The sequence below is a fragment of the Ovis aries genome, chromosome 10 (assembly GCF_016772045.2).
Source record: "Ovis aries strain OAR_USU_Benz2616 breed Rambouillet chromosome 10, ARS-UI_Ramb_v3.0, whole genome shotgun sequence".
NCBI lineage: Eukaryota > Metazoa > Chordata > Mammalia > Artiodactyla > Bovidae > Ovis > Ovis aries.
In genome coordinates, this window is record NC_056063.1 from 47,581,374 (window position 1) to 47,725,552 (window position 144,179).

A 144,179-nucleotide genomic window follows, 5' to 3' on the forward strand; every position below is an offset into this window, starting at 1 on the left:
TGACTTTTACCTCCTAGACCTTTGGAAAATTCTCCTCACTCCTGTTCCCACAACTGGTTTTGTTGCCTCAGTAAGTAGAGTGAGTCTCCTTTGCTACATAGCTGAGAATGTCATTTCTCCTCTTAGAAATGTTCAGTGGAGCATGGGAACAAGTCAGTCTGAACTGTAAAGTCAGAAAGAGGACTCCGATTGCAGTGAATTAGAAGAGAATATCATGGCAATTGGAGAAGGCAATGGCACCCCACTCCAGTACTCTTGCCTGGAGAATCCCATGGATGGAGGAGCCTGGTGGGCTGCAGTCCATGGGGTTGCGAAGAGTTGGACATGACTGAAGTGACTTAGCAGCAGTAGCAGCAGTGAGGTAGTAAGATTGAACTGGCCGTAAGTTTGGCCAAAAAGGAAAAAGAAACAATGGGAAGCTGAAGGAAGGAAGAAATGAAGATTAAGGTGGACTAATTATTAGAAGGTCTTAGAAATCTGAAGATGTGGAAGAGAAGACATTGATGAAGGTATTAGTCTCACACAAGAATGGATAATATGTTGAATAAGTATCTTCCTGAAAGAGGAAAGACAGAAGAGAAATGGAAGGTGATGAAAAGATATTTTTTTTTAAATTGAAAAGGGCAAAATGAGGAAAAATATGTTGGATAACTTTCATCTTTTCATTTAATGAGAAGGCAATTTCATCTATAGAAAAAAAATGTATAAAAATTATAAATGATCCCTGATATTATATTATAGAGTCCCTAAAACCAAAAAAATAATACAAGTTTAACACTTTATTTTAAAAACTGAAAAAAGTGTTTTGTTATTTTGCTGCTAGACCAAACGACTTCTTCAGACATCTTTCTAGCACAACTAAGTGACAATGAGTGCAAATGATGGATATAAGACAATTGGAGACGAATTACACACCTATTCTATTACCACAGACAGATAATCACTTCAGAAGCCAAAGTCACAGTTAAAGATTTTTGTGTCTAAATTGAAATTATGCCCAAATCAAATGTGGAACACTGAAAAGGTCACTTAAAACAATATTTAATCATTATTCTAATAGTTAACATGTTTTGAAATCTCACATTAAAATAAGTTATTTCCTTTGGAAAGATAAAATTATTAACATTTATGTGATGCAAAAAACTGAACAACAAGGTCCAAATGGTGATGATGATAGGTGCTAATACTATCATTTAAATTAGCATAAATCATTGGGAAAATCTGATTTTAAAAAGACAAAGCAGTTTAGCAGAATGGTCATATTTCACATCATAAATGTGAAATATTATAATTCTATTGTCTATTCTTTTTATGAAAAGTTAGCTTCTGCAGGATGTCTTAATGAATAATAAAACTGACTTGATTTTTCCCACTGCAGTCAACTTTTCTGTCATGTTATTAATGATTAATAATGACTGTATGCTCAACCTTTTTTTCTTCTCCAGATAAAAGTAGTATTCTAACATAAGACTTTTTTTAGCTTTATAGGGGGGTAAAAAAGATACTCTGAACATACAAAGAGCTGAAATAAAAGAAAAATGTCAATCAATATCTCCAGTCTACTCAAAATAATTAACTTATAATACTTAGGCTTCAGTAAGTTATTTTATCATGTTCTAGAAGAGATGGCATATTTTTTTCATGTATTACATTATCTTCATTAGTATTTTTACATTATAATACAGTGGATTTGAACTTAGAGCTAGACTTTTTAAAAGAAGAAAATGTAATACCAATTCAAGAATATCTTAGCTGAATAAAAAAGTGACAATCTCTTTTTTTTTTAACTTTAGAATTCATGCTTGTATAAATGTTTCTCTACACTCTTACAAGAACAGCATCCTTTGACAAAGGTCTAAAAATGCCTGTGAAAACCAAACATAACATTGTTATTCTGCTACTTATTAACAGAACAACGCTTCCTATAACAATTAGATATGAATATTGCAAACTGAATTTGATATTAAGCTGTCTTTGAAATGCCACTTTGCAGCAGGTTTTCAAATGCTTAAAGCACAGCAGGAGATTAACTCCGTCTTCAAATATTAAATCAAAACCTTTTTTTAACCTGATAAATCTTACTGAAAGCAAGGGCTTCTTTTCAAGAGAGAATTATTCAACTATCAGAAGAGAAAACTAAACCTCTCAACTATTGTTGGTACATGGTCATTTCCACAATGAAATACAAAGTTAGAAAGGTTAGATAAACGGATAGATTGAAAACAAAACAATTAATAGATAGGTAGATAGATGATAGGTGCAACAGTGAGCATATTTCTGAATTGGTGTCAATGAACACACGTTTTCAGGTACTCTTTTATGACTGCAGCCCAATGTTTATTTCAAAAGGATAATTAAATATTTCATCACTTAGTTTTTGTTGTGTTTATATATTACTTCCCATCTGCATATGCTCTTTGAAGGTCTCAAATTTCTTTGTATTTGATAACTCTTCATAAGATGTTACAAATACCTCTATGCTCAGGATAAGGATGCCTACAAAGTAACTGTCTACCTACATACCTATTGATAACTCTTCATAAGATGTTACAAATACCTCTATGCTCAGTATAAAGATACCTACAAAGTAATTGTCTACCTACATACCTACCTTCCTTTCTACCCATCTATTTAATTAGCGAATTGCTACCTACCTACACATCTATCATAAATTTCCCCTTCTTTGCAAAGTGGAAATTTCAACCAAAGTCACAGTACTCAGTTCTCAAATTCATCACATGAACTCTTAAGAGTCAACCATCCATTGTGTCGCGCATGTGTCAAAGGCTAACTGTCTTAATGCTGACTGGCAGCCTGATGTGGGTAATGCCATTGCTCCACATTAATTAACTCTCTGTGGAGCTGGAATTCTCTTCCTAAACTACTCCTACAGAAAAAACTACCTGGAAACTTGAAGAAACTCTTTCACTTGCATGATAGAAAAATGCAATAACCATCCAGAACAAACATATTGTCAAATATGTCTAAATATCTTAACTAAAGAGTCATACCTAATGCATTTGGATTTAAGGAAAATTGTTAATATAATGTTCCTAAAAATAAATGACACTATTTTACTTTCTCTGCTTTTGCTAATCATTACCTTTAATTTTTTAAATTTATTTATTCATTTATTTTTAATTTCTTTAAATTAAAAGAAGTATAATTGATTTACAATGTTGTGTTAGTTTCAGGTATATAGCAAAGGGAATTAGTTATATTGTTCTTTAGCTGGTAAGTCATGTCTGCCTCTTTGTGACCCCATGGACTATAGCACGCCACACTCCTCTGCCCATGGGATTTCCCAGACAAGAATACTGGAGTGGGTTGCCATTTCCTTCTCCAGGAGATCTACTTGACCCAGGGATCAAACCCTCATCTCCTGCTTGGCAGGCAGATTCTTTACCACGAGCCACCTGGGAATCAATTATATGTACACATATATCCATTTCTTTTTAGATTATTTTCCCATATAGGTTATTATGGAGTATTGAGTAGAGTTCCCTGTGCTACAGAGTAGGTCTTTATTCAGTTCAGTTCAGTTAAGACATTCAGTTGCGTCCAACTTTTTGCAACCCCAGGGACTGCAGCACACCAGGCTTCCCTGTCCATCACCAACCTTATTAGTTATCTATTATATATATAGTAGTGTGTATATGTCAATCCCAATATCTCAATTTATCTTTCCTCCCTCTTTTCCTCCCTGATATCCATAAGGTTCTTTTCTACATCTGTGACTCTATTTCTGTCTTGTTAAGTTCATTCATATAATTTTTTTAGATGGACGTGAGTTTGGGTAGGTTCTAGGAGTTGGCGATGGACGGGGAGGCCTGGCGTGCTGCAGTTCATGGGGTCGCAAAGAGTCAGACAGGACTGAGTGAAGTGAAGTGAACTGAACTGAACATATAAGCGATACCATATATTTTTTTTCTCTGACTTACTTCATGTAGTATGATAATCTCTGCTTACCTTTAATTTTTTTCTAGCAGAGAAATGCCCAAATGTGGGCCAACTGAAGAAATTATTTTTAAGTAGATGTTTATTTCCAAGAATTTATAATGAGATGATCACTTTTATTTCTTAAATCCAAACAGCTCAGTGATAGATAGTAGCAACTCACCCTTAACTCATCAAACAGAGAGAGGCAGATTCACTCTGTACACATGGTTATTTGCTTTCTCTGTTTTATGAGCATTGCCACTCTCTTTAAAATTGAGTCTATAAATAATATATAAGTGGAAATCTATCAGATGCTGCTTGTTTACTTGTATAATACTAATAATTCAAGATTTATATCTTGTTTTTTAACTGAGAAGATCTGATTAAATCATAGCCCTACTGAACATAATTTTTCAATTCTATAGATTTGGCTAAAAAATTAAAGTTATAGAGACAATAGATTTACTGGTTGAAATAAAATGCCATAGTGGAAATATGAAAGTGGTTTTAGAGAATAATAAACATGATTCCAAATCCTAGGAAAGCCAATTACCAAAAAGCGAGTATCATGAGTCAGGTTCCTTAACCTTCAAAAGACCTCAATTCCCTTATCTCTAGAACTGGGGGACCAATCATATCTACCTCATGGTAAAGAGGTAAAAATTATCAACTTTAAAAAAGCTGATAATTTTTTAATAGAATGCTGAATGGGGTTTTCTTTTACATGTCCTGGAATTGATCATTCCTGCCCAAACTTCAGATGGATAAGATACTCAAAAGTCTACTTTCTTAAATCCACTAATGCTCATGAAGGAAGAGATAGAGTGGGTTCTCCCACCAATATCACAATTTATCTGTTTAGGAACAGGCTACAGAGGAGAAATTAGTTGTATTCTGCATTATAAATTGTACAGTGTTTGAAATGAGTAGCTTCTGTTCAACCCTCATTCTGAGGAAGCAATGTAGGGGTGACCTTCATCTCCACCAAGTCACATTGAGAAGGATTTCAAGAAAATCACTCCTAGAAACCAGGACTTTCTATAGTCATGGAAGCTATTTGCCTGAATGCACACTAAGCTGAAATACCTGCTGACCCACTCTGATTTTGTAATCACTAGAGGCCTTCTGGAATTTCCTTGCTTTTTCTATGATCCAACAGATGTTGGCAATTTGATCTCTCTAGTCACTAGAGGCCTTGAGGGGCTTTCTTGGTAAAGAATCTGCCTGCAATGCAGGAGACATTGGTTCTTTCTCTGGGTCAGGAAGATCCCCTGGAGGAGGGCATGGCAATCTACTCCAGTATTCTTGCCTGGAGAATTTCATGTACAGAAGAGCCTGGCAGGTTATAGTCCATAGGGTCGCAAAAAGTTGAATAGACTGAGCTACTTTCACTTTCAGAGGCCCTGGAAGAGTAGATGACGTGCCTCCAACCTCCACATTTAGAGAGAGTAATAATTGTGATACTGCTGCTGCTGCTAAGTCACTTCAGTCGTGTCTGACTCTATGTGACCCCAGAGACGGCAGCCCACAAGTTTCCTCTGTCCCTAGGATTCTCCAGGCAAGAATACTGGAGTGGGTTGCCATTTCCTTCTCCAATGCATGCATGCATGCTAAGTCACTTCAGTCATCTCCGACTCTGGGCGACCCTATGGACAGCAGCTCACCAGGCTTCTCTGTCCATGGGATTCTCTAGGCAAAAATACTGGAGTGGTTGCCATTTCCTTCTCCAAATCATGGTACTAGTATCTGCTTAGTGTCTGGATTTAAGAAAGACATCGGGTCATGAAGTGAGAAGCAACTAATTTATCAGGTAAGGAAAGAAAATACTGTTGACCTCTATCCCATCTCAGTATTCCCAGAAAACAAAGAAAGAAAACATTATTCATGGTTTCTCTCCTGCCACCAATAAAAGCACAGAGGCCAGAGGAGGAGGGAAGGGTTGTAGGACTGCTTGGGAGATTTCATCCAGGCACAGAAACTGCCTTCCTGGGGTGTGTATGGGGAGCTTAGGGCAAATAAAAATGCCTTCTGGCTGCCTTCTCTTCATAGACCCTTTAAAAATATATATATTTATTTATTTGGCTGCACTGGGTCTTAGTTGGGGTATTTGGGATCTTTTGTTTCAGCATGCAAACTCTTGGTTGCAGCATGCAAGATCTCGTTCCCTGATCAGGGATCAAACCTAGACCCTCTGCATTGGAAGTACAAAGCCTTAGCCACTGGACCACCAGAGAAATCCCTCTCCATAGATCTTAGATTAGCAGAGACCAAAAGAAGAAATGAGACACGGTGTAAGTAAAGCCAGATTATTTAATAAAAATCATTTGAAACCTTCACTTGTTATGCAGTAATCCATTTCAAAACTGTAAGTGATAAGGATAGGAAATTGCGAGGAAAGAACAGTGTGGGGAGACTAGTATTTGGTAGTCCAGCAACAAAGTTTGAGACACTTTCAGCGCAAACTGCATGACATCCACGTGGCAGACATATCCACCTTAAACGTGCATGTGTTAAGTGTATGTAATGTCACCATTCAGAGAACTAACAATTACTAGTTCCTCATTACCAAAACTAGACATTTTACATCTCATTGTTTCCATATTATTATTACTATTTCATGCTTGCTACTGTAAATCAGGCATTTTGCTAAGTGCTTTAGTTATATCATTTTACTTTTTTTACTGTCTTCATTTTTAAAGATGAAATGAAAGTGTTAGTTGCTCAATCAGGCTAGTCTGTCCCTTGTGTTTCCCAGGCAAGAATACTGGAGTGGGTTGCCATTCCTTTCTCCAGGGGATCTTCCCAGCTCAGGGATTGAACCTGGGTCACCAGAATTGCAGATAGATTCTTTACTGTCTGAGCCACCAGGGTACTTGGTGAGGATAAGAACAGTGTCCAAGATTGCAGTTATTAAGAGTAGACTCAGAAACTAAATTCATGTAATTCAAAAAATCCATGTTCTTAGCCAAGATGTATCCAGCCTCACAATTTTTTTTCTCTTAACCCTTAAATTTAACCCTCCTCAGAATCAGACCAGATTTAGTACTGATTACTGTCTCAACTTAGTTCATGTTATTCCTTCTACCTGAAATGTCATTTCCCCTTCTCATGTCCAGTGCAAATCTTAGCCATTACTCAAAGCTTATCTTAAGCCCCATTGTTCTTTTAAGACTATTTATAAAGCACATATATTATATATAGAAACTAGGATGGTATATATTTGTACGTGTAAAAATATATATGTATATTTGTATATACATGTACAAATATATTGAGAAAATATAAATGACTGATTCTAAAAAAAACAAACTCAATTGTTTCATTTCACATTAAATTACATTTTTCCCATTATCTTAAATCCTTTCCAGTCTTACTATTTTTTCTATATAATTTTGAAATTTCTGATGTTCACTAATAGCTTTCTGATTAACTGATTTTATGTATTCTTCTGTTTGCAAGAAATTTCTTTTATGGGTTCTCCATTATTCAGAAAATTTTATAGACAAGGTTATAATTTATGAAACAGGGAGACCATTCTTGAAAAAGACTGAACAGATTTTTAACTACTTCATTAAAGCAATCCATAAATAAAACAAAATACAATGCCAAGATAACTTTTGTAGTTGAGTTTCTAGCAATTACCTTTTTACCCTTTAGTGGTACTGATGTAATATAAAAGATATAATCTTCTTGTTTCATCTCTTTGTAGTTCTTTTCTCATAAATATGACTTGCTATCCAAAGTTTCCATATATGATTAAGTGTCAATTGACTTTTTTTCTTAATATCTCCTATTTCCCCCCAATCCTTGAAACAGAGCAACTGATGGTGGAAGCTCAAGAAATAAAGCAAAGTCCTGCTCCATTGCTGTGCCAACATGCCCCACTTATGTGATCTTGGATCAATTTCTCCTACCTTTGTGTTTCTGTCTCAAAATAGGGGTAATCTTACTTAATTCGGTTAAATTGTTGGGAGGTTTACTGAAGCAATATGAAGCTTCTAGTGGAGTGTTTATCTCATGAGTAAGAGCTTACTGTTTATTGAATCAAGAATAGCTCTAGTTCTCAGATATTTTCATCAATTTCCTCACTAGATATATGCTTGCATTCATTAGTCACCAGTAACTTAATTGCTTGATTCCTTAAGGCTTAGATCACAGGATATTTGCGTCATATAACAAACATGTAGCCCAGCTAACACTTTTTCAGTAGTTGCAATGTGCTAAGCATTGTAGAAGCACTTCTTATAGATTTCTGTTGTTCAGTCGCTAAGTAGTGTCTGACTCTGCTAGCATGACTTAGCGACTGACTATATTATCTTATAGATAATCTTATTTAACCATCATGATAATCCTAATGAGAAAAAACTGGCAGAGGCTACTAATAAACACAAAAAATTCATCTCCCTTTTTTTCCAATCGAATATCTTCCCAGATAGATTTTATTTTCCAGACTCCTTTTCTTGTCAATTTTCGAGAGTGTGACTTCTATTGATCATTCATTATTGACATGAAGGTCTCTAGCGTCTTTACTTTTTCACTTGAAACTCCTTCTCAGCTAAAATTTCCAAGCTTCTGAACAGGGAGGCCTTGAAGAACGGGATGATTCAGGTCTCACAGGATGTTTTACAAAGTACTTTGACCTCTGGAAGAAATCACGGGTACTTTTCATAAAGACTGAACAACTGCTTTGAATAAAAATTCAAATAGCAACACAGGAAAGAAATTACATCCTTTTCATATTTATGCAGGTTAATTCACCTAGCTGAAATAGCTAGGAATCACTTTGATGAGGAAAAGGCTTGCACTTTTATTATTATCTTTTTATAAATCTACATGCTTTATATGGTGGGCTGTTAGTAAAATTGGAGTGTCCCCCAACCCAATCGTGACAAAGGACATGCTCTGTAGTATCCTGTGATTGTGGATCTGTGATTTTATTTCTCTTAGCTTTGTATACATTAATTAGGTATACACAATCAGAGCTGAGTGCAGAGGCAGCTAAATAAACAAATGACACTGTGGAAAGGTCTTTCTGCATACTAATCATATCCTACATCTGCAAGCAAAAGCTCTATAAATCGATTTGCTCTTTCACATCAAAAGACAAACAGTGATGCAAGTCAGCAGTTCCTTTGTCAAAGTCACGGAGATTGCTGTTCTTCACAAACGCATCTTTACAAAGCTGGATTCAACCATTTGATGATTAGCATTATTGGCAACTCTTCAAAGAAGATTCATCAAATGATTTGCAATTGGATTGGTTACCATTTTTATGATGCTGCTCTATGAAATCTAACTAAAAGTGATTGACATTTGAATTCTTGCTCAAAGGATGAAGAAGCCAGCAAAAGAAAAGAAGTCCTCTGATTCCAGACTGTGCCATACTTGTGTGTGTGTGGGCTAATGTCGGCCACAGGGCACAGTTGGGAGGACTTGACATGAAATGGATGCTGGGTGATGGGCATCTCTAAAAGAAGCCCACAAGAATGGGTCCTTGGTTTGCCACATTTGTGCTAAAAGTACAAACGCCAAGTTTCAATGCATTTTGCAAGAGCATATTAAGATGTTCTGTTCTATTGCACTGTTTGAGAACAAATATCTGTTTACTGGGAAAACCAAGGTGGTCCACTCGCCTAGTCACTGCTCATGTTGCAGTGGTTGGATAAAGGGATAAGATATAGGGGAGAGGCAAAGTCTTCTCTGTAGAGAGATATATCCCAAGATAGTACCTGTGATGTCTTCATAATTGATAGAGAAATGAAGAATTAGGCTAACAGCCATGTCACCATATTAGCAAAATATAGGGTGAACTCTGGGAGTTGGTGATGGACAGGGAGGCCTGGCGTGCTGCGATTCATGGGGTCGCAAAGAGTCGGACACAACTGAGCGACTGAACTGAACTGAACTGAGGCATTCATACTTCTGACAGCAGAGATTTTTAAGTTTGCCTCTTGGTATGGATCTGGAAAATATGTTAATACTTCCTATTGAATTTGACATCACCTGTTTAATCTTATTATTTAAAGTTATGTATCATTTAGCTATACATGAAACACCATTGAAGGGTAGGCCATTCCTAAAATTAACTAACGTGGTTAATTTCATGACCTCTCAAAGTTATACCTGATACATTTTAGGTGCACAATTCAGCTCTTTCCTATTTTCAAGAGTTCTGGTATCCACCTTGAAAGGCTTACCTATGAAGTAATGTAACTTATACAGGTAGAAGTATAACTTATACATTCATTTAAGTCTTCAAATGATCCTTGCAATAAAGAACTTTCACTTTGGGAGAATCTTCTTAAGACTGCATTCTAAAATATCAGAGAACTTGTTTCAAAAAATCAAGTTTGCAGTCACATCTGTTAGAAGCAGCGTGCAAGAGTTATTGAGTGAGATCCAGGCTGGTCTAAGAGGAAGATGCTCTTAGTAGCATTACTGACTGTTCAACTCAGGCCACAAGCTGACTTTTGATTGACTTTTGACAAGTGGCTCAAGTCTATGGTGCCTCAATTTCCTACCTGTTAAATGGAGGCAGAAATATTGACTTATTACTGAAGAGTGTTCTGAAGATTAGCTAATAAATGATGGTAGGAAAGCTCTGTGCAATTCTAAAGTGCTATATAAATGATATATTGTTATCACCATCACTACTAATAATTATAACGATCATAAAAAGTGAATGACTCTGCTGTGGAGAGCTTGAGTCCCACAGGAAAGTTATTTTTTCTTAGTCTGTTTTCATGTTTTAACTGGGTCCTTAAAGAGGCTTAATTGAATAAAATCAAGGGTTTCACTACTCTCAGCATTGCAGCTTTGTTGAGGGAACACCTTTGCTTCAAAAATCAAAGGTAGCAAGAATTATCATCTGGGTGGGCTCTAATATTTAAGGAATTATTCTTCTCATGAGGCTATCTTTACATAAAAAAATCACTCTCAAATTTTCCCCCTCTTCTGTTAACTATCATAAATGTATTGTGTGAAAAATAGAATACTGTGAAAAAAAAGAAAATGAGAAAAATATTACCATTTTATTATCTAGAACTCAGCCATATGCCTCAGAAAATTAAGACAAATGAAAATCTAGCATACAAGCATAAAAGGGTTCCAGAAAATCTAAATCATGACTGAAAAATTCAGACACAAATGTCATACACTTATTCATAGAGGAACATTGTGGGTTTATTGTTAGTGCATCCTTACCCTCTTCTAATGCAAAATTTCATTGTCTGCTTCTCTGCCTAAGATGAGGGCTGCTGAGATCAAAGGCACAGACAACAGTGCAGTTATCTATTGCTGTGCAACAAACTACCACAATACTTGCTCGTTTAGAACATTAACCACATTTATTTTGTTAATGGGTCTGATATTTGAGTAGGGCCCGGTAGGGATGGGTCATCTCTGTTCCACTTGGTGTCAGAGGAGGCAACTAGGAGGTTGGGATCAGAACCCCTGAAGGCTCACTCATTCATAAGTCTAGCACTTGGGCTGGGAAGACTTCAACCGCTGGAGCTAAAACAGCTGATGCTCCTCAGGCACGCCTCTGTTTTCATGTATTCTGTCCATAGGTCTTTCCAGCATGGCAGCCTCAGGATAGCCAGATGTCATACATTTTAGCTTCAGAATCCAATGGATACGTTCTAAGAAAGGGGTACAAAGTCAGGAGGAAGTTGAATGGCATTGACCTAGCCTTGGCAACCACGTCCTCATCAGCCTGGGCTGCTGTAACAAAATATTATGAATTGAGTGGCTTAAGCAACCAACATGACATCTCAGAATTCTAGAGCCAGGGATCAAGGTACAGCATGTTCAGATTCTGCTGAGAACTCTCTTCCTGGCTCAAATGTATCCTCATGAGGCAGAGAGAAGAAACTCTGGTCTCTCTTCCTCTTCCATTGAGGGCACTAATCCGATCATCATGACATCTCTCCTCACAGTAGACTCTTTGCAACCCTATGGACTGTAGCCCACCTAGCTTCTCTGTCCATAAGATTCTCCAGGCAAGAATATTGGAGTGGGTTGCCATTTCTTCCTGCAGGGGATTTTCCTGACCCAGGGATCAAACCTACGTCTCCTGTGTCTCCTCTACCCTCATGACTTCATATAAACCTAATTACTTTCCAAATACCATCAACATATGAATGAATTTGGTGAGAGACCACAGACCATAACATTCACTTTTCTGTTCATTAGAAGTGGCTCTCTAAGGCCCACAGATCTAATAAAGAATTATGAGTCCCATTTCCATGTGCTCAAAGAAATCAAATGATTTCTACCATTTTCTTTTTCCTCCCAGAAATCTTCCTCCTACAACCTTCTGACCTCCAGATTGTGTCTGTGTGGAGATCCTAGCATCTTCCTTGCTGATCTTCTGTATCTGAACTCCTGTTTCTTGAATGCCATAGTGTCCTCCTTGGTGGTTTTTAAATTTTTATTTATTTATTTACTTGCTAAAGGATACCCTCTGGCAGCTGCCTAATAAAAGGAGCACAAGGTACTTTTTAGCCATTGCATGTTAACCTGTGTTTAATTGACTCTCACTTTTGATTGAAGTTTTTGATATATATAGTATTTTATGTTGAAAATGGCTTTTCTTCCAAAGTTTAAACATATTATTCCAAAATCAAAGTTCAAACTCCAGAGTAGCTATTGAGAAATCTGAAGTCATTATAATCAATAATTCTGTGTATAAGACCTTTTTTGTTTTTTTCCCCTCTGGAGGCTTTTAGGAAAAGTGGTGGTGATAGCTTTTGACACGCATGTATGCTAAGTCACCACAGTGATGCCTGACTCTTTGTGACCCCATGGATTGTAGCTCGTCAGACTCCTCTGTCCATGGGATTCTCCAGACAACAATACTGGAGTGGGTTGCCATGCCCTCCTCCAGGGGGTCTTCCCAACCCAGGGATTTAATCCACGTTTCTTCTGTTTCCTGCATTGGCAGGATGGTGTTTTACCACTAGCACCACCAGGGAAGCCAAGCTTTTGGCATAGGTCTTTATTAATTGTGTGGTCCTTCTGCAATCTGGAGAAATGAGTCCTTCCTTATTAGAAAGGTTTTCTGCAGTTCTCATTGGTAGCTTCTTTTCTGTCTTATCTTTTCAGAACATCTAACAAAATCAACTGTAGGACCTCTGTAACTAATACCTAATTAATTCATGCATTATGTTTTATTTCCAATTTTCCTTCACTTTTTATTTTTTTTTTAGTTCTGTGTGTTTAGTTTTGTCTTCCAAAATTTCCATTGAATATTTCACTTTGGTTATTTTATGAATTCTAAGAACTTTTTATTATTCTATGATCATCCTTGTCAGTAGTACATTTTTATTATTTAATGGTCAAATATCTTCTGCTATCTTTAAGAGGGTATTAGTTATAAAATTTTTAAAATCCTGTTTCATTTAGTCTCTGTTATGTAACAAAGTAACTCAAAACTTAGAGTCTTGGAACAAAGCAATTTGTTGTTTCTCACCATTCTGCACATATTTTTTTTCCAAGCACCTTTATTTTTAAATTTTTTATTTATTAAAAAAATATATATATTTAACTTTCGGCTGTGCCATTCAGCACTTGGGATCTTAGTTCCCAAATCAGGAATCAAACCCATACCACCTGCAGTGGAAGCTCAGAGTCCTAACCAGTCGACTGCCAGAGAGTTGGTGGTACTTTGTGTTAGTTTTGTTCTTGTACCTATCAAGATGAAGCATCAACAAGTTGGTTGGCCCAGGGGACAGACAAGGATGTTTTTCACCTAAGTTATTTCTCTGCAAGTTCATCTCTGGTGCAATGGAATGTATTAATACTTCTAAGAGGGAAAAATCATTTTTGCAACTATAATTAGCATTTTTGATTTAGGTGTGGCCCATTAATGGGATTATAAGTTTGAACCTGTATCTGTTGCTTTATGTAAGTTACATGGAAGTCGACTGTTTATCAGGAAGATATTGGTACCCATTTTACAAAATATTTATAAGGAAGGAAAATGTATATGGTGAAATGAAGAATATATTTAAATGAGTAATCACGAGACAGTTTCTAAAGATTTGCTGGGTGAATTCATCTGCTATAAACTGATGGTGTTACTCCATGCAATTCATTTAATATTCTTATCCTGGTTGATTTCATCTGTGAGACAAAATGTTTCTAAATCAGTTACCTAGTAGTCCATCTTCTACCTCTAGAATGCTTTGGCTTTTGTTACAAAGTTACTATTTCAAAGTAGTACAAGTTGATTTCAGTGCTTTGGAGAATCTCTATAGAAAGAAAATATCACACCCTTCAAGAAAAACAAATTGGCTAAAAAAACCTTCATGTAGATTGGTTGGTTCTGACCTTATCTGCATCTCAAGCAGAGGAATTCTGTTCTTGTCAACCACATACCCTGGCCCAGCCTTGTTTGTAATGTTGCCTTTGTTTGCCTTGTGAAATATTTGCTTTATGTTTTATTATATATTGAGTTCTTTATTTTATATTGAGTCCTTACAATGTTAAAATTGTATTTTTGTAAAATATAATTTCAGAGTCCCAGGAAAATTGTGATAAATAAAGAAGACAATTTATATATGTGTCCCTTGTTGATTTTACCTAAGAACATGATACCAATTTACTAGGGCTGGCCCCAAAAAATACCAGACTAGGTGGCTTAAGCAACAGAAATTCATTTTATAGCAGATTTGTATTCTGGAAGTTCCAGACCAAAATGTTGTCCAGTTTGGTTTCTTTGGAGAACTTTCTCCTTTCACTGTGTATCCACATCATCCTTCCACTGTGCCTGTGTATCCCTGGTGTCTGTGTGTTCAAATTTCCCTTGTTTTAGGGACACCAGTCAGATTGAATAGCCTAATGACCTCATTATATCTTTATCACTTATATGAAGACCCTATCTTCAACTATATTCACATTTTGAGGTACTGGGAAGTTAGGGTTTCAACATGTGAATCTTGGGAGTATTAAGTCCATAATAAATACATTTTATATTTGTCAATTTTTATGACACCAAGTAATAGCCATAAGCATTTGAGTACAATGAGGTTATATGTAACATTTAAAAATGATGCATTTGGAAAGGATTAATTTGGGGGATCTAAAAAACAAAGCAACTGGAAAGAAGTCCAGATAATATTTGAATTTGAAGTTAACCCAGGTCCCAAAAAGCTAATTTCAGCTTGTCCAGTTACAACATGCACAAGTCAAAAGCTAAAGATCAATTCATACCTTCAAATCATTGACTGTATCTGCAAAACCAACTCCTCATCTGTAAATAAAGGTATTAAATTAGGGTAATGGCTCCTCCATCTTGAACCAGAAAACAGAATCTCTAGGGGTAAGGCCCAATAGCTTTTATTTTTAGTAGCACTTTGTATATTAAGCCTCGAGAGCCGTTAGGTTAGACAAAGAGTGATACAAATTAAATATATTTATTTTTTAATAGAACAACCATAAGGAGTACATCAAGGCTATATGTTGTCACCCTGCTTATTTAACTTATATGCAGAGTACATCATGAGAAATGCTGGGCTGGAAGAAGCACAAGCTGGAATCAAGATTGCTGGGAGAAATATCAATAACCTCAGATATGCAGATGACACCACCCTTATGGCAGAAAGTGAAGAGGAACTAAAAGGCCTCTTGATGAAAGTGAAAGAGGAGAGTGAAAAAGTTGGCTTAAAGCTCAACATTCAGAAAATGAAAATCATGGCATCTGGTCCCATCACTTCATGGGAAATAGATGGGAAACAGTGGAAACAGTGTCAGACTTTATTTTTGGGGGCTCCAAAATCACTGCAAATTAAAAGACATTTACTCCTTGAAAGGAAAGTTATGACCAACCTAGATAGCATATTCAAAAGCAGAGACATTACTTTGGCAACAAAGGTCCATCTAGTCAAGGCTATGGTTTTTCCAGTGGTCATGTATGAATGTGAGAGTTGGACTGTGAAGAAAGCTGAACATCAAAGAATTGATGATTTTGAACTGTGGTGTTGGAGAAGACTTTTGAGAGTCTCTTGGACTGCAAGGAGATCCAACCAGTCCATTCTAACGGAGATCAGTCCTGGGTGTTCTTTGGAGGGAATGATGCTAAAGCTGAAACTCCAATACTTTGGCCACCTCATGTGAAGAGTTGACTCATTGGAAAAGACTCTGATCCTGGGAGGGTTGGGGGCAGGAGGAGAAGGGGACGACAAAGGATGAGATGGCTGGATGGCATCACTGAGTCGATGGACATGAGTTTGGGTGAACTCTGGGAGTTGGTGATGGACAGGGAGGCCTGGCGTGCTGCGATTAATGGGGTCACAAAGAGTCACACACAACTGAGCGACTGAACTGAAATGACTACACTTTTACTCTCTTATGGCTTTCAGACTCATAATCTTTCTACTTTTGTGCTTTTCTGTTGAAGAAGCTGTACCTGAAAGAAAAGAAATGGACTTGTTAGGTGGAAATGAGATTTCAAAGGAATTTCTGGGTAGTTGTTCTAAAGCAATATACAAATATCATAAATTAAAACAATGATACACAAAATGGTTTTTTAAAATATTGCAGTTATTTAATGTAGGATATAGAATGAAGTACAGAGTAAATTTTTTCTAAAAAAACTTTTGGTTTGTGTCCCAGAGTGATGTATTTTCGAAAGTAGCTCTATTTTCCACAGATGCTTGAGCAGGCAATGTATTATAGCACAGAGTTAAGATTATGGGCCTAAATGGCATAAAACATTGGTTAAAACAAAGAAAAAAAACAATAGTTTGGGCCAATAGCAGTTATCCATTACATCTGTAACTATATCTATGGTTGTAAATCCTGACCTACCATATTTACACTCACGCAGACACTCATGCATTTTTAAATGATTGTAAGGAACTCCCCAGGGATGTTAAAATTATAGACCTTTGTGAGTGGTTTGTGGCTTGAAGGTCATTAAATCAACTCTTTCATTTATAGAAGAGGAAATCAAGGCACAGAAAGTCATTTCTGGTCTAAGATAATCCATAACCTAGATCAATTTTTTAAACTCTGGTTTTGCTTTTCTCTTAAATAATATTTCTTTGGTCTGTGGTCCCTGATTTTGAGGATGTATAACCTGCCTACTACCTATATACCTATATTTAATATAACAAAAGAAAAATACAGACCAGAAGTCCCAAATGGGTAAGCTCCAACTGAGCTTTGTTTGGTTCACACACTATTCAAATATTTTCTAAATAAGTAGTCAACCTTTAAAATGTATGAGATTTCACAGAAGAATACATATTAATAGCATCATTTCAGAGAAAATATATATCAGGCAATCCTCAGCCAGTATTTCCTTATGGTAACCATTACGAGGAAATGAGTAGCAGCTGCCCTTCCTTAGTCAGGACATTTGTCCTTCAGTTCACCTTGAACTGATTAGGTCTGAAAGTCTAAGACTGAGTAGCAAGTCTCATTTCCCTCATACTTTCACTACTGTGTTTTTTTAAAATGGTAAAGTTAAGAGAAAATTAAAAAAATTTCTTGTCCCTGTGGGTCTCTCAAAACTGGAAAAACAAAATCATATTTCAAGAGAAAATTTTGTTTTCCGTTCCCCAAATCCTTCCTAAAATAGTTTTAGTTCTCACAGGCATTGGTGTGCAAGTACCATAGAAAGTGGAGCTTGGCAATTGTCCTGTTCCATCCTCAGCCTTGAGACCTGTACAGACTCTTCTTAGGGATGGGGTTCTATTCTGAGGTAGATGGTGGGAGATGCCCAAAGAGAGATGTATGAAAACATTAGAAAGGAAAATGAAAAGTGTATGAAACTTGAACGATTCTGCTGTCCTTCCATTTACTGCTCTGGGAAGGATGTATTGCCCCCAACCCCTTCCCACTTAAAATCACTGTATTATAGTATCTGCTTCAAAATAGAATTTCAGCTCCAAAGCTCTCATTTACATAGAATTTAAAACCCAAACTACCTAAACCTCAACAAAGTAATTCTACTTTACATTTTTATTTTTGTTAATCACTAATGTATATGTGAAACTTTAAAGTCACATTTTATTCTTAATCTTTTAAAAACTGTTTGATTTGGGGAAATCCCTTTGTTTTATTAAAGGGAAAGAATAATTTACGCAAGTGAACAAGTTAGTGTTGACTTTATCAAAAGCTTCTGGAAACAATATGAACAATAAGATCAAAAGATCTTATGAGACTGGGGGAAAATGCAAAATTCAGTAGACCCAACTGGAGAAGCTCAATTAAAATCTCCCAAAGTAAATGCTCCCAACGTTCCACCAAACTATCAAAACACTTCTTGGATTAGAAGACTGAGCTTTCACAGCCCAGATAGAATAAATACTCTTCTAATACCTTCAGTTGTCTTCCATTTAACAGAACCCAGCATGCCATTATTGACATTGCATAGCACTAAAAGGAAATTCCAGACACTCCATAAAAGCATAAAAGTTCATATTCACTTGAACTTCAGATAGACTATCCTTTTTTTTTTTTTAAATAACCATTACCAGATTTGACTTTGTATCTGAGAACAGAGTGCTGAGAACTAATGACCTGGAAGTCAAAAGGGATATTCAGGAAAGCCTTACTAGTTAGTTACCAGATTACTCAAAGAACTGCCCACTTCAAAGCTGCAGGCATTTCTGGGGGAATGGATGAGATAAAAATCTCTACCTTTGGGCTGCAGATCTCTTTAATACACCATGTATCTGGGGCTAAGGAGGTTAAATTGTTTTCAGCTCAATTATTTGCTTTAAAATAAATTGAGAAGCTGTTCATTTTGATTATATATGACTGTGAGGAGACTGTGGTTACTTATAAACAAACTAACTTGATTTTTCCATAATTCTCTTTCTTTTCTTTTCCTTTTTTTCCCTGTTCTAAAGGAAAGTTGCTTTTGAGGGCAACAACAACCCTGGCTAGCCAGTCAGAATTCTTAAAATTAACTGTCTGTGCTAGAAATAAGTTGAAATTTTTGCTCAAATAATGTATGTCTCAGAATCCCTGTTGGGAAGTCACAGCAAAAACTGAGAGTTACAACAATAACTGTTATTTTAAACGACCTGACAAGATATATAGAGCACAGACAATAATGACAGAGCTGGGATGGGGGGTGGTATTAATCCAGATTTCTAGGACCAGGGAAACAGGAGAGGTAAAGATTTTTACCCTGCTTCTTTATATGTAAGGGCTTGACAAAAGATTTGCTTTTCTTTTTTTTTCCTGAACTTATTCTCTGAAGACCTGAATTCAACTTCTATACTATTCTCTAACAGTGACTTTATTATAATAGCCATAGAACTCTTAAGGTGGACGAGAGGCTACAGGTAACTGAATTAAAAATGTTTACCTCACAGATGAAAATATCCAGACAGGAGAACTAATTGACTCACTCAGAATAAGACCATTGGCTGACGGTATGTGTGTTCATTCGGCAGTTCTTAAGGACTTCTTTTCACCTTCTCACCACTCCTGACTCCTTTTCACCACCAATGCCTTTCTTATAAATTGTAAAATGTGTGCAAACATCCTTGCTGATAAACAGGTCGATCTCATGCAATGTATGTTAAGTATAAGCACCACACACAAAAGATTAAAATTTACTGTCTCATGAACTGACCTCACCTGAGTTAAATATGTTAAATACAATAGCATTAAAGATTGAATAAAGGTAATCCCCTTTCTTTATGATTTGTAGGACTGATTTGGATGGTGTATATTCATTTAAAAAGAGGTGTCAAAGAAAGTCTGAACTACTACCTTCTTCCTAAGCTATACGTAAAATTATGACTTTGTCCTAGTGTGAACCTCATCTACATGCATAGTTTTCCTCAAAGTCGTCTTTTATATTTATCACCATGGAAGAATGCTTGCTGCTCTGGATGTATGCCTGACCACCATGAAAATGGCAGATGCATTTCCAGAAGTTGCATCTTGAATGTTTTTGTCTTTGTATTTTCTTATTGCCATTCCTGTTATTATATTAGAATAGTAATAGCAAAGCAACAAAGTCCTGATTCAGGAGTGAAATTCTGCAAAGCTCTTCAAACAGTTCACATGGCTTAAAAAAAATTAAGCCAGATCAATGGAGTGGAAGTGTTACTCCCTCACTCCCTATGGTTTCTGAAAAGCCATTAGCGACACATGTCTCCTTCGAAGCATTTATGCTAACATTATTTTCTTTGGTTTGTTTCCCAGTCCTGCTGCCTTCCTTGTAAATAACACTTGCAAACAGGAACTTAACTGCACGTAATGGGGATAAAAGTTGTGTGGGTTTTTTTTTCTCCCAACATTATAGTGTCCAGATGGTTGAGAGGATGACCAGCAATTGCATCCCCAACCAGTGGGGCACAGAGAAAAAAAAGTAGTGTCAGGATTGACTCTCATCTGAGCATTATGTCCTGAAGGTAAACATTTTAAAAGCATCTAATGGTGTTTCTGTGAATACCTTTTTAAAAAGCTGGATTTAAAACTATGTGTATATATTAATACATACATATGTGTCACTAAAACAGTGATGGTGACTCAGTTTTTTATTCTTGTACTCTCTTCCACCCACATACTACTTAATTATCCATCTATCCATACACGTATGCTCAGTCATGTCCAACTTTTTGTGATCCCATAGACTGTAGCCCGCCAGGCTTTTCTTGTCCATGGAATTTTCCAGACAAGAATACTGGTGGTGGTGGTTTACTTGCTAAGTCATGTCCAACTCTTGCGACCCCATGGACTGTAGCCCCCATGTCCATGGGATTCTCCAGGCAAGAACACTGGAGTGGGTTGTCATTTCCTTCTCCAGGGAATACTGGAGTGGGGGCCATTTCCTACTCCAGGGGGTCTTCCCTACCCAGGGATCAAACCCACATCTCTTGCATCCCCTGCATTGGCAGGTGGAGTCTTTACCACCGTGCCACCTGGGAATCCCTAATCTACCTGTAATTTGTTAACAGACTAGCCTGACTTTTCACCATTTATTATTGTTTCTTGTCTCTAGGAATTAGAGGACATTTATTAAAATCATTACCAGTAGGGAAAAACTGGTCATATGTCATGCCAGGATCCGAGACTTGAAATGAGATTGGACATAACTCATAAGCCACATTTCATGTTAATCAATTAGCATTTTGAAGAACCAGTCTTCTCCAACAGGATCTGTTAATGCAGCTATTCTGGGGGAATGAATAAAAACAGAATGCTTCCAGGAAGACTGATTGGGTGGACAGTCATGCAATAACTCTATATTTCAAGGACAGTTGGAGGACATTGGCACCAGAAGACGTATATGGTCTGCAAAAGAATAGGAATACCCAAATAAGAGGGGGAAAATCACTGTAGACCAATTTTGTTCGAATGAATGACTTTGTCATTCTTGGCATAGTGTCACTGAAATGATGATGCTATTAGAACAATCATGTTGGGATGCACTAGACATTTCCTGAGACCAGCTGTCTTTGAAGGTTATAGAGTTGCTTCTCTCAAAGGAGGTAAACAAGAATAGATGACAAAGAATTATTTTATGGTGAATTATGTTGACTTCAGTCAATCAGCCTGTATTTTAACCACTGTAATTTTTCTACCCAAAATAAGAAAACTGACATGGTAGTAATGTCGTTATCAAGTAAGGGAAAAAAAATCAATGAAAGAAGAGTAAGAATGAGAGTAAAAGAGAAAGGGACAAAAAAGATAAAAGTATTTCTTCTATTCAACTATATTTTAATTATTTTGAAGAAATCTCACCAGTAAAATGATACGACAAATTATGTAAACAGTATTGCAAAATATACCTTCTAGGCATATTTATCTCCTTTAATCCTAGGAATAACCTCAATTATTTCTCCAGTTTTCAGTGTTGTGAGAGTGTTAGTAGCTCAGTTGTGTCTGACTCTTTGTGACCCTATGGATTATAGCCCTCTAGGATCCTCTGTCCATGGGATTCTCTCCAGGCAAGAATACTGGAGTTGGTTAACATTCCCTTCTCCGGGGGATCGTCTCAACCCAGGGATCAAACCTGGATCTCCTGCATTGCAGGCAGATTCTTTCTTGTCTAAGTCACCAAGGAAGCCAGGAAATGAGTAAAATGACTCAGCCACAGACTCTTTGTTAGTAAAGAGAAAGAAGAAATAAGTGGTTGATCTTATTCATTTGTGTTTCATAAAACTATATCCCATATTCTTGAAAAAAAATCACAAAATGCATTTCCTTCTAATACTAACATTTACACACATCATGTAAGGCACTCAGGTTTAGTGTGAATCAAACAATTAAGAGTCACACAAAAATCAGAGGCCAAGAAAAGCCATTTAGAAAGCCAGGCCATTTTAGTATCCTGTTGTACATCCAGGTGTATTACCCAGATGGCACAGGTATAAAACCTATGAAACGGGAAAAATGAGATTGTCTGTGCTGTTATGACTGTTCTACATCTATAATACATTTATCCCAAGAGGCAGTTGTACAGCTGTTAACATATATAGGCTTGTATTTTCACTTGTGCTTGCAAAGATATTTAAGATTTATGATGATGGGTATCTTTCTTCTTATAAAGACTGCAAAATAAAGAAATTTACCAAGAATACAATCAGGTGATGAGACATATTCGCTAAAGATTATTGCAACGAACACGTACGTAAGATAGTAAAACTTCTCAGTCCTGTCAGCTACCAAGGAATTTAAAATGACACTCTTGTTTCTTAGTTGGTTTATTTTATTATTATATTATCGTTCAATAATTATGCTAAAAAAGAAATAGAAGGCATTGTAAAATTGCAAGTTGGTTTGCTTAAGACATTTTAAAATATACCTAATTTGAAATCACTTTTGAACTCCAAAAATTTTTTGTCTTGAAAATACAAAACATTTTTGTACAGTTGTTTTAATATAGCTGTTGTGCAATTGTCGTTAAAAAATTAATTATATGTTTGCCTGGTTTTAAAAAGTTGTATGTTGAAACTGGCCCTTAAATTACACCCAGTCTTTAAAAAGTATTGGGGAGTTGTGTTAGTTCTTATTCCTACTGTAACAAATATCCACAAACTTTGTGCCTCGAAGTAACAAAGGTTTATTATTTTAAGGCTTATGGAGGTCAGAAGTCCAAAATCGGCCTCACTGGTTAAAACAAAGCTATCAGCAGGCTCTTTTCTTCTGGAGACTCTAGAGAAGAATCTTTTTGCTTCTCTTTTCCAGTTTCTAGAGGCCTCCCACGTTCCCTGGCTCCTTCCTCTTCCTCCATTTCCAAAGCCAGTGAAAGTGAAAGCTAAAGTCGCTCAGTGTGTCCAACTCTTTGGGACCCATGGACTATACAGTCCATGGAATTCTCCAGGCCAGAATACTGGAGTGGGTAGCGTTTCCCTTCTCCAGGGGATCTTCCCAACCAAGGGATGGAACCCAGGCTTGCCTCATTGAAGGCAGATTCTTTACCAGCTGAGCCACAAGGGAAGCCCAAGAATACTGGAGTGGGTAGGCTATCACTTCTCCAGGGGATCGTCCCGACCCAGAAATAGAACCGAGGTGTCTTGCGTTGCAGGCAGATTCTTTACCAACTGAGCTATCAGGGAAGCCCAGCAGCACCTTCAGATCTTTTTCTGACTCTGCTGCCTCCCTTTCCATTAGCTCATCCAGGAGACTCTCCCTATCTCAAGACCTTTATCTTAATCACATGTGAAAAGTCTCTTTTTCAGTGTCTGGTAATATGTACACAGGTTCTGGGGGTCAGGATGTGGACATCTTTGGAGGACTATTTTTCTGCCTACTGTAGGGGATGAATACATTTTGCTTCTTTGTGAAAAGTTGATTTCTCATCACTACCATCTTCATCCCCTAGCTGAAAATTTTAAAAACTTATAGAATATCTTCAATCTCAAGATCACAAGTTCAGTATGAACTTACAAAGTCCATGCAATGATTAGTAGATTAAAACTGGTCCAGAAAAAGCTTGTTAGATGATGAAAAGCAATTATACAAGAAAAGAGAATTGTGTGTTCAGATTTTTAAATGTCACACTAACCCTTTACCACCATCACAATTACAAAGTCTGCATTCAGCAAGTGCAACACAGAAGAATCTTTTAAAGAAATTCTTTCTCTGATTTTTCACTTAGCAGCTCCAGTGATTATCAAGAAATAAATCAACCGACAGCAGTCATAGACAGCTATTTAAATCTGAGGTTTTAACATCTTAATTGGTGCATTAAAAGTTAAAGAGCCAAAATCACGTTAGATACATAAAGTTGCTTGTGTGCATAAACTATAGCACAATATTCCATGCTTAAGAAAGCATCACATTGTTTTCTGCATTAAATTAACACATCCTGAAACATTTATTTGGAAAAATGAGGAAAACTGAAATAAAAATCTTAGATATATGTTGCAGTACAAAGCAATTGTCCAATTATCTACAGCAAGTCAAAAACGCATGCACTCGGTAAATTTTGAACAGCATATTTATTTTTAAGTTTTGTAAGTATAGTTTGAAATTTTTCTTTGTATTTCCGGATCTAGTTGCAGTTGTTTAAATTCATCACACAATAAACTTTAATATATTTTTCTTTTAAAAAATTTAAAGAAAATTTTAAAAGTGAGTTTTTTCTTCTCTAGTTTAAATAAATTATAAAATGCAGGTGAATATACTATGTTATATTAAAAATTTTTGAACCAAATATTTACTTTTCCAAAGGATATGGTAAATATTGGAATCATGTCATGTTTTAGAATTTGTTAAAACTTTGAGATAATTATAAGAAGCTCATCTAATGTAGTATGCCTCAGTTTTCCTTTAATTTCTTAAAAATCACAGTGGTTGGAGTTGAATGGGTGGGGCAATTAATCTAAATATGAGTTTTCTGTGCCATAAAATGAGCTGTTAAGAAAGACAGTCTCTAAAAAAAAAAAAAAGAAAGAAAAGAAAGACAGTCTGACCATCCCTTGGATACACAATGTTTTAAATAATATAATCCCTTCTAAAATCTTATAAAATCTATTAAGACATTATTTCCTTTAGACCAGTACCAGTGAGTTTCACCAATTCATAGTTTTACTGAATAACTAATCAGTAATATTCTTATTAATAGCTAATAAACTCTCTTTCTCCGGCTTCTCTGGTGGCTCAGAGGGTGAATAATCCACCTGTCTATGCAGGAGACCTGGGTTTGATTCCTGTGTTGGGAAGATCCCCTGGAGAAAGGAGGCTACCCACTTCAGTATTCTTGCCTAAAAATCTCATGGACAGAGGAGCCTGGTGGGCTATAGTCTGTGCAGTTGCAAAGAGTCGGACACAGCAGAGCAACTAACCCACACACACACAACACACACAACACACACAACACACACACTCTTTCTATATTTCCATATTATTTTCTAATATCAAAGAAATCTAATTTGTATAACAAAGGCATTATTTTAAACATTGTTTCATTGTACTAATAACTGAAATCTTGAAAGTTATCAGAACTTCACATTTTGTAAAATTTTAAAAAAGATTATTTAACTGTATTTTCCAGAAAAATTTAATATAGTTTTAGGCACCTCCTTAGGCGTGAATTTTGATTTAATAATGGAACAAGCACTTCTTTCCCATTGAACACATTTTTAATAGAGGTAATTATTCATTTTACAAAAACTCTTTTTACATTCAACTTTCCCCATGAACTAAAGATGTTTAAAAGTGGAATATTCCCATGCCAACTACTCAATTAAAAATGTGTTGGTTATCTATTTTTGGGATAATTCATGTCAATTTTAAAATCCTGGGTTAATTAAATTTGACCCCATATCCCAGCATGTTATTGGATATTTATTTAAGAAATGCAAACAAGTTTAAATCTGAGTCTTAATGTTAGCTACTGCTTATGTAATTAAAACATAGAATCAACTAGGGGGGAAATAGGAATGCATTTTTCAGTACACACACAGACACACACAGACATATGCAATGTTTGTGATGATCCACCACGTGTCTTCCTACTAGGGTGGATAATTTAAAGCTGATTAAATGGAGTTATCATTTTTATCTTAACTTAAATAAGCAGGTTTTTAGACTTTTTTGAAAACATCTCTTCTCAGCCACAAGGGCTCATTAGGGGAAAGCAGAGAGGAGGATGGAAAGATTGGGAGTTTGGGATCAACAGATACAAACTATTATATATAGAATGGATAACAACAAGGTATGACTGTACATCTGTACAGGGAATTATATTCAATATCCTGTGATAAGCCATAATCTAAAACAATATATATATGTATAACTGAACCACTTTGCTATAAAGCAGAAATTAACACAATATTGTAAATCAACTGTACGTCAATAAAAATTTTAAAAAGTGCTCATTAGTCTTTTTATGCTACTATTAAAGACTGTATTTTTATTATGAAATATCAGCTTTTCTTTCTCGGTGTTTCACAGTTCCTAGAATATAATCTCCAGTAATTCTAGAGACCATATTTGTGTTCAGGAAAGTCAGAGAGCAGAACTGATTATTGGGTGAAAACTTGTAACCACGCTGCAAACATTCCTGACTTTGCAATGTAATAGTTAAATATTTTATGAAATCATGCATTGGTTTATAAAATGATTTAAAGCCATTACTTACCAATAGATTTTATTCCATTGTAAAATATTAACTTGAATGTATCCAATAGCACATTTTAGTTTCACATTTTCACTTGTCCAGTGGATTTATGATAGTGCTCTTCATATTTTAATCATACACAGGCTATCTTTTCAAATAAAACTTTTTAGCAACATTGTTTAATTTTTAAACATACCCATTTCTGGAAGTACACAATTTAAAATACTGTGTGTACAGATACATACATGTATTTAAAATAATGCTGTTACTAAATTCAGAATAGCCATTGAATATTGCAACACATTGACTACCACCTTCTTGCTAAGTATGTGATATGAACCATGACATTACAATCTTAAAACTGTAACAAGAATGAGTTATGTTTGTACTATTTCCCATTCTCATTATATTCTTTGTCACACAATGAATTAATGTTGTGCCATTTTCTATTCTCATTACAATCTTTTCCTTATGAATGGGGTATCAGAATTTTAATGTCTTTTGTAATCTGTGAAATATAGTGTATGTTTTGTTATACTACTATGACCTTGCTAATATTTTGCATTTTGATTGGTTAGTCCAAGCGGTAATATATAAAGTAAGGTTAGCGTGATTAGCCAATGAAATAATTCCTAGTGTTTTTGACTGTTTTAACAAATGATTTTAAGAAATGTTTTAAAAACATTAATTTTTGCATGCTTAAAAATGGTCACCTTGGGACAACAGTCAAGTTTATTTGTGTTTAGAATGTATAGAGAGGATTTTTCACAGAAATTGAATGCAATATAGAAAAATTATTTCAAATGGAAGGAAAGTGTTAGATGTGTTTTCCTTCAACTTTCATTACTCTTTTAATTACCCTTTTCAGATTTAAATGCAAATAAACAGCATAACAAATTGTTTCATTGTTTTGCCTACACCTTTGTTCTGCATCTTCCTGTTAGCCTGAATTTGAAAAGTTGTACTGTTGGTAAATATTCATTGCTCTGTAAAATTTGCTCTACTGGTATTTCCCTGATGTAAATTTAAAACCTTATCTGATGTTGCATTAGATTACAAAGTATTTCTGGACAGTTTCTAATAAAAATAATGTTACTAAGAGAAATGATTTTTGAATTAAGTTTTTCCTATGTTTTTAGCTCCTAAACTTCTTTAGAGTGATATTTTCAGTCAGCATTGTTCATGCACATGTATGTCTTTTTTAAAATTTATATCTTCCTCTTTTCTAAGACTCTTGAAATTACCACTGATAGCATGAGAAAGAAGTTACACAAGAGTGAGTGCTTATAGAATAAAGTATATGGCTGACATATAAAGTGCTATATTTTGGGTTTAAAAATAATATGTAAATTTATAGGGAACACACATAGACAGGTAGAAGCAAAAATTTTAGCTAATATTTTTATATTAGATTTTTATCTGATTTGAGCATTAATTTTATGCAATGCATTGTACCACTATTTTTTGGAATAGGAGTAGCAAAGTGGTAAGAAAGTAGCTGGAAAAAAAGTAGATATTTCCAGTTTCATCAGTTCTGACATACTCATATTTTAATAAGTGCCCGGTCCACTTGGAAACTGTATACAAACTCGCAGGATATTACAAACACTAAGACATTAATCAAAATTTTGACTTAAGTTATTTATTAGTTTGTTAAGGTATACAAGATGCCTCATTGGCCCATTCTATCTCATTAAGTAGGGTAGCATGTAGCATTTTCATGGCACATATCAAAAATACTTCTGATTTCTAGACTTCCAATTTTGTAGAGTTACCTGTAGATCTTCTAAATGAAGTGGCTTATTTTGATATTTCTGCATTTCATGGCACATATCAAAAACACTTCTGATTTCTAGAGTTCCAATTTTGTAGAGTTACCTGTAGATCTTCTAAATGAAGTGGCTTATTTTGATATTTCTGCATTTTGATATTAAATTTTATAACTATGAATATCCTATAACTTAATGCATATCTTCCATTCATTCAGTCATTCAAAAACACTTCAGATGTGGTTATTTTTACTAAGCATAGAGCTATATTATTATTTCTGATATGTTACCAATTATATTAGAGAAGAAGAGTCTGATTTCCTGCTCAAGGATTGAAGTAGTAATCTTTATGTCATTTTTACATGGCAATTTTTAGTATTCACGTAAGCAAATACAAAGCTTTCTCAAAGGCTTTTAGTTGCACTTAAAATATGCTAAGAAAGGAAAAAAACTGATTCAGAGACAAGAAAGTTCACTTTGGGAGCAGCCCACCCTAAACCTGCTGTGTCAAATCTGAGAATTTCATTTCTCTCTGGGGAAATGAAAGAACTTTACCACGCTGAAACCTCTTTAAGTGCACATGAGGCTACTTCTTCCCAGTAAATCTTTTATTCAGCAAATCATCCATTCTCTAGAAATAATTTAGGTTTTTACAGCAATTACAAGTTTAAAGTTTGGCTTCACATATCTTAATGTCTTTTATTGTTTATGGTTGGAGTGCTCTAGCTTGCTGGATTTTGTTACAGATAATTCAAGTATCATACTTGCCTAGTTTCCTAATTTCAATATACCTTCGATACACTGTATTTATTTTGACATTTTGTGTTGGCTTTTAATTTTCCAATCACTATTATATTAAACATTTTAAAGTAAATTGCATCACTTAATTGTCTTCCTTTAACTATGACCGTCTTAGGGGTTTCTCATCACATTTTTCCATGTTTGTTTCTGAGTGGCCATTAAGCTTTTTCATTTGTTTCCATACTGACATTTCATTAAATACGTTTCTCATTTTTTCAGAGAGCAACATGCTTGAAAATACTGTCACAAACAATTTCTTACGGTTTGCTGATGAACAAAGTTGGTTGATTTCAAAACTAAATTCATGTGGAAAATGGAGTAGTAAAGAGAAATTAAAGTATAATCATGGATGGTGGTGGTGGTGGTGGTGGTGGTTTAGTCGCTAAGTCATGTCTGACTCTTGTGATCCCATGGACCTGTCAGGCTCCTCTGTCCATGGGATTCTCCCGGCAAGAATACTGGAGTGGGTTGCCATTTCCTTCTCCAGGGGATCTTCCCAACCCAGGAATCGAATCCAGGTCTCCTGCATTGCAGGCAGATGATTTACCAACTGAGCTATGAGGGAAGACCAAACATGGATGAGTCAAGTCAAACTCAGATCTTCACTAAAACATAATTTGCAGCATAACTTCAAGGTGCCTCACTAGTTGTAGTAGCATCTGGGGAACAAACTGTTCAATAATAATAATTGTTCAAGTGGTATGAACCAATTGTTGTGGCAGCTTGCCAAATGTCCCTTGGGGCCAAATTTTGTCTTCTAGCTTGACCCCAAGATTTTCATGAACTCTAATGGAATTTATGAATGAACATCAGGAAAAAAATTATTTTCAAGTGAAATAAGGAGAAAATGAAAGGATTGTATTGATTGCTGCCTTTTTAGGGAAATAAACACACACCGATTACCTAAAATCTAACAGGGATTGACTAAGCATTGTCATTTCAGGTTGTATGATTAAATAGCAATGAGACTACGCATAGTACCATTTGTTTTTATTCTGCTAAAATAAAACAGCTAAAATTTCAAGGGATAAATGTAGTGATCAAGGATTCATTCCACTGCACAATCACCATAAGTAGTGATGGATTTTCTCACTAGATTAGAAAATAAGAGGTTTTATTTTCAATACAACAATGTTAATAAGTGTAATCCTTTTGAGTTTGTCCAATATGCCAAACATTCTTTGGAGTTTTTATACATACCATCCAAAATAGATACTCAAACTCTTGCTTTTATAGATGAGGAAACTAAAGTATGAAAAGAGGGGATGTAGATTTCCCAAGGGCACATGGTAAGTGGGCAATGGATATGGAATTTGAGCCCAGATAACATGCCTTTGAGTTCTTATTCTTAACCATGAAACTATCTCCCTAAATCAAGAAAATGTGTCACTCTTGAGGCTATTTTCCTGATTGTAGCAGCTGAAATAGCCCGGGCACATTATTTCCCATTTCAGACATCTGTGCCTTTAGGAATTAATTGGTCACTATACCAAACTACTTGTAATTCCCCAGATATGTTTAATGAAAGTAATATTTTGAAATATTTCCTCATATATTTTCCCTTCTCAGCAATTTAACAACTTTTCCTGTAGCCTTTTCTCCCTTTAAGGCAAAGGTGAAGAACATAAAGAAAATAATAATAAAAACAATACAAGAAAATCCTTCCCTGACAGGAAGGGCATAGAGGGCCTTTTTTTAACTAGGAGGGAGGGGGAGAGAGAGACAGAGGTAGAGACAGGTAGATAGATAGATAGGTAGGTAATAACCAATCGGCCATGAATGTCTTGCTCTAGATTCCTTTACTCACTTCAGTGAAGTCTGTCAAACAATAAAAAGAATGGTTTGGGATTATTCCAGAAACAGTTCCTCTGACCTCAAGACAATGGAATGAGAAAACCTAAATTAATTTGAGAGGTCCCATGCCAATATGTGAGCCTGAACCAAAAATGGCATGGTGGGGTAGAGAGCATGAAAGAGCCTGCCACAGGGCACTCCTTAATTCCCCATGACCTTCAACTGTCATGAAAGAGATTCACAGGTGGTCATGGGGTGCTGAAGGAGTGTCAGCCAAGAGGAAGTCACCATGTGGGGCAAGTGAATCCCATGGCAAATATTCTGAGGTGGACACTCTCAAATCTGACTAGACAAGACTTTGTTGAGTTTCAAGGGGCCCAACACAGAACAACTGAGTTTTCTAGAAGCCATACACTAGTTCATACAGAGAGAATTGCTGTAACTTCTGCTGGAAGATGTCCATAGAGCCGTCCAGAAGATGACATCTCCAGTGGAGATAAGTAACAGCCTGTAGAGAAGGACCACACAGAGGAAAGATACTCTTTCCTTCCCACAATGAGATGACACAAGTCTTCCTGTGCCATCTGGAGGTCATCAGAGGAGAAACAAAGAAAGGAATCATAAAAAGCTTCAAAATATCACAAGTTTCCCCAAAAAGACTCTGCTTCTCTCAAGGCAGGTGGCAGTGGTAATGATGCTTATGCTGTGCTTTGTCACTCAGCAGTGTCTGACTCTGTGTGACCCGTTAGCCTGTCAAGCTCCTCTGTCCATGGGATTTTTCAGGCAAGAATACTGGATTGGGTTGCCATTTCCTCTTCCAGGGCATCTTGGAATGACCCCAGGACTGAACCTGCATCTCCTGTGACTCCTAGAATAACAGTGGATTCTTTACCCACTGAACCATCAGGTGGTTCTTGTGTAATATTTCAACAGTGAAACTGTTTTAACTGAAAGTTAAAATGGTAAGGGAAGGGAGAGGAGTCTAGAGCAAGAAGAAATTAATTACTGAGAATCCTGAAAGTTACATTTTATGTGTACATTGTAGTTGAGGTGGGAACACTCCCACTGGTTGCGAAATAAATGCATCCCTCCACACTAGCACACCACCAGACATGGTCAAGAGAGGCAAGAAACTGGAATTTTCAAACATGGAGCTTTGTTAACAAACCAATCATCCTTATTTTTGCCATATTAATAAAATGAACTGGAAATTTTACATAGACTCCCAGATTTACACTATTGAAACTCCTCAGGTCAGGCAACATCACTGCACCTGAACTTGTTGGATGAAATTAGGAATATCTGGACAAAAAAGCTGCCAAGTATTGTAATCTAACCATTGTATGGATTCAGGAGATGGGAACTTAACTCGTAAAACTGCAGGGGATGTAGTCACCATCTCTTTCCTAGTGACTCTGATAGCAATTGTCCAGCTGACCTTGGGAGTGGTGGCCTGCTCTCTTCTTGGCTCATCTTTCCAAGTGCAAAATTCCTTGCAGCATAGGTAAGAGGAAGGGGAACTGCTACCTTGTATCCCATATTTAGGACTTGGTGAAAGAAGATGCATAATTCTATGTTGGTTAGTTTTCAATATTAGGAACACTCTGTCTTTAAAATATCAGTTTCTTTTTCTTTATAAGATAATAACTTTGACAATCAAATTTTTAGTGTTTATTTAACAAACGTTGAATGAAGTACAGTCATAGCCTTTTAGAGACTTAAAACTTCAGGTAGAGGTGGATATTTTTGGTATATGTGTATTTGGAGTGAATATAGAGCCTGAAGTGCTGTTGAAAAAAATTACTGAGCTTTAACAAACTTAACGCATGACTTCATTGCAGTTGTACATCCAACGAAAACAAATATAGTTCCTAATTAATTCACCTTAGAATAGCAACTATTTATTCAAAATAAGCAGTTTAAGGAAAATTATAGATAATGGCTTCTAGACGTTTTAGTGTGTGGCTTTGTTATAATTTCAACCTTTATAAAGTTACTTTATTTTTTTTAATGTTTTTCCAGGTTCTGTACTAGGAATTTTTCTACAGTCATGCTCTTATTGTCTTATTTTGGTGTCAGTGATTGTACCTAATGTCTTATCTCAGAAAAAATAATCTAATTAAAAAATTATTTTTTAACTCTTCGTTCATATGCTTTCTACTGTATATTTCTTATGCCCAGATATTTTTGGAGAAACTTTGAAATTAATTTCCCTGCAGTTTTCCTTCTTGACCACTTTCATATTTAAGTGTATCCACAATTCCCTCTTAAATTAAATTTAGCACTTTATGTAATTTCTGATAATATTTAGTCAGCCCTGTTATCTTGAATTTTTCACTTAGTCAATATACCATATATCAGATAATGTCCACTGGGCTTCCCAGGTGGTGCTGGTAGTAAAGAACCTGTCTGCCAATGCAGGAAACAAAGAGACACAGGTTCAGTCCCTGCATTGGGAAGATCCCCTGGAGGAGGGCATGGCAACCCACTCCAGTATTCTTGCCTGGAGAATGCCCATGGACAGAGGAGCCTGGGGGGCGACAGTTCATAGCGTTGTAAAGTCGGATACCACTGAAGTGACTTAGCATGCACGCACACACACATGTTTACCACCAGGAAATGCAAAAATGTATAAGACATTTTCTCCCTTAAATGAGGGATCATTCACACACACACATGTAAGAACTATCAATGCAAAGAATTATAGCATAAGCATCAGTTGAGTGAGAGGATTGGACAAAATCATCTCTAATATTTTTTAAGCTCTGTAATCCTGAAATTGTATCACTAAGTTCATGAACATGACATGCTCCAGCTATTCTCAGTGGAGTGATCTTCTGGTCAATATTCACCTGGGTATCTCCCCACTCAGGTTAGAAACTCATATCCTGGATTGAACTACAGAGAGTATTTGGGCTAATACTGGAAGCTTCAGTTTTCTATTTTAACCTTGAGTTAAGCAGAAAGTTGTTTAACATTCAGGTAAATACAGAACAATGCAGATGACAAATTAGGCAGAAGAGATGCTTTGAATAAATGCTGCAGTATGAATGCATGAGAATGATGGTGAGGTTGTAGCCAGTGGCTGAACCTGCATCTCCTGAGTCTCCTGCGTTGTTAGGTGGATTCTTTACCACTTGAGCCACCTGGTAAGTTTTAGCCAGTAGTCAGGGATCACTGAAGTCCAAGGTGAATGTTGGGAAAGCAGTGAAAATAAAGCTAAATGGGAGATGGTGCCAAATTACAAAGAGTGTGAATACAGGGTAAGGAGTTTGCATTGTATCTTGTAAACCGACATCTCTGAGATCTGGGGGCATGCATTTTGAATTGGGCAGCTTGATATTTTTAAATATTTGCTCAAGGAAAGAAATTGAGAAAAGTATCAGACATTTTGATAAAAGGGAAGATCTGTCAGAATCCCACAAGGATCAAGGGAAGAATTATAAGTTTGCAGGCTGCCTGTGGTATTTCAGTCTGTGTGGTTTCTAGCCAACTCCCCCAAATGAATGGGACGTGGCAGAGAAGAGGGACACGCTGAAAGCTTCTAATCATTCATATTCTCTTTAATCTGGGGCATTTGAAATGCAAGTAAGTGACTGGCATGGCAGCCCTCCCTGTGCATTTCAAATGTATGAGTCAACAACAGTGGAGAGGAGGAAGCCCACAATGTGGTAATGTGGTTTTATGATCCATCTGGCAAAGATCTGTGATCAGCCTGCTGGAAAACCCACCTCTCGGCAATGTGGCACCTTTGGAGGTTTTTGAACAAGGAATGGGCATGATCAAAGTGGTTTAGTCTGACTTTTAAGGATTGAAATTTTGGAATTGCAGAAACCAGTGGAGGAGTTATTTCAAGAGTTGAAATAAGATGTGATAAAGGTCTGGACAAGGGGAGAAAACAGTCTAGAGAAGAAGGAGCTGATACAGACAACTTTAGAGAGACAATTGATGTGACTTGACTAATTAGAAGCATCACTGTTCAACACATGTAGCTTTTCCTTTGAACAAAACAGACCTGGTGGGTTTCAATCTTAGGTCCAGTGTGACCCAGTGACATGGCTGTAAGCAAGTCATTTCATCTTCTTGATCTTCACTTTCCTCATTTGTCAAAAAACAATAATAATATCTCGCCTGCACTATTGTATGAATTAGAGAGAATATACAACTTTGTTTCTAGAATAGAGATGGCAATGATCATCATTTTTCATTAGTGCTGTATATGAGGAAAAAAAAGGGAAGAAGAGATAGGGAGGTGAGAGAGGAATGATATCTTGCACCCCAGGAACTGAGAGAATTGTGGTGTTATTGACAGAAATGTTAGGCCAAAAGGTTGAGTTCATTCAAATATATTACATTAAATGATAATGTTCTTAATTTGCCTTTATTCAATAGCTAGCATAACTATGAATAGATGAACAGTATATTCAGAATATGAATCAGATAGATTTCTCCAGAATAAAACAGGAAAAATAAACAGAATGGACGTTGGTGTCCTGAAGTAGCTGACAAGACTAAATGATTGAGAGGACTTTTCATTTCAGTGGAATATCCACTAGTTTACTCTGTATTTTACCCATATACTTAATGCTTAATGTGGGTTAAAATGGGTTTTTAGATTGTACTTCATCAAATGACCTGTAGGAGTTATCACTGAAATGCAAGTACTTTAGGAGCAGATTGTTGGGTGGGTCCATGTTAAAAATAGATATCAGAAAGCAGTTGTTATGACTGTTGAGTCTAAAAATGAAAGGTTATAGAAAATCATGTCTAAATAAGAAAGTGGGTAGAAGTCTAAGTGTACCCATCTTAATTTGGGTATCACCTAGTTTTCTGAAGGTAATTTAATCCATGATACAGTTTATGATTTTGCATACAGCTACCTAGAAAAAAAATAACAGTTTTAAAGAAAGCAGTTGTGTATAACTTTGGTCTTTTTATCTTGAGGACTAATGGGAATTTCTCCATCACTTTTTAAAAGACATTCTGTTGTGTGTAGTGAATTTTGTTAAAAGAGCAAGTTCTGAAAAGCTCTGACAGCCTCTGCAGCAAAAGATCCAAGATTGTCAGCCACTGAAGCAAAGACCTGAATCTGCTTTGACACTCTAGAATAGGCTTCTGGCAATGTTATGTCTTCCTCTTAGATGTTTGGATAGATCACACAGCTTAGAAATTTCATCACACATTATGCCTTAATCATAAACAAATTCTGCTGAGGTAAGGGTATTCCTTAGTCCACAGTGCCTTCTTCGGTATTTGGAAACTATAGACGTGTCACTTGAAAACACAGTAAACATTTCTTCAGGGCTTGGATATCCATTCAAAATGGCCTTTATAGATCTTTTGATCTGAGTGAGTCATCTGAAAGAACTCAGTACTATCAATTTTAAGCAATCTTTTTATTTTAAACCAGTAAAATAAGAACATGGGACTTCCCTCATGGCTCAATGGAAAAGAATCTGCCTGCAGTACAGGAGAAGCAGATTTGATCTCTGGGTCGGGAAGATTTCCCTGGAGTAGGAAATGGCAGCCCACTCCAGTATTCTTGACTGGGAAATTTCATAGACAGAGGAACCTGGTGGTCTACAGTCCTTGGGGTCACAGGAGTCCGACAAGACTTAGTGACTAAACAACAACAAAATAGTGATGTAACCTGTTTGTGAAAAAGAAGTGTCTGTTTTTCACATTAAAAAAAAAAGCGAAAGTTTAAATCTTATGGAGTTTAGTTAGGCTATGTGTTAACTAAATGGCCTCCTCTCCCAATATGTCCACATCTGTGTTTTTATTCCTGGAACCTGTGAACATATTAGGTTCTAGTTGGACTGCAAGGAGATCCAACCAGTCCATTCTAAAGGAGATCAGTCCACATTTGTGTTTTTATTCCTGGAACTGTGAATATATTAGCTTCTAGTTGGACTGCAAGGAGATCCAACCAGTCCATTCTAAAGGAGATCTGTCCTGGGTGTTCTTTGGAAGGAATGATGCTAAAGCTGAAACTCCAGTACTTTGGCCACCTCGTGGGAAGAGTTGACTCATTGGAAAAGACTCTGATGCTGGGAGGGATTGGGGGCAGGAAGAGAAGGGGACGACAGAGGATGAGATGGCTGAATGGCATCACTGACTGGATGGACGTGAGTTTGAGTGAGCTCCAGGAGTTAGTGATGGACAGGGAGGCCTGGCGTGCCGCAATTCATGGGGTCGCAAAGAGTCGGACACGACTGAGCGACTGAACTGACTGAACTAATGGCAAAGAAAAATTAGGAAGAATTAAGTTAGTAAACAGGATTAGGGTGGCTAATCAGTTGGTTTTAAAATAGATTATTCTGCTTTATCCAGGCAGGCTGAACCCAGGTCTCCCGCATTGCAGGCAGATTCTTTACCAGCTGAGCTATCAGGGAAGCCTCCTAATTAATTACAGGTGGCACTAAATGTCTAATAGAGAAACAAAAGTGTTGATGACAGTGTTACCATGTGTAAAAGATTCAATTGGCCATTGGTAGCTTTAAAAATAAGCAGGCAGTTTCTAGAAGCTGGATAAAACAAGAAGTCAGAATCTTCCTTAAGCTCCAGAAAGGATTACAACTCTGCCAACATCTTGATTTTTAGCCCAATGGGACCCATTTTGTACTCTAGAACTGTAAGATTATATGTGTCATTTTTAATCCACTAAGTTTGTGTTATTTTGTTAGAGCAGTGATCAGCAACTGATTTATACATGTCTGGATAATAAGGAAATTTCTGAATTTTTCTCAAATTTTAATTAAGTAGAAACAAAGTTAATACATCCTGTAAAATTAAAATAATTAATTTTAGCTTCATAGAAACTTCATCTTTAAACAGTAATTTAAGCATTTGTATTATGTATGTACAAACATTCTTCAACTTTTCTGTTTCACAAATCTATGTCTTATTTTCAAAATCTGCCCCAAGATCTGTCTTCTATAGAAGATATTTTTAGTTAAGTTCTATTAAATCTTATCTCTATTCTTTCTCCCCAAATTGTTTTTAGTAATTGAAGGTAATCCAAAATGATTAGTAATTATCATATAATTGAGTTTTGGTTTCAGAATGCATTTCAACAACTATATTGAATATACTGCTGAAGTTAAACAGAAAAGTAACATACTAAACTACCTAACTCTTACTGCACTTTGATAGTTTCTATTACATGTAGGTTATCAATAATGTCTGGGAGTTATAGAAAGGTGATCTTTCCCTTCACTAGTTTATACCTGACCATCCGGGAATATTGGAAAAAAATTAGAAAAATGTGATACAATATATGGAGAAGGCAATGGCACCCCACTCCAGTACTCTTGCCTGGAAGGTCCCATGGATGGAGGAGCCTGGTGGGCTGCAGTCCGTGGGGTCGCAAAGAGTCGTACATGACTGAGCGACTTCTCTTTCACTTTTGACTTTCATCCACTGGAGAAGGAAATGGCAACCCACTCCAGTGTTCTTGCCTGGAGAATCCCGGGGTCGGGGGAGCCTGGTGGGCTGCCATCAATGGGGTCGCACAGAGTCGGACACGACTGAAGTGACTTAGCAGCAGCAGCATATAATTGTATCCTTCAAAATATCAGCATAAAATGTTTTAGATTGGTCATCCTCAAACATGTCTTGGAATTCTAATCAAGGAAACCAGAGAATCCTCTAAATTTGAAATGATTTTTACCTTAAATTATGCTACATTGTTATAAGATCAGAAGTTATTTCCTTTAAATAATCTTTTTGCAATGGAAAACTTCAAACATATACACAAGTAAACAAAATAGTACAATAAACCCATGTGTATTCATCGCCAAGATGTAACAATGATTAACTCATGGCCAAGCTTGCTTCATCTATCTCTCACTTATTTTTCTTCTCACCACATACCTAGTTTAAGCAAATACCACATTCATACTGGGGTGGCCAAAAGTTCCTTAGGTTTCCAAATACAAATAAAAGACACATTTCTCATGTTCACCAAGAGCTTTATTGAATAATGTATTCACCATTTTGTTCCACTACCTTCTGCCATTTTTCTGGCAACTTCATAATTCCATGTTTCCAAAATTTTTTATCTTTTTGAGCAAAGAACTATTCTATGTACATTTTCCCAGGGAATTAAATATATTTCCATTAAGACAGTTTTGTAAAGACAAAGACATGGAAATCTGAAGGTGCAATATTTGAGGAATATGGAGGATGAATCAGAACTTCCAGCCAAGCTGTAATAGTTTTTGCCTGTGCGTCAAAGATATCTGTCGTCTTGCGTTATCATGATTTAAGATTTGTGCATTTTCTATTGACTAACTTCAGACCCTTTTCACCAAGTGCTGCTTGCAGTTGGTCTAATTGGGAGCTGTACTTGTTAGAATTAATTGTTTCGTTTTTCAGAAGTAGCTCATAATAGAGGACTCCCTTCCAATACCATTGTATACTCAACATCACTTTCTTTGGATGGAGACCGGCCTTTGGCGTGGTTGGTGGTGGTTCATTTCACTTTCCCCATGATCTCTTCTGTTCCGCTTTTCATCTTCCATCACAACTTATTTTTAAAATGGAATGTTTTCCTTACTTTTCAGTAGAGAATTACATGGGAAATGTGGTCAAGAAGGCTTTTATCACTTAACTTATATGAAACCCAAACATCAAAGAGATGAGTGTAAACAGCTGGTGCAAATAATTTTCAATGCTTGATTTGAGTATTTGGAGTATGTCAGCTATCTTCCGAGTGGTTAACACACATTGTTCTCAATTAATATCTTGATTTCATCACTATCAACTTCAACTGGTTTACCTGACTGTGTGAGAGTATCATCTAGTGAGAAATGCCCAGCATGAAAGTTGGCAAATCACTTTTGACATATTCTATCAGTTGTTGTACCTTTCTCATATGCTGTACAAATCTTGTTTCAGTTGCATTTTTACCTTTCTTGAAATGACAAAGCACAAACACTGAAAATGTTTTTTTTCTTCCATCTTCAATACTAAAATGTCTACACAAACATTCACCAATTTCCATGTTTTTTTTAAATGCATGATGATATGACAGCATCTAACAAAATTGTTTTGAATGAAGCTAAAGATAACTAAACACTTTTAGAACCATCCTATGGAAGAAAGAAGGACAAAACCTTAGCCAACTAGAATCCAAATGAAGTCCATGCATTGTGAATGATTGACATGTACCATAAGTGTCTTTTAATCTATGGATCTCCATCCATGTCTTTCTTTTGTCTTGTAATTTATTTGTTGAAGAAGCCTTGTCCTGTATCTTGTAGAGTATCCTCTCTTGATTTACAGATGGCATCTTAATGGTATCGTTTGATGTGTTCCTCTGTCCTCTGTCTTTATATACTGATAAGTGGATTTAGCGACCATATCTAGTTCAGGATGCTGCCTGACTGCCTCTCTTTTTGTGACATCAACAGAATATATTTTATTTTATTTTTACTTTTGCTTGTAAATGAGCAGCCCCTCCCTTCTATGATAATGGAAAATAATACCTTAAGGGAGAAAGAGCTTACTTTTAAAAAGAGAAAATAGCTGATAAAAAAGGAGGTGAAAGGTAATAATTTAAATGATAATTAAAAAATAAAAATATAGGATCATTTTTAGTTCAGAAGGCATTATCTCCCCAGATGGTGCTAGTGGTAAAGAACCTGCCTACCACTGCAAGACACATAAGAGATGTGGGTTCAATCCCTGGTTCAGTAAGAACTCCTGGAGGAGGAAATGGCAGATTACTTGATATTCTTGCCTGGAGAATCCCATGGACAGAGGAGCCTGGTGGGCTACAGTCCATAGAGTTGCACAGAGTCGTTACATGACTGAAGTGACTTAGTATGTGTACGCATGCATATCTCCACCCAAGCTGAAGTAGAAAGACTAGAGAGATCATATCTGAAGGAAGACTGGGTGGAGTACAGTAGGCATTGCCATAAATAACAGCACAGCCATCAATATTTATTGTTAACTATACACCAGGCCCTATTCTAGGTCTTTTATCAATATCATGTTATTAAATACTTGGAACAAGTTTACTTTACACATAAAGAAACTGAGAGAAACTAAATAATTTGCCAGTTATTTGGAGAGCCAGAGCCAGGATTCCAACTCAGAAAAGTGTGATTCCAAATTTCTTTTAACCTCTTTGTAAAACTGTCCTCTACAACATGCCCCTAAAAAGGAAGACTTACATCTATAGCTAATTAGAGACTGCATTGGTTTTATTTTGTTCTTATGGATATTAGGTTTATACCTTGGTTTCATTGCCTTTGTTTAAACTATGCTGCTAAGTCACTTCAGTCGTGTTCAACTCTGTGCGACCCCGTAAGACGGCAGCCCACCAGGCTCCCCCGTCCCTGGGATTCTCCAGGCAAGAACACTGGAGTGGGTTGCCATTTCCTTCTCCAATCCAAGTATTCATTAAAATCCTTATCAATATTCTAGCAGAGTTTGAATTGCTAAACTTACTACCTGATTAATTATGACAATTTTAACATATAAGAATCAATCTAACATTCGAACAGTGAAATCATACAAGAACAGGGTGAAAGCAAGGCAGGGGAGAAATGTCCGTAGCTGGAAGAAAGCAGCAAAGGAGTTATATTCGCAAATTTCTGATGTAGATTTATAGAATTTAAGAGAATACCAACAGAATGAGAAGCTACCTTTATAACAGAAAAATTCTTTAGCTATGATGAATTATCTAAATCTCCATTCTCCTTAGGTACTATTCTTAAAGAGTTGCCAGAACTAATGTGACTATAACAGTTTTCTAAGCCCTGTAAGATTCTAATCAATCTCTTAGTGTGAACCAACTTCAGAAGTCCTACTAAGTGAAATAAATATTCAGAGAAAATATTCTAACATTTTGTGACCAACGCAGTGAGACCCAGGGGAAAGAAAATTTCAAGAAAATTGTCTGTGAATGACCAAGTTAAGGAGGCAAATTTTCAGGAGAGAACATGAGCAGTTCATCTTTAGTTTTCTCTCTTGAGCGAGACACAAAGTGGTAAATGAAAACCCATACAGTCAATCCCTTAAAACAGTCAACCTCAAGGCAAGTCCTTAAGCATCTGGTTAGTACATGATAAGAACATTCTAGGATCTTAACTATTTATTGTTACGTGGTTTCTAAAGCAAGTAAAAAGTTCCCGAAATAAAATTTACCGGACACGGAACTGTAGGCTTATATAAGAGTACCTCTGTCTGCTCAGCTCTCTTTGCCTCATTTGCAATCATATAGCAAAAGACAGTTTAAAATAAAATGAGAAGCGATCTTGAGTGTCTGAAAACTCCACTACCATGGAGGTTTGTGTTTAATCCCTCCTGCAGTCCCAGGCACTGTGACATTCAGTGCACAGACGTACTCAGCTGAGTCCCTCCAATGGGCTGAGAATTTCCTCAGGTTGAAGGAAAAATCACTGCTCTCAAATTCAGCCACGAAGCCTCTAATGCCTTGAATCACAGTGTTCCCTGAAAAGTGCTTGAGGAGCAGCTGGGGTCTTTGCGGGGGTACTGGACGTTCCAGAAGAGATAGGAGTTGCACCATAGGAATAGTTACACTTCAGCTCCAATGAGGTTCCTTCAGAGACCAATACAGGGTCATCAGGCTGGGTCCCTGACTGGCCTCTGGAATCTCTCGGGGCAAATATCATCCCCAGTACTGAGATGAGCAGCAGCAGCAAGGCTGAGCAGTGGAAATGCTGTGAAGTCTTTTCTGAATGATCTCCCCTGAGCAGACAGGGAAGTGGCAGGAGAAAGAAGTTTAAGTCTGGACAAGTTCCTTGCGAAGATGAAAACGCAAACGCTGCTGAGATGAGCCTACAGCTTTCTGATGTTTGATGTCTGATTCCTCTCTCTTGCCTCTGCAAAGAACTCAGCAAGGTGCAGGGAGGAGTTATTTCATATGAATAGTACCTAAACATATATGTTTCTTTTCTCATAGCTCAAGAAGCATCTAGGGAGTCCCATTTTCTGGACTCTGTAGAGAGTAGAAAGCAAACTGTTTGCTTTCTCATGCATGCTCAGTTGCTGTCATATGACTTTATGGCCTGTAGCTTGTCAGGCTCCTCTGTCCATGGAGTTTCCCAGTCAAGGATACTGGGGCAGGTTGCCATTTCCTTCTCCAGTGGATCTTCCCAGCTCAGGGATTGAACCCATGTCTCCTGCATTGCAGACAGATTCTTTACCACTGAGCTACCTAGGAAGCATCTAGAATGCTATGTTTTGATATTTGCTTTATTTCTTCTATATAATCTACACATTTTGGCTACTCAAGTAGTGGCAAATTGCATTTTCATTGTTTTATCTTTTTAAATTTTTTTATTTATAACTAGACACAAGAGGTAATGTATATTCACAAATGAGATGCACAATTATAGGATTAGATCTCATAATTTTTACCTTCAAATTACAATGTAAATCAGTCCATGGATTGAGGGGATACTCTAAGACAAGAGTTAGAAAAAAATGAAAGTAAACTTTGGATCTGGACTGGAAGTATATTCATGTTAATAGGACGTGTCCATATGCATGCATGTCCACACACACATACTTAAATGTTTAATTCTCCCTGGTCCTTGAGAGCACCATTGTATGGCAGAAAAACCACAGAGTTTGGAATAAAATTGACTTGATTGGAAACTGTTTTCAGTCTCTTGCTCTAAGTGGACAATGTATATAACCTCTTTGAGCCTTATTTTCTCAACCATAAAGTTGGTAATACACAGGTAAACTACTTGATTGGTAGGCTTCCCAGGGGGTGCTATTGGTAAAGAGCCTGCTTGCCAATGCAGAAGACATGAGAGACGTGGTTCGATCCCTGGGTCAGGAAGATTCCCCAGAGGAGGGCATAGCAACTCACTCCAGTATTCTTGCCTGGGGAATCCCATGAACAGGGGCGCCTAGCGGTTACAGCCCCTGAAGTTATCAAGAGTTGGACATGACTGAAACGACATAGCACACACACTCAAACTACTTGACTGGTAGTGATAAAGACTCCTTAGCCAGATTTTAGTCAGGCTTTTCTGAATTCCCTTCTGAACCAAATCTCATCCTTTTAGGCTCTGTCCTTGGCACCCTTAATACAGTTTTAGCCAGAATCTTTTGGATCAGTTTGGGAAAACCTCCCACTGTTGTTATCATCAAATTCCTCATCCCCTACCCTTAGGAACTTATCACCCTGGCCTGACTCCAGCAAGAACCCTATCAAGTTGTTTAGCCAGAAACCCCCCACCTCTGGTGTTTTCTCTTTTTAGAGTAGTTGCCATGTCCGAGTGCCTGTGAGGATAAAAGTGAAAGATAACACGAAGGAGGAAAATCCTCTACATCTGATATATATACATCAGTTTTACTCAAAATCCCTTTGCAAGAATTTCACCACATGGTCAAAGAACTTCACCACAAGGTCTTTATTCTTATCTATTTTAGTAAATATTTGGGAGATTCTGAATATCGGCTTTTATTTGTTCAAGAAAAAAGAAATTTATGCCATGATCTCTAGAGCTTCTTCTAGCTCTAAAAATTTTACTTAAGGTATAAATATTATTCTTGTCATACCTAAACAACATTTGTTAGAATATAATTCTGTCATTAAGCGTCTGCCTCCAATGCGGGAGACCCGGGTTCGATCCCTGAGTCGGGAAGATCCTCTGGAGAAGGAAATGGCAATCCACTGCAGTATTCTCGCCTGGAGAATCCCATGGACGGAGAAGCCTAGTAGGTTACAGTCCGCGGGGTCACAAAGAGTCAGACATGATTGAGTGACTTCACCTCACCTTACCCAGTATACAAAAAGATTGTTTTCTCACGTAATTAGGCAATGGATTTAAAGTTTATACCGTACACTTAAAAATATAGCAGTGCAAGTTTTTAATAATATTAAATTGATCAATTATCGGAAAACTTACTATATTCAAAAGCTTTTTCCTACATAATAAATACCAAGAAGATGTCTTAGGCAGAGAAGGTGTTCTCCCTCATCCTGTATCTCGCCAGTTTATTTCACCTCTTTCTTGTCAAAATAGTAGTCCGCATAGATTCTTGTCAAAGTTTCATGCACTTATTTAATACTTATTTTATGCAATAGTCCTTTTTCAGTGTCTTTTAAGATAAACTCAAGGAGTAGAAGCATCTTTAAACTCTCTTTTCATCTTTACATATCCACAGTTTATAAGAGTGCTTGTTCTTATATGTGGTGGTTACTCAGCAATGTATTGTGATGATAAGTGCATGCACAAAAATCAGAAATGAAAGTAACATTAGAGGTTTACTAACCCAGCTTCCCCATTTGAAGATCATATAGTTACTGAGTTCCACAGATATTTAACAACTTATCCAATATTACCTCATGGGTCAGTCGAAGGACTGAGAGGCCTTCTGACTGATAATCCCATATTCTTTCCAATATTCCTTTATCTTTTTAAAGATATTTTGAAAAGATTCTACTAAAGCATTTACTATGTAAATGATGTTTGGTTACTTTCTGTCATGATCATTTCTGATATATATCTCACATATAATCAATGTAACATTATATGCGCTACAATATATAATTAACAAGCTTATCCATACTGCTTGGGGCATGCACATGTGGTGGCTGAATAATGAGCCCCCCCCCCCCCCCCCCCCCGCCACCCCCCACCACCCCGCCCAAAGATATCCAGGTTCTAATCCCCAGAACCTGTGAATATACTTATATAACAAAACAGACTTTGCTGGAAGGAGTAATCATCTTGAGATGGGGAGACAATCCTGGATTATTTGGGTGGAACTTAAAAGTTAAAAGAAGGTTGATTGTAAAAGTAAGGTAGAGGGTGATTTGACTATACAGAAGAAGGAAAAGTAGAGACTGAAGCAATGTGAAGATTGCTCTGCTGGCGTTGAAGACAGAATAAGGGGCCAAGATTTGTTTTAAAGATGCTATACTATGTGACCACAGTCAATTTTCCTCCTAAGGACCAAGTATAGAAAAAGTAGTTTTCCATAAAATAAATAAATATGTGGATGAAATAGTCCTGTGATATTGTGATTTATAATATTTATTTGGCCTTCATCTCATTTCTGACATAGACCTCTTAGAATTCTTGACATTTCTTAAGTGGTGAAAGCAGTAAAGGTGCAATTGTTACATTAATGAGGTGGCTTTTGGACCACACTAAGCACAGGAGAGGGGCTGAAGATTGAAATGGCCAATGATTTCATCAATCATACCTATACTATTGTTTTGTTGGTGTTCAGTCACTAAGTAGTAATGTCTGACTCATTGCAACCCCATGGACTGTAGCCCACCAGGCTCCACTATCCATAGAATTTCCCAGGCAAGAATACTGGAGTGACTTTCTATGTCTTTCTCCAGGGAGTCTTCCAAACCCTGGGATTGAACCTGTGTTTCCTGCCCAATGGGGGAAAGCCACCATAAATACTCCAAAAGACTGGTTAAAAAACCAAAGGTTTCCTGGTTTGTGGAAAAGTGGAGATTCAGGAAGAGTGGCACCGAGAGGGCATGGAAGCTCCACACATTTTCCCGCATCGTGCCCTGTGTGTCTCTTCATCTGGCTGTTGATTTGTATCTTTTAATGTTGATTATAATTAACTGGGCTTCCCTGGTGGCTCAGAGGTTAAAGCATCTACCTGCAATGTGGGAGACCTGGGTTTGATCCCTGGGTCAGGAAGACCCCTTGGAGAAGGAAATGGCAACCCACTCCAGTATTCTTGCCTGGAGAATCCCATGGATGGAGGAGCTTGGTGGGCTACAGTCCACAGGGTCACAAAGAGTCGGACACAACTGAGTGAGTGACTTATCATTAACTAGTAATCTAGTGTGTGAGCAGGTTTCCTGAGTTTTGTGTGCAGCTCTAGCAAATTTATTGAACCCAAGTTGGTGGTGGTGGGAACCTCTGACTCATAGCCAGTAGTTAGAAACACAAATGAAAATCTGGACTTGCTATCAGTATCTTGAAGTGGGAGCACTTGTAAGACTGAGCCTTTACCTCGTGGGATCTAAGGCTATCTTCAAGTAGAGAGTGGCAGTCTGGGGTTGAATTGTAGGACACTAACCTGGTGCTGCAAATTGGTGGTGGTATGACACAAACACACATTGGAATGAGGCCCATGACACTTAAGGTCCTAAGTGCTGGGAGACAGAAATATCTACCCATTCTGTCCAGAAAAAGGACATGAATACAGGAAGTACATCTCAGGAAGCTGGAAAATTCAAGGAGGTGGATTTTCTGAGGGCCCTGGGAAGGAGCACAGCAGGGTGAATACCCTGACTGGAGTGAAACTGATATTGTTCTTGTCTCCACCATAGTAAGAAAGTAAATGTGTACAGTTTTAAGCCACTGTTTATGGTAACTTGTTGCAGCAGCAATAAAAAACTAATACAGTAGACTTAGTATTGGTTGGGGAGTCAGGAGTCCTGGTTTGAACTTGGCTGACTCACATCATCTCTAGGTGTTAGCGCTGCAAATGTCTAAGTGTAGCTCCCAGGAGTATAATGAAGTTACTCAGTCCTTATTTTCATTTAAGCTCAGGGAACCATCTCAGTGAAAGACAATCCTGCCCTGCAGAATACACAGATAGAGTCATTGGCACAGCTGATGTTACCCTATAGGAACCTTGGTATAAGATTTTAAAAGATGCCCTACTGGGAAGATAAATTAGGAAAAAAATAAAGACTTCAGAGGAAGAATAAAGTCCCTTCTTCCCTGAAAGAGCACAGTGCTGGAGCAGACTCCAAGCTGATACTAATGGAAAAACCACCAAATTTTGTAGCCTCTGGACACCTGAGCTTTTGTGCAGTGCACACACTGTGCTCTCTTCTGAGTGCCCTGATCCTAGGAGACAGAGAGGCAGAGCTCAACTTAACTTCCTGGGGAAAGACACAACCTCTCTTTCCTGTACCTCTTCCATTAGGAACAAATACTCTTGAGAAGAACTGTCTGCTTCTTCACACCAAATCACAACAGGCCTTCAAGGCACAAAAATAGTATATATCAGGACAATAGCAATTTTGCAATGTAATTGAAATCACTCAATATAATTCTTGGTTAAAAGAAAATATGCTACATTTTTGCCAAGATGTTTACTTTAGTATATAAAGAAATTATAAAAAGTCTAAGCTAGTTAATAAGGACCTTATAGTTTTTTAAAAAAGGAAAATGCATAAAGAAATAGAAATCCTACTTTAGACGTCTCACTAGAATATAAGCTCTCATATCAGCTAGGTCCCTTTTTCTGTCAACTTCCTGAATGTTGTTTTCTTTTTCTTGTAGCTTAATAAGAAACTTTTTTAAATTGCCTTCAACAAGAAATGAATATTGGCTATAAACTACTACAGTCACAAAAATACTAACCACTCTATAATCATCCCAAGTATAATTACACATGGATCAATTCTTATAGCATAGTTAATGCTATGGTAAAATCCTTGGGAGGGGTTGACTGACACTACTTCACTGTATAAAATTTACATACATATCTATATATGTGCATACATAAAATTTACGTTCATAAATATGACCTGAAATCTTACAAGAATTCTTTCGACATCAATTTAAATTTTTTCTGTAATAAAATATAACATGGTCGTATTGTTGTTCAGTCACTCAATCATGCCCGACTCTTTGCAACCTCATGTACTGCAGCACGCCATGCTTCCCTGACCTTCACTACCTCCCAGAGCTTGCTCAAACTCACGTCCATCGAGTCAGTGATACCATCTAACCATCTCATCCTCTGTCATGACTTCTCCTCCTTCATCTTTTCCAACATCAGGATCTTTTCCAGTTGAGCTGGCTCTTTGCACCAGGTGGTCAAAGTATTGGAGCTTCAGCTTCAACATCAGTCATTCCAGTGAATATTCAGAGTTGATTTCCTTAAGGATTGACTGGTTTGATCTTCTTCCTGTCCAAGAGACTCTCAAGAGTCTTCTCCAATCAAAAGCATCAGTTCTTCAGAGTTCAGCCTTCTTTATGGTCCAGCTCTCACATCCATACATGATTACTGGAAAAACCATATCTTTGGCCAATCGGACCTGTGTTGGCAAAGTGATGTCTCTGCTTTTTAATATAATGTACATAAAATTGCAGAGAATTCAATGGCAACCCACTCCAGTACTCTTGCCTGGAAAATCCCATGGACAGAGGAGTCTGGTAGGCTGCAGTCCATGGGGTCGTTAAGAGTCAGACACAACTGAGCGACTTCACTTTGACTTTTCACTTTCATGCATTGGAGAAGGAAATGGCAAGCCACTCCAGTGTTCTTGCCTGGAGAATCCCAGGGACGGGGGAGCCTGGTGGGTTGCCGTCTATGTGGTCGCACAGAGTCGGACACAACAGAAGAGACTTAGAAGCAACAGCAACATAAAATCGATATTTACAGTTTAGCAAATAGATATACAGTAAATACTCATGTAACTTCCTAGGTCAAAAAGTCATAAATTACTGTCATCCCAGAAAATATATTTTTTCTGTGTCTCTTTCTTTCACAACCCTTCTCCTCTTCCCCAAAGGTCACCACTATTTTGAGCTGTGCCACACTTATTCCCAGCTTCCCTTTTGCTTCCCATCCATATATATATATCCCTAAAGTTTTTGACAAGCTTCTGAAGCATATCTAAATAGAGTCACATTGCATGTATTCATGTGTTTCTTACTTATTTTATTCAATGTTGTATTTGTAAGATTATTTCATATTATTCCGTATTGCTATAGTTTATATATTTTCATTGCATTATGATATCCTTTTATGAAATATATCACAATTTATTTGCCCATTCTATTAATAAGGAGCACTAACCTATATCTCTCTAGTCTTATTTTACATAAGCATTGTGCAATATATATTAAACTTTTTAAACTTGCTTTTTTCCAACTAACATTGTTATAGATATCTCTTTAAGTATGTTTCTACTTTATAAATTTGAATGAATACATAGGTCATTTGGACCACATTTTAAAATTAATCTTTAACCATGTATGTGGTTATTTCTGATGTTTTATAATTATCAACAGTATTTTAGTTGTCATTGTTATACATACATTGTTTAGTATATCCCTCACTTTCTTAGAATAAATTTTTGTCATTGAAATATTTGAAATACCTTTGAAATATTTTCCTTAGGGTAAATTTCCTAGAGTCAAAAGATGTTAAACATTTTAATGAATATTATTTTCAAATGTTGCACATTTTCCATCTAGAAAATGTATTTCTTTATTTTCTCAAGAACAGAATACAAAGTATCAGTATTCTGATTTCCACATTCTTGCCAACAATAGATATTATATATTTTTACGAGCTTCTCAAAGTTAATACAGGAAACTGACTTGTATTATTTGAAATTGTATCCCCTAGATTCCTGAAAGGTTAAATATATCTTAACTTTAACAGCCATTTGTTATCAAACAATGTCTTTTAACCTATAATGGGCCATTCTTTTGTAAAACCATCACTTCTACACTAAGTAATGAATAACAATTTTTAAAAGTTGTATTTTCCAGAAGATAGTTATTATTTCCATCACTCCAAGGCCTGATGAATCGTCCACAAATAGTGTAAAAGAGAGACAGTCATTCCTAAGGAAAATTCTGTTGTTATCTGACAAGCTGGGAAGGAAACTTTCCCACTTGATCAAAATGTCATTTTAGCCATCTTTACCATGACCCCATTGAATCAGCCCCCATGATTCCCATAGTGGTAACAAGCCCCTAAGGCTTTAGTTCATAGCAACATCTAGCTCTCCTGTTTAAAAAGAGGAGCAAATAGCATTTACATAGAGAACACTACTCAAACAGAACATTATTCAAGCTCTACTTTACTGAGGGAGTGTCACCTAGTTTTGTGGAAATGGGAAAAAAAAAAGATTTGTGATGAGCGCTTCAGTAGCAATTCAGTAGGACTAAACCCTCCTTCACTTTTAGTAAATTAAATTATGAGAAAACGGCAAACCTCAATGGCTAATCTCTACCACATATTTGTTTTAGAACATTCCACTACTATGGAACATTATTTCAGAGTGAACTGCCTGAGATAATCAGAGAAGTTGGGAACAATTAAATACAACTAACATTTACAAATTTCACAAGTGGAATTAAAGTAAGTGCAGATAATTTTAGAATGATAATATATTATATACTACAGACAATGAGCTGTGATTTGAAGACTCTTAACATGGGGCTAAAAATGTACCAAGAAGTTTTAAGTAATAGTTCTTTATTATCAAAAATAGTTGTTTTCATATACAAATTTATATGGGTTTCAGCAAGACTTGACCACCTTTCCTGGAAAACTTGATCCCTTCCATTGTGTGGACTATATGACCTGAAGTACACTATTCTGTTGAATATATTCTTTTCATTATTGCAACCAATTTTAGACCAACAGATAATTATTCCAAAAAAATAGTGAAAGAAAAATATTATTTCCTCTATAATAGACATCATTATTGAGTTGTTCTTTCATTTCAATATTTTTTAATGTCATGGAGAAGTTATTTTAAAACTGAATAACATGTTAATATGACTTTAATTCCTCTGACAATTTACAGGCACTCTTGCCACACCTAATTTAAGAAACAAAATATCTAGCAGTTATTTATTCAGTTTTCATTCAATTTTAATGGCCTAAATGGAAGCTCAGGAGGTCTCATAAAATCAAAATTGATGGAAGAGATGAAAAACATTTCCTGATTACTAGAAATTGTCCCTCCTGAGGGAGAGGAGAAAAGAGGAAAAGGGGATACATATAATTTATCATCCAAAGTCTCATGGAATCAAAGTCTAAAATTTTAATGTTAGAAATTGCTAAAATATATACTCCATTTAGGGCTTCCCTGATGACTCAGCAGTAAAGAATCCATCTGCAATGCAAGTTCAGTCCCCGGGTTGGGAAGATCCCCTGGAAGAGGGCATGGCAACCCACTCTAGTGTTCCTGCCTGCAGGATACCATGGACAAAGGAGCTTGGTGGGCTACAGTCCCTAGTGTCGCAGAGTCATACACAACGCATCGACTGAGCACAGCATAGCACACGTGTTCCAGTTAAAGAGTAGCGTTGTAACTGAGATAGAAATGACAACCCACTTCAATATTCTTGCCTGGAGAATACCATGGACAGAAGAATCTGGAGGGCTAAAATCCATAGGATCACAAAGAGTCAGACATGGTCGAAGAGCTTAGCACACTGTAGCTGAGTTCTCTCACTCTCATTCCTTCTCACTGCAATGTTCTGTTTTGGCGTTACCTTGGAAAAGAGAAGCACATAATTGAAATAAAGAAATGTGTTTAAAATCAGAAATTTGAGACTTCATGTTATGTGCCTGATGCATTTTTCTGTTTTAAATGCTCTTCTAGTTGCTATCTCCCATAACTGTTAGAGTCTGTATGCTCGGCCATATTCTATTCAATTATTCCTAGAGTAATGGAACTCCCTGCAAGATCTTAAATACTGATTTAATATCTAAAATGCTGCATGAAACATAAAGTATTCATGGGTGATGGTTTTAAATAAACACCTGTGAATAGATTAGAACACATACCATGGAAATAAAAGCTGTTCACAAAGAGGCATTTAAATTGGTTGCTAGTATTACTAAAAATTGTGTAGTAGAGAGCAATAAAAATATTGAATTTGGGAGATCATATTAAAATTAAATTTTAAATAATCAGAAAATTTGGGGAAAAATGTGCTACAGGATACACTCACTTTAATAAAAGCATGGAGAAAAGTTGAGTAAAAGAATCCTTGTTAGTATGTGATGTGCTAAGACCTCATCACCTTTTCTGCTCATGGCTCGTGCTTCAGGAGCTAAGAAAGACAAGGTGAGAGAAGTGAGTAAAAAACTGGGACGACACCTTCACTTTGGTGTATTTTACCCTTCTTTATTGTCCTCTGCTTCCAGCCTCATCTGTCTTCCTTTTTTCACGTAGTTTTTAGAAAGGTGACAAGACAGAGCCTTAAGAGAGGCCCCGGTAAAATGTATTATGATCCTGAAAAATGGTGAAATTAAAGCAGAATGGCCACACTCCTTGACTTATGTAAAGTTTATTCAAACCTGCCTTGCTCTCCTTTTGAACCTGACAGTGCTTGGATTTCTTAATAATGTGCAAATTAAAAGGACTTTATCAAAGGCTCAATAATTATGTAGTCAATGTGAAAATAACTGAAAGAAATTCTATAATAATTTCAGAAGAAAGATAATATCCTGCATTATATGGATCCAGAACAAATATTCAAACACAAAATCCCAGATGAATAATTCAAATGATTGTATTTCTCCTATAAAATCACCCTGGAGGTATATCAAAATTAGATATTCCCAATTAGTCTCCTATTTAAATTCCATTCTTTAGATTAATAATAAGAATAAAGATATTTATTTGCTATGGCATTAGATTGGGTTTCCCAGGTAGCACTAATGGAATCCGCTGCCAATGCAAGATATGCAAGAGACTCAGGTTTGATCCCTGGGTCAGGAAGATCCCCTGGAGTAAGAAATGGCAACCCAATATTCTTGCCTGAAAAATTCCACGCACAGAGGAGTCTGGTGGGCTACTGTCCATGGGGTCACAAAAAGTAGGACAGGACTGAGCACACAGACACACAGACACACACACACTCACACATAACACTAGATAACAGAAGAGTTCTGTTTTCAGGAACGTAACTACTCCTGTGGTTTCACTCTATCATGTAACTGAATTAAGCTTATTTGAATTATGATATTAAAAGAGTGATTCCTAATTTCAATCATATTACATAGAAATGTTCTAAGGAAGGTTGAGAGCATGGCAAAGAAACATGTTTGGTTTCGGAGGCATTCAGCATCATCAGCCACTTAAGAAAGGGTTCACCCAGAAACATATGTCAGCAAGAATCAAGAATAAGGAGCATGTTCTGGGAGCAGCACCATGAAAGAACCAGCAGAGAGACTGGTCAGATGTTTCGAGAACTCAAAAGTGCAGAATCTTAGAAGTCAGCTAAGATGGACACCTGTCCCATTCTTTCACTGAGCTTAGACTGCTCAGAATGTGAACCATCTCTTGTTCACTGATACTGGGGAATGGATCACTCTGTGGGGCCTAGTAGTTGGCAGGCTCCATTTTCAATACAGAGGTGCAGGAGCATATATTTTCTCCTTGCTAGGTCAGAAATGATAAACTATGCTTGCCAAATCAGGGGTTTCCCAACCAGGAGTATGAGCTGGGAGTGAGTGGCAAAAAGAAGCAGGCGCTGTTTAAATTCCTCCCCTAGCGGCAATGGCAGTGGTACCCTGTGTTGAGCAACGGGGCAGCAGCAATGTCTGACTATTCATTCCCTGAGGTAGCATCTGGCCTGGGGTTTGAAAAAGAAGGTGAAAGTGTTAGTCACTTGAGACCCCATGGACTCTAGCCCACCAGGCTCCTCTGTCCATGGGATTCTCGAGGCACGTAAACTTTAGTGGGTGGCCATACCCTTCTCCAGTGGAATCTTCCAAGCCCAGGGGTTGAACCTAGGTCTCTTGCATTGCAGGCTGAACCTTTACATCTAAGCCACCAGAACTGGGGTTTGAAGTCCAGTAGTTCCTAGCAGCTTTCAAGACTATTTCTTGAGGTTTGCCACTGACCATTAACCAAAACTATCCTTCTGAAAAATTCCTTCTTTTTCAGTTTGCAACCCAGAATGCTGAGCAGGATAGGGCCAACTGCAAAATGAAAGTGCAGGGCTTCCTATTTAAAAATTATTCAGAATTTTAAGACAGCAACATCTCAACATTAAAACCAAGGTTTTTCTAAGCACAGGTTACTGTGAAGTTGCCTAGGCTGCAAACCCATGAAGCTGGCCCTTCATGGGTATATGAAGGGCCTTTCATGTTGGTAGAACATAGAAGGAAAAGTACTTATAGATAATATATGGTCAACAAAAAAATCTCTGAGAAAGAGAATCTTAAAGGGTTTTGGCAAGGGATACAGTGTTGGTTGTTTGTTTCTGTGAGCAGTTGTAGCTGAAGAATGAATGTTATAACCAGAATCAAGTTATCAGAGCTCATTTCAATCTAACTGAATTGCCAGGGTGTTAGTAAGGTTTGGCAGAATTGCTGTATCTTCCCCAAATAAAACTATTTCTTTGGGACATGCATTTCATTTGGAAAGATCTTGGGTGTGATTTATGAAATTTTAGATGAAAAAATAAAAAGTGAGTCAAGGGTGTTTTTAAAAGGTCTGACTCTAATTCCAGAGGGCCAAAGCAGTGGTGCCATCCATTCTTTCACTGAGAAATGGTTGTGCTCTGGCTGTGGACATGCTGTTCAGGAGTCCTCTCTGGGGATTCTTAATCGCTTAGTGGTCAACACAGTCAGACAGGTCACAAGGCAGATTTAACCAGCAGATTTGCTATTTTAGGGAAAGCCATCTGTTTAGATTTCTCTCCAGTAAAACTGCCCAGTCTCAGTATATTCACCCATAAATTTTGTGTCTGAGTTTCAAAGTCCATGCAACTTTGTATTGAATAGAAGGAAAAATCCCACCAAGTGAAAAAATTGTGGTAACAACAGCTCAAATCATCTGGTGACAGCAGGTCTGTCTACCCTGGGGCTACCCTCTGGGTTGGGCTCTCATACCACTTGACCTGTGCTGTCCTGGGAAATGGGTGAACATCAAACAACACACAAGTGGTCAAAGTAGATACCATTATACATTTTGTTGCCCAACCAAAGTTTTCTGTTTCGCCTGATATTTTTAGACCAGCTCTCACATTTTTTATGTTAATAGAAAGTACAGGGGAAGAAATCTACAGAGATGTTGGTAGTGGCATATTAAAGGCAGTGGCAGGTTAGAACATCCTTGTAGTGACATGGGAAATCCTTTCAGCTACACACATAGTCTTTCAACACAGCAGCATAGGCTTAGCAGACTAATTCGAAGAAACAGTGTTGCAGAAAGGTCTGTTCTGCAATCAGGAACGTGAAAAAAAAATTACCACTCCTTGGCCCACTGGCAGAGCTACTGAGATTTTCAACCTAGAAGAGAAAGACAACTAATGTGCCTATTTAGCCTTTTCCTCCAGTACTCTTGCCTGGAAAATCCCGTGGACAGAGGAGCCTGGTAGGCTGCAGTCCACAGGGTCGCACAGAATCAGACACGACTGAAGCTTAGCAGCAGCAGCAGTAGCAGCAGCTTTTTCCTCTCTCTCATATACTCTCCCTGGGTTAATGTTGGTTTATTTGAATTAGTACATAATTAAAAGCAGCTGTTATTTCATAGGTGACTGGAAGTCTTAATATTCTTTGGGAAACAGGCAAAATTAACTGAATTCATATATTCAATGTTCATTTTTTATATATATTCGTCTTTCTTGAATGGATTTTAATAACTATAGAGCACCTACTTCATGCTAGGGACCATCGTATGAAATACCAAATAATTTGGGGGTATTCATCTTCCCAATATTCAAGGAATTAAATATTAGGTCACTCAAGAAAGTGGGAACTTAAATATACAGAAGATATGTAACTGATCTAAAGTCGCATTAAATGGATAGAAGTGGTGGGATTCAAGTTCCTGAGCTACCTCAAGTATTTTTGGAGTATCTCAGATAAAAAGGATCATGTAAGGATCACAATAAGCTGTGGAAAATTCTGAAAGGATGGGAATACCAGACCACCTGACCTGCCTCTTGAGAAATCTATATGCAGGACAGGAAGCAACAGTTCAAAATGGACATGGAACAACAGACTGGTTCCAAATAGGAGAAGGAGTACGTCAATGCTTTGTTACCCTGCTTAATGTAACTTATATGCAGAGTACATCATGAGAAACGCCAAACTGGAAGAAGCACAAGCTGGAATCAAGATTGCCGGGAGAAATATCAATAACCTCAGATATGCAGGTGACACTACCCTTATGGCAGAAAGTGAAGAGGAACTAAAAAGCCTCTTGATGAAAGTGAAAGAGGAGAGTGAAAAACTGGGCTTAAAACTCAACATTCAGAAAACAAAGATCATGGCATCTGGTCCCATCACTTCATGGCAAATAGACGGGGAAACAGTGGAAACAGTGTCAGACTTTATTTTTGGGGGCTCCAAAATCACTGTAGATGGTGCAGCCATGAGATTAAAAGACACTTACTCCTTGGAAGGAAAGTTATGACCAACCTAGATAGCATATTCAAAAGCAGAGACATTACTTTGCCAACAAAGGTCTGTCTAGTCAAGACTATGATTTTTCCAGTGGTCATGTATAGATGTGAAAGTTGGACTGTGAAGAAATCTGAGTGCTGAAGAATTGATGCTTTTGAACTGTGGTGTTGGAGAAGACTTTTGAGAGTCTCTTGGACTGCAAGGAGATCCAACCAGTTCATTCTGAAGGAGATTAACGCTGGGATTTCTTTGGAGGGAATGATGCTAAAGCTGAAATTCCAGTACTTTGGCCACCTCATGCGAAGGGTTGACTCATTGGAAAAGACTCTGATGCTGGGAGGGATTGGGGGCAGGAGAAGAAGGGGATGACAGAGGATGAGATGGCTGGATGGCATCACTCACTCGATGGACGTGAGTCTGAGTGAACTCCGGGAGTTAGTGATGGACAGGGAGGCCTGGCGTGCTGCAATTCATGGGGTTGCAAAGAGTCGGACATGACTGAGAGACTGAACTGAAATGAAGGAGCTAACAACAACAAAAAAAAATCAATATGAAAAATGTCCTAGGCTTCAAAGAGCCTTTAATATAGAGAGAGAAAGATACAAGAACATCTACAAAACCCCAACCATTTAGTCAACTTATTTTTGACAAAAGTCTAAAGACAATTTAATGGAAAATGAAGATAGCCTTTTCAACAAGAGTTTCTGGGAAAATTAAGCATTCATTTGCAAAATTTTGTTAAATGAAACTTAATCCATTAGTTCAGTTCAGTTCAGCTGGTCAGTCATGTCTGATTCTTTGTGACTCCATGGACTAGAGCACGCCAGGCCTCCCTGTCCATCACTAGCTCCCAGAGCTTGCTCAAACTCGTGTCCATCGAGTTGGTGATGCCATCCAAACATCTTATCCTCTGTCATCCCCTTATCCTCCCACCTTCAATCTTTCCCAGGACAGAGTCTTTTCAAATGAGTCAGTTCTTCACATCAGATGGCCAGAGTATTGGAGCTTCAGCTTTAGCATCAATCCTTCCAATGAATATTCAGGGTTGATTTCCTTTAGGATGGATTGGTTGGATATCTTTGCAGTCCAAGGGATTCTCAAGAGTCTTCTCCAACACCACATTCCAAAGGAATCAGTTCTTTGGCATTCAGCTTTCTTTATGGTCCAACTGTCACTATCCATACATGATTCCTGGAGAAACCATATGTTTGACTATGTGGACCTTTGTCAGTAAAGTAATGTCTTTGCTTTTTAACACATTTTGAACAATATAGAAAAAATTATTTCAAAATGGATCATATATTTAAATGTGAAATCTAAATGTATAAAACCTCAAGAAGAAAACATAGGAAAAATCCTTTGTAGTTTGGGTTAAACAAAGTTTTATTTGATTCAATACCAAAAGTCAAATTCACAAAGAAACCATAGATAAACACATTTATTAACCATTGATAAAAAATTGTGTTTTAATATCACAATCTAAAACTTCAACTTGAAAGAGATACTGTTAAGGAAAGGAAAAGATAAGCCATAGAGTAGAAGAAAATACTTGCAAACTACATATCTGACAAAGAACATGGATCATATTTATATGTTTAAACACATAAACTCAAAAATGAGAAAGCAAACACCTCAATAAAAATAATAGGGAAAAATATATGATGGAAACTTCCCCCCCAAAAAAGATATATGGCTATCAGATAACCAGTAGAAAGATACTAAAGCCATTAGTCATTATAAAAATTCAAATTAAAATCACAATGGTATTTCACTACACACTTTTTAGAATGCCTTTTTTTCTAATAACAATATTGAAGTTCTGGAAAGCCAGTTTGGCAGATTCTTATAAACCTAAACATACGTTTATAATATGACCGAACAACCCCACTGCCAGGTACTTAGCCAAGAGAAGTGAAAATTTCAGTTTATACAATCACTTATATGTAAATGGTTGTAGCAGATTTATTCATATTCACCCCAAACTGGCAAGACCATTGATGTTCACCAACTGGTGAATGGGCAACCACATTTTGGTACAGCTACAGAATGTAATATTATTCACTGATATATTTAACAAGCCACAGATACTCACTGTAAATACATGGATCTCAAAAACATTTTACTAAGTAAAAGAGCCAGGTTTTTAAAGTGTGCATGCCATATGACTCCATTTAAATGACCTCTAGAAAATGAAAAACTGTAAGGAACAGATTACTGGTTTCAGTGGGGTGATCTGATCCAGTCACTGAGTCGTATCTGACTCTTGCAACCCCATGGATTGTAGCCTGCCAGGCTTCTCTGTCCATGGGATTCTCCAGGCAAGAATACTCGAGTGGGTTGCCATTTCGAGTGGGGGGTGGTGGTAGGGAAATGTGTTCACTCAAAAGGAGCAAGGGGACATTTGGGGGTGATGGAGATACTCTTCCATCTTGATATTGGTGGTAATTACATGAATGCTCACATTTGTTTGCCAAAATTCATAGAATTATATACTGAAATGGGTTACTTCTGCTGTTTGTTAATTACATTTTAACAAACCTAACTTTGAATAATCAGCATGTCTAAAACTGAAGCCATCCTTTTCTCATTGAGCCTCTTTATTTATTTATTTTCAGTTCAGAGAAAAACACCATTTTCAATCCACCCTAGGGATTACCCAGCGGGTCCTCCTCTGTCCCTCACTCTGAGCACAGGGTCAGCTTTCTCAACCAGGAAATCTTCTCCTTTATAAACATTCTCAGAAACCTTTCTTCCGCATTTCTGTTGTCACCACTATATTGGTTCCTTCAAATTTCTAGCCTCATGACAGGTTTTCTCCCCTGGGGTCCCACTTTGCATCAGTCTCCCCTGTGCTTTGCCTTGAATGAGCTTTATAAACCATAATTCTCATTGGGCATATCTGTGCTTAAAATCTTTCAGAAAATTCTGTAAGATAAAGTCCAAGCTCCTTAAACCACAGAGAAATCTTGCTCAGCGTATCCCGTGCCTCTCTCACAGGTATAGTTTCTGTCTCAGTCATACTGTGACACATCTTGTTCTGGAATGTGCCACATGCTGCTTTTTCTCCTCTAAATCTGTGCAAATTCTGCTCTTTTGTCTGAAATGCCTTTTTAGAAAGCTTGTCTTTAGTGGCAAACCACTTCAGTATTCTTGCCTTGAGAACCCCATGAACAGTATGAAAAGGCAAAATGATAGGATACTGAAAGAGGAACTCCCCAGGTCGGTAGGTGCCCAATATGCTACTGCAGATCAGTGGAGAAATAACTCCAGAAAGAATGAAGGGGTGGAGCCAAAGCAAAAACAATAACAGTTGTGAATGTGACTGGTGATAGAAACAAGATCTGATGCTGTAAAGAGCAATATTGCATAGGAACCTGGAATATCAGGTCCATGAATCAAGGCAAATTGGAAGTGGTCAAATAAGAGATGTCAAGAGTGAACGTCGACATTCTAGGAATCAGCAAACAAAAAGGACTGGAATGGGTGAATTTAACTCAGATGACCATTATATCTACTACTATGGGCAGGAATCCCTCAGAAGAAATGGAGTAGCCATCATGGTCAACAAAAGAGTCTGAAATGCAGTACTTGGATGCAATCTCAAAAACGACAGAATGATCTCTGTTCATTTCCAAGGCAAACCATTCAATATCACAGTAATTCAAGTCTATGCCCCAACCAGTAATGCTGAAGAAGCTGAAGTTAAATGGTTCTATGAAGACCTACAAGACCTTTTAGAACTAACACCCAAAAAGATGTCTTTTTCATTATAGGGACTGGAATGCAAAAGTAGGAAGTCAAGACACACCTGGAGTAATAGGCAAATTTGGCCTTGGAATACGGAATGAAGCAGGGCAAAGGCTAATAGAGTTTTGCCAAGAAAATGCACTGGTCATAGCAAACACCCTCTTCTAACAACACAAGAGAAGACTCTACACATGGACATCACCAAATGGTCAACACCGAAATCAGACTGATTATATTCTTTGCAGCCAAAGATGGAGAAGCTCTATACAGTCAGCAAAAACAAGACCGGGAGCTGACTGTGGCTCAGATCATGAACTCCTTATTGCCAAATTCAGACTTAAACTGAAGAAAGTAGGAAAACCACTAGACCATTCAGGTATGACCTAAATCAAATCCCTCATGATTATACAGTGGAAGTGAGAAATAGATTTAAGGGACTAGATCTGATAGATAGAGTGCCTGATGAACTATGGACAGAGCTTCATGACATTGTACAGGAGACAGGGATCAAGACCATCCCCATGGAAAAGAAACAAAAAAGCAAAATGGCTGTCTGGGGAGGCCTTACAAATAGCTGTGAAAAGAAGAGAAGTGAAAAGCAAAGGAGAAAAAAGAAAGATATAAGCAACTAAATACAGAGTTCCAAAGAATAACAGGAAGAGATAAGAAAGCCTTCCTCAGCAATCAATGCAAAGAAATAGAGGACTATAACAGAATGGGAAAGACTAGAGGTCTCTTCAAGAAAACTAGAGATACCAAGGGAACACTTCATGCAAAGATGGGCTCTATAGGACAGAAATGGTATGGACCTAACAGAAGCAGAAGATATTAAGAACAGGTGGCAACAATACACAGAAGAATTGTACAAAAAGATGATCATGACCCAGATAATCACAATGGTGTGGAAGTCAAGAAACACCTTGACTAGAGCCAGACATCCTGGAATGTGAAGTCAAGTGGGCCTTAGAAAGCATCACTATGAACAAAGCTATTGGAGGTGATGGAATCACAGTTGAGCTATTTCAAATCCTCAAAGATGATGCTATGAAAGTGCTGCACTCAATATGACAGCAAATTTGGAAAACTCAGCAGTGGCCACAGGACTGGAAAAGGTCAGTTTTCATTCCAATACCAAAGAAAGGCAATGCCAAAGAATGCTCAAACTACCACACTCATCTCAATTACACGCTAGTAAAGTAATGCTCAAGATTCTCCAAGCCAGGCTTCAGCAATATGTGAACCGTGAACTTCCAGATGTTCAAGCTGGTTTTAGAAAAGGCAGAGGAACCAGAGGTCAAATTGCCAACATCCATGGATCATCGAAAAAGCAAGAGAGTTCCAGAAAAACATCTTTTTCTGCTTTATTGACTATGCCAAAGCCTTTGACTGTGTGGATCACAATAAACTGTGGAAAATTCTGAAAGAGATGGGAATACCAGACCACCTGACCTGCCTCTTGAGAAACCTGTATGCAGGTCAGGAAGCAACAGTTAGAACTGGACATGGAACAACAGGCTGGTTCCAAATAGGAAAAGAAGTACGTCAAGGCTGTATATTGTCACCCTGCTTATTTAACTTCTATGCAGAGTACATCATGAGAAACGCTGGGCTGGAAGAAGCACAAGCTGGAATCAGGACTGCCAGGAGAAATCTCAATAATCTCAGATATGCAGATGACGCCACCCTTATGGCAGAAAGTGAAGAGGAACTAAAAAGCCTCTTGATGAAAGTGAAAGAGGAAAATGAAAAAGTTGGCTTAAAGCTCAACATTCAGAAAACAAAGATCATGGCATCTGGTCCCATCACTTCATGGGAAATAGATGGGGAAACAGTGGAAACAGTGTCAGACTTTATTTTTGAGGGCTCCAAAATAACTGCAGATGGTGACTGCAGCCATGAAATAAAAGATGCTTACTCCTTGGAAGACAAATTATGACCAACCTAGATAGCATGTTGAAAAGCAGAGGCATTACTTTGCCAACAAAAGTCTGTCTAGTCAAGGCTATGGTTTTTCCAATGGCCATGTATAGATGTGAGAGTTGGACTGTGAAGAAAGCTGAGCACTGAAGAATTGATGCTTTTGAACTGTGGTATTGGAGAAGACTCTTGAGAGTCCCTTGGACTGCAAGGAGATCCAACCAGTCCATTCTGAAGGAGATCAGCCCTTGGAGTTCTTTGGAAGGAATGATGCTAAAGCTGAAACTCCAGTACTTTGGCCACCCCATGTGAAGCGTTGACTCATTGGAAAAGACTCTGATGCTGGGAGAGATTGGGGGCAGGAGGAGAAGGGGACGACAGAGGATGAGATTTTATTGCTGACTCAATGGACATGAGTCTGAGTGAACTCTGAGAGTTGGTGATGGACAGGGAGGCCTGGTGTGCTGCGATTCATGGAGTCGCAAAGAGTCGGACACGACTGAGCAACTGAGCTGAGCTGAACTGAACTGTTTCATTCTTTGAGATTCTCTTGACATCATTTACTTCCGTTTTGGCTCAGATCATAAAAATCTGCTTGCAATGCAGGAGACCCAGGTTCAATCCTTGAATCAGGAAAATTCCCTGGAGAAGGGAATAGACACCCAAGTCAGTATTCTTGCCTAGAGAATTACATGCACAGAGGAACCTGGTGGGCTACAGTCCATGGGATCACAAAGATTCAAATATCATTTACTCAATGGAAACTTCTCTTCACTGCTCCCATCAGCCTGAATTTGAATGTCCCACAGGTCGCAATAATATGTGCTTGAACTTTAAGGAAGACACCTATCTTTCTGTCTTGCAACTGTGCATCGACCTGGTAGCCCTCTAATGATGTGTTGCTTAAATAAAGTGCTCATGCATCATATACCTTTAAACCCTCTGCAGCTAGAGGCATTCAGTACATATCTTCCAAATGATTGAGTAAAGGAACATGTAAATAAATATATTACATAATCAGCATCAGAAAACATTGCTTTAACGTTTTAGCCTCCTGACATAAATCTCTTGACATTTTTGGCCTTGGGTAGACTGCTTTCTGAGAAAAGATCCTTTAACACAGTCATCTGCAAAGGTGCCACATGGTCTAAGTAAATCCCTGGGGCTTTAAGGGAGTAAATGTGTTAAGGCAGACATAATGTATAAAGAAGATCAGTTGCAGGAAAAATTCAACAAGAGTTAGTAAGGTCATTGTCTTATATTTAAAGTCCTCAGTAAAAATTGTCATGGGCTCTTTGTACAATTCCTAGGTCACTCCTACTTCTGAGTCAATACAAGTGAGTTTCTGACGTTGCTATTTGTGGAACTAGGGACTCAGCCTGGACAGATTCTTGTGGCAAGCATCTTCATCCATCACGCCCTGATAAGCATGAGGGTCTGCTGGTTTTTTGTTTGTTTGTTTGTTTTTGGCTTGAAAGAAGAGGTTAATTTTGTTTTGTTTTTGGCGTGTGCTATGTGGTTGTGCAGTGAAAGAAGGCAAAATAAGAATCAGGACATGGAAAGACCCTCACGGGAAAAGACCCTGATGCTGGGAAAGATTGAGGGCAAGAGGAGTAAGGGGTAACAGTTCAGTTCAGTTCAGTCGCTCAGTCGTGTCCAACTCTTTGCGACCCCATGAATCGCAGCACACCAGGCCTCCCTGTCCATCACCAACTCCCAGAGTTCACTCAGACTCACATCCATCGAGTCAGTGATGCCATCCAGCCATCTCATCCTCTGTCTTCCCCTTATTCTCCTGCCCCCAATCCCTCCCAGCATCAGAGTCTTTTCCAATGAGTCAACTGTTCGCATGAGGTGGCCAAAGTACTGGAGTTTCAGCTTTAGCATCATTCCCTCCAAAGAAATCCCAGGGCTGATCTCCTTCAGAATGGACTGGTTGGATCTCCTTGCAGTCCAAGAGACTCTCAAGAATCTTCTCCAACACCACAGTTCAAAAGCATCAATTCTTCAGTGCTCAGCTTTCTTCACAGTCCAACTCTCACATCTATACATGACCACTGGAAAAACCATAGCCTTGACTAGACAGACTTTTGTTGGCAAAGTAATGCCTCTGCTTTTCAATATGCTATCTAGGTTGGTCATAATTTGTCTTCCAAGGAGTAAGCGTCTTTTAATTTCATGGCTGCAGTCACCATCTGCAGTTATTTTGGAGCCCTCAAAAATAAAGTCTGACACTGTTTCCACTGTTTCCCCATCTATTTCCCATGAAGTGATGGGACCAGATGCCATGATCTTTGTTTTCTGAATGTTGAGCTTTAAGCCAACTTTTTCATTTTCCTCTTTCACTTTCATCAAGAGGCTTTTTAGTTCCTCTTCACTTTCTGCCATAAGGGTGGCGTCATCTGCATATCTGAGATTATTGAGATTTCTCCTGGCAGTCCTGATTCCAGCTTGTGCTTCTTCCAGCCCAGCGTTTCTCATGATGTACTCTGCATAGAAGTTAAATAAGCAGGGTGACAATATACAGCCTTGACGTACTTCTTTTCCTATTTGGAACCAGCCTGTTGTTCCATGTCCAGTTCTAACTGTTGCTTCCTGACCTGCATACAGGTTTCTCAAGAGGCAGGTCAGGTGGTCTGGTATTCCCATCTCTTTCAGAATTTTCCACAGTTTATTGTGATCCACACAGTCAAAGGCTTTGGCATAGTCAATAAAGCAGAAATAGATGTTTTTCTGGAACTCTCTTCCTTTTTCGATGATCCATGGATGTTGGCAATTTGACCTCTGGTTCCTCTGCCTTTTCTAAAACCAGCTTGAACATCTGGAAGTTCACGGTTCACGTATTGCTGAAGCCTGGCTTGGAGAATCTTGAGCATTACTTTACTAGCATGTGAGATGAGTGCAATTGTGTGGTAGTTTGAGCATTCTTTGGCATTGCCTTTCTTTGGTATTGGAATGAAAACTGACCTTTTCCAGTCCTGTGGCCACTGCTGAGTTTTCCAAATTTGCTGTCATATTGAGTGCAGCACTTTCATAGCATCATCTTTGAGGATTTGAAATAGCTCAACTGTAATTCCATCACCACCAGTAGCTTTGTTCATAGTGATGCTTTCTAAGGCTCACTTGACTTCACATCCCAGGATGTCTGGCTCTAGCTGAGTGATCACACCATTGTGATTTTCTTGGTCGTGAAGATCTTTTTTGTATAGTTCTGTGTATTGTTGCCACCTGTTCTTAATATCTTCTGCTTCTGTTAGGACCATACCATTTCTGTCCTTTATAGAGCCCATCTTTGCATGAGATGTTCCCTTGGTATCTCTAATTTTCTTGAAGAGATCTCGAGTCTTTCCCATTCTGTTGTTTTCCTCTTGCATTGTTGTTTCCTTGTTGCATTGATCGCTGAGGAAGGCTTTCTTATCTCTTCTTGCTATTCTTTGGAACTCTGCATTCAGATGCTTGTATCTTTGCTTTTCTCCTTTGCTTTTCACTTCTCTTCTTTTCACAGCTATTTGTAAGGCCTCCCAGACAGCCATTTTGCTTTTTGCATTTCTTTTCCATGGGGTGGTCTCGATCCCTGTCTCCTGTACAATGTCACAAACCTCAGTCCATTGTTCATCAGGCACTCTATCTATCAGATCTAGTCCCTTAAATCTATTTCTCACTTCCACTGTATAATCATAAGGGATTTGATTTAGGTCATACCTGAATGGTCTAGTTGTTTTCCCTACTTTCTTTAGTTTAAGTCTGAATTTGGCAATAAGGAGTTCATGATCTGAGCCACAGTCAGCTCCTGATCTTTCTTCGCTGAAGAAGCTGAAGTTAAATGGTTCTATGAAGACCTACAAGACCTTTTAGAACTAACACCCAAAAAAAGATGTCCTTTTCATTATAGGGGACTGGAATGCAAAAGTAGGAAGTCAAGAAACACCTGGAGTAACAGCAAATTTGGCCTTGGACTATGGAATAAAGCAGGGCAAAGACTAATAGAGTTTTGCCAAGAAAATGCACTGGTTTTAGCAAACACCCTCTTCCAACAACAGAAGAGAAGGCTCTACACATGGACATCACCAGATGGTCAACACCAAAATCAGATTGATTATATTCTTTGCAGCCAAAGATGGAGAAGCTCTATACAGTCAACAAAAATGGGCAACAGAGGATGAAATGCTTGGGTGGCATCACGGAATCAATAAACATGAGTTTGAGCAAACTCGGGGAGACAGTGAAAGACAGAGAAGCCTGGTGTGCTGCAGTTCATGGGGTTACAGAGTCAGACGTGACTTAGCAACTGAGCAACAACAAATGCCCTCTGATAGGGCTTCCCAGATGGTGCTAGTTGCTAAAGAACCTGCCTGTCAATGCAGGAAATGCAGGTTTGATCCCTGGGTCTGAAAGAACCCCTGGAGGAGGGCATGGCAACCCACTCTAGCATTCTTGCCTGGAGAATCCCATGGACAGAGAAGCCTGGTGGGCTACAGTTCACAGGCTCACAAAGAGTTGAACATGACTGAAGTGACTTAGCACCCACACAGATGCCCTCTGAAACTGACCATCTTGTGCACTGGTTTCCCCCAGAGGAGAGAGGAGTTTTCAGCAGACCTGATGAAGTGTAATCAGTAAAATCGTGGCATCCTTGTGTACAAACACAGGACTGCTTCAGTGCCAAAGAGGCCATAATCACTAGGAAGAGGGCAGAGCAGAGACTGTCCGTTCCCTTAACTCTACTACAGACCACAGGATCAGATACATACACAAATCATTTAACTGAAATTAAGTAAATGTTCCACATTCACAGGTGGCTTTTTGATTTTGTCCTGTTTTTGGAGTGGGGAGAATGGGACTAATTTGGACATTTTAATGAACTATAGAGTGACTGTGCCACACTTTTATTCATATTAATCATTTTTTTCTCTTTATTCTAGAACTGAGGGCATGTTCTCTCCATCATTTATGTTGAGATTTCTAATTCATTTTCAGTCAAGATACTCTCACTGTTCATTCACTGAAAATGAATTAGAAATTACAAAAATCTATAGATTACTCATTTTCAACCAAATTGTTGTTTGAAATGAATGGGTGTGCTGAGCAGCTTGACTTTTAATGAAATTATATTTTATAAAGTTCGAGTCAGTGAAATTGCATTGCATCAATGGCTTGTGGGCAAACTGACTAGTGAGGAGTCACTGGGAGCCCTCAGAGTGGCTCCTGGCAAAGCAAAGAGGGCATTAGTAGATATATCAGCCAAGTACTGTTATCGTAAATGTCCTGGCAATGGGATGGTGAGGAGAACTCCTCACAGAGAGCAAAGCCGAGTTAAGAAAAGGAGAGGGCTTATTTCTTTCTACATGCGGTGAACCCCCAGGGGACTCCTAAGAATATCTGAGGCAGTCTACATGCATGCTCAGTTGCTCTCAGTCTCATCTGAGTTTGCAACCTCATTGATTGTGGCCCGCCAGGCTCCTCCTTCCATGGGATTCTCCAGGCAAGAATACTGGAGGGGGTTGCCATTTCCTCCTCCAGGGGATTCCTGGGAATCCGCTACATTGAAGAAAGTGATCTTTTTTTTTTTCCTTCTTCCATGATTTGGCAAGTATTCTAGGCAAGGTTGTAATATAATCTGCAGGGCCCACAGCAAAATAAAAATGCAGAGCCTTTTTTCAAATAGCAGGAAAAACTACTGTTAAAGGCACTAAAATTGAAAGTTTCCCCTTTTTATGCAGTTTCTCAATTTGTCATAGTATGTTTTATTTGCTATTTAATTTCATCCTAAGTAACAAAAAATTCAAATTTAGCATTCTTAGCATGAATTACTACCATTCTTCCTTGCATTGTACAATGTCATTTTTAAATGCAAATATAAGAATTTGTAAAAGAAAAAAAAAAAGGCAGAGCACTGAAGAATTGAGGCCTTCAAACTATGGTGCTGGAGAAGACTCTTGAGAGTCCTTTGGACAGCAAGGAAATCAAACCAGTCAATCCTAAAGGAAATCAACTCTGAATATTCATTGGAAGGACTGATGCTGAAACTGAAGTCCCAGTACTTTGCACACCTGATGCAAAGAGCTGATTCATTAGAAAAGACCTTGATGCTGAGAAAGATTGAAGGCAGGAGGAGAAGGGGATGACAGAGGATGAGATGGTTAGATGGCATCATCAACTCAATGGACATGAGTTTGAGCAAGCTCTGGGAGATGATGAAGATGGGGAAGTCTGGCGTGCTGCAGTCCATGGGGTCACAAAGAGTCAGACACTACTGAGCAACTGAACAACAACCATTGTGCAAAAGCACTATGAAGTCAGTAGAAAATATATTTTGAACTTTTATCTTTTCCTGGCTAGTAATATGCAGTCTGATACTCTCTTATGATGGCAGGCAGGTCAGTCAGCCACAGTTCCTGGCCAGCTGGGTAATGCACTTATAATGGTTATACACTTATAACTATTCTGTACTCATACAGCCATTCTGATTTTCACTTTCAATACAGTAATTGATAAACCATGTCAGATATTCAACATTTTGTTATAAATAAGGCTGTATGTTTTATCATTTTGCTCAACTGTAGGTGAATGTGAGAGTTTGAGCACAGTTAAGGTAAGCTATGCTAAGCCACACTGTTTGGTAGGTTAGGGGAATTAAATGCATTTTCAATATAGGATATTCTCAAATTACCATGGGTTTGTTAGGACATAATCTTGTCATAAGTTGAGGAAGATCTTACTTATACATGCATCAACAAGACTGAATCTCAAAAATATTATGTTGAGCAAATGAAGATAGAAACAAAAGAACAGATACTATATGATTCCATTTTAATGAGATTTCTAGAACAGACAAACCTAGCCTATGATAATAGATATTGCAATACTCGTTCCTCAGGAGAGGTTGTGGAATGTCTGGAAAATGTCCTCAGGACACTTTCTGGGGTGCTGGAAATTTCTGTGTGTTGATTGGAGTGTGGGTTATATATGTATATCCTTTTGTCAAAACTGGTTGAACTCTGAATCTCTGAATTTCAATCTATGTAAATAATACCTCAGTAAAAAATAAATTACTTTCTGTTTCTTTCCTCCAAATTTGGTTTTCCTTGCAGGTTTTCTTCTAAGAAAATTTTAAGATCAGATTTGTCAAATGTCACAAGGATTATTTTGGGATTGAAGTGGAAAAGCATTCACCTTGTGCCTTTATAAAGGGAAAGTCATTCTTATATTAAGTGATTCCAATGATTATTTTCTAACCATTAAGATTTTTCTTAGCTTAAATTCTTTCACATTGCTATTACATTTATTTGTAAGCTATTGAGACTGGCTTGAGTTCAGTTCAGTCTCTCACTTGTGTCCGACTCTTTGTGACCCCATGAATCGCAGCATGCCAGGCCTCCCTGTCCCATCACCAATTCCCAGAAATCATTCAGACTCACGTCCATAGAGTCCGTGATGCCATCCAGCCATCTCATCCTCTGTCGTCCCCTTCTCCTCCTGCCCCCAATCCCTCCCAGCATCAGGGTCTTTTCCAATTGTCAACTCTTTTCTTAATATATAAATTGATTTCCACCATCTGATTTTTTTATTATTATTAAAAAGCAAAAAAAAATTTTTTAAATATCTGAGCACCTTATTGAATTCTAGTATTAGTTTAAATAGCTTTTTAACTGGTTCTGTACATAGTAAATTTTGATATCCACAAATAATAATTTTTCTAGTATAGTATTTTTTTTCATTTTATTTCATTTACTAGAATAGAACATTAAATAGTCCAATACTATTTAATAAACAGCAGTGGTATGAGATGACACTCCTGTTTATGGGAATATTTTTATTATTTTTATTATTATTTACTATTAAGACATTTGAGCTGAGAATATAATAAACATATGTCAGGTTTAAGAAATTTCCTTCAATATCTGGGAAGATTTGGAGGGTTTTTTATCAGTTTAATTTAAAAGGATGATAAATTTTATCAAGACTTTTGGGTAACTATTAGGATGCTCATATTTTTGTTTGCTTCTTAAAATATTAGTGAAGTTATCTACATTGATGAATATGTCAATATTTAAACATTTTGAGTACGAAATCTGTACTTGTTGGTAATATATTAGTCTTTTCATATGTCAGTGACTTCTCTTTGTTAATATTTTATTTAGGGATTTTCCATTGATTTTCATAGTTTAGATTGCTGTTTGTTTTCCAAATTTTATCTCAAACCATGTCTGGCTTTGACATTAGGGCTATGTATGTCCTCAGTGGATTATGGGATGCTGCCAATTTTTATCTATTTTTGAAAGAGTCAAAATATTGGAAGAAGATCTGGCATATCTTGTCTGTAAAATTATCTCAATATTGTATTTTTGTCAGAATTTACCTCCTTCATCAACTTTCCCGATGATCATTGATCTATATAAATTATTTTACTCTTCTTAATCTATATATTTCTGGGAAATCCTTCATTTCCTTTTTCAAATCTTCATTTCCTTTTTAAAATCTTTTTTCAAATCTGTTGGAATATAGCTACAAGTATGACTGTGTCTTTTTTTTTATAACAGTACTATTATTTTTCCCTTTTGTTTCAGAAAGTCTTGCAAAGATTAACACAATTTACTTGTCTTTCTGCAGAGCTTTTTAGTTTTATTGATCAGACCTATGTTTATTTTGTTCTTCTCTTATAAAATTCTGTTTTTAACTCAATTACCTATTTATTTCTAATTTTTCTTTTCACTTTTATTTGTTTTAACTGAAAGTCTCAGTCATAAATTTTCAGTCTATTTTAATTCAGAAAATAGTTATTTAAAGATAACAAATTTCATCTTAAATACTGCTTTGGTTACATTCCATGGGTTTTATTAAAAATCATTATTTTTTAATTTGATATCTTGACTTCTTAATATCAAGAGTTCTTGAGAAGATTATTTTTAAGAGACTGAATGAAGAAGTTTTTATCATTTTATTATTAAAATATATTTTTATTATACTATGGTCACAAAATGTGAATTTTATGATTCAGAACTCCAGAATTTAGATTGTCTTTTTGATGTAGAATATGTGAAGATTTTCTCTGACTGTCTCACCATGTTTGAAAAGATGTATATTACCTATTTTTGAGAAATATATAAATCTATATGTTTGCTACTTAAGCAATACTTTATATTTTATATCATTTGTTTTTTTGTTTTCTTAAAATCCTAAAAATTAATGCTGTTAGAGTGTTGTACTCAATAGGTCAGCAAATATGGAGAACTCAGGGATGGCTACAAGACTGGAAAAGGTCAGTTTTCATTCCAATCCCAAAGAAGGGCAATGTCAAAGAGCATTGAAACTGCTATACAATTGTGCTCATTTTGCAAGCCAATGTTCAAAATGGTAATGTTCAAAATCACTCAAGCTAGGCTTCAGCAGTATATGAACAAGAGCCTCCAGATGTACAAGTTGGGTTTAGAAAAATGCAGAGGAACCAGAGATCAAATTGCCAATATTAGTTGAATTATAGAGGAAGCAAAGGAATCCTAAAAAAATCATCTACTCCTGCTTCATTGACTACTGTGGATCACAACAACTGTGGAAAATTCTTAAAGAGAAGAGAATACCAGACCACCTTACCTATCTTCTCAGAAACCTGTATGCAGGTGAAGAAGCAACAGTTAGAATTGGATATGGAACAATGGACTAGTTCAAAACTGGAAAAAGAATACATAGAGACTGTGTATTGTCACCCTGCTTATTTAACTTATATGCAGAGAACATCATGCAGAATTTTGGGCTGGATTAATCACAAGATGGAATCAAGATTACTGGGAGAAATAGTAACAACCTCAGATATGTGATGATACCACTTTAACGGCCAAAAGTGAAGCGGAACTAAAGAGCCTCTTGATGAAGGTGAAAGAGGAGAGTAAAAAAGCTGGCTTGAAACTCAAAATTAAAAAAAAAAAAAAAGACCATGTCATCTGGTCCCATTACCTCATGGCAAATATATGGGGGAAAAGTGGAAACAGTGATAGATTTTATTTTCTTGGGTTCCAAAATCACTGCAGATGGTGACTGCAGCCACAAAATTAAAAGACTCTTGCTCTTTGGAAAAAAATGTTATGACAAACCTAGACAGGATATTAAAAAGCAGAGACATCACTTTGCCAACAAAGACCCACACAGTCAAAGCCATGGTTTTTTCCAGTAGCCATGGACTGATGTAAGAGTTGAGCCATAAAGAAGGCTGAGTACCGAAAAATTAATGCTTTTAAATTGTCATGCTAGAAAATACTCTGGAGAGTCACTTGGGCAGAAGGAAGATCAAACTAGTCAATCCTGAAGGAAATCAATCCTGAAGGAAATCAACCCTGAGTATTTTTTGGAAGGACTGATGCTGAAGCTCCAATACTTGGGCCACCTGATGAGCCAATTCATTGGAAAAGACCCTGATGCTGGGAAAAATTGAGGCAGGAGGAGAAGGGGATAACAGAGGATAAGATGGTTGGATGACATCATCGGCTGAATGGACATGAGTTTGAGCAAACTCCAGGAGATAGTGAAGGACAGAGAAGCCTGGCATGCTGCAGTCTATGCGGTCTCAAAGAGTTGGACACAACTTTGCTACTGAACAACAAACAACAGCCAGTTAAGAGATAAGTGCTAAAGTCTCTTGCAATGATTTTGAATTTATGAAGTTCTTCTTAAATTTCTAGTAGTTTTGAATTCTTACATTTCAAAGCTGTTAACAAAGCTTTAGCTATGTATTCTTGATAGATTTTTAACTCTTATCAATACAAAATATGGTTTTCATTTGAAATTTTTTTGGTGTTCCAGTTCTTCTTTCTTCGTTTTGTATTTCCCTAACACATTTTTTTGCAACTGTTTTCAAATATTCCACATCATTGGATTTTAGAGGTATCTCTTGAAATTATTACATATTGTATTTATTCTGTTAACTAATTACTGTAAAAAGAGCAATCAACATGAGAAGGGCAGGCTGGGTCTTTTCTCCATGTAGAAATGAGACAGAAAAGAGCTAAAGAACAGCAATATAAGTTAGATTTAAGTGAGAGAAAATGCAAGGCCAAAATTATCAGTGAACAGTCAGCCCCACAACTGTCTATGTGCCACAGACCAAGGGCTCCTGAAAAGATATTGCCTGGGCCAGAAAAGCCCAGTCTCACTTCCTTTCCCCAAGAATAAGGGGTCCATCGTGCTAACAGTAGGGCCAAGCCTGAGGATCTAAAACAGAGGCATAGTATTGGGGAATTGCTTGGCACCTGTTTCCTGCTGATGCTATGGATGGCCCTTTTTACTTGGAGCTCCTGAGAAAGCAATGCCAAGAAAGGGCTCCTTCCGGCACTGAATGGGCTGACCGCTGTACCAATCAGTACTGCAGGTCTCCATAGTGATGGGTCCTGAGGCTCTGAAACATACATCCTGCCCAGTGTGATGCTCTCCATCCAATCCCTTTTGTGTTTCCCCCATGCTTATAATACTACTTGTGCAGGAACCAAACACCACTTTTGGTTTTCAGGCCTTTTTGCAGGCAAAAAAACCCCTGAGGGATAACAAGCGTTGTAGCAGTTGCCCAGATTGCTGGCCCAAATTACTAGGAATGAGATGAACCTCTCTCCTGCTACCTCTGGAGGCAAACATCTGAAGCTCTCGTCACTGCACTTGCCATTGGCACTGAGACATGTGAACACAAGTAACTGAAATCTTTGGCTTTGCAACAGTTGTTTCTGGTCACTTTAGGCTTTAGACTAAGTACCAGGCAAAGTGCTGAATGCTAACTGTGGAAATGACAGTCGTGCAAATGAAGAAACCGATTAGGGCAGTACATACGCTGTAATTATCATTTCTCTCTTCATTTCTATAGCCATCACTGTTGGATCTGTAGGGCTGGACCCCATTGCTCAATGGTAGACTTTGGACATGATGCAATAACATCCCCAAATTTTGAAGTTATCTTTCCACTAGGTTTAAAGAAACCTCTCTTATTTTAGTCTTGCTACAATAGAGGTCGAAGCAGAAATGATGTGATGGAGGGGACGATTGGTCCAAATTGGCGGCCAGGAGAAGGCACTTGTAATGCCAACCTTATTAATATTATGTCAGGAGTCTCCTAGCAGTGTTCAAAATTGCCATTACTTGCATTCTTGTATCTATAAACAATTTTAAAGCTTGGATTTATTTCACCATATAAAGGAGACATTTATCAAAAGAAGCTTGTAATTATGACCAGAAACGAACTCCCAAAAATTGGTTAAGCAATTAACCACAAATCACAGGTACAAACTTCTTCATTTTTTTTTTCTAGTCGTGTTTAGTTGTTTGGGTCTGATTTGCAGGAGAATGGGATTGCTTCTGCTTCAAATGGAGTTATTTTCCATATTTTTCTCATTTGATATGATCTTGGGAAAAAACATAGATATCCCTTAAGAGAGACAAACAATTCAAGTCATGAAAATGGGCTGCATAAAACTGTAATAAATACATATTCAAGGGCATAAATATGTAGTAACACATTGCAACTCAAAATCAAATATGTGGTAGGATTTCCCCAAGGGAGAGAATCAGGCTGCATCAAAAGCAATTTACCCTTTTCCTGAAGGCCCCGAACGTCCCACATTCTCAATTCACACATCCTGCCGTCTGGACCACTTTTGACATTAAGAATTGGTAATATTTTCATGTGTTCTTGCTTTCTGATCATGGTGTCATTCTTAGGCAGATGAGGTACAAATCTGTATCTCAGATTAACAGCTATTGCCTCGCTTTCTCTAAATGCCCAAGAGAGTAATTTTCATTTTCCTTCTCAATATGTACAGAATAGATTTTCATCTCCCATGCCAAATGAAGTTTTATCTTTCTGTCCACAGTGACAATTGCAAGAAAGCTAACTTGTTTTTTTTTGTGCTTTCCTCAAATATAAATCTTGTCATCACCTGTACTATAGTATACCACCTGTACTATAACTCATACAACAACACAATTCTTTTGCCATAACTCCATGTTAAAAGCTCCAATCTTTCCATTAAACACCAGCATCTAACCCATGGCGGTTTTTAGTTGAGGGTGGGTGAAGAGCGCAAGAGGCTTCCCAGGTGGCTCAAGTGGTAAAGAACTCACTTGCCTATGCAGGAGGTATAAGAGAGGCAGGTCTGATCCCTGGATTGGGAAGATCCCCTGAAGGAGGGCATGGCAACTCACTCCAGTATTCTTGCCTGGAGAATCCCGTGGACAGAGGAGCCTGGCAGGCTACAGCCTATGGAGTCGCAGAGTCGGACACGACTGAAATGACTTAGGACGCATGAAGAGAGCAAAGCACAGAAATGAGGCAGAGAGCTGTGCTCTCCATCCCAGGAGCGTCTTTCTGAGTGTGTAGTCTTCAGCTGAACCTCCATTGTTTGCTGCTCCAGCTTCTACCATAATCACAACTTCCCAGATTCCAACTAAGTTAAGTGAGATGTGTTTCCTTTTCCCACCTGGCAAGTGAAGGTAAAGTGAATGGCTGATTCAAAAGCCCCATCTCCCTTGCTGAGTCATAGAGTTGTTCTGATGATGGAAAAGGAAATGTAAGCTAGACTCTTAACAGCCTATTAACCAGGGAATTTTTGCAGAAACTAATGCCTGTGGCTGGCAATTTATGTAAAGGAATATTGAAGTGTCTCTGGTCAATAATGTTTGGGTAACAAAATATATATGAATAGGTATTAGATGCATTAACATGTCTCTGATACAGTGAACAGAGTACCATATAACCATTAGCACTGTTATTATTACCATTATTGCTATTATTGTTATTATTATTAAATAGCTGTCTTGAGTTATTAGAATTTATTTATTTATTTAGCTCCTTTTTGTTTCATTCTGTTGCATTCTAACCTTTAAAGGTTTGGGCTAAATTTTCTTTTATTTTAAACTTCTGAGCGGATGGGGAGAAGGATCCTTTAAAAAGTTAGCTGGATGTCCTGTTTCATCAAATCCAACAAAATCATGTCATAATTTCAGTTTCTCTACATCTCATCATTCCTTAAGAAATCAGCCTCATCTCTTCACTTGGAAAGTATTCATCAGTGCGTTCAAATAATGACAGATGGATGGATGCTGCAAATAGCTTTAATTTGATCTCAAATATTTTCTCAAGGAAACGAAGCAGAGAAAAAAGCAGTAAAAGTAATCAGTAAGTGGAATAATACCCCCTAAAATTTTTCTGTTGTTTAAGTAACAAAGAGCTAACCTTCCAATCTGTTGAGGAGAGATGGTTGTTGAAGAAATGGTTAACAAACTAATAGAGGAGTAATCTGGTGTGGCCAGAATAAAGTTTACCACTTAAAGACGGAATGCATCACACTTTTACCTTTTTTTTTTTTTACACTTTTACCTTTTTGAAGAAAGTAGTAACCATGCAGCAAACTGAAGTACAGTCTATCTGATCTTTGTATTATTTAATATAGAAACTGAATAGTTATGGTAGTCAGTTACCAGTCTTGTACAACTTAATAGCATCATCTTTGAATTCAGAATGCTTTAGATTCTATAACTTCATCTAACTAACTATTGTCTTCATCATTTACTAGCAAATCTTGGACAAGATACTTAACCTCTCTATGCTTTAGTTTCCTTATCTGTAAAACAAAGATAATACAATTGACCTTATAAAGCTGACTTGAGAATAAAATAGAATAATGAAGATAAATCAGTCCACTGTAACAAATAAATATTATCCATTATTCGACTAGGGTTCCTTTTCAGTTTTATGAAATAGTTAGATATATTATGGTATGAAATCACTAGTTCTCAGGCTAAAATTTTCTTCAGTTCAGTTCAGTGCAGTCGCTCAGTCATGTCCGACTCTTTACAACCCCATGGACTGTAGCAAGCCAGACTTCCCTCTCCTTCACCAATTCCTGTAGCTTATCCAACTCATGTCCATCGAGTAGGTGATGCCATCCAACCATCTCATTCTCTGTCATCCCCTTCTCTTCCTGCCTTCAATCTTTCCCAGCATGAGGGGCTTTTCAAATGAGTCAGTTCTTCACATCAAGTGACCAAAGTATTGAAGTTTCAGCTTCAGCATCATGGACTGGTTGTATCTCCTTGCTGTCCAAGGAACTCTCAAGAGTCCCTTTAAAATTTTCTTAAATCTACAAAAATAAAGAACTGTGTAAACACAAAATAATATAAACCTATAAGAAAAAGTCCATCAAAGAGTTTGGACATAGTCTTCTCTATTTTTAAAATTAGATTTCAACTGGTGATGAGTTCATCCTGCTCCTCAAATCATGATCCCCTGAGACCTTAGAAGATCCTCTCTTGCCTCATTTCATTATTTCTCCATCAGTGTCTCCAACTGATTTCCAAGACCTTCCATTAATTTCTTGGGTACATCAACATGCAGGAGAGAGGCTTTCTATTTTTCTTAATCTCCATAATAAAATAGATTGGTCATTTAAAATGTTTTCGGGTTAACTTTAACTTAGTAAATTATGAAAGCCTCTGCTCCAGTGTTGGTATGAAGAGATTTTAAAAAGGAAAGAAAAAAAAAAGAAAAAAAAAAAAACAGTTTGCACTGTTATTGCATTCAGAACAAATGCAGGGCAACTATAATATGACATGAAAACTACAAGGAGAGGCAAATGTTCTTTCACATCTCTGTCCATTCTTTTACTTTTTTTTTCATCGTTTCTCCTTTTATCCATTTTTAAATGTCAAGTTTCATTCTTTTTACTTTATATTCTCTCCCCAAATGGATTCAGTCATTACTTACTTTTAGTTACTTTCCAGAATCTTTTGACTTCTGTGTGTGTTTGTTTGTTTTTCTTTTTTTTAGCTCAGAGCAGTCATCTAAACTCATATATAAAACCACCTACTTAATTAAGATCTTGTTTGAAGATCTCAGGACCAGTTTTTCAGGCATTACTTGGAACAGGCATTACCTGTAACCTGTGCAGTCACAAGAATCTTATGCTTGTTTGATTCTGCTGTCTTTGTCCTGAAATTTAAACAAGGGCCCCACAGATGATATAGCCAGTCGTGTTCTTAAAGAAATGTTAAATATGACATGCCCACATCAGCTTTATCCCCCAAACTTTTCCATTTCCAGTTTTCTTTGGATCAGTAAAAAGTAGCTTTTCATCCAGCGGTTCTTGCCAAAAACAAATACTTTTAGAACCCTGTCTGTCCCTCATACCCTCATAGACTATCTTCAAGGATTATGAATTCCACTTCCTAGGCATCTTCAGACATCTATTTCTTTCTAATCTATTTCCGACCGCCTACATCAAATGACCATTTTCTTCTGTCTGCCCTACTGCAGAACTCCAATTTTCCTGCTTTATTTCCTCTGCCCTGTGCCTCTCCACAGGTGTAGTGGTGACTGGTCCTCTACTACCAAGAGACTTATCATCTACATGGAATGTAGAAGGCAAAAGAACCTAAAATGAGTTAGACTGAAAAAGCATTTTAGAACCACAATTAAATAATATGCTCTAGGACCTGAAAGAAAGACATCTCTAATAATGAGAGGTTAGGTTAAAGAGGGTATTCATTTCGACATAATTATGTTGGAGACATGGGTTCGATCCCTGAATGGGGAAGATCCCCTGGATAAGGGAATAGATACCCACTCTAGTACTCTTTCCTGGAGAATTCCAAGGACAGAGGAGCCTGGCAAGCTACAGTCCCTGGGGTTGCAAAGAGTCAGATATGACCGAGCGACTCACACACACACACACACACACACACACACGTATTAATTATAAGAGATATCTTAGGGACTTCCCTGGTAATCCAGCGGTTAAGACTTCACCTTTCAATTCAGGGGCACAAGTTCAATCCCTGTTTAGGGAACTAAGATCCTACATGACTTACAGACAAAAAAAAAAAAAAGATAAAACAGAAGCAATATTATAACAAATTTAATAAAGACTTTAAAAATGGTCCACATAAAAATTTTTTTTTAATATTTAAGCATTTTTTTCCTCAAGGAAAGAAAGCTATGTCTAATCAAAATTTTCTTTTGGTAATTAATTTTGCAGACCTAATACCATTTGGTAATATTGCTCTTTTTCTCGTTTTTTCTCCTATAATGCATCCGTAGGTCATTGTAAGACTTTTCTAAAACAGATTATGCCTCTCTCCTGCTTAAATGCTCCTCAGTGAATACATATCCTAAGTCCATTCCATTTAGAGCATTGTTTGTGGCTTTTGACCAACTAATTCTAGCCTCGTTTCTAGCCTCATTCCTAAGCCCCTGTCTGTCCCTCCTTGCATACTCCTGACTATCCACTACATATGACTGAAGAATGTCCTGACCCTCTTCATGGGCCCACACTTCAGGGGCTATTCTTCTGCCTGGAATGTCCTTCATGCTTTTCACCATCTGGCAAGCACCGATTGTCGTTTAAATTCTTATTCTCATGCCCTATTATCTCTGTGCTTTACGCCTAGCCACGCCTCAACTGTTCAATTTCCTACCCCAGGAAATAAATTTCTCCATTAATTATTTAACTAGGGCTATTATAGTATTTATTATACTATATGTTGTCAATTTCAAAATGCACTTTTTCTACATTTACTATCTCTGAAATCAGTATTATCTTATAATGACAAAAATGTTATTATTTGACATAATTTGCTTCTCTCTTTTTTGAGGGGTATGGGGGCAGTGAGGGCCACACTGGACAGTCTGTGGGATCTTAGTTCCTGAACCAGGAATTGAACCTGCGCCCTCAGCTGGAACCCTAACCATTGGACTGCCAGGGGATTCCCCTATTTCTTAGTGTCATATAAAACAATGGCATATCTTACAACAGATGAAATCTTAAATTAGATGAAATAGGATAGTTCTTTATGAATATGACAGTCCTTCCCTTGTAGCTCAGTCAGTAAAGAATCTGCCTGCAAGGCAGGAGACAGGGTTTGATTTCTGGGTCGGAAAGATTCCCAGGAGAAGGAAATGGCAACCCACTCCAGTATACTTAGCTGGAGAATCCCATGGACAGAGGAGCCTGACAGGCTACAGTCCATGGGGTCACAAGAGTCAGACACACCTTAGCGACTAAACCACCACCACCACCTCCTTCTAGACTGTGAATGTCCTGTGTACTCTAATTTCAAAAAGCCACAGTAGATATGCAGCCCATAAATTAAAAATTGTCTACTTGAGTAGATGGTGTATATACTAAAGCACAGAAGATATGAGAAACATTAAAAGACAAATAAGTTTGACAAATTCTAAGTAAGTTCTGTAGATTGTACCAATGTCACTTTCCCAGCTTTGATATTACTATTTAGTCACTAAGTCGTGTCTGGCTCTTTTTCACCCCATGGACTGTAGCCCATGAGGCTCTTCTGTCCATGGGATTTTCCCAAGCAAGAATATTGCAGTGGGCTGCCAGTCCTTCTCCAGGGAATCTTTCTGACCCAGGGATTGAACCTATGTCTCCTGCATTGTCAGGCAGATTCTTTACCACTGAGCCACCAGGGAAGTCCCAGCTTTGATAGTACACCATAGTTTTGTAAGATGTTATCATTAGGAGAAATACGATTAACGGTACCTGGGATCTAGCCCTACTACATTTTATAACTTCCTATGAATCCATAATTATTTATAATCTGAAGCCTTTTGTTAAGAATAAATTCACAGAAATCCATTAAAAGACAATACAGATTTGACATCATTGTAGACTGAAATCAGAATGGTACGTAAGTGCTCAATAATTAGTTTCTATTACAATTTTACTTATTTTGACTTGCTCTTGATCTGTCTAAATTACCTTATTTGTGTAACTATTGAATATCCAATATGCACAGTCTGTGTAATCATAAAAACGCCAAACATCACCTAAAGTCCAAACCTCCCCCAGTCTTAGGCCTGCAGCAAAGAGGGTGGATGACTTCTTTTTTATTTACTAAGCTTCTACTCACATCCCTTGTGTTCCTTTCTCCCCACTATGCGTCTAGATTTTCTAAGCTGGTGAAAAGTAGAAAAGGAAAAGGCAAAGCACAAATGGCAGGAACAAAGCTTTTACTTGACCTGGTAAACAGACAATGAATCCTTCTGGAATTGGAGAGTGTTAAAGCCAATGCTCACTAGACTGTACAAATGGACTAACTTAACTCTTTCTTCATGGGAACCTTTGTGTATTTCCCATGTGTGGAAGCTTCCTGGGAGCTCTCTTGGCAACATGTTTGCTGAAATTAGCCCTCAGTCCAGCCCAGTCTCTCTCTCTACTTAGCAGCCTCAGCTTTCCACGACAGCCTCTTGTCTTTGAGGTTTTAGCAGGGTCAACACCAGCATCCAACATCAGCATCATTATCAATCTCTCTAAATATCTTCTCAAAGTCCTGCTTCTCACAAGTCTGGGGATAAGGAAAAAGAAGCCCTTCTTTGTCCATGATGGGGATAAGAAAATGGAGAAAATGCCACACCAGTTCAACATTTTCCAAAGTTAGTAAACTCTCTACTTCCCAGCTTCAATGCTTTCATATGCTTGAAGTGGCTGCTGGCTGAAACAAAAAAGAAAATGAAAGAAAATGAAAGTTGCTCAGTCCTGTCCAACTCTTTGAGACCCCATGGACTAACAGTCCATGGAATTCTCTAGGCCAGAATACTGGAGTGGGTAGCCTTTCCCTTCTGCAGTGGATATTCCCAACCCAGGTCTCCCACATTGTGGGCAGATTCTTTACGAGTGAGCCACCGGAGAAGGTAATGGCACCCCACTCCAGTACTCTTGCCTGGAAAATCCCATGGACGGAGGAGCCTGGTAAGCTGCAGTCCATGGGGTCGCTAAGAGTCCGACATGACTGAGCAAATTCACTTCACTTTTCACTGTCATGCACTGGAGAAGGAAATGGCAACCCACTCTAGTGTTCTTGCCTGGAGAATCCCAGGGACGGGGGACCTGGTGGGCTGCCATCTCTGCGGTCGCACAGAGTCAGACACGACTGAAGTGATTTAGCAGCAGCAGCACCAGGGAAGTCCAAGAATATTGGAGCGGATAGCCTATCCTTCTCCAGGGTATCTTCCTGACCCTGGAATCTAACTGGGGTCTCCTCCATTGCAGGCAGATTCTTTACCAGCTATGTTACCAGGGCTTTGGCTGTTGGCTGAGGCTTATGAAACTAGTGGTCCCCCTGCTCCTTTCCAAGTTCTGTGCTGTTCCACTTTACCTGACATCCATGGTATTAGGGCTTTTGCCAAATGGAGATAGAAACACTGCCACATTTAACAAACATCTCATCAATCCATCCAATGAGAAAAGAGGTTAAAGCTTTGGATATAAAGAAATCCTACTGCTAATAGCAATATCTTTTCCAAACAAGTGATTTTTTTCTAAGTAATCAGAAACTTTTAAAAATCAAAATCTTTAAGTTTGTCTCCAAACCATGTCATGTATTTAGGACACAATTATTTAATAGGTCTTCAACAATGTCTGTATCTTTATGTTCAAACAGAACATAAGGAGTGGGGAAATTTCTTTTGAAAATTAAATAAAATTGCATCAAATGGTATTAACAATAAATATGCACATGCTAATATAACTGATTTCTATGCTTTAGCTGATATTCCACCTTTTAAACATTTTTATTAAAGACAATATGGCCTCAATTATAATACTTCTATCAGTATTTTAAAGCTTGAGATATAAACATTAAACCTACTTTGAAAACATGTAAAACAAAATCTATGTGTATTTGTGGACAAGTTTCATATCTAATTCTGCAAAGGTACTAGAGAGTATGTGTATGAGTGTGTCTGTGTATAACCATATTTATACACATATACACACTCATATACACCTATATATATGTGAGTAAACCCTGCTCCCAGTGTATATTGAATTTTAAGATGTCTTTCTGAAGTGGCTTTGTGTACTTTTGATGGTCTTGCTTAATAAGGCATTTAAAAACAAAACAACAAATCTGAATAAAATATCCACACTTTAAAGTCTAAGTCAAAGGCTATACACATGGAAGGCTGAAAAATAACCAGCTTTTAAATTCTGTCCTTTCAACAATACAACTGCACTTTCAAATCTGCTTTGTTGTTTTCTTTTAATTCACTAAAATTAATCTTATAGATGTGGATGCCAGATTTGCATTAATTAAAACTCTACTGTAGAAGCCAGGCTTAATTGCAATCAAATTTGCTTAATTATGCATGGAGAGAGATTCCCAAACGAGAAAGGTTTTAGTAAGGATTTTGGTTTTTTGCATTGACAAAATAAATTGAAATTGTCATTTTTTGTGTTTTATGTAACACTTGTAAATAATTTGTGGAGCACCTTAAGTCTTCTATGTAAAGCAATGTTATTGCTTAAGTAATTATAACAATCTGCATTTTTCATTGTTAATTGTGGGTGTCAGACTCATTAATTTTAATTTACAGACTGTAATGAAATTAAGAAAATTTTATGCTGATCTGCTGAAACTTGTCTTACAGGAAGTTGTTTAATACAACTAAACTTTGAAAAAGTCAAGGCTCATTTTTGTAATTTGTATCTCAACAAATAAAATAATCTCACAACAATTTTTCAGTAAAATCTGGCTTGAGGACAAAAACAAGTCAACTTTATGAATAATTTGGCTTTAAAAAAATCACTTGATCTTTGAAGCACAGCAATAATTAAAGAAATTTAACTTTAACCTATATTTTTGGTTAAAAATATCTGAAAAAAAACTAAGAATATAGTTTCAATTCTATTTCATGTTTTTTTCCTATGGGGGATTACGTTATTGAGGAGAATAAGGGATAAGCATAACCAAAAATCAATTTAATCATTCTTAGATCAAAGGATTATTAGCATACCATTTAACTCATATTTCAATGTGGATCATCCATAGTTATTTTATCTCAAATATCCATAGCCATATATCCATAATTTTAAACATTACATTTGTAATCTCATTTGATTTTCAAATGTGAATTCAAAACAAAGTAATTCATTTAGAGATTAGTAAGGCACACATTTAAAATAAAGTTAATGACAAGGAAAAATGCTCTTTTTGACTTTCATGTTAAGATGTTATGTTTAGCTCTTGAAGCCTATTTAAACTTTAAGTGGTATAATTATTCACATAAAAATATAATGGAAAGAGAAAGTATCTTTCATGCTTATTTAGTAGCAAGTGAACTCTTAGGGAAATTAGCTAAAGAGCCTTCACCTCTATTATTATTCATTCAATTAAAAATTCCCAAACAATTACTATAATTCTGCCTAAAACCAAGCATGAAAGTTTAGTAGTCAAGCACACTTAGAAATGTTGAATGTCTCAAGAAGAAAATGACAAAGCAAGATTATTAGATTATTCCATAATTAAGGCTAAACTTTAATTATAGCTCTTTTAAAATCAAGTTATTCTGAAGAGATAAAATAAACCATCATAGAGGTCTTGGCAGTGTATCACTGCATAGCATGCTCTACAACAAGATATTGGTGGTGGTGGGGGTGGGGGCGGCAGGGAGCAGTCAAAATCTTTTCTCATTATTGACTCAATAGAAGACATACTAGAGATAAGGAATGCTTAGGGAGGATACCAAATAGACAGAGAAGTGGGTACTACTTATGTAAAGTTTTCCCATCACTTATAAATAATGAGATAAAAGGCAGTATGGTCCAACGTTTAACTAATTGATAGTGAAAATTCAGGAAAGCTCTTTTTTATTCAAGACTTCATTTTGAGAATTGCATTTTATTTGTCCCAATTAAAACTTCAAAATCTGTTCAATTTTGTATTTCTTCACCAGGGCATTTGATCACTATTTTATTTATTCCATTTTTAATTCTAACCATTTTTACCAGCTCCTGGGGAACTAAAAGACTCTACTTCCCCAAATAAAGTTTTCTATGATTTGTGGTTCCTGTCTGTAGGCAATAAAGAATTTGTTTATTGAGATGCATTTCCATTATCCTGTGGATAAGCAAGATTTAATATTCTATTATTTTCTTAAAGCCCAGGTACAGTTATTTACCAATGCACTTACTGAGTTTATTTTCTGAATCTCCTTTGCTCTTTAGGATAATTTTCTCTCTTAATTTTGCTTTTGTCTTTAGTCATCCTTAAATCTTCATTTTTAGTTGGCTCTCTCATTTCTTCGCTCTCTTGTCTCCCTTAACACTCACTGTTCCTAATTCCTAAGTACTTTTTCCAGCCATATCCCTCCCTCCCCCTTTTCTGTCGCTCTTTGCTGCCCATTTCCTCTATTCCATTCTCTGTCCCATTTCATCCTGTCCTCTCTGCCCCTAGTTTCACCCAGAGATGCTATTACGGTGATTGATTTACACAGTGCAGAACATTCCATAGGTATCATATTGCTATACAACATACACATCCCATACAACAATAAATCTAAAAATAACTAGCAAAAGGAGACGTTTAAGTTGAGAGTTAAAAGTGTTAACAGGGTCAACTGGTACAGTTATTGTGTGGACGGTGGTTTCACTACCTTGGAGACAAATGGGCAAGAGCCAATGGAGCTGGGCACTCATGATGAAATTGGTAATAAATCAGACACAGAGTATAAGCATGAATCAGATGACTGTTCTCAAATAAGAGCAAGGCACAGACTTGAAAGAAAAATATGTCATTTCCTTCCCTTTCCCACCATCTCACTTCCATCCATCTTTTGTCTTTCTTGCTTGATGCCTGTCTTTCTCATTCCTACCCTTATTAAGTTTCCTTTATTATGTAATTTTCTAAGGAAGCAAGATGCATACCCTAACCTTGAAATACTTATGCTTCTTATTAAATGCAATTTGATGTGTGAAGTACAGATTTCAGTTCTCTAAAGAGTCAGGTGGGTAATGATGAATAACATCTGTATATCTTAAGAAGTGAAAGGCCATTCACAATTCTGAAGTGAACAGACATAACATCCAAAGATAATTTGTAATCTTCATATAGCCTCTAATAAGAGCACTCTATCACTTGCAGGGAGATGTCGCTTTTTTGTTCTCTTCTGTTCCTTGACTCACGTTTATTTCAATTGTTCTTTCAATCATTCAGTAACCACCCTCCACTCAGGGGTAGCCGCAAGTGCCTCTGTGTTAAACCACTTGTAAGACATATTAAGCCTCACAATGGAGGAGAAATATTGATCCGTGAGAAACAATAGCACCAGACAGAATAAACTAGCTGTTCTCTTTAATGGGCCTCTCAACTAAGCCCAAAATTCAGGTAAGTTTCTGAGAAGAAGAGGCAAAACAGTAAGTAGACTTTGCCAATATCTGAGCTTTTCTGTAAGGGCTTAAGATGTTTCTTTTTATCATGGAAAAATTCAAGTAAATGAAAAAGTAAAGATAATAGTAAAAATGAATTCTATGGACTAATCACACAACTTTACCAATACCAATGTTTCCTCTGTCCTCCAATCTTTCCCATCATTAGATCTCAGACATCAAATGTAATAAACCCCAGTGAACCTTTAACCAAATGTCATTTTGTCTTTGGTTAAAAAAAGGGTTCTTCCAAAAGTTTGTGAAAATTTACTAAAATGCTGTGTCATTTCAGTTAATGAACAATATTTGTCCACTCTACTTTCTACAAAAATCGCAGCTAACCACTCTAGCGAGGAGAGTTTAACTGCTCCTTAAAGACTTGAACCAACATTCTTTCTCAGTGTTGTCCATGCCCTCCAGCTCCAGACTTATCTGGTGCCTCTCATTTAAAATCTATTCAGAGTTCCTTAGTGGAAATTAATTTGCATTTGTTGGTTTTCTCTAATTTAAAAACAGTTATTATCTAGAACTCTCATCTACTTTTCTCATTTACAATTTCTTTGTTCTTATAGACATATCTTTTTTTTTCTTTATTATTTTTTTAGTCAACTTTAGGAATAAATAGGTAATCTTGTATGCCCCTACTTTAATGTCTAAACCATTTTTACTTGAGAATCAGTACTTAAAGTTGATAGCAAATTCATGTGATGACAGAATTCTGATTAGCAAAGAGAAAAAGACAGAAAATTATATTAGAAAACTAGGATAAGAAAACACTGCTTATATTAGTTTCTCTGTTCTATATCTGGTTTTTTTCTTTATATTAACAAAGCCATATTCACAGTACTATCTCTGTATTTTGACCAATAGCACAGCTGCAATTGGTGGAGAGATGGGACAGAGAGGAGTGGTGACTATTATAGGTCCCCTCTGTAGCTTTTTTCCTTTCCCAGGAAAATGTCATTGACAAAACATAGTGCCCTTTTAGTCTACTTATAATGGACAAATGTCTGTCTCAGGAAGATATTAAGTAGAAATCATGTGTTGGTAATATGAAACCATCAGCAGCATAATTTTGGAGGAAAAGATTTCAACCGAACAAGCTGAGGGTGACCTGTGACTGTATTGAGTTGGGACAGTTGAGTGATCTGTAGAAGTAATCTATTGTCAATGTTCTGATCTAGTTGTATCATGGCTGATTTGTTTGCAAGTAACTTCAGATTTTAAAAGAGGAGAATTTAATGGGAGACTATTGGGCAGCTCATAAAAACAAGGTAAGAATGGAGAACTAGTCTTAGAAGCTACAGGAGCAAGAAATTCTTCTCTGGGAGTCTGGGATGCAGGATCTACTCACCTTCTCTGGTACGGGTCTTGGGAACAGGGGAACCCCAGACGTGTCTTCTTGCTGGCATCACTCTCTGCAAGGTTCCAGTCCTAAGAGTCCCGGTTCCAATTTCATCAGGTGCCTGCCTGTGCCCGTACCAGCCTGAAAAGAAGCATTTGGTTAATGGGACCTGCATCTCAGAACCTGCCCATCCTACTTGCTTGCCCTGTGGGTTGTCATGGTACTGTGACTACAATGTCACCAAGACTTCACCCCAGAGAATGGCAGTAATTCCCAAAAGGAAACCTGATTGTTGTAAATAAGGAAAATGGCTGCTGAAAAGATAAAATTTACTCCACATAATTATCTTCTTTTTCTATACAAATCTATTCATAATCTTCACAAAGATGAGGAAATAGCAGACTTTTATGAATAGAGTAAGCCATCAGTAGGGTTATTTTCTGTTTTCTTTAAGCCTCTTCTCTCTTGAACAACTCAATTCTTAATATCTTGCTAAAATATTATTGTCTTGCTCTACAAGAGTGAACCCTTCTTTGGGTCATCTTTCTCAAAACTTCTGACCCTCTTCAGTCCTCCCTGAAGCACCCTTCACCCTAGTTTGTTCTTCACATTTACCATCAAAAATATGTGATTATGAACACAGGATGCTGTCGAAGCAGTCTCTACAAAGTTATATCCGTCTTCACTGTGTTCACTTTTATAACAAAAAACACAGCATTCAAAATTTCACAGAAAAGAATCCAGCTTAGGATCTGTGCTCAAAATGAAGCATTCTCAAGAGTGACTAGAATCAGTACTAGAATCAGTGACTACCCTGATTCTTAGTAATAATACCCCATATTATTTGGGGCTTCCTGGTGGCCCAGATGCTTGCTTTACTCTGCAATGCAGGAGACCGAGGTTCAATCCCTGGGTCAGGAAGACCCCCCTGAAGAAGGAAATGGCAACCCACTCCAGTACTCTTGCCTGGAAAACTCTATGGACGGAGGAGCCTGGTAGGCTACAGTGCATGGGGTCTCAAAGAGTTGGACACTACTGAGCGACTTCACTTTCTTTCTTTTCTTTTCTTTGATTGTCAAAACAGCCCAGTCAGCTTGGCATTATATTCTCTAATAAATGAATGAAGTAAAATAAGCAGGAAGATGAAACAACTTGCTTAAGAATATGCTAAGAATAAATAAAAGGGCAGGATTCAACTCATGTTTTGAAAATGGGGTTAGCGTTTTTTCATCACAAGGGTGAGAAGATGAGTGAGGGTGGAAGAAGTTGGACAAGGTGTGTGCTTTATTCCAGAATCACCACTTGAAGTCTTTATTCCAAACTATGTATTTATTATATTCATTCAGTCAGTCAATACTTACTGAGCCCTAACTATCTTCCAGGTACCATTCTAAGTAGCGGTGGTGTATCAGTAAAAAAGAACACAAAAAACAAAAACCAAAAATCTTCCCTTGTGGGACCTATCCTTCAGTGAGAGAAGATGAATGAGTAAATGAATCGAAAAATATGTTTCAGTAGATGGTGATGAGTGTTACTTAAAAAAAAGAGAGAGAGGCACAAGGGATTGTAGAGCTGGTAGCTTGTGTCAGGGTAGCATTTTAAATGAAGCAGCCCACAGTTACAAAGAAGCAGAACTTGAATCCAGGCCTTTTACCCTGCCTATTGCATTTCCTCTGCCCTACCATGAATCCTGAATTTCTCACACTGCAGCTCTGTTACCTCCAGCGGATTATTCAACCTAACCTGCGTCTCAGTGCTCTGATTTGTAAAGTGGAGATAATAATAATACTAACTTACAGGGTTAGTGTGATGATTAGATGAGTTAGTATATGTAATATACTTTGGGACAGTTCTTAGCACATAGTAAAAGCCATACAGGTACTAGCCATATTAGTGTAAGTAAATAAATAAGGAAAGCAGTCCAAGAAGGCCTCACAGAGAAGGCTGTTGTTGGGTTGGTAAGTCGTGTCCGACTCTTTACAGAGAAAGTAGTATTTGCTTAATGGCCGGAGAAACGTGACATGAGCACTATCTGGGAAACAGTGCTCCAGACAGTGAAAACAGCAGGTGCAAAGCCCTGAGCAGGTATGCAGTAACATGTCTGAGTAACAGCAAAATGCTTGTGTGGCAGAATCAAAGTGAGGAATGTGGATGAAAAATGTCACCTGCCATATCAGTAAACAAAGGATGCTGCAACCATCAAGCCATCAGCCACTGCAGCCCTGAAGGGACTCAGGTTGGAGACAAACAGGCTGTCCACCTCCAAGCCAACAGCCACTGCAGCTGTCCCCAGCCGTGTACCCTGAAGGGACTCAGGATGGAGAAAAGCCGGATACTGGCCCTAGATAGACAAGGTGCAGATCAAAGGAGTGATTTCAATAAGCCCAGACTCTTGCATCTTCCCATACTCAGAAAAATGTTAAATTTATTAACTTGAGCTATCTGGTTTTCTTTAATTCAAAGTAATCTTTTGATGTTCTGACTACTTGGTTTTGTTGCAAAAACTCATATGTGTCCTGGCCTCTCCCTTACCTCTTCAGAGCAGTCCCTCAGAGATATGAGAGGCTCTCTTCTAGGCTCAAGTCCTCAGCAAGTCTGCCAAATGGAACATAACTCTCAACTTTTAAGCTGTGCATTTTTTTCAGTCAACAGTAAGTAGAGTATGTGGAGATGGGGTTAGAAATGCAATTCAGAGGACTTCCCTGGTGATCCAGTGCCTAAGACTCCACAGTCCCAGTGCAGGGGGGCCTGGGTTCAATCCCTGATCAAGGGACTAGATATCACATGCAAAAACTAAGAGTTCGAACAGCTCAACCAGACATCCTGCATGCCGCAATTAGGACCTGGTGAAATGTAACTAGGAACTAGAATATTAAGACTTAGATGCAACATTATAACCATTTTGGCCTTGATACTGGGCTGCTGCTACTGCTGCTAAGTCGCTTCAGTCATGTCTGACTCTGTGCGACCCCATAGACGGCAGCCCATCAGGCTCCACCGTCCCTGGGATTCTCCAGGCAAGAACACTGGAGTGGGTTGCCATTTCCTTCTCCAATGCATGAAAGTGAAAAGTGAAAGTGAAGTTGCTCAGTCGTGTCCAACTCTTAGCAACCCCGTGGACTGCAGCCTGCCAGGCTCCTCCGTCCATGGGATTTTCCAGGCAAGAGTACTGGGCAAAATGGAAAATCTTGGAGGAACTTCTCCAACAGTAATGTGACTTGACTTTTTTTAAGGGACGACTGGTTGGAGCAATGGGACAAGGACAGACTTACTGATAAAGGTAAGAGCCTACTGAAATCATCCAGCAGGAAGAAGATGGCAACTCAGGTCAGGACAAGAACATAGAAGATGTTGAGAATTGGTCAGATCCGAAAACATACTTTGAAGGCAATGTGGTAGGATTTGCCATTACATGGAATGTGGGATGGAAGAAGAAAGGAGAGGTCAACCACGACTTATTGAGATGTCAGTGGAGGAGGTTGCAGGGAAGATAGAAATTAAATCATGAAAAGTTAACTCTGAAAATCTTATTGCGTGTTCCAAAGTCAGTTGGACTTCAGTGGCAAAACTGCATTAAAATGTATTTAGAAGTTGTTTACATATTGATGGTATTTGAAGCCATGTGCTTAAATGAAATATTAAGAGAAAAGATGGAGTCCAGAGTCTAGTTCTTAGGCAAACTCAGAGCTAAAAGGCTAATGTCAGGGAGAAGAGAGGAAACCAGGAACATGCTAAGTCCTGGAAGCCCAATGAAGAAGTATCTCAGCAAAGAAAAGTAATAGGCTTTTTCAGATGCTCCTGATAAGTCAAAGAGTGAAACTAAAAAACTGGCTGTTCAGATTGAGCAGCATTGGCTTCCAGAAGTAAAGTTGGTGTCTGTGTGTTTGGGGTGGGATGTGGCCAGCTCCATTGTTCAAGGGAGCATAAGAAAAGAGAGGCTGGAGAGAGACAATATAGACCACACTTTTAGGGAGTTTAATGGCAAAGGTATTCAGAGAAGTATCTTCAAAAGGAAATGGGCTCAAAAGAATGTATATTCTTTTTCAGATTCATTTCCTTTATAGGTAACTACAAAATTGTAGGTATAATTGTGCTATACAGTATGTCCTTGTTGCTTATGTATTTTATACAGTAATGTACACATATTAATTCCAAACTCTTAATTTATCTCTCCTCCCCTTTCCTCTTTGGTAACCATAAATTTGTTTTCTGATCTCTGGAATTGAGTTCATTTGTATCATATATTCAAATGATAATCTCTGGGTCCATCCATTTTACTGAAAACGGCATTATTTCACTTTTATGGCTGACAATGGAGGAGCCTGGAAGGCTGCAGTCCATGGGGTGGCGAAGAGTTGGACACAACTGAATGACTTCACTTTCACTTTTCACTTTCATGCATTGGAGAAGGAAATGGCAATCCACTCCAGTGTTCTTGCCCGGAGAATCCCAGGGATGGGGGAGCCTGGTGGGCTGCCATCTATGGGGTCGCACAGAGTCGGACACTGAAGCGACTTAGCAGCAGCAGCAGCAGTATTCCACCGTGTTTGTGGTACCACATTTTCTTTATCCATTCATCTGTCAATGGACATTTAGGTTGCTTCCATGTCTTAACTATTGTAAATAGTGCTACCATGAACCTTGGGGTTCATGTGTCTTTTCAAATTATAGGTACAAGAAATTATTTTAATATAGCAGAAATCACAGCACTTTTTGATGCTGAAGGAAGAGGACAGGAGCAAAGCAAGAGCACTTGCTACAGAAGAGAGATAGGGGAGAATTACTGTGTCAGTGTTTGGGGTGGAAGAGAGCAAACAAGTGGAGGGGGAGGTGTTTTTTAAGAGAAAGGAGAGTCCATCCATGGTAACAAGAAAGAAGGCAGAGTACAAAGACCCAGATCCAGAGGCAGCTATTGCGGTGGGCCTTACAGAACTCTCATTAGGATGGATTCTACTGACTCAAGTGGAATAGGAAGTAGAGACAGATAGGAGTGCTTCTTGGGGAGGGATACATTTCAGTGTGAGATTTCCAGGCTGTTGTTTTTGCTGTGATAGGGGAATCTAGGGTATCTGGGGAGTGGCCAAGGGAGGGTAGAAAGGAAACTCAGGAGGAGAGTCCAAGCAGTGAGGGTGAAGCTGGCCTTCTCTACCTTCACTGCCAATTCTCCCTGAATGATTTGTCCCCCATCCCAGTGAAGCCCCATACCTGCACCTCAGGAAGGCCCTCACAATACAAAAGCTCCTCTTCGCTTTGCTAGGGTCTACATAATTAGCATCAGGTTCAGTCCCTTTTCAAGGTACTAAATGTGTTTCTCTTGCCAATGGTGCTCTCCTTTAAGATGTTTGTGTGGATTGCGCATAACTCAGATTTCTCTCCAAATCTCCTCAGAGACAATCCCAGACCACCTGCTAAGGTCTGAATGTTTGTGTCCCCACAAAATTCAGTTGTTGAAATCCTAACTTCCAAAGTTGAGGCTTTTGGAAGGCGCTTAGGTCATGAGGATGGAACCTTCATGAATGGAATTAGCGCTTTTATCAAAGAGCCCCCTCCCCACCAGAGAGCTTTTGAGCCCCTTTTACCCTCTGTGAGGAAAAGCAAGAAGGCACTCACTGTGAGCCAGAAAGATGGTCCTCATCTGATCATGCTGGCTTGGAACAGGATGATCTTGGACTTCCAGCCTCCAAAACTGTGAGATAGTTCATAAGCCACACAGCCTATGGAATTTTTTAGTTGGAGGAAAATTGTTTTACAATATTGTGTTAGTTTCTGCTATACAACAACATGAATTAGCTATAACTATACATATATCCCCACCCTCCTGAGCCTCTCTCCCACCCTCAACCCCACCTCTCTGGAACATTGAGCTGAGTTCCCTGTATTATTCAGCAGCTTCCCCCTAGCTATCCATTTTACACATGATGGTATATATGCATCAATGCTTCTCTCTCAGTTCAACTCACCCTCTCCTTCCCTCCTGTGCCCACAAGTCCATTCTCTATGTCTGTGTCTTTATTCCTGCCCTCCAAATCTGTTCATCAGCACCATTTTTCTAGATTCTACACACATGAATTAATATAGGATAGTTGTTTTTCTCTTTCTCACTTACTTCAATCTGTCGGACAGATTCTAGGCTCATCCACATCACTACAAATGGCCCGAATCCTTTCTTTTTATCAGCCTGGGTATTTTGTGATAGCAGATCAAGTGGACTAAGATATCACTTTGGCGAAGAGCTCATTCCCCTTTTCCATTTGCCACTGTCTAACATGAACATCTTTATTTTCTTCATAAAACTTACTGTCAGAAATTATAACGTGCATTTCCTTATCAGCTGTTCCTTGTCTGCCTCCTTCCATTATAATGTAAACTCCATCTCAGCAGGAACTGAGTCTTTCTTATTGACTGCTACTCATCCAGCACCTAAAGCAGTCCCTGGCCAACAGTGGATGTTCAATAAATCCTTGCTGAAAAACACTAATGTATAATTAAGCATTTTTTGTGAAATATTTTTGACAGATGATAGTGTCCAAAATGGATATTTATCAGGTGATCATAACTTTGGAAGTTCTCTTACTCCATTTTAAACAGATACAAGTGGCAGAACATCCCTGATTATATTAAACTTAGGTGTTCTTCCCCAGGGCATCTTCTCACTGGTCTGAGTTCTACCCTTTGAAGACATGAAGAATGCATTTAATATCTTGCCCACATCCTTCAGGGACATCACAGCTCCTGTTCACTGGGAGGCAGACTCTGCAGTGGAAGCTAGGCTACAGAGAGTCTGTGAGGCAGTTCTCTCAAGAACCAACCACCTGCGGAGGAGTGAAGAAAGCAGGGAAAAAACAGGAAGGAAATATGGACTGTGATATGGTCACAAGAAAGCCTGGGGGAATTACATGGAATGCCCTGAAGCTGGGATGGTGCAGACTTGTCCTACCCTGAGGCAAGGGAAGGAGGACTTTGTATATCACACAGACTAATCAGATACACAGAAGGCACATGGGCCTGTGGGGTGTCTGTTGCCAATACTCAGTGCCCAAGGAGTGAATACTTCAATTCAGGAGAGAATGTGATGTCTCATCTTAGTAACCAATGCACACACACATAAACGCAGACATACATACACACACCGAGCCTTATTTTTTGCAGTTTTAATACCCTTGAGGATTGGGAGATAGGAAAAATTATATTCTAGCACTAATTCCATGATTAAGCTGTTTTATTGGGAACAAGTCTCATAATATCTCCAGATCTCAAGTTACTTTTCATATGCAGACTTAGGACTCCAGTGTTCTTGCCTGGAGAATCCCAGGGATGGGGGAGCCTGGTGGGCTGCCGTCTATGGGGTCACACAGAGTCGGACACGACTGAAGTGACTTAGCAGCAGCAGCAGGATGCTAGAGCTTTTCCACAAGGTTAATTGCTGATCTTTATTCTTGTTCTCAAACTTCAGGATGGTTTACAATGATATGAATTCAGTTTATCAACTGTGTGACTTTTAAGTCATCAAAGTTTTATACCTAGCACCTCCCTGGTTGCTCTTCTTTGGACGCACCCTTGTTGAAGCTGAGCACTGGCACTTGATTTCTGTCATTTCTTAATCTCGGGGCTTTATTGGTTTCCGGTGGTTGCTATAACATATTACCCCAAACATGGCAGTTTACAACAGTAGAAACTTATTCTCACATTTCTGGAAGCCAGGAGTCCTAAGTCAACATCACTGAGCTGGAGTCAAGGTATTGGCAGAGCTGTGTTCCTTCCAGAAGCTTGGGGAAAAACCCATTGCTTGTCTCTTCCAGCTTCCAGTGATGCTGGCACTCCATGGCTTGTGGCCACATCCCTCCAATCTATGCCTCTGTCTTCATAGCACCTTCTCCTCTTCTGTCTGTGTTCATATCTCCCTCTTCTTATGAGGGTAGTCATGCTTGCATTTAGGGCTCACCCTAATAACCAGGATAATCACTCTAGCAACATCCTTAACTTAATCACCTCTGCATTGACACCATTTCTTCCTCTTTAGGTCCTGTTTTACATAGGATGAAGAACTATGGACAGAGGTTCACATTGTACAAGAGGTAGGGATCAAGACCAAACCCAAGGAAAAAAAAAATGCAAAAAGGCAAAATGGTTGTCTGAGGAGGCTTTACAAATACCTGTGAAAAGAAAAAAAGTGAAAGGCAAAGGAGAAAAGGAAAGGTATACCTATTTGAATGCAGAGTTCCAAAGAATAGCAAGGAGAGATAAGAAAGCTTTCCTCAATGATCAATGCAAAGAAATAGTGGGAAACAAAACAATGGGAGAGACTAGAGGTCTTTTCAAAAAAATTAGAGATACCAAGGGAACATTTCATGCAAAGATGGGCGCAATAAAGGACAGAAATGGTATGGACCTAACAGAAGCAGAAGATATTAAGAAGAGGTGGCAAGAATACACAGAAGAACTGTACAAAAAAATCTTCATGACCCAGATAATCATGGTGATATGATCACTCACTGAGAGTCAGACATCCTGGAATGTGAAGTCAAGTGGGTCTTAGGAAGTATCACTATGAACAAAGCTAGTGGAGATGATGAAATTCCAGTTGAGTTATTTCAAATCCTAAAAGATGATGCTGTGAAAGTGCTGCACTCAATATGCCAGCAAATTTGAAAAACTCAGCAGTGCCCCCAGGACTGGAAAAGGTCAGTTTTTATTTCAATCCCAAAGAAAGGCAATGCCAAAGAATGTTCAAACTATCATTCAAGTGCAGTCATCTCACACACTAGCAAACTAATGCTCAAAATTCTCCAACCCAGGCTTCAACAGTACGTGAACCGTGAACTTCCAGATGCTCAAGCTGGATTTAGAAAAGGCAAAGGAATCAGAGATCAAATTGGCAATATCCGTTGGATCATCAAAAAAGGAAGAGAGTTTCAGAAAAAAATCTACTTCGGCTTTATTGACTATGCCACAGCCTTTGACTGTGTGGATGACAACAAACTGTGGAAAATTCTGAAAGAGATGGGAATACCAGACTACCTAACCTGCCTCCTGAGAAATGTGTATGTAGGTTAGGAAGCAACAGTTAGAACTGGACATGGAAAAACAGAATGGTTCCAAATCAGGAAAGGAGTACGTCAAGGCTGTGTATTGTCACCCTACTTATTTAACTTACATGCAGAGTACATCATGAGAAACGCTGGACTGGATGAAGCACAAGCTGGAATCAAGACTGCTGGGAGAAATATCAATAACCTCAGATATGCAGATGACACCAGCCTTATGGCAGAAAGCAAAGAAGAAGTAAAGAGCCTCTTGATGAAAGTGAAAGAGGAGAGTGAAAAGGTTGGCTTATAACTCAACATTCAGAAAATTAAGATCATGGCATCTGGTCTCATCACTTCTTGGCAAATAGATGGGGAAACAGTGGAAACAGTGATAAACTCTGTGTTTAGGGGCTCCAAAATCACTGCAGATGGTGATTGCAGCCATGAAATTAAAAGACACTTGCTCCTTGGAAGAAAAGTTATGACCAACCTAGATAGCATATTCAAAAGCAGAGACATTATTTTGCCAACATAGGTCCATCTAGTCAAAGGTATGATTTTTCTAGTAGTCACGTATGGATGTGAGAGTTGGAGTATAAAGAAAGCTGAGTGCTGAAGAATTGATGCTTTTGAACTGTGGTGTTGGAGAAGACTCTTGAGAATCCCTTGGACTGCAAGAACATCCAACTAGTCCATTCTAAAGGAGATCAGTCCTGGGTGTTCTTTGGAAGGAATGATGCTAAAGCTGAAACTCCAGTACTTTGGCCACCTCATGCGAAGAATTGACTCATTGGAAAAGATCCTGATGCCGGGAAAGATTGAAGGCAGGAGGAGATGGGGACGACAGAGGATGAGATGGTTGGATGGCATCATCAACTCAGTGGACATGAGTTTGGGTAAACTCTGGGAGTTGGTGATGGACAGGGAGGCTGACGTGCTGCAGTCCATGGGGTCACAAAGAGTCGGACACGACTGAGCCACTGAACTGAACTGAACTGAATATTCACTGATTTCAGAAACTAGGACATATATGTCTGGGGAAACATAATTTTCATCCTACCACAGTGCTCAAAATATTTTTTCTTTGGACTGACATCATATATATTAACACGATATCTAGTGTTAGTCACTCAGTCATGTTCGTCTTTTTGCAACCCCATGGACTATAGTCTGCCAGGCTCCTCTATCCATGGAATTCTCCAGGCAAGAATACTGGCTTGGGTACACATTCCCTTCTTCAATGGATGGTTGGGATCCAGGGATTGAACCTGGGTCTCCTGCATTGCAGGAAGATTCTTTACTGTCTCAGCCATGGTGACTTGCATTTATCAAGATAAACTAGGTTATTCTGTAGCAATGATGACAAAACCACCTGACACTTTGGTGGCTTCAAATATATGAGTTTATCCCCCATTCCTTTCTCAGCTCAGTGTGGAGCAGAGGACCTGTTCCACACCATCCTTCAAGGTCTCAGGTACTTCTATCTTGGGAATTTACTCTACTTGGTCCTTGGCAGTCTTTCCAGTTAGTTGGCATATGAGAAAGAGAGAGGGGATCACTAACACATCAGCAGCCCTGCTACCGCGTCTTTTAGCACTTTTTTCTTTTTTTACATGGTAGACTGTATTATTATCCAAAACATTCATTGCCCTACCCTGGGATGCTCCACCCTTTGGCATTCCTCCTTAGAAAACTATTCTGTATTTTCACTCTGTTGAACTCAAGCATGGTCATGAACTTGATCTGACTCATAAAAGTAAGCAGTAGTGACAACACTGGTTAAACAACTCTGGCTTTGGAAAAACTGTCAAGTGTCCACTCTACTTCTAAGGGAGGCCAAAAAATGTCTAGCTGTACTATCCGGAAAACAAGAGAACTCAATGGTGAACCCATCACTCTCTGCTACAACAGTTAGTTACCCTTTTGATCCTCTCTCTCCAAGTGGGAGATCATACTGTGTTCAAAGTATTTGCTGTTCCTCCCTGCAACTCTCTTCCTTTGGCATTTCTCCTTGGGGGAAGATTTTGCGATCCTGAGCTGTTGACTCAGGCATAGCTGGGTACATTGCTTTGGCGAGTGAAATATGAGCAGTTGTTACAAGTGTCATTGTAGGAACTAGTGTATGTTCCGCCATCTCTCTTTTCCCTCTGCTATGAGACAGTGTCCCAGATAGAGGTTTCTCCATCTGCCTAGATCTTGGAATACAAGGGGAATCCAGCAGAGCTACGGCCAGTCCACCATGGACATGCTGTATGAGTTAGAAATTAACCTTTGAAGCTGTAAGCCACTCAAACTGAGGGACCTTCTTTTCACATAACATCAAGTGAGACATACACTTCAGCACTTCTCAGAGTTTATTAAGAAACAGCCTATGAGGTAGAGATGAGCTAAAGGGAAAAAAAAAAAATTAGCTAGAGATTCTATTACAATCTTCTCACCTCACTCACACATTTTAGATTTCTGATGTACCTTACCTTCCCAGATGTCTTCCATTTTTCTTAATTTAAATTGTTGCCTTAATCTATTTCTTCTCTTTCTTCATCCACATCACTGAAAGTGTACACTGAGTATTTAAACAGAACTAGAAACTGAAATTTACAAATCTGTCCTTTCTATATCTCCAGATATTCAAATATGTTAATACCTTGATTCAATGGTATGCTGAAGCCGGCTTACATCAGCTCACAGAATTGTTCATTTTTCAGGATTTTTGTGAACAGCTGTTAAACATAGCTATTATGAAAAATTAAATTACATACATTCACAATTAGAAAAATTCTATTTAAAACAAAAGTAATAAGTGATCAACACATCATTTGCTAATAATTTCACTGGAGTTTTCTATTATTAAATCTCTGGATGTTATTTCTCTCTTTTATCTATATGATTGAAGTAGTTTATAATGATGTACTACCTTGTATTTCTTTCAAACTCTGCATTTAGTGATTTCACATTGGTAGCTTGAAATCAGGTAAGATTGGAGTACTTATATCACAGAAATAAGCATACTTTATAAGTCAGAGCTTGGGATATTTTTTAAATTTTTACCAGCACCCGATTATATATATTCCATCTAAAATCACTATAAAAGTTATATAAATTTTAAATCTAAAACGAAGCAAGACTTGAAGGGATTCTTTTTAGAGAAATACATTGAGTTGACACTTTCTACATCTTCAGTAAATACGTTTGTGGAATATCATTTTCTCCTTTAAAAACATGTCTGACTTTATGGGAATACTCTGATGTGAGAATTAGACCATGTGAACTAAATGTAAGTCTGTTAGAACTCATTCACTACTCAAGAATAGGGATCAGCAGAAAATAGGAGGTAAAATTTAGTAGGCTAATGAGATGGTAGAATTTTCTGACAGGGTTAATTCATTTGTAATAAGGAAGAAGGTCTGGACTACTGAAGGGGAAACAAGCTTTTACTATATAGGAAGGTGTTTACATTACATATATCTATTGCTACAATTTTGATCTTTGTCTGAAAAAAAAAAAACTAAACCTTTCACAGGCTAATCATCTTCCTTATCTTCTTATTCTGACTAATTAGTAATTATAAATCCCCTATTTTAAAACAGGATCTAGGACACAAGGAGAATTGTTAAAAAGTTAAATGAAGCTGGGCTGAATGCCTAGAAAAATTAAAAATTTAGTTTAACACTCCTGGGATTTCTATGTATGCCTATGTATCTATGATTGAATTTATTAGACATAACTAATTGAAAAGAAAAGATAAAATATCTGGAAATTAAACCTCACATAATGTTAGTCAGAGATAAGGAAGTATTTTTTTAAATGAAAGTCCAACATACAGAAAAAAGTCTATCAAATTAACTTAATTCAAGGGTTTTTTTTTTTTAACAAATTTAAGGGGTTCAAACTTCAATTCAGTTCAGTTCAGTTGCTCAGTCGTGTCCAACTCTTTGCGACCCCATGAATCGCAGCATGCCAGGCCTCCCTGTCCATCACCAACTCCTGGAGTTCACTCAGATTCTCACCCATCGAGTCAGTGATGCCATCCAGCCATCTCATCCTCTGTCGTCCCTTTCTTCTCCTGCCCCCAATCTCTCCCAGCATCAGAGTCTTTTCTAATGAGTCAACTCTTCTCATGAGGTGGCCAAAGTACTGGAGTTTCAGCTTTAGCATCACTCCTTACAAAGAAATCCCAGGGTTGATCTCCTTCAAACTTATCTGCACTTAATACCTAGAGACAGAAAACTTACTCCCTGAACCCCAAACTCCAGTACTTTGGTCACCTCATGCGAAGAGTTGACTCATTGGAAAAGACTTTGATGCTGGGAGGGATTGGGGGCAGGAGGAGAAGGGGACGACAGAGGATGAGATGGCTGGATGGCATCACCCACTCGATGGACATGAGTTTGAGTGAACTCCAGGAGTTGGTGATGGACAGGAGGCTTGGCGTGCTGCAGTTCATGCGGTCGCAAAGAGTTGGATGCGACTGAGCAACTGAACTAAACTGAACTGAATGGAGTTCGGTTCAGTTGCTCAGTCATGTCTGACTCTTTGTGACCCCATGAACTGCAGCACACCAGTCTTCCTGGACCTTCACTATCTTGCAGATTTTACTCAAATTTATGTCCATTGAGTCAGTGATGCTATCAAACCATCTTATCCTTTGTTGCCCCCTTCTCCTCCCGCCTTCAATCTTTCCCATCATCGGGGTATTTTCTGATCAGTTGGCTCTCAGCATCAGGTGGCCAAAGTATTGGAGCTTCAGTTTCAGCATCAGTTCTTCCATTGAATATTTAAGGTTGATTCCCTTTAGGATTGATTTGTTTGATCTCCTTGCTGTCCAAGGAACTCTTCAAGGTCTTCGCCAGCACCGTAGTTCAAAAGTATCAGTTCTTCAAGGTTCAGCCTTCTTCATGATCCAACTCTCATACCCCTAACACGACTACTGGAAAAACCATAGTTTTGAATATATGGACCTTTGTCAGCAAAGTGTTGTCTCTGCTTTTTAATACACTGTCTAGATTTGTCATAGCCTTTCTTCCAAGGAGGAAGCATCTTTTAATTTTATGGCTACAGTCACCATCTGCAGTTATTTTGGAGTCCAAGAAAATAAAGTCTGTCACTGTTTCTACTTTTTCCCCATTGATTTGCCATAAAGTGATGGGACCAGATGCCATGATCTTAGTTTTTTGAATGTTGAGTTTTAAGACAGCTTTTTTACTCTCCTCACCTTCATCAAGAGCCTCTTTAGCTCCTCTTCGCTTTCTGCCAATAGGATGGTATCATCTACATATCTGAGATTATTGATACTTCTCCCGGTAATCTTGATTTCACCCTGTAATTCACCCAGCCCAGAATTTTGCATGATGTACTCTGCATATAAATTAAATAAGCAGGGTAACAATATATAGCCTTGATGTACTTCTTTCCCAAATTGGAACCAGTCCATTTTGCTTCTTGACCTGCATACAGGTTTCTCATGAGGCGGGTAAGGTGGTCTGGTATATCCATCCCGTTAAGAATTTGCCACAATTTGTTGTGATCCACTCAGCCAAAGGCTTTAGCCTAGTAATGGAGTTAGGGGTAGAAAAAAATGGTGAGTGAGAGAAAATAAGAGTTAAATAACAAAAGTGAGGAGACAAACAGATGGGGACAGACATACCAAACAGGAAGAAGACATTTGCTGTGGACATTTGCCAAAAAAAATTCTACCCAAAAGAGAATCAGTTGAAAGTTCTCCTGTTGAAAGCAGGAGAGTTCTCACCTTTGTCTGGGGATGAAAAGGGTTATAAAATTTCATGATAACTACACTGTATAGTGGGATAGTTATAACATTGCCTTGTTTTTAATGCTGCCTTGACCCAGTCTTGAGGCGTTGGCTGGAGGCTGGTCAGTTTTCCTTTTGAGAAGCTGATTTGAATCCACACCCCAATCACTTCCAGCATGGGACTCATATTCCTGGACCACCAAATTGCCTGACTCATTAGGTACCAAACAACTAGGCAGAGCTCCTCTGCTCTGGGGCCTGCAAAATTATTCAAAGTAGCCAGTCCACACAGGCTGTGCTCCACAGTCCCTGCTCACTCTTGCCCTATTTCCCCTCCCCAAAAAAGCCCCTGGGTGTCCCCGCCCTTCTCTTACTTGGAGCTGTAAGCAACAAAAAGTTCTGTCTTCATCCAGCCAAGTGTCAAGGTGTTGTATTTTGCCATCAAAACAATCTTTAAATCTTATAAAATAGTTGTCACATTTAGATAGAGAAAAATTAAGATAAAGGAGGTAACCTAACCCATGGCCACTATGTAAGATATGTTTATATTAATATTTTTAATTAAATATTTTAATTAATTTAATAATAATTTACTAATTGTTTAAATTAATTACTTAATTTAATAATTTTAAATATGAAATAATGTAAACCTTGACAACAAAAGTAATTAAGAAAAGGCTCAACAAGCCATATCCACTGTTCTCTCCTCATGATCAGCAGTCAGAGGAGAAGAGCTCCAGAAGGAAAAACTGACCAGTCACAAGAAGGAGAAGGGTATCATGAAACTTCCCAGCCCTCTTAGGGTTGTGGCTGTGACCTCTGCATCCTATGTTTAATCTCCCCAATTCCACCTGAATCTTCTAAGGTTTTGAGGGTCAAAGAAGCACTTTGGTCTGTTCTAAGAGCTAGTGATAGGTAGCCATTTGCGATGAGAAAGAAATTCCACTATTATAAAAAGCCCCAAATTCCTTCCTAATCTTAAATTCCTCATCTGTAAAACCCAAATAATGATCTCTAAGTCATTAGATGAGTAGAGATGACAAACGTATAACAGTTAGTCTAGTTCTGGAAACAATAACTTGTAATTCACGACAGCTGTGTGTCAAAATAAAAATCTTGCTCCTTAAGGTTATTTAATCCTTAAAGTTATATTTCATGGCTACTGTTTCCATTTTAGACCCATGGCTCTTATCTTACCATATCCTTTACCTCATAAACAGTATACAGTGTACTTGAACATCTTTTTCCTTCTAATTTCTCTGCCTGTGACAACCTCACTTTCAAGATTTCAGCTTACTAACTCCTTTCAACATCAAGTCCCTTAGCCATATGTTCCCATTCATGACAGCGCCCTTCTACTAGTTAAAACAACCGGGCTCCCGTTCCCATAGTGCCCTGAACGTGCCACTCTATGCTGTGCTTTCTCCTGTTCTGCAGTGCCATCCTGGAAGATCCTGTAAAGAAAAACTCGTACTCAATTTTTAAGACCAGTTCTTTTAAGACCAGACATATCTTCCACAATGATGTGCTGTGTGTTAGTTGCTCAGTCATGTCCAACTCTTTGGGACCCCATGAACTGTAGCCTCTGTCTGTGGAATTCTCCAGGCCAGAACACTGGAATGGGTAGCCTTTTCCTTCTCCAGGGGATCTTCCCAACCCAGGAACTGAACCCAGGTCTCCTGCATTGCAGGCAGATTCTTTCCCATCTGAGCCACCAGGGAAGCCCCATCTGAGTAATAGTGGTCTCCAACTAGTTCCCTCCATATCATCCTTTTAAATCTTCTTTATAACACTAAATGAAAACTCCAAATTATCTGTTATTGTTTATTAGTTCCAAATAAAACAAAATCCTTGCCATCACAGAGTTCCATATGTTACACTTAAACTACCCAGACAAAGGTCTGCTCTCTGTCTTCAAGGCATGCTTCCTAAAATTATAAGCCTAAATCATAGAAGTAGTTGATATCTATTTTTAATTGAAAAAATCTGCTACTAACTCTTTTTATTCTATTTCCCTTCTAATAATATCTTTCTAATTGCAGTCAAAATAATAAAATTCTTTTAAAGTATAAAAATTATCATGAGACATATGAATTCACTGCCTCTTCATGTTCAGCCAAATAGACTAATTTTAGTAAGCAGTAATCTCCAGATCCAAGTTGCCATTTTCTAGATCCTAGATTGCTGTTCCTGAGTTATCAGACTTGGGAAAAAATTGTCCTCTACAATAATTTACTTTCTGAACAGACTAAAGGTGCTTTCTACATTACTCAAAATAAAAGCTATGTGCTAGGGAGAAATTTGGCTTACCTTTGCTGCTTTTTATGAAAGCCTATGTTGTGAAACAGTTAAACATTAGCTTGATTGTGTAGATAAAAAGGGGAAAACACTTTGAAATAGGCATGGTTAATGGTTCCTTTTTAAAAGCAAAATCTAACTATAGGCACATACACACTGAGACACAGTGCATCCATCAACCTTAGAAAAAGGTTTCAGGTCTGAGTATTGACATGCAAGATAGTGGCAGAGCTCAAGATAATGGAGCAGCTTTATACCTAGAGTGATGTTTTTAACTGAGACTTCATTGATGTTTTCGAGGTTTCCTGAGAGAAAATAATAGATCAAAAATGGCTGGATTTCTGGAGTTCACAGGACATTTTTTTCCCCAGACAAATCATATGGAATTTTCCTATAGGTCTCTATTTCATTAACTGTAAGCTCAGACAACTCTAAATTATTTATACAAATTATTCAATTTGTGGGTTATTTGCAGCAGTCTTCTTAAATCTTGCCTAATACTTACCTAACAACTGATCCACTTCCTAACCAACCCAATTTTCTGGCTGTCTACCATCATGAACTCAAAGACTAGCAGTTTAAGGAAATCCAAATTAAGAAGACAAATCTTCCCGATATGAAATTTATACAACATACTCCAAAGCATTTTGAAATTTTATATTGTATTAGATCATTTGTGACAATATATTCCTTGACTAGAGTGTAATTTATCATCTTTATTCTGAAATCTTGGATTCAGCACTCGAAATGTTCATCACCTTGAAAGACCAGTGGACTTGAGATACTGGTTTAAATTAAAATTGTGGTTTGCTGTAATAGAATAATAAACTTCTCCACTCATCATTTTTCTAAAATTCAGAACTAAAGTCCTTAATAAATAAATCCAGCTGAACATGAATAACATTGCCAAGAACTACATTTAAGAAGTAAAATAAAATCCAAAGAAATAAAAAAGAAACAATACTGATTAAACCATAGTTCATTGAAGTTTATTGATTAAACTGCAGTTCCTAACAACTGAAAAGGATTCCTTCCAATTCACAGAATACTTGCAGATTTAGGCATTTCTTGAACTTGTCCTCAATCTATGTTTCCATATATTTGAATTTTAAAAGTCTGGCACTGGCTGGCAGATTTTTCTTTTTCAGCTAGAAGCTAATATGAAAATCTTCCCAAAGGAGATCATTATTAGGTAATATCTTGAAAGGCCCAATTAGAGACAGGGCCTAGCACCTGGGAACCAGGGCACAAGAAGAGAAATGCATTTGTAATGGAGTTTGGTTTTCATGGGAAGGGATGTGGCAAGGCTAGAAAGACCTGGGGGAAATACATAAGCTTTATGAAGCTATGTGCTGTGAAACATGCTGTTATGGATTGAATTATGCCTCCCTCTCCACTCCCCCCAAAATTCACTTGTTGAAGTCCTAAAACCCAGTACATTAAAAGGTGACCTTGTTTGGAGATAAGATCTTGATAGGAGGAATCAAGTTAAAATGAGGTCATTAGCCTGGGCCCTAATCCAATATTACTAAAAAAGGAGAAATTTGGACACAAATGTATACAGGGAGAATATCAATTGTACATGAAGGTGACCATCTACAGATTCTCCCCTCACAACTTTCAGGAGGAACCAACCCACCAATACCTTGATCTTAGACTTCTAGCCTCCAGATTGTGAGACAAATATTTCTCTGATTAAAGACACCCAGATTGTAGGACTTTGTCATGGCAAACCTAGCAAGGCTTTTGAACTGTGGTGTTGGAGAAGATTCTTGAGAGTCCCTTGGACTGCAAGGCGATCCAACAAGTCCATCCTAAAGGAAATCAGTCCTGAATATTCATTGGAAGGACTGATGTTGAAGCTGAAGCTCCAATACTTTGGCCGCCTGATACAAAGAACTGACTTATTAGAAAAGACCCTAATGCTGAGAAAAATTGAAGGCAGGAGGAGAAAGGGATGACAGAGGATGAGATGGTTGGATGGCATCACTGACTCAATGGACATGAGTTTGAGTGGGCTCCGGGAGCTGGTGATGGACAGGAAGGCCTGGTGTTCTGCAGTCCATGGGGTCCCAAAGAGTCAGACATGACTGAGTGACTGAACTGAACTGAACTGAGCGTGGCATGGGGATGTTAAACATTTTTCCATCTTCATATTTATTCAGTAAAATTTACATTGAAAATCAATCCTTTAGTGTAAAGCAATTACTTCCAGGGAAGGTAAAGAGCTTCTGAAATCTGAATATTTGTGAGTATGTGAATTAAAAAAAAAAAAAAAAAAACAAGCTGATAGCTGACACCTGAGGCATTCTACTTTCTCTTTAGCTCAAATTGTACCAAGAAAGAAAAACAATTTCCTGATGGAAAGTAAAAAGGGCAGCTTCATCTAACTTCTTCCTCCTTTCACAACTTTATGGCTCTTTCTAAATCTCTCTATTTGCGGAGCACTGTGGAGTAGAAAGAGTCTGAACTTTAAAATTAGTCAAATGAGTATTTAAACTGCAATTCTGTCACTTATAAGTAAATTACTCTGAGTAATTCACTTCTGAGTAATTCTCTGAGTCACAGCTTTACAACATGTAAAATGGTGATAAAATTTGCTTTAAAAGTTTCTGTCGCTAAATAATGGGAATAGGAAAGCTATAACAAAACTACAAAGAAACCAACCAAATACAAACTGTAGGATACTCTACAAGGTAAATGGCCAGGTTTTCTTAACAAATAAATGGCATAAGAAAGGGCAGAGTGACACTTAAAGAAAAACCTGAGGGACATATAGCCAGATGCTGTGTGTACAGCTTGTTTGCTCCTGATTTAAGCAAACCAACTGCAAAAAGATTTCTGTTAGATAACTGGGAGACAACGAATACAAGTGGATACTAAGTAATATTAGCAACCTATTATTTGGGAAGCTTGGTATGTAATTGCTATGATCTGAATGTGTCTTCAAAAATTCATGTAATGAAATTCCAATTCCCAAAGTGATAGTATCAGGAGGTAGGACCTTTGGAGGTGATTAGGTCATGCTGGTAGAACCTTCATAAGTATGACTAGTACTCTTATAAAAATGGCTCCAGAAAGATCTCTCACCCTCCTTCCATCATGTGAGGACAGAATAAGAAATTTATGGTAATTAAGAAACATATTTTAAAGAATTCTCAGAGAAAAAGCAAAGTTAAAAATAATTAGAAATTAATTGCAATGATAATACAACATATAAAAACATGGATAGGACTAACAGTACTCATCAAAGAGAAATTCATAATCTTAAATGTTTCTATTATTAAGAAATAATGAAAATAGATAAACTGAACAATATACTCAGAAAACTAGAAACTAAGAGCAAAGGATGAATAACGAAGGACATGTGACTTCAAAAATAAAAGTATGACTTCCCTGGAAGTCTGTGGTTTAGACGCTACACTTCTACTGCAGAGGGCATAGGTTCAATCCCTGGTTAGGGAACTAGGACCCTGCAAGCTGTGTGGCAGAGATGAAAAAAGAAACAAAGGATGGATATAAAATCAGAAGAACAGGTTAAATGAACACTTTCTTTAAAAAATAAAAAAGCATGAAATTTTTAATCAATTTGAAACTTTTTACTAACTTGAAAATAGAAAACCAATGGAATTTTAAATAAAATCAAGATTTGGTTCTTGAAAAGATGAATTAATTAGACAAACCTCTGCTAGGGCTGATAATAATGACATATATGGAACATGAAGCATAACACTGGAGATACAATCACTTATACAAATATGTCAAAGATGATAAACAAAATTTTCAGGTAATTCTTCACTAAGATATGAAAACTTTGATGAAAATGAATGATAAGACTGACTCAAAATGATATCTGATCCATGGGACATAAAAATTAGAATAACTATCAAAAAACTACTCATCAAAATGGCATTAGTCCCTTAAATTTTTAACAAATCAATTCTATTGGATTATCCATTCAAGGGACAAATCATTTCAATCCCTGTGTTTAAAAGTACTTTTAAAAAACATACAAAAGCATAAAAAAAAAATCACAATCCATTTGACATCAGTTTACCCAATGAAGAAAATCTCAGGGAAAGAAAACTGTAGAGCAAGCTCATTTAGGAATAAAAACAGAAAGCAACATTAAAAAAAAAATTAACAAATTGAATCCAGGAACATTTTCAAAGCTTGGCATATTGTGACCAAGTTAAGATTATTAGAGTCTCTTGGACTACAGGGAGATCCAACCAGTCCATTCTAAAGGAGCTCAGTCCTGGGTGTTCTTTGGAAGGAATGATGCTAAAGCTGAAACTCCAGTACTTTGGCCACCTCATGCGAAGAGTTGACTCATTGGAAAAGACTCTAATGCTGGGAGAGATTGAAGGCAGGAGGAGAAGGGATGACAGACGATGAGATGGCTGGATGGCATCACCGACTCAATAGACGTGAGTTTGAGTGAACTCCGGGAGTTGGTAATGGACAGGGAGGCCTGGTGTGCTGTAATTCATGGGGTCGCAAAGAGTCGGACATGACTGAGCGACTGAACTGAACTGAACTGAAAGATTATTTCTAGAATACAAAGATTCCAGAAATGAAAGTGAAAGTCACTCAGCTGTCCAACTCTTTGCAACCTCATGGACTGTACAGTCCATGGAGTTCTCCAGTCCAGAATAATGGAGTGAGTAGCCTTTCCATTTTCTAGGAGATCTTCCCAACCCATGGATCAAACCCAGGTTTCCCACATTGCAGGTGGATTCTTTACCAGCTGAGCCACAAGGGAAGCCCAAGAATTCTAGAGTGGGTAGCCTATTCCTTCTCCAGCAGATCTTCCCACTCAGGAATTGAACCAGGGTCTCCTGCATTGCAGGCAGATTCTTTACCAACTGAGCTATCATAGAATGCAAAGATTTTAGAAATAGAATTCATCATGTTAAGATGTCAATGAATACAAATAATATGATCATCCCCAATAGATACACATAGAGATTTAATAAAATTCTATAAAAATTCAGAATTAAAGTCTTCATAAAATAAGACTAGGACAACAGTTTGTTACTATGATTTGAGAAACTATCATAAACCAATACCTAGGATCCTGTTAAATAATAGGAAGTAGAATCCCCCTATTAGAACCAGAATAATGGAAGGATGCCTATTAACATCATTAGAGAAGCACAAAGTGATGAAATCATTAAGCAGGGGGGAAATTATAAATATTGGAGATAAGGTAGAAAAATTACCATCATAATTGTCCTCAGTTCAGTTCAGTTCAGTCGCTCAGTCGTGTCCGCCTCTTTGCGACCCCATGAATCACAGCACGCCGGGCCTCCCTGTCCATCACCAAATCCCGGAGTTCACTCAGACTTACGCCCATCAAGTCCGTAATGCCATCCAGCCATCTCATCCTGGGTCGTCTCCTTCTCCTCCTGCCCCCAATCCCTCCCAGCAGCAGAGTCTTTTCCAATGAGTCAACTCTTCACATGAGGTGGCCAAAGTACTGGAGTTTCAGCTTTAGCATCATTCCTTCCAAAGAACACCCAGGGCTGATCTCCTTCAGAATGGACTGGTTGGATCTCCTTGCAGTCTGAGGGACTCTCAAGAGTCTTCTCCAACACCACAGTTCAAGAGCATCAATTCTTCGGTGCTCAGCCTTCTTCACAGTCCAACTCTCACATCCATACTTGACCACAGGAAAAACCATAGCCTTGACTAGACGGACCTTAGTCAGCAAAGTAATGTCTCTGCTTTTGAATATACTATCTAGGTTGGTCATAACTTTTCTTCCAAGGAGTAAGCGTCTTTTAATTTCATGGCTGCAGTCACCATTTGCAGTGATTTTGGAGCCCAAAAAATAAAAGTCTGACACTGTTTCCACTGTTTCCCCATCTATTTCCCAAGCAATTATTATTATGTTGACATAAACAACATTTAAAAAAAAAAGTGAAATTTAACTACAGCTATTAGGGAAGTTCAAAAATATGACTAGTTACAGAATTAACATATGCAACACAGTTTCTTTCCTAGAACTGTGAGAAATCCATCACTTTTGAGAAAATGAAAATTGAAAATGATTTCATTCACAATACAACCAAAGTACAAAGTGCCTGTGGGAACACCTTTAAGATATATGTTTCTGGAAAAAAAAACTATAAAATTTACTGAGGAAATGAAAGAGATATAAATAAATTGAGACATCATGTATCTCATATGAAGCTCCACTACTGGAGAGATTTCAGGTTTCTCAAAATATGTGTAAGTGTAATAAACATGTGCAAATTAGCGTAATACTTGAATGCACAGACTTTGGAGACAGGTAAATTAGAATCCTAGATCTGTCTCTTACTGTGAGCGATTGGATGCTACTTAACTTTCCCTAATGAACTTGTTCATTTAGCTTTAAAATACTCATAAAGAGATATCTACCTCATAGGACCACTATGGAGATTAAATAAAATAGTACATGTAAAGATCTTTAACACTGTGTTCAGACTCTACTTAGACATTAATAATGTTGGATATCTTAATATTATTATTATTGCATTCTGAGCCAGGGATCTTAAACATTATCTGTAAAGGCCTAAGTAGTAAATATTTCACGCTTTATTACAATCTTTGTTGTTTGTTTTTTTACAACCCTTTAAAATGTAAAAACTCATTCTCAACAAAGTGATAGTCGCTCAGTCGTGTCCAACTCTGCAACCCCAGGGACTATACAAAGTGAAGTGAAAGTCGCTCAGTCATGTCTGATTCTTTTCAACCCCATGGACTAAACAGTCCAGGGAATTCTCCAGTCCAGAATAATGGAATGAGTAGCGTTTCGCTTTTCCAGGGAATCTTCCCAACCCAGAGATCAAACCCAGGTCTCTCACATTGCAGGCAGATTCTTTACCAGCTGAGCCACAAAGGAAGCCCAAGAATACTGGAGTGGGTAGCCTATCCCTTCTCCAGCGAATCTTCCCCACCCAGGAATCAAACTGGGGTCTACTGCATTGCAGGCAGATTCTTTACCAACTGAGGTACCAGGGAAGCATTCTCAAAAAAGTCCTGTGCCAGAAAAAAAAAAAAAGGCCATGGGCTGGATATGAGCTGTGGGCTTTTGTTTGTCCTAAACAAGTAAGACAAATTTAACCTCAGTAATAATAAGAGAAATACAAGTTAAATACAAGTTACATGGCCAAAGGATTGAGCTTTCTTAATAATTAGTATTTATGAGGATATGAGGAAATGGGTACTCACACTGCTGGTGAATTTATTACTGGTGGCAAATCAAATGCAGTAAAAGGCTTAAGGTATGCATTTTCATTCACCAAGAAATTCTCTATCTAGATATAGTTCCTAAAGAAGTAATTGGAGACATTCTCATATGTTTAAATAAAACGTTTTATCACAAGGATAGTTAAAATGTCACAAAAAATCAGTATCTAGTTAATGGTCTAACTATAGAAGATTGGTTAAATAAATGACAATGCCTCTATACAGTGGAATACTATGCAACTATTAAAAGTAATGATGGATTGTATGCTGTCTTTTTCCATTGAAAAACAGAAAACTAAAATAGAGTCATTAATAACTCATACAAGAGAGATGGTGGAAAAGCCAAGTAAATAACTGAATTTAGAAAACATCATCATGGAATGACTCTGTCTCTCAATAAAAGGCTAGGCATTGTCTTCACTGGACACAAAGACAAAGAAACAAAAAGCATACAAAGTAGAAGAGAGACAGTCTTCCAGGAAGAAATCCCTTCATTTATAGACAGGCTTTTTCAAAATCTTTTTAAAATGTTGAGACCCAATGTAGTTTTTTTTCCAAGGTGTCTTAAAGACTTAGCAGCTTATTTAAGGTTAGTGAAAAAACCACATGAAATTCATGGAATAGCATTATCATTTTCTAAGAAGTTCTTTTAGTTGTCCAATTTAATACACAGTGTATGCTCAGAACTTTGAGTTAGGTGAGATTTCAAGACTAGAAAAATTGTGAAGTAAGCAAAATTTATCACCACTTCTAATAATAACCTCATTGACTTTTGGCTCTGTTTCCTTGGACTGCATCCATGTTCTAACCCCCAAATGCCCTAAAATCTTTATTTTGCAGTCTGTACTCAGCTACTCTGAAGCCCTCTCTTTACAACTAGCCTATATATCTTATTGTCTAACGAACTCATGGCCCTGGAGACAAGTAGCATGTTGCCTGCAGTGAGTGCGAAATTGCTTCAATCGTGTCCTATTCTTTGCAACCCTATGGACTGTAGCCCACCAGACTCCTCTGTCCATGGACTTCTCCAAGCAAGAATACTGGAGTAGGTTGCCATGCCCTTCTCCAGGGCATCTTCCCCACCTAGGGATCGAACCTATGTCTCTCACATCTCCTACATTGGCAGGTGGGTTCTTTACCACTGTTGCCACACTTCTCCAAATTAACTGGTAAGATTTTTAACAGTTGGCCTCAGGGGAAAAGGCCTTATCTGAAGTAATGTCTTTGTTCACTAGTTGGATCTGAGACATCTTGGCAGATCGGTTGAATAGGACAAGTAAAAAGTCTCTGATATGAATGCCTCCATGGAAGTGTTCATGAGAAATCTACATTCAGTTATTGCTAGTGAAGTTAATAGCAGTACAAGATCTTATAAAAGTTTATGTCTTAATAGTCTCCTTTGCCACCTATGCTTTTCCCTGAATAACTCAGCGAAATTGTGGCTGAAGTTTCTGACCTAGACTGCCCTGGAAAACATACAGCTGTTTCATCATGTCCTTCATTAAGATCCTAGCATTAGCTGATTTTGTTTTCAGTTTTCTTTTCTGAGAGTTGCCCGCATCCTTGTTCATTTTCCCTTAATTCCTGCTCCACACAGTGTAACCAAGGAGGAAACAGATATTCAGGCACGTTGGGATTTTTTTTTTTAATACATCACTCTAAAATAGCGAATATACTAGAGATTAATTAGATGAGCAGGTTTTATGATTCAAATGGATACAAATTCCAAAGTAGCACAAGAAGGAGAGTGGGGAAAAAAAAAAAAAGACAAAAACAGGCAAGATGATGGTAAGAAAAAAAAAGAATGCAAAGTGAGCAAACAGAAGTGGTAAAGCTCCAAGACCTTTGGTATAATTCTTTGATGAGCAATTGTATGCATGACCTTCAGAGAAAACTTACCTATTTCATGATTTGTTGACAGGCTGGTGTGTGACATTTTGACTAAAGGACCTAGTTACATTGTGAAGAGAAGAAGGTACCCTTTAGGTGAGGAGTATAAACAAATGTCTCCAACTCAGACATTTTTGAAAGAGCTCAAGAGACTCCCGCTAAAGTGCAAGAGGATGACATCCTGTAGCAGCTTTTGAAAAAGAAGATATTTTAGAGCCCATGAGTTCGCTACTACATCATTTTTTTCAGATTTAAGCAGAAAAAATATAGTGGACACAATTTGATCACTTAACACAAAAATCAGAAAAATGCAGCTACTCTGAGAGAAACTGGGAAATAAAAAGGTGAAAGGAGTATAGATGAAATGTTTAAGGTTCAACCTGTTTATCAAATATATAGACATAGCTTGGAAATTTCTAATCCAGAGTAAAGATAACAAAGGGAAATTGATATTTCTCCTCCTCTTTTCCAAAAAGGACATTTGGAATGCTCCTGCTTCAGAGGTACTGTTTAAGAAAATTAGAATATTTGATAGAGATGGAAATCTCTAAGAAGAAAGTTAAGAAACATTTTGAGAAAATTCAGCCTTACTAGAACAGCAGAAGTGGGTGACATTTAGCAATTAACTCCAAGGAAATAAAGAAATGTGCAATAGCAAAAATGTTGATAGGTTTTGCATAAAACAGAGTAATCTATTTCGGCCTTGAACAGCTGTTAAAAGTTCCTTCAAAGTCACTAACTAACAATCAGCTGAAAAATCCTATCATCTGTGTGCTTCCTCCAGAAAAAAAGGAAGAAAAAGGGATGCGGTGTACACTCTGCAGAGATTTGTCAGGGGAGGGAAATAGAGATATTTTTCTTAGTCCAATTTTAATAAAGGAGTCTAGAAAAGGCTTTGTACCCAGGAATTTGGGTCTTTCTTTTTCAATGGTAAATGCACTTGCTGGATAATTCTATCCAGCACATAAACCTTTCCTTGAATCATCATGAACATCCTGAACATTTATGAATGAGATGCTCTAATGGGGTTATCTCAAATCTCTTGCTAAATATTTTATCTTATATAAAAGGAAATTCATTAAAAGTATGTTAGGCATTCTTTTATTAGAATAATGTTGGATAGTTGATATCAAAGGAGAGCTCTACTTTAAATGATTTAAATTCTTTTATTGCTCTTTACAAGCCAAGAGTCATTATCAACTAGCTGAGGGCTCCATTTAATCACAAGTAAATATAGTCTGGCAATCACAAGCATCAAAGAAAGCTTCAGACAGAGGCCCACAGAAAGTTTTTGCTTGTGAAAACTTAATACGCTCTAAAGAAGGTTTTTATATTATTTTGGCCAAAACCATTCCAAATCTGAAATTAAAATTTTCAGCATGGGTCTTTGTCAATATTGCTGATATATTAATTTTGTATCTTAATAATCAAAGGTATGTTTGTTGCTTGTAAATATGAATAAAAATATATACTTATGTTATAATCAATATAAATATTAAGCATTATTTTTTTTCTATGGTTAGACTAGTAGCTGTGTGGAGTTATACCCAGATTGATTTTGTAAGACATGAATAGAATAAAGCTAAAAAAAATCATTTTTATAAAGCAGCTGTATGAGATCATTTATTCCATGCTGGACCCACCTATTCAAAATGCCAACTCTCTGTTCTCTACCTAACTACCCTTCAAAAGTGTCTCAAGTTCATCCTCCAATTCACAATGATCTCTCCTTGCTCTGAAGCCAGAGCACTTAAAATTTATAGCACTCATTTGGTAATTAATCATGTAATGACCTGTGATATTTCTTTAATTGATATTATTTAATATCTTTCTCATTCTCTCTCTCTCCCTTCCCGCCTTCCTCCACCCCATCTTATCCTCTCTCTCCAACTCTTTCTCTTCCTTATTTTTTTAAACTATGTTTTATACTTTTATGGGAGCAAGTACTACATAAACTGCCACATATAACATTACTTCATGGCACACAACACTGTGTCTTGCAACCAGTAAGTGTTCAATAAAAGTTGTTTACTTGGAAAGTGAGTTTAAAACTTAATCTTATACTGGAGGCCTGGTAGATGTCTGCAAAGATTTTAAAAAATCGATAATCTGTGATTTGAAGGATGGAGGTGATAGGCAGCTAGACAGTAGGGTGGAGAGAGGCTTAGCAATATTTCTAGAGAAATTGCCGCATCTTGATTCATTGACTCCTTTTCAAGGTCACGTGCATGGCAGCTCCTTTGAGAGAAGGAAGCAGGAGAGATTCTCACAGATCACTCACCTACCTGCCACGACAGAGAGCCGGGAGCATGATGCAGTTCTGAGGGTCTTCCAGCAGAAGAATGACAAGAACATGAAGAACAAAAGCTTCACAAGACTTAGTCTTCTAGAATCTCCATGGAGGGAAAAAAGGGAACATTAAAAGGCTTCTTCCTATATGTCTCGGTTCCTTTCCACATTTGAGCATTCTAAGAGCCAAAATCATAATTGTCAACTTAGAAAGCATAAAGTTTTCAATTTGCATACAAGTCAGAGAAGGCAATGGCAACCCGCTCCAGTACTCTTGCCTGGAAAATCCCATGGATGATGTGGTAGGCTGCAGTCCATGGGGTTGCTAAGAGTCACACATGACTGAATGTCTTCACTTTCACTTTTCACTTTCATGGATTGAAGAGGGAAATGGCAACCCACTCCAGTGTTCTTGCCTGGAGAACCCCAGGGATGGGGGAGCCTCGTGGGCTGTCGTCTAGGGGGTCGCACAGAGTCAGACATGACTGAAGCGACTTAGCAGCAGCAGCAGCAGCAAGAGAAAAATAGAGGGGATGAACAAATTCTCCAAGATAAATCTGGTCTCCAACAGAGTTACTTCTTTCTTCACCATTTGGTTTACCTGTGACATCAAAACCATCTCATTATCTTTGACATAAAAACAAAAGTGTATTTAGGAAAGTGTAAGAATTTTACACAGACACTATCAAATTGAATAAAGAGAAACAGAACTCGCTGGCAGTGAAAAGGTAAAGCCTTCCCCTAAATCTTCATTTCTCCTAACTTCCACTGTGGAATATATTTGTGCTTTGCAATATGTTCAAAGTTACAGAAATGGAAAACCTCATGGAAAGATTCACTGGCATTTTAGTCATCAAAGGTACTTAGTAAAGTTTAAGAACACAGCAGAATATCAGAATCTCTATGTTCCCTTCCAGAATGCTAAGTAGGTTCTGATAGAATATCTTGACTTTTAATATAAATTTAAAACCATTGGAAACCACTGTAGTTTTCTGAGGGGGGGAAATCAAGAGTATTGAATGTAGGAATATGTAGAATTATATATAATTATTTAATTTTGTCCATGACTTATTTGAAAATAGAAAATGGACTTACCATAATGTTTAACACAAGATTTCAAAGGATTCAAAGGCTCATAGAAGTCAATAAACTTCAGATTACAGATCTTTTTTCAGAAGGAAAGATGAGTTACATAGAGAGTTACATAGAGTTACATAGTGGGAAAGCCATTGAACTTCTCTGGACTTGTATCTTTCTTATATCAAAGACATGGCTATGATGCCATAGTGATTAATATTAGAAATGCTATAGATACAGTAAGTTCACTTTGACTGAATACAGGTAGAGTAGGCAGAATAATAGCACACGCCCCAAGATTTCTATATCCTAATTCCTAGTACCTATGTATGTGTAACCTCACCTGGCAAAGGAGAAATAAGGTTGCAGATGGAATTGTTTGCTAATCAGCTAACCTTGGGATGGGGAGATCATGCTGGATGATCCAGGTGAAAGTGAAAGTCACTCAGTTCAGTTCAGCTCAGTCGCTCAGTTGTGTCCGACTCTTTGCGAATCCATGAATCGCAGCACGCCAGGCCTCCCTGTCCGTCACCAACTCACAGAGTTCACTCAGACTTACATCCATCCAGTCAGTGATGCCATCCAGCCATTTCATCCTCTGTCATCCTCTTCTCCTCCTGCCCCCAATCACTCCCAGCAGCAGTCCTTTCCAATGAGTCAACTCTTCGCATGAGGTGTCCAAAATACTGGAGTTTCAGCTTTAGCATCATTCCTTACAAAGAAATCCCAGGGTTGATCTCCTTCAGAATGGATTGGTTGGATCTCCTTGCAGTCCAAGGGACTCTCAAGAGTCTCCTCCAACACCACAGTTCAAAAGCATCAATTCTTCAGCGCTCAGCCTTCTTCACAGTCCAACTCTCACATCCATACATGACTACTGGAAAAACCATAGCCTTGACTAGATGGACCTTAGTCCGCAAAGTAATGTCTCTGCTTTTGAATATGCTATCTAAGTTGGTCATAACTTTTCTTCCAAGGAGTAAGCGTCTTTTAATTTCATGGCTGCAATCACCATCTGCAGTGATTTTGGAGCCCCCAAAAATAAAGTCTGACACTGTTTCCACTGTTTCCCATCTATTTCCCATGAAGTGATGGGACCAGATGCCATGATCTTCATTTTCTGAATGTTGAGCTTTAAGCCAACTTTTTCACTCTCCACTTTCACTTTCATCAAGAGGCTTTTAGTTCCTCTTCACTTTCTGCCATAAGGGTGGTATCATCTTCATATCTGAGGTTATTGATATTTCTCCCGGCAATCTTGATTCCAGCTTCTGTTTCTACCAGTCCAGCGTTTCTCATGATGTACTCTACATAGAAGTTAGATAAGCAGGGTGACAATATACAGCCTTGACGAACTCCTTTCCCTATTTGGAACCAGTCTGTTCCATGTCCAGTTCTAACTGCTGCTTCCTGACCTGCATACAGATTTCTCAAGAGGCAGGTCAAGTGGTATTCCCATCTCTTTCAGAATTTTCCACAGTTTATTGTGATACACATAGTTAAAAGCTTTGGCATAGTCAATAAAGCAGAAATAGATGTTTTTCTGGAACTCTCTTGCTTTTTCCATGATCCAGCGAAAGTCACTCAGTCATGTCCAATTCTTTGTGACCCCATGGACTATACAGTCAATGGAATTCTCCAGGCCAGAATAATGGAGTGGGTAGCCTATCCCTTCTCCAGCACATCTGCCCAACCCAGGAATTGAACCAGGGTCTCCTGAATTGCAGACATATTCTTTACCAACTGACCTATCTTATTCAGGTGAGCCCAATGTAATCACAAGGGTCTTTTTTAAATGAAAGATGGAGGCAGCAGAGTCTGCATCAGAGTGATATAGTCTGAGAAAGACTCAACCAGCCATTGCTAGCTTTGAAGATAGAAGGACACAAATTAAGGAATACAGGTGGCTTCTAGAAGCTGGAAGAAGTAAAGAAATAGACTCCCCAGTAGATCCTCCAGAAAGAAGGCTGCCCTGCCAACATCTTCATTTCAGCCCATTGAGACCCATTCCAGACCTCTGCCCTCCAGAACTGTAAGATAATAAATTTGTGTTGTTTTAAGGCAATAAGTGTGTAAATTCTTTCAGCAGCACAATAGGAAATAATACAATACGCAAGAAGAGAAGTAGAAAATTCTCCTTTGTCTACTAGTCTGAAGAACCAGAGTATGTCAGTCCTTTCTAAAGAGGTTTCCACTATGGTATCCTAAGTTGGAAATAAATCTAAAAAAGAGGGGCTCTATGTATACATCTAGCTGATTCACTTTGCTGTACAGTAGAAACTAACACAATATTGTAAAGCAACTATACTTCAATAAAAATTTTAAAATAAAGAGGGTTCCAAGCAAGCAAAGCAGATAAACATTCCAGAACTCTAGGAGGATTTGGTTTGAAACCTGCTCATTAGAAAGGAAAAGTTAAACATAGGTAAATAAATAAGTAAATCAACCCAAGATAAATCAATAGCACACTTCAATAAGCACTTATTAAACACCCATAGCCTGTGATTCAAGGTAAAGTGCACAAGATCAATGTAGGTGGGGAAGTCTCTCCCTGAACACCAGGGAGGAGACCTGGCCTAAAAGCTTCTTTTTGATGGTGGGGTGAAAAAAAAAAAAAAGCAATGATAGAAATCAAGACAAAAGGGTGACCAGTTCCCAATTTAAGCTACTGTCTTCCACAATTTCCTAATTGATCTGATTTTCTACCAAAAGTAAGTTCTCCTATAGGTTTGGTTGTGGTGAGGATCAGAGCACCTTCCTTTAAACAAGAATGTATTTTCCATAAACTTAGAAATCCTGGAAGTAGATTTCTATATGACTCTGTTTTTCCTCAAAAATCATTCTCCTTTTTATCTCTTATTTATCTCTGCAAAACTCAACTTGACATTGGTACCTACATCAGTAGGTTCCAATAAGCAAACAAAAACATATTTTTTTCCCAAAAATCTATAGAAAAACATTAAGTGTCAGGGACAGATTTTTTTCCCTATAAGTTTTGAGGACCACCTACAGCAGCCATGACAGCTGTGCTAATCGAAAAAGCAAACGAGGCCACAAAGGACTGTTCTTTGACCATGTAATCAATTTTCCACTCAATGCATTGTTCATTCTTGGAGACTTTAATGCCAGAATTGATTTTAACAGCCATTATAGAAATACTTAAGTCAAAGGGCTTGCAACCTTTTTTAGCATGACCAACGGAATTTTTTAAATAGATATGTGAATAAATCATTGAGTATGATTCATATGCTTTTTTAAAAAGGTTCTTTGAGTCATTGTCCAGACACATTCTTTACAAGTAGTGAAGTGGACTGAGTAAAATCTCATGCTGAGAAATAGTGCATTAGCTCGGTTTATGTTTACAAAATTTTGTTTGAAATATTTGTATACCATCTTGGACAGCTCCCTGAAAAGCCAATAGGTAATCAGTTAGTAGATAATGGATGACCACTATTCAACAGGAAACCTGAGAAAGACATTGTGTAAGTGGTCCTGATGACAAAATGTGACCTGAATTTGTGTGCAAGACAGACATTTAAAACCTCAGGCTGAGGAGAGGTAATAAAGAAATAACGAATTACTGCTCAAAGTGACCAAATTAGGAATTCTTCCATATAAAATAAAATGTTGCAAGAATTAATTAAATGACTGTAATTTTTCAAATATTCAAAGAGCAAAATTAACTAAAATCCTTTGTTTATTCATATATCCTCTCATTAGAGGTGGGCTTCCCAGGTGGTTCAGTGGTAAAGAATCCACCTGCAATGCAGGAGCTGCGGGAGCCTCGGGTTCAAACCCTGGGTGGGCAAGATCCCCTGGAGAGGGCATGACAACCCACTCCAGTATTCTTGCCTAGAGAATCCCCATAGACAGAGGAGCCTGGCAGGCTACAGTCCATAGGGTCACAAAGAGTTGGACATGACTGAAGTGACTAAACACACACAAACATTAATAAGAGTTACTTAGGGCATTCCATGTCTAGAAACAGTTATGAAGATAAAATGAAATCTAAGCCATAATTAACATGAAGAACAAGCAATCTGTTGGAAAAGGATGCAGGTTTACAGATATTTTACATATGGAAGCTTTAATAATTGATAATAAGACTTTTGATTTGGACTCTCATAGCTGACAAATTTCTGATGTTAGTGTGCTTTACCTCATCATAAAAATTAGATTGTCCAATAGATTGTTTCGTCCAGAATTTTACAATTATTTTGAATTCATATTTGACTGAACTGGCACAGGATTTAAATAATGTTGTTGAAATATGCAGAGCTGAATCTCATGATTAGAACTCCTCTATCTTATCCAACCAACATTCACCAGTTCCGAAAAGACCTTTAATCCTCCACTCTGCAGTATTATCAGGGCTCAAACACTTAGAAAGGTGTATGTATTCATGGAGTTTGTTTAGCAGACAGTAATAGTTCATGGAAGGACAGTGTTGGTATAACCTGAGTTCTCAGCACCATACCCATTCTTAAGAAGTCTTTATGTGTGATAGGGTGCCCGTGGACACAAGCATAACATTCATGTTAGCAATCAGGATTCATCTGGAGCCCTGCACATACCATAAAATAGAGCTTTAACTCCATTTTTGGTTTCAGTAAGAAACAAAGATGGTGGGCAAAGAGTGGTATCATTTCCTCTTTTTGTTCAATGTCATTGTATTTATCTCTCAAAGGAATGTGACTTCTTCCTAAGTTTCAATTCAATAAAAACAAGACAGACAAGGTTTCCAGTTGTAAAATAATTTGTTTTATTTCAGGGAAATGTAGAGTTAAATTTCCTAAAAATGTTCGTTCTTAGCATATGTATAATCCCATGTGGTGGGATAAGAGAACAGTATATTTGTCAATTTAACAGTCAGTGAAAACTCACAAGCTGAATGAACTATGAACTTGCATCTGATATTGGAAAAGTTACTGATATTAGAAGTGTATTAAAAGTCATTTATAGAAGATATTGAAAGAAAATAATTTAAATTATTTCTCCTTGAAGATCAAGAGAATAATTATCAGAATTCCTGACTGATAATAGTCATGAACAATAGCTATTAGAACATGATTTAAAAATGTCATCACACCCCTTTGTGGGGCTCTGATTAACATGGGAAGCAATCTCAAACTAAAAATTTCCAGTATCTTCAAGAAGTATACTTGGCAATTTGTAGTCTTATCCCTGACTCTGTAAACCAAAGACATTTAGAAACCACCTAATCTTCATTTCTGATGAAGTGTAGCCTTCAAAAATCAAATACAAATTCTTCTTTTACATAATTTTCTTTGTTCTCTGATTGTTGTTTTCACTCTTAAAGGCAAAGCATAGTTTTGACTTCATCTGTGCTGTGCTGTGCTAAGTCGCTTCAGTCGAGTCCAACTCTTTGTGACCCTATGGACTGTAGTCCACCAATCTCCTCTGTCTGTGGGATTCTCCAGGCAAGAACACTGGAGCGGGTTGCCATGCACTCCTCCTGGGGAACTTCCTGACCCAGGGATGGAACCTGCATCTCTCACATTCCCTGCATTGGCAAGTGGTTTCTTTACCACTAGCAGCACCTGAGAATCCCTGACTTCATCTACAGAACACTAAATATAGGCTCTGCCATGTAAATATTAACAGCATTTCTAAAACCATCTAGTAGATCACCAAAGTATCTAAGTAACAATAACACATATTTCTGCATCTGATAGTCATGTTTTGGATGGTACAGGTTATTTGTTCTAGTTCTTATATCATCTTGAAATGATTTGTGTATGTCCAACCTATATATCATGAGTTTTAATAAATACTAGAAAATTTAAGTTTATGGATATGGAGAATATTCAAGGATGGGTGTCAGCAAGGTTCCCAAAGGTTCCTTGTCAGCCAGGTGATTATGAATTGATGCCTTATTTTTTTAATTAATTAATTAATTTTTTCACCAATTCCCTCTTTCTAAATGAAAAAATGTAAACATCAATGACGTGTAGACTAATTTAAGTTATCTCAGCCTTTTCCATAGGCACATAAATGCCCAACTTTGCGATGACAAGCTTGCCTGTATCAAATGTTTTATGTATTGATAACAACCAATAATAATATGGTACTTGAGCTACTGTTAGGAAATAAAGCTCAAATAAAGAGATAAAAGCAGTACACTGACCCTTGATGTATGAACTCATTTTGCCTCTGAACTTTCTGCCCTTTAGCATATAAATTCCTACAGATTAAATTATTTCATTACAAACCTAACCTCTTTTGATTAATAAAACCTCATGTTCCATAATTGCTTTGTGATGCTTTCTGCATTATATGCACATTTCGTATAGAATGATTTTAATCCTCACAGCTCTGTGAGATATGCACTATTATCATCATCATCCCCATTATACAGCTGAAGAAATTGAAGCTCAGATAAGTTAAGCAACTTGCCCACAATCACACAGCCAGTAAATAGTAAAAGTTGCAATTCGGACCTTGACCATTGACCTCCTGAACCCTCACTCCTATCCGCAATGCCTTCCTGTGTCTGGGCATTCTTTCTTTTATCAGTCAGTCTTTCTTCTGTTTTTGCTCTCAGGGTTATATAAAGCTGTTTAAATATTGATTAATTTCCAAAGAGACTGTGTTTATGAAGCACCTAGTTCAAACTCTATCCCCTGATCTCAAAGTGCTCTCTACCACCACAAACAGACCTACCTCACCTCCCTCATTTCTTGCTTCATCAAGCACATCACTACCTTAAGTGTATCTTATGATTGCCCTCTATGAACTTGACTGAAATAAACAACACTCTGTAGTATATAACTCAAGAAATATGAATAGAGACAAAAATATGTGATTTCCATGCTTATAATTTGTATTTTAGTTTGACTCTAGAAAAACAAAAGATGTGTGCCTTTCTGTTTTCTATAACTCTCACTTTGAAAGGATCTTTTTTTGTTTTGTTTTGAATTGTCATCTGGACTTGAGGATTGCTGTCCTCCAAGTTGCAAGGAGCAGAGCAGGGTCAAAAGGGAGATATTCCCAAAGGCTGTCCAGCAGCTGTGTCACAACAGAGTCAAAAAGGGCCTCTCTATTTCTCCCGTTTCTGACCAGCCTTGGCCCTTCCTGGTGAGGATATCAGCAAAAGGAGAAATGGCAAGCAACGCAGTCTGTCACACCCCTAGGCAGAAGATGGCATAGAGGGGCTACCCGTTAAGTCAGCAGTGAACCGTACTTAAAGGACAGGCATTAGTGATGCAGAAATGCTTTAGAAAGCTGTTAAGGAAATTGAGCGGAGCGACTGTGGGAAGCAGCCACCTTCAATCCCAGTCAGCCAGGCCCAGTTTCCTCTATCCCTTCTCACAGTGAACTCTTCCTTTCCTATTCCTCAGCCACACTTTTCTCTTTTCTTCTCATGCCTTTTCCTTCTGCCTGTGAGATACAGAGCGCACATAAAAGGATGCTAACCACTGGAGCCAGAAATCAACATATATTCTGTTCATAAAAGGTAGTCCTAGTCCTAGTTAATGTGTTGTTGAAAATGCTCCTGCAAAGAGCAGTGCACCTGTGGCTTCCTGCCCCACAAGGGCTGAGGTGGAGACTGAGGGTTCTCCCACTGCTGGGCCAGAATCCAGCCAGGTTTGGGCAGCTCTTCCCTAAGGTCAGGTCCTAGGGAGGATGGGCGAGCAATGAATCCAGTTGTCCAAGCATGTACATGGCACCTTGAACTGTTGTACTGGGCATCCCAACCAGAGGATCAGACCAGGGCAATCAGATTGAGTGGTTTGGAATATAATATGATAGTTGTGAAAATTATAAAGCATACAATATTTCCATCTGAATATATTCTTTTGAGTTTATAAAATAGTCACATTAAGAATTCATCTGTTTCTATGATATTTATTTTCTTCTTTATGCTCTGCTTAAGCGCTCAACTTACAAAGCAAAATTGCTTTACTTCTTAATTTTAAAAAGTTAATGTTATAAAAAATCAAACAAATCCTTGGCAATATCCCTGGATGCCTTTGAAATCTTAGGAAAGAAAATAAAACTCACATTCAAGAAGGCCACCAGACTTCCATTTCTGATAGGATGTTGGGCTGGGTTATATATATGCTTTTCCCATGTTTGAGATATTTAGTAATAATAGAAGCTTATCTCCCACCTTCATCACCTTTCTAAAGTGAAGTGAAGTGAAAGTGAAAGTTGCTCAGTCGTGTCGGACTCTTTGCGACCCCGTGGACCGTACTGTCCACTGAATCTTCCAGGCCAGAATGCTGGAGTGGTAGCCTTTCCCTTCTCCAGGGTATCTTCCCAACCCAGTGATCGAATCCGGGTCTCCCACATTGCAAGCAGACTCCTTACCAGCTGAGCCACAAAGAGTCTGCTTGCAGTGCCAGAGACCCAGGTTCGATCCCTGGGTTGGGAAAATCCCCTAGGAGAAAGAAATGGCAACCCATTCCAGTATTCTTGCCTGGAAAATCCCATGGACGGAGGAGCCTGGCAGGCTACAGTCCATGGGGTCCCAAAGAGTCAGATATGACTGAGTGACTTCACTTTCACCTTTCTAAATGTGGTGGTAAAATTTAACACACTTTTCCTGATCTTGCATCAGATTACACAAACATTCTTTTGCTATTATTCTGAATAACAAGCTCTCTTTAATATTCTCTGATCCTACTCTGTGAACAGTTGCTTTGATCATGATTACTACCTTACCACAGAATCCACATAAAATCTGAATTGATGAGTAGCTTGCCTCCATCTCATGTGTCTGCATTTATCCCTCCAACATGAGATTTCTAAAGAAAATAAAATCAGAAGCCACCCTGAACTCAAAACTGTCCTACCAGTTACTATTATTCAAATTAACTTGAAAATAAATATTTAGCAAGAAATTTTGCTTGTAACAAGATGTAGAAAATACAGATGAGTAGCTATTTATTTTGATCTTCAGTTTACCTTCTTCTTTAATTCCTCTGTAGGGGCCCATTTCCAATTCCTACTCTAAAAAGTGAGCAGTAAAATATAGATATCATAGGTTCCTTTTTTCCAGTAGTCATGTATGGATGTGAGAGTCGTACTATAAAGAAAGCTGAGCACCAAAGAATTGATGCTTTTGAACTGTGATGTTGGAGAAGACTCTTGAGAATTCCCTGGACTGCAAGGAGATCAAAACAGTCAATTCTAAAGGAAATCAGTCCTGAATATTCATTGGAAGGACTGATATTGAAGCTGAAGCTCCAATATTTTGGCCATATGTTGCGAAGAGCTGACTCATTTGAAAAGACCCTGATGCAGGGAAAAATTGAAGGTAGGACGAGAAGGGGATGACAGAGGATGAGACGGTTGGATGGCATCACCAACTCGATGGACATGAGTTTGAGTGAGCTCCTGGAGTTACTGATTGACAGGGAGGCCTGGCATGCTGCAGTCCATGGGGTCGCAAAGAGTTGGACACGATTGAGCGACTGAACTGAACTGAACTGAACTAAGTCCCTTTTAAAAGAACAAATGACTTTTCTTCTCTGTCAACTGTTTAAGTTCACCAATGGATCTGGAATTTCCTACTCTGTACAGTTATCAAAATGGCAGAGAATCTCATCTGATGCAGACTGTCATCACTCATCACTATCGCTGATGCAAGATTCTCTGCAAGCAGTTAGCATCCAGAACAACTTTCCATATCTTTCCACTTCATTAAATCCCCATCATTTTCTAATCACACGAGAGCATCTTTTTTCTGTCTCAACTATTAAATTTACTTTTCTTCTGTTCATATTTATTTCCAATATTATTTTAGCCCTGGAATGTTGGCAATTATAGCATGCATATAAAAAGCTATGAAAATGAAGAATTATTGTGTTGATAATACATGTGAATGGCCACGCAGTACCTACACAGTCAAACCAGAGATGCATGTACGGGCACACTATCCAAAAAGAATTGGGAGTGTCCATTCTGCCAAACTTCTGATGGACATCTCCAGTCTGAAATTTGCCTTTACCTATGTAATTAAACATTACTGGATGATGAAAAGTTATTTTGGAGATAAACACAAATATTCAAATCAGAAGTGCTTGCATTGTACCATTATCCAAACCAAAGCGCTCCCCTCTGTGAATAAAAGTATTTAGCAACCCTATCAACTGCTTTGTTATTATGCTAAACTATTTCTGCAACTTTCTAATGGGTCAGTTAAAGTTTCTTTCATCTTTACCTAGCCATCAAATTCCAGCTCTTCTTTGCAAATGAGACACTAGCTATTTCACCTCAAAAGCTTAGTATTATGAGAGTTTTGAAACAGGTAATTTTCTAATGTTAACCTAAGTCTAAACAGAGACCTAATTTCTGATTGATCCCAAATTTTACTTAGCGGGAATACACATTTATGTAGAAATATGAAGCCCCTTCTTTCCCTTTTCTTTTCATGAGGACTTTTGAGATGCTGAATTAAGTATTTCAACATAAATCTGTGTTTGCTGTCTAGTGTTAGACATTCTTATCCCTTTACTTATATGGGTGCCATAAATTTTATTTTGAAATGTACAGGTACTCTGTTTTTCATGCACGTGAGGTCATTATTGATTGGCTTAGGAAATGGACTCCAGAGTGTTCATTTAAACTCGATTCCCTTAGGAAATTAACATTTTCATAACAATAATAAAAATAAAAATAAGATATTTTAAATATAGAGTTGTTCATTTCCTCTCCTCTCTTCTGAAAGTCTTTTAAGCATAGCTTAATAGCTGGCTTTAGTTTTTTTAAAAAAATTAAGATGCCTTGGGTCAAAAAAATCAATTTTGGAAGTAGTAATATCAATTTCCTTGGCAGAGTTGCTGAATAGAGTTTTTATTGACTGTGAACTTAAGTTACTAAGAAAAATTAGTGATATTAGCGAGTGGTTGTGTTGCAGGAAGGCGGACCCCTTCCGGGGCCCAAAACTGGGCTCTTGTCTAACACTCAGAAATGAATTGTCCGAGGAGACACATGTGCTGACAAAGCAAGAGATGAAAAGGGCACCCGGGTGGAGAGCAGCAGGGTAAGGGAACCCAGGAGAACTGCTCTGCCACGTGGCTCACAATGTTGGGTTTTATGGTGATGGGATTAGTTTCAGAGTCTTTCCTGGTGGGGCATGCATCGCTCAGCCAAGATGGATGCTAGCGAGAAGGATTCTGGGAAGTGGACAGACATGCAGTGTCTCCTTTAGACCTTTCCCGAACTCTTCCGGTTGATGGTGGCTTATTAGTTCCGTACTCCTTATCACTATCTCCTGTCATAAAACAGCTCATGCAAGTGGTTACTATGGTGCCTGGCCAGGGTGGGCAGTTTCAGTCAGTGTGTTTCCCCTACAGTTGTACTATGCAGATCCATAAGATACGCTAACAATGGCTCACCTTTCAGAGGACAGACCTAAAATAATCTGTGAATAGTATGTGCATCCTTCCTTACCTTGACATTTTGACTTGAAAATCCTTAAGTGACTTAGAAATGTATTTAAATTCTTTACTACTCCCCTATGTATATTATTTTTCATTTTTTTAAAAAAAGAAAGAGATCTGAGATGACTACATTAGACACTAAAATAAAATATTTTCTTTCCTCTTCCCATTGCACCAACTGTATGCTGATATTGACTTCACCCAGTAAACATCCTCTAAGGCACTTATTTTAGACCTTCATATGTGAGAACCTAAGTTATGAGAAAACTTTGTTCTAATGGAACTGTTTCACTTACCATTATTTTACCTTCATTTACTTGACCCTGTCAGTGTTTATGCTGATGGCAAATCTTTCTATGTTATCAGTATCTACCAGAAGGACATTTTTTGGTTATCTTTTATCCTTTTTTGTTGCTTACTCTTCCAAAACTATTTTAATTTACTCTCTGAATTTCCAAATCTTGTTATCAAATCCTCCATGAAGACATTCCTTCAGGAATGCGAACATTATCTGGTGAACGTTTAAGGATATTGTCTTTAAATCATTTCCAAAATGCCTGCCATGCCATGATGGACCTTACTTAGTCAGTTACTCACATTATGGCAAGAGTTCAGTATCATAGTAAGAACAGCCCTTCTGTTCCTTGGGCTAGGTTCCCTCAATGACTCCCTGTTACACTTTGAGTAGAGCACTGAGCTTGTTACTCTAAAATGTAAGGCTGTTTATTTATTTATTTATTTATTTTTAGTTTTTTATTTTTTAAATTTTAAAATCTTTAATTCTTACATGCATTCCCAAACATGAACCCCCTCCCACCTCCCTCCCCATAACATCTTTCTGGGTCATCCCCATGCACCAGCCCCAAGCATGCTGCATCCTGTGTCAGACATAGACTGGCTGTAAGGCTGTTTAAAGTATGACTTGTTATCACTCCTAACTTGTACTGAACAGTCCTTTATCTTTGCATCTTTATTTTCATAGTTTGCCATTTGTAGTCACTTTAAATTATGAGCACCCCAGGCCACAATTCCAATTGCTGTTACCTATGCATAGAATGCCCTCCCTAAACTCCACTCTCACCAGTCATGATTTCACAATTAATTTATATAGACTAGCTTAATGGGTCTACTCAAAGGTCACTAGCTATTGGCTACCTTAATGATTCTTCCCTTTAAGGTTTGGTTTCTCCATTCTTTGTAGGCCTACAGCAATGTGTACATCTATTTTGCTGCTCATAATTTTGATTTCCCTAATTCAACATGCTGTTCTCTCATATTTTACTGTGATCTCTATTAAGTCATTTTTGAAATATTCTTCAGCAGTGTGTGGCCCAGAATAGTGGAGGGTAGGCATCTGGTAGCCAGTGTCATCGGTAGACCAGATGTCCTCCTACCAGGTCATTGTTTTTACTTCCTTTCTTTCTCCAGTCAACAAATAAGTATTGAAAGAAATTTTATGAAGAACATGTATTTCTTCCATAATTGATGGATTAATTTAAACAGCCCATTTATACCACTTTACATCTCTTTCCTAGACTAGCACTGTTCAGTCTTTCTAGTGATTACTTTCATAACTTTAAATATTAAGCAAATAGCTTTACTCTTTAATTTCTCAGTAGACCAAATTCTTAACTCCCTTCAGTGAAAAATAAGGATGACCAACTCCCTTTCTTTACCTGTAGCTTTCTTTTTCTCCTTTCAACTCTCAAATTTTACCGTATGTGCTTTCTTTTAAATTAAGGTAATGGCATTTATGTTTTGTACTATAAAGCATAATTATGTCCCTCAGCATTTTTTGTATACAGAATATCAGTGGATGTATTATATTTTGACTATGCAAATATTACATAATATATAACCAATAATGTACTATAATTGCATTTTTTTTTTTGCATACAGACTTACTCTTTTATTTTGTTGGATTTTGGTTATTTTGTCTTGTTCTAGACTTTCTACTGTACATCTTTTTTCTTGTACTGATTGCCTTCATTGCTTCCTTAAATTATTCCAAATTCCCAAGGATGCTATTAAATCCTGGGAGTCTCCTTTTTTCCCAGAAACCCCTCCACAGTCCTGGTCACCACTGATATCCTGAGTCAAGTGTTCAACAAGCTCCTATATTCTCCATCTTCCTCTTTCTTTGTTTAAATACCTAGAGTTATCCCCCAGTAGCTTCTTTAAAAAGGGAGATAAATTTGCATGCCTTCCAAATATGAAAATATATCTCCTCTAGCTTCAGGTTTGGTATTTGAAATTAGCTGGGTATGTAATTCTAAATTAATATCATTATTTCTCAAACCTTCGTAGATATTGCTATATTAATTTCTAGGAACCAATTATACAGATGTGCAGTTGATGCTAATCTGTTTTTGTTGCTTTCGAGATGAACTATTTGTTTCTTTTGAAGTCATTACATTATCCTTGTTATTATGAAAACTGCACAATTATGGGCCTATTTTTTTTCCCTCATACATTATGCTAGGCATTGATCTTTCTGTTTAAGGAAACTGTCTTTTATTGTATCTTTGATGGTGCTATTAGTTGGATGTTGGCCCACCTATATTGATTTTACATATATTTTAACTCTTATTTAATATATTCCCTCTCTTTGACCTTTTAATCTACTTCCTGAGCAATTTCCTTGCCTTTATTTGTCAAAGTTTGTATTAAAATTCTAATTTCTACAATTATATTGTATTCTCAAGGTATCTTCATTTAGATCCACCAGTTTGACTAAAAAATAAAAAATACTCCCAAGATAAGTGTTACCATGGGAATATGATAAAACATGACATTTTATATTTCATAAGAAAATTTCTCGACTAAAAGTATAAGTAAAATGATCATCAACCATACTGACTACCCTTTAATTTGATATTCAGTTCAGTTCAGTTCAGTTCAGTCTCTCAGTCGTGTCCGACTCTTTGCGACCCCATGAACTGCAGCACGCCAGGTCTCCCTGTCCATCACCATCTCCCGAAGTTCACTCAGACTCACGTCCATCGAGTCCGTGATGCCATCCAGCCATCTCATCCTCTGTCGTCCCCTTTTCCTCCTGCCCCCAATCCTTCCCAGCATCAGAGTCTTTTCCAATGAGTCAGCTCTTCACATGAGATGGACAAAGTACTGGAGTTTCAGCTTCAGCATCATTCCTTCCAAAGAAATCCCAGGGTTGATCTCCTTCAAAATGGACTGGTTGGATCTCCTTGCGGTCCAAGGGACTCTCAAGAGTCTTCTCCAACACCACAGTTCAAAAGCATCAATTCTTTGGCGCTCAGCCTTCTTCACAGTCCAACTCTCACATCCATACATGACCACAGGAAAAACCATAGCCTTGACTATACGGACCTTAGTCAGCAAAGTAATGTCTCTGCTTTTGAATATGCTATCTAGGTTGGTCATATTACCAAATAGCAATAAATGAACAAAGTAAAAATAAAATAAGGAGACTCTAGCCTTATAACCAGAGTTTTAGTGCCTAAAACATACTGGGAATGTGTTTCTACTCTCAGATTTATTTTCTTCACCAAAAAAAATGAAAATTGATTATTACATAGCCCATAATTTATGGATAAATTAATTTATTTATATTTATGAAGAATTAAAGATTAAAAAAATTTCTCATCACTTCATTTCAACTACATTATTATGCAATACCTGTCTTATGAAACTACATAAATTTCAAATGCACCAAATCAGTGATCTGATTGGATACTAAACTAATATGAAGTCAGAAAAGGTTTTAAAATTCTTGTGACTTTGCAGCTAAAATTTCCAAGATGTTTCATTATGTATCTATGTATATTCAATTTGCACTCTACAATAAGAAATCCATTTAAATATACCTCTATTGCATTGTTTACATTGTACCTGTTTACAAACTTATTCTTTCTGAAGAAGATTTTAAATGTGTGAAATTTTTAAATGTCACAAAATTTAAAAAAGAGAAACAAAAGAACATTGACAAGAGTATGATTCTAGCCTGGTGCCCAAAAATTCAACACTGATTTTTTTGTTTTTAATTATATTCAGAGCAAAAGCAGATAATGTGATTCCTATTTACAGTAGTTCATCTTGCCCTTTAATCATTTGTTTATCGGTGAGACTATTGATTGCTGCTCCAGCCAGGAGAGCAGCCGTGACACAGAGGTAGGAAGAGAAGCAGTGTTATTCTGTGCCGTGGGCTCTTCCAAGCGATGAAACTATAATTCACAAAGTGATAGATAACAGAAGGTAATTTTATGGTTACTAAGAATGAGTTTGCATTTGTTTGTGTAGTTACTATATAAATTTATAGATGCATTTTGTTTGTATCACATTTTAAATTTTAGGGGCTGAGCAGGAAGAGGATTGAAGGAGTGTGAGGAGTATGTTCATGAACTCTTTCCGTAGCAGCCACTTGTAAAGGTGGACTGTAATTCAACATGAAATAGGTTCAGAATGTTCCCACAAACTCATTATAAATCAAGCTGCTTCGAAGGTATGGTGTTATTAAGTTTGTTTTTTGATTTTCTCTTGCCCTTCCTCCATCATCTTATCTAGAGTAAGAGTTTAAAGGCAGGAGAAGTAATTCAGCAAGGACCCACTTTTAGTGGTTGAAATAAAAAGTCTTGTTAGATACATTTCATTAAACCATAAACGTAGTTCCAAGAGCAAAGGGTTTTTTTGTCCCCCCATATCATAGACTGACTTTGTCTGCTATCTGACCCAATTAATTTATGCAAGCAAAATTAGGCATGCATTTTGGAAGTTGTAGATGCCTGTCACAGGAATCCCACTATGGTAATGAACCTCAGCTGATTCCAATAATGATATCAATGGCTGCTGCTTATGCGTTATCCCAACTAAGATGAGTTATAGAAGTTTACTTTTTGTCCTTGAAAAGAAAATCATGTTAATATACACCATTATGGCATTTAAGACCTGGGAAGCTTCAGGTTTTATTTATAAGAAGAAGTAGAAATGAGCCTGTTAAAAAGTAGTCACAAATCTATATTGAGAAAATTATACCCGCATTATACCATTGGTCCTTTCAAGGCTGTGAATTGCTTGAGATCAAAGAGTCATGTCTCACGCTTTAAAATGGTTGACTCCTGGTTGATTTTGAAAGTATGTATATGAGACACGACTGGACTAAACTTTGAGAGACCTATTTTAGATAATAAATGATTTTCCCTTATTCTTTTTAAGTTTCAGCTGCATGGTCAACATTCTGAATTGTTCTCTGCCATTAGTCGTATGGAAACTGGTTCTCCCTGAAACTTCCAATCTCTGTGCCAGAACTCAGCATAAAAATAGGCACTAGATAACTGTCTACTAAACAAATAAGAATAAACATGAAACGCTTTATAATGATAAAGTATCAGAAGTCTGAAAAATTAGAGTATCAGAGAATTGTGCAATGTGAAAGCTGGCTTCATTTGAAGCATGGAATTTTAATTGTTGCCCATTCAGCTAATTATTTAAATACTCTGTAAAAATAGATCTAAAAAGATTCCTAACTTCAGCAAGCAAGCTCTGTGAAAGATCAAATAGACAAGTGACTTTACATAAAGATCTGAAGAATAAAAGTGACACATAAAGGCAAAAAAATTATTAGGATAAAGCTTCGTGCTTAATAAAATTGAACTAATTAAATATACATTTATTGAGTGAATATTATAGCCTTAGCCTGTGCTACCTTCTTTAGGACATTGTTAAAAAGTGATGTAGCATTCCATGTTTCCAGAGGCTTTTAATGTAGCTGTAAGGAAACAGTCTAATGAAGCAATTAGAGATCAATGACCGATTAAACTCAGATATAGCCAAATGGGACTAATCACTCTTCTCTAAATATATTCAACATTTTTCTAAGTCTCTGCAATCACATAGGATATTTCCTATGCCTGGATTACCTTGTACTCATTTCTGCATATCTTAAAGTCCACTCTCCCTCCTAGACCCAGTTCATGCCACCTTGTTCTTAAAACCATTTCTCATCACACCACTCAGTCACTGAGCCCTTTTTCCATGATGTCACTACTATTTGACCTATAACCTGCATTTAGCATAGTCTCTTTATTTCACAGATTTGCAATTGACTCTTCATGCATGCTCAATGGCCAAGTTGTGTCAGATTCTTTGTGACCCCATGGATTGTGGCCCAATAGTCTTCTCTGTTGGTAGGATTTCCCAGGCAAGAATACTGGAGTGGGTTGCCATTTCCTCCTCTAGGGGATCTTCCCAACCCAGGGATCAAACCTGACTCTCCTGCATTTGCAGATGAACTCATTCATATCTGGGTTGAAAGCTGCATAAAGGTCAGTATTTAGATATTTAAAAATACTAAGCAGTGTCTAATATGTAAAAAAAAAACAGTAATAATATTTTTCCCTTCTCCCTTTCTTTTTTTATTACCAACAATGCTTTAAACTGAATATATATTTTTAGCTAATTTGTATTGGATGATGTAATATTTTACCATTGAGTATAATAGAAGTTTGAAAATTAGTATGGAAGGAAAGATGATAGTTGCAATGGTTAAATATCATTTCATAGAGAAAGTCCAACTTCAGATGGAATTGGTGGAAGAGTAGAGGGTATGTAGGGGTGACTTGAAGAATAAACAAGATTTGGAAAAGCATGAAAACAGGATATTTTTGCAGAAGACTGGAAGGCTAGCATCATGTCATGTTGCATGAAAAGTTTCCAAAATATGTTTATGAAGCAAATATCAAAGAAGCCTAAAAGCTGAATGCAGAGCTTTGAGCAGGAAGGAGATAGATATCATCTCAGGATCATAGGAGAAATAGAAAGAAATTAGGATTTTCTGGAAACAATCTGATAGAGTACTACATAGAACAGAAAAAGAATAGATTGGATGAATCCGGTTGAAAGGGTGTTATAGTAACTAAGAATGAAACAGTGAATTTCTAAATTAGGGTTACAGTCACATAAATGGAGAGTTTGGAGAAGAGTCTGAAACAAATAAGATAAATGTAGTATGAGAAAAGGACTTTTTAACTGTTTCTACAGAGCAATGATTTCCTGTGCTTCAAATTTATTATTATAATGTAAAAATTTTCACAGGACTGACACCATTTTATCAAATTTTATTTTGCCAAGTAGGAACATTAAAATAATAAAACAACACCTACTACGCTATGCTTTCCTGAAAGAGGTATTTTAACACTGAAATATAATGAGAACTTCTGGTATCTTCACCTATACGAAGACCTACCACAAGTCTTTGCTTGCGTTTTTGATTGCCCTGCGTAACTTACCTGTTCTTAGAAATTCCACTCATCCAAGACCATCTCCGGAATCACTTCTCCACAAAGCTTTTCATGAGTATTGCAAGTAGAAGCAATTGAATGTACTTATTTGTTCTACTATGCATATCACATTCTTCTTCAAATTTGCATAACTGTTTCTTTTATTACCATGTAAGTTCTTTAAGGATATTCTCCTTAAATAATTCTTCACTGAGTATCTAGTACAAAGTAGTTGCTTAATAGTTCAAAAATATAAAAGGGTAATCAATGACTGAAAATCTTTTGACCTCAGGGACAGAAAGCTATGGTGGGAAGAGGAGCAGGAGAATAACAAAGGCCTATTTTTGATATGTTAGATTTCAAGGTAGAGAATAATAACTAGAATAATGAAAATAATAATAGGAAATATTGGTAAGTTGGATTATGAGTGAAATTTTAGAAATTGAGCTATACAGCCTGGTAGGCTGTAGTCCATGGGGTAGCACAGAGTTGGACACGACTGAAGCGGCTTAGCAGCAGCAGCAGGGAGTTATCTGCATAGAGAAGTATCATTGAAATAGAATCTTGGTGGAGTAGGACTTAACAGAGAAAAAAATAAAATATTGCAATAATTTTGGAGACCACCCAAAGCCAATGGGGAGAAAGATGAAAAGAAACTGGTGTGCAATATGGAGAAAAGGAAGGGAGAGGGAGGCCAGTAAAAGCCACCATCCTAGAAGCCAAAATGGACTTCAAAGCCTGGGGATTAGTCCTCAAATGCTGAAGAAAGTTGCTCTTCACAATTTGTAATGCAATGCTGCTAAACAAAATTAGCAATACTAAAAGGGACTATAAAGACCAACTTATTGCCACCATTGAGTTATGTCCTTGAGAGAAAAAAAAATCAAGTTAGAATACATTGCTTGTTGGAATGTTAAAGAAAAGAAACATCTACACAACAGATATAGGTTCAACAGCAGATGCTTCACAGCCATATGTCGATGAAACTAGCTCAACAAGAAAAGTTATATATAATTCTGGTTCCATGTGTACTAATTTAGTTTTCATTCCATTTTTAATGAATTCACATTAGAGAGGATCTTTTGAAGTCATAATGTGTTATTTTTTAATAATTTATTTCTGAACTTTAAAAATTAATAATATTTGCACAGGGCCATTTTATAATCACAATATGGTACTTCAAGGTGTGAATTATGATGTAATAACTCATAACTTGTGCATTTAAACAAGCACTCATCCTATGGCCTCATTCTTAGCAAAGCAAAAAGGTATGAATTATTATGCAATAACTCATGCTTTGTCACATATTATTACTTAATTATGGAGGAGAGTTTCAACTCATTTCAGTCTTGAAAAAAAATTCTAACATTTTATCCTTAAAAAAAAAAAATCTCAGATGCTTTTTGACACAATAGAATCACTTTAAGCCTTTTCCCAATCAGACCACTTTAGATTACCTTGTATTATATCTGTGTCCTTCTCATTCAAGAGGATCTTAGGAAATCTCCATCAGAGAAACTGAAAATCCCAACAGTTCTTTGCTCTGTATTTCACAGAATCATTCATTTATATCTCCAAAGGAAACACCTATATTACCTCAAAAATGTTCAAAATATTACAAAAAATAAATAGCTTCTGTTTCTAACACAAATGAACATAAGTAAGGTAAAAAGTGAAAGTGAAAATGAAGTTGCTCAGTTGTGTCCAACTCTTTGCAACCCCATGGACTGTAGCCTATCAGGCACCTCCATCCATGGGATTTTCCAGGCAAGAATTCCAGAATGGGTTGCCATTTCTTTCTCCAGAGGATCTTCCTGACCCAGGGATTGAATCCAGGTCTCCCTCATTGCAGGCAGATGCTTTACCCTCTGAGCCACCAGGGAAGCCTCCCCAAAAAATAAGGTAGGAAGGAAAAAGCAAAGAAGATTAAAGATTAATATTTTAAGTAAGATTAAAATAGGAATTTCTATTAACTATGATGGTTTTCTGATAAAGTTGTTAAATCATATAAAAATCCCTCAATGATAGTATCAAATATACTTGTCTACAATCACTAGAAAACAGCATACGTACTTTCCAGAAAAAGATACAAATATTATCTCAGAGCTATATCATGAATAGTCATTATTAAATGGTAGAGTTTATCTCAAAATCCAAAGCAATATAGTGACTTATTCAATGCATCTTCTGGTGATAGAGGATTAAGCTTCCAGTGTAGAAAAGAAAAATGAAAAACAGAAGAAAGACTAGATATATTACAAGAGACAAATAGTCCCTCAGTCGTACCCGACTCTTTGCGCCTCCATGGACTGCAGTTCTTCAGGTTCCTTGTCAATGGGGATTCTCCAGGCAAGAATACTGGAGTGGGTTGCCATGCCCTCCTCCAGGGAATCTTCCCAACCCAGAGATCAAACCCAGGTCTCTCACACTGCAAGCCACAACCTGAGCCCCAAGGGAAGACCAATATAGGAAATGCAGGCAACTAAGTTTCGATCCCTGGGTGGGAAAGATCTGGAGTAGGAATGGCAATCCACTCCAGTATTTTTGCCTGGAAAATTCCATGAACAGTGGAGTAGAGCCTGGCAGGCTACAATCCATAGGATTGCAAAGAGGCAGGCATGACTGAGTGACTGAGCATGATGGCTGTATAATCTGCAAGTATATCTCAAAGGTAGCAGGACAAGGTGAAAGTTTTCAGTTACTTTATAAAGATTTCTGATGGCATAACTGCACACTCTAGTATCAACCCTTGGTCTTGAAATCTGGTTTAAACTCTGTTCATCCTGTTGTCTGGAGTTGCATATTTATATAATGCACATCCATATGATCGTGTATTACTTGAACACAATAAGAACCAGGATATATATTCTTATATCTTTTGTACATAGTCAGTGATTACACAAATTGCCTTATAATTAAGGCTGATTGGTTTATAATGAGTTCTTGTTATAAATCTTGTTTTATATTAACTGCTGATTTAATGCTTTATGTAGGTCTTGTTCTACTCAGGTTATGTTACACAAAATAGATTCTGTATGTTTTTTGGCAACACCCATAGCCAAGATAAAGCAGTCTATTCCCATAGTCATACATCTCTTCTTTATGTGATGCAATTGTTTTATCTAGACTATTTATAAAATCATTTTGAATTTTAATTTGGACAGAAATTTGAGAAACTTAAGCTAACCAATGTTGTCACTGCTTTGGTTAAAGTTGCACTATTTCTGTGTTTATTAATGCCTTAAAATGAAAGCTTCTGTAAAGAATAAAGCATTCATTTAATGAGAACGATAAAAATGAGATGTTTTTCTTCATAGAATTAGATAATTCCTAATTAGTCTTCTGATTTGCTGAAGTCTGGATCTCATTTAATATTTCCTGGTTCTGAATGCAATATAGTTTTTTATACTCTAGTTAAAGAGCTATGACAAGGGGCTAAGTACCACAGCAATAAGCAATTAAGAAAATTAATCTTTTTTTAAAAATAAGGAGGAGAGCAGTAGGAGTTCACTTCAGAACAGCAAATATTGGATAAGGAAAGCACACTACTAAAATTCTATTAAAGTATGATTATTCATTGTATAATAATATTTATTATTGCCATATGTTTCTACCCAAGATACATCACAGATGTCCCTCCTAAATCTGCTTCAATCCACATACAAGATTTAAACTCAGGGTTGGGTCCACAACTCCATTTGAGAATTTCCCTTCTCACAGATGTTGGAGAAAAGATCTTATTTTCAGTGCAAAACAAATTGACATCCGTGGGTCTAGAGGGACTACTACCATAGAGTCCAAAGCTGCTTAAACCCAGGGTCTCTCGTTTCCATCTGAGACTATTCTGTTCCCAAACTCCTTGAAATTGAACTTGTAAACACTTTCAATGGTAGTTTATTGGAAAAGAATCAACCAGACAGCTAATCTACAATATTAAAGGTAAATTGGAGGAGTGACAAATGTTCACTAACTTATAGGTAATTCTTGAACATATCAAGAAAACCATGTTCTCAGTGCAAAACAAACCAGCAAAAATGTAACTCATATTCTTTCACCTATGGTTGTCTACTTTCTTATTTCAGGATATTTGGAAATCTGTGGTTATTTTTCTGTGTCTGTGTTTATCACCTAATAGTTTTAAACTTGTATTTAATACTTCTCCTAGAAGGAAAAACTAATTCTTTCCAGGATTCTATCTTCTGTTCTTCACTTGGAAAATAAAATTTGTAAAGACTAAAATCCTAAATATGACTCAATTCCCAATAGCCAACACTTTTTGATATTTTCTCCATAAAATTTCTCCATAAAATTTGATATTTTCTCCATAACTATTTGATGTTTTCTCCATTTACTTCATAAATGTATATGGCATTTATTTCTTGAAAAGAGCTATGAAGTCAATTATTTTACAATATAGTCATCTATATTCCTACATTCTAGCTAAAACAGCAAGGTGGCTTGTTCTATCCTTATAAATGCCTGCCCTTTTAATATGCTGTAAATGCATTCTAAAATTTGTGCTACATTCTGGTTGTTACAGGGAAGAATTAATGCATTCTATTAAACTTAACTTTTGCTGAAACACTCTTACATCAGCTGAAGCTCAGAGCTTTAACTGGAGACTAGCTTCTATAGCAATTAAGGAATAAATACCCAGCTTTTATAATCCATCTTTTGTTCTGGGAAATGCCTATACTTAAATGAGTATGGTGTTAGACAAGAACTTGAGGCCACTAAATATTTAATTTCCTCTAAATCCATCCATATTCTGTGTTTTGACAAGCCTATCACTAGATAGGTATTATTTAAACAAGCAGGAATGTTTCAATTAAGTGCATACCCAAATTTGTCAAGTGATTATACCATACCTCTTCTCAAAAGCTCACTATACCTCTCATAGCATATAGAATAAAATACTGTCTCTCCCTAATGTGTTAGTCCATCTACCATCCTAAATCCACCTTTATCCCTTTTCAAAAGCTGACTATTCCTGGAATGCCTTTTCACCTTATTTGTTTAAATCCTACCAGTTCTTCAAAGTCTATTTAAAATGCAAATTAATCATGATATCCCCAACTGGAATTCATCTTTGTATTTTCAATGTAGCTCCTTTTCCAGTCTACCTTCCTTTGGTGCAATTGATGTGTGTGCGTACTTCTTACTTCACATCATTCCTCGGATGTTAAAAATCTGTTCAGTAGGTACCTCATTTGAAATATATTCTTTGGTTTTCTCTATAGCTCCTTGTCTTGGATATAATAGGTACTCTGTAAATATTTACATTTGAGATAAACAGTAGACAGTACTTGCATTATTCCAAGTAAGAGGGCCCTCTGCCCTGGATGAACCTCATGCTCTACAGGGTCTTATATACCACAAACACACATGCAAAATGAAATGTATTTTAAAAACACCTGGGCACCACTATCGGAGAAGGCAATGGCACCCCACTCCAGTACTCTTGCCTGGAAAATCCCATGGGCGGAGGAGCCTGGTGGGCTGCAGTCCATGGGGTCTGCAAAGAGTTGGACACGACTGAGCGACTTCACTTTCACTTTTCGATCTCATGCATTGGAGAAGGAAACGGCAACCCACTCCAGTGTTCTTGCCTGGAGAATCCCAGGGACGGGGAAGCCTAGTGGGCTGCCGTCTACACGACTGAAGTGACTTAGCAGCAGCAGGGCACCACTATCATGAGGATCTATCATTTAGAATTGGCCCAGCACTAACAGTCTTAAACATCTGCTCTGTCCTTAATACAGAAATGCTTCCTATGTCTCTTTGTCCAGTTCAGTTCAGTCGCTCAGTCGTGTCCGACTCTTTGCGACCTCATGAACTGCAGCACGCCAGGCCTCCCTGTCCATCACCATCTCCCGGAGTTCACCCAGACTCACGTCCATCGAGTCCATGATGCCATCCAGCCATCTCATCCTCTGTCGTCCCCTTCTCCTCCTGCCCCCAGTTGTCCTTCAAATAAGACAGCTATGTTACAATGTCCTAAGCTTTGTAGGTTGTGCTGCAAACTGCAGTAAAAACATTTAAGTTATAGAGAATGCATGCTAATTAATATAAATTCTTCCTCCCAGAGACCATGAATATATTAATAATAGATCCTTGCATGAGAAGTAGTGTTTCCTAGTAGGGCCCATCAGCCATTTTCTTGTTTCTCTTTATTTTAAAGTCAGTGACTTCCATGAATTAACACTGTATTTGCAATAGTTGGCATATGGCAGTTGAAATATTTTGTCATATTAAGAAATTTATACTACCTTTAAATTTCTATAGATGAGGTCTAGATGGCACTTGCACTAAATAGAAATTATTTACACTGGCTATTAGATAGTCGTGAACACTATGATTAAGGATTATTTTATTTCATCAAAAATGATGCAATTTAATCAATTTTTAAAATACTAAATTGAAATCTTCAACGTTTTTTAGATACTATTGATCCCTTAATAATTTGTGTTCTTACTTTTAATTTTAATTAATAGCTAGAAGAAAATGTTTTTAAAAATATATTAGGTACTTTGAATTTTTAAATTTTAACTTTTATGTAAGTATGCTTTCATAAAAAATAAATTAACATTTTATACACTGAAGTGGTGGGTGCAGTAACAAGAACCAAAAACGTTTCTCTTTATGTGGATTTTTTAGTTTACTAATTTTTTTTTATTTTATAATATTCACTTTATTTTCTGAAAACATTATAGAAAAAGACACATATGTAAAAAACATACCATTAACCCAATCCTAAACTTATATATACATATATGTGAACCAGGATATACACATTTTTGAACAACAAAAAAATTGAATCATGAAATATACATTCACTTGCAACCTAATAGCTCCAAATTTCCAGAAGCAAAGTGTAAAAGGAGATTTGGGGGAAGAAAAAAAAATAGTTTTTTTCTAATTTGCTATAATATTCTGCAGCTGCATCATAACATAGTACCTTACTGTTAAATTTGTCTGGTTTCTTTTGTTTTTCTTCTTGCCTTCTGGACTTGCCCATGGTCTAGAATTGTGACTGATACACTTCCATACTAGAATCAGTTCCAGATTGTTTAAGCTGCTTTTTGGAAAGCAGTTGACATTTAGAAATTGACCCCCATTTTTGGAGCCCAGTAGAGAGAATAGAGTGAAAATAAGGAAGAAAAAATCAATACCCCAGTAGCTATTGGCAATGCTGTGTGAAGCCAGTGATCTCCAAAAGAAAATCAGTAGACTTCTTTAAGAGAAAAAGAAGCATAATTTTCAGTTTTGAATGAAAAGAAATGGCCATTTTCTAGTCTAAAACTCTGTCTTAAGTCCCACCGGTGACTAAATATGACCACAAAGCACAGCAGAGCAGGGGAAATGTGACACAAAGCCAATGTCTATGATCCCCCTGGAATCACATCTCACACCACCAAAAGAAAGGATTAGAAGGATCCGTGGACAGCTATTTCCAAAAGGAGGATTTCACCCTGAATTCCTGCATTTAATCAGCTGCATGTGTTGTTTATTACTCCAGCGCCATGAACATTATTACTTAATTAAATTGTTTCTATCTTTATCATAAATGCCACATCTATTTAAAGCCATGTTTTATTTAGTTAAATTTTGGTTTATCATCCACAGAAAAGATTATTAAATCGAATGGGTGACTATTTCAGCTCAAGCTAAAATCAGTAATATTTAGCTGGACCTTAGGTGCTAAATTCTCAAACTCCATGTTTTTCCCTTTGCTGCAGTCCTGTATCTAAACATCACTGACGGGGCTTTCTCTCGTATTCATCTATGATTTATGGCT